We start from the raw sequence: 121420 nt of genomic DNA on the forward strand, positions 1-121420 counted from the left end.
TGTGTGTGACCTTTGATCGTGTTGGGGTTTTGTACCTAATCAGAAATTAATTCAGATGTGAAGCTAAAGATCTGTAATCACAAATAGAGACACGGTCAATGATGGAAAAAGTAAAAGCATTAGGTTGCACTCTTGTTAGAATCCCTTTTTACAATTTAGAGTAATTTATTTTCCATAATTAAAACAGTTGAAACAAATGATTTCGTTCAACTTTGTGGTACTAATGCATGTATAATGTACAACCAAAGTCAGTTTTACTGAAAGAAAAAATATTTAAAAAAATCTCCCATCTGTACTGATGCCACTGACATCCACTGAGTGTTTACTAGGATATACAGGGCTGCATTCCCTCACATTGCACACAAATGATCATGAGGTCCGCATTCACTAAAAGCAGCTCATGTGTGGCTGCTCGAGATGTGAGGGTTTCATGTGAGGACGGAGCACATGAGCGACAGGGATCAACTCAAACCATGTGCACTGACGCTTAAAAGCTAATACGGCCCGCCAGTCATTTCCTTGACATGGACCTGGCCAGTTTCAAACAGTTTCCCACTTCCTTTCGAGTCATAAGGTAATCATATGGTGGGAAAGAAAATGCATTTGGCAACAAATGAATTGGATATCCTGTAGACCTTTATCTTTATGATCTTTATGTTAGTCCCCTTTGTGAGTAAAACCTTAAGGCTAAATTGAATTAAACTTCATTTGATATAATTCAATTACAATAATTTGAATGGAGGTACAGTGAAGAGTTATCTCAGCAAAAAGGTCATTGTATTGGACATTATGGCAATGGTCATGAATTCAGCCAGAGCAGAATAGTCCCTGAAGATCTAGAACACTTTTAAATAGATTTGGATAGAGGGATTGTGGAAGTTCAAGTGCAAAACAGAGTGCATTGCACAGATTACAAGACAATACCCTCCAGCCTGTCTGTATGGTCTGTGCAATATTTGTTCCTTCAGAAGAGCCATGCTGAACAGAACTATTGGTATAGAGAGCTGGTTCCAGCCCTGTAAAGCTTAAGAGGAGGTACTAATGAGGGATTGCCTGGGAATGGAGGCCTGACATGACGTTCTCAGAGTTTGTGGCTGCACCATTTGCATCTGTTTGGGTGTGGTTTCTGAACAAAGTAGCAGCCAAGATCCCAGATATGGTGTACACGCGCAAACACATAAACAAACAAACAATAAACAAATGTATTGGGAGAAAGATAGATAGATAGATAGATAGATAGATAGATAGATAGATAGATAAGATAGATAGATAGATAGATAGATAGATAGATAGAAAGATAGATAGATAGATAGGCATTTATGGTCAATTTTTTATGTTTTACCTAGACAGTCCCACCAACGATGGTCAGGGAAAGTATTTCTGTTTCAAATCTTTTTTTAAAAGTGAAAGCATGTTTCAGTTGATTTTGTTTTGTATCACAATAGACTGTGGCAGACCCAGCAAACACGGACGAGGCTCTGAGACGACAGCACTCCCGGGGTCCCTTCTTTTCATGGTAAAGAAATATGCCGGATACTGTTAAAGTTCGGACCGCCGTGCCTCAGAAACAAAAGGAGAAGAAAACCACACATCAGCATGGATGCAGAGTGTCATTTCAAAAGGACCTGCCAAAGAACAATGCTCCCCCACACACATGATTTGTTTGCTGGACTATTTCCATACCAGTCTGCCCACATCTAGGACAGAACATGGACTAACTGCCTTTCTCTTCCCCGCCTGCTGACAAAACCAGCTTAATGGTGTATGTCCAAATATTCTTTCACAGGCAGGGACAAAAGAGACAGAGAGAAAGAGAGAGAGAGAGAAAGAGAGACAGAGAGAGAGAGAGAGAGCCCTGCTCTTTTCTCGTCCTGTCAGTCCATCTCAGCACAAGCCCCCATTCATCCATCAGCAGTACCCCCATCCTTCCCCGGCCGAGCAAATCACATCAGGCCTGAGGAGGGGAGCGCTTCCGGAACTCTCTGGGCTCTTTGTGTTGAGGGCCTCCTTCACCCGCAGATTGAGGGTGGCCTTTTTTTTGTCCGATAGCCTTTGACCCGAGGGGTCAAGGGTTTCCTGTTTAAGCCCAAAGCAGACCAAAGACTCTCCATGCGCATGTGAATTGGCCAGCATGCTGCTGGGTCTGTGTTTGTATTGCATTGTGCCTGTAACCACACTTAACACAGTGGACTCTTTACGAAAGATTAGGTCACAATGTCTACTTTGCTGTTGTTTTTATTACTTTATTACAGAATTTAAAATATTCTATTTTTTTGTCTTTGATGACACCAGCAACCGCCTGTTTCTGGTTTTCCTGCGATATGGTACATTTGAAGTGGAACTACAAAAAATATCAAACATTTACATCATCATATCAAACATCAAGCGATATGTTGTCATTCATCAACCACTCTACAATGATGGAAATTGAACAGATAGGTCCTTCTATATCAAATATCATGAGTAGAAAAATGCCTCAAGATAAAGAAATAAAGAAGAAGAACATATACAGGAACAACTCATTTGAATTCTCATACAACACACAATCTCTTGAAACGTGAGGCTCTTGAAAAGCTATAAGAAACAGATCATCCTTCATCTGTTTGTATCAGTGTGTTCCCACTGATTAAAGATACACAGTCAGATGTGATTTATAGTGAATGACTGCTCATTATTTGTCATCTGAATAGTATGAGATTCTAGGCAGTTTGTCTACCTGCCATAGCATGTGTCAAGAGATGCTTTTGTGAAGATTGCATTATCATAATCAATAAGAACAGGTTTATTTTTTTCCCTACAGAAACCAATGAGAGGCACACAGACATACACAGAGATAGACAGCCATCCTCACAAACACATACACACACACATACATGCACGCGCCAAATTATAGGCATGGAAACATTCATCATGTTATTTCTTGATCTTATTTTGACATTGTAAACAATAGGCAGACACTCTGAGGGGTTTAATTACATACAGTATTACACTCTATTATGTCTTGGATTTTTGCTGATGTACAACACCCATGTTTCAAAACCAGTGAGAAATTTCAAGTGTACTACTAGCATTCAGCAAAGCACATACGTTCCACACCTGTGGAATAGCAGGCTGACAGCCATTAAGTCAGAACAAAAGTCTTTACATGTTTCTCATATGCATTTGATACATATTTGGCCTGTTTTACATTAGAGCAATCCTCGACTATCAGCAGGCTCTTTCAATATCATGATTTACTCTTATCAAACAATCCTCTTGCACACCTAAGTACCTAATATTCAGAGTTCCCATCCTAGATTAAACCCTAAATACCTGATTACATTATTGATAATACCACCATCTGTAGGCCTACATTTTTCATGTAGTCATAATCACGTGCGAAATGAACTGTAATATCATATATCCAAAGCGGGAAATTGACAGCATGGAATTGAATAATTTTTAAATGACCCAACAACCATATATGCCTGGTGTACTGGTGTTGGGACTGCTCTATAGATGCAGGCATTGGCTAAGATCATTGTTTTCCATCACACAGACACACTCACATTCCAGGCATGTAGACACAGGCTGAGAGCAGGCAGAGACCTAGCACTGAGTGTCAGTATGTGTGTTTTACTGGCACCCTCATAAAACATCACCAGGCAACACAAGGAGCAGGGTGGGGGAGAGAGAGAGAAAATGAGAGAGAGAGAAAGAGAAAGGGAGAAATGGGAGCGTGTGTCTCAGCATAGCAGACAGTTTTATACTCAATACGGTTTACAAGGTTGTTTGTTTTTAAGGGTGAGAACAAATTTTATCTGTTAAAAATGCCACGTCATATATTTATGTACTGAATGAGAGTCGGTTTGTTAAAATGGAAGGTAACTACTCAATACACATCAACAAAGGAGTGTACATTTGAAGAATTTCAGTGTACATATGAAGTCACATATTGGACTTAATCCAAAACATACTGTATAATCACAAATATACGGCCAAGGATATTATTTACATTTGTAAGATATAACGTCAGTGGAAAAGTTTTTTTTTTTCAGAAAAAAAGAGCTTACCACAGAAAAAGGAGTTCCACTGAGCAAAATGAATAGTCCCAAACTAGACAAATGCGTTTCCTCCACATCCTTGGCTTTGGCTGAGATGTGAAACTGAATTAAACAATGGAACTGTTGGTAAATCATTCAACGCCTACAGGCTACAAATTGTCTCTGTTTATATTCTAGAACCCAGGCCTAACCACTTGAGCCAGATGGAGCGAAGACATTTCAACAGGGAGAGGGGCAAAATCGGAGAAAATTTCATCTTTTTCAAGCCATCGCTAATGGGTTCATGTCATCGTAAGTCAGCCGTTCGTGTTCTAACAGCACCGATAAGCACCTAAACCGGAGAAGAGTGGTGGCTTTTTAAACCTCGGCTGGCTTGCTGCCCACTGTTTCCAGTTGACCAGGCTAGTGAAGCCGCGGTCGGCTTGTGGCCCACCCGCACTTCAATCATGAGACAACAGGGCAACTAGAGATTGATGTGATTACCTGGGGATCCCCACCCTCTCTTTCAGGACGAGCATCTCTGTGGAGCAGATTATAGGAGCTAGATTTCAATGCATCTAGCAGTATCCACAGCACAGAAACGTATGCAGCCATACACACACACACACACACAAACACACACACATAAACACAGACACACCGACACACACACACACACACACCGACACACCGACACACCGACACACACACACACACACACACACACACACACACACCGACACACACACACACACACACACACACACACTAACTCAAATACAGACAAGAAACACACACACACACACACACACACAATCCATTAGGTAATACAGGAAAGATGTCCATGCCAGGATCTGAGGGTTCGATATTGTTTGAAACGGGTGCCCATTTCCCTGATTAATTCAAGTTCAAACAGGCCCAACGCCGCCACTGGCACTGCAGGAAATGGCTCCTAACAGAAACAGGAGGGTCTGCCAAAGCAGGATGGTGACAGTAAGCAGACGAATACCAATCTCTCACAGGCTTCACACAGACACACACACACGCCGGGCACGAATGCATGTACACACACACAGCAGCTGCACCCAGTCATACAATGCACACAACCACACACACACACAGACACATCCATCCATCCACACACACAGACACATCCATCCATCCACACACACACACACACGCACACGCACACGCACACGCACACGCACACGCACACGCACACGCACACGCACACACACACACACACACACACACACACACACACACATAGTTAATTAAAACAATGTGGTCCAAAATTTAAAATGGGTAACTTGACAAGTGATTTTTGTTATAAACCAAGTTCTTTGATCACACATTGCTGTTTATACATGTTAATTCCTGCGGGTCTAAAACTGTAACAAACATGGAATGGAATCCACCTTGAATAAATGTGCACACAGTCCATCCTCTATACAGTGATGTTTGCCCGTGAGCCTTTTTTTTTTCAAATAGGAACCCTGAGGCATAGTGGAGCCCTGTGTTTAAAACCCATGTTCTATTTCAGAGGGAAATAACATCAGGTTCTGGCTTTACTGTGGTTCATTACCGAGGAAGTGGGATTGTGGATCCAAGGGAACTTTCATGGCTTTTCCAAATAAATCTCACTAAATTGAGTGCTGTCCAAATTCCTTGCCTTGTAGCCTCACTCATGATAGTTTTGACAAAGACTAAGAAGCATAGAATGAAAGGCAAGAATATAGAAAGCGGGAAAGAGAAAGAGAGAGAGAGAGAGAGAGAGAGAGAGAGAGAGAGAAAGAGAACAAAACACTGCCATCAAGGTGCTCTTTTTCACATGTAAATACATACACACCGTAGATGGCTAAGCTGTAAGCAGCAAGCTTATTATAGAAAGGATATGTGGCTTACAGAGTGTTAAATTCAGCTGCCAAAAATGTGAAATATGAGGATGACAGAAGAAACAATGGCCAGGAAAGTGGCTAACCAGTGTGGCTGCTTAAGAGTGTTGTGACTTCTTTGGACCAGAGCTTCCTTTTTTTCACGTTTATTGGTTTTCCGCAGTAGCCTTTGCCATGGGACAACTTTCTCACTTTGGAAAACTGAGTCAGGTTTGGGAGTCATGCGAGGGTGATAAGAAATGGAGCACTCCCAGCAGAGTGACCTATCGATCCAACAACACTGCTTTTACAACAACACATGCATGAGTAAAACAGGCCAGATATTGAATACACATCAAAGGAAGAATGGTTATTATGCTCAGAGGGCCACAGGGGGAAAATACATCAGCAATTTAACAAACATATTCATCAGTCACAGCTTTACTTCACATCCAACTAGGCAAATTAGCACCGATTCAAATGGATATTAATCAAGAGGAGTCCAAGAGCTTGCTTACCACATCAAAGCGACAACCTTTCTCTTACTAAAAGCCTGACACATGACAGCATATATAAAAGCAACAGCCTGAGAAAAACCCCTGTGAGCGTTTCTCTCATTTTCAGCCAATAGCACATGGTGTTTTCATTAGCTCGCTAGCAAGCTCTCTCTCTCTCTCTCTCTCTGTCTTTCTCTCTGGCAACAGCTTGCTCCGCAAAAAGAAAGAGGGGGTAAAAAAGCCTTCTCAAAGCGATTGTTTGAATCTCCCCCAGAACGGAGTGCTGTCACACATCAGGCAAGTGGCTGTGATGTGCTCTGATATTACTGTGTGCCATCTGAAATGCATCAGCCATAGTCCTGCAATGGATTAGGCCTCATTTTCCATGGCACACAAGTATAACATGTGCAGAAAAGGCATACTGTGTGTGTGTGTGTGTGTAAACACCATTTGAGACCAGATTGGTGAGGGCATAGTCCTGGGATGATCAAGGTCAAATCTCCTTGGTGGAGGGTGGCTTTGGAAGTGCTCAGTAAAGGCCTGCTGAGGTGGATGAAAATGTGGCCTGTGTTTTAACAATGCAACTCCTTTTAGGCAACTCATTTTGGCATCATCTTTAAATTCATTTTGATAGTATATAGTCGTGTGAAGGACATAATGTATGTGTGTGCGTGTGTGTCCGTATCAGTGAGAGGATAGTACAGTACCAGGATGAGTAAGGTCAAATCTCGTTAGTGGAGGGTGGTCTTGTGGGTCATATCATGTCATGTCACTGGGGGTATGGGTAAAAAAAAATTAGGGTAATCTTTGAAGAACAGGTGACACTTACAAGTGGATGGTAAGGAATGCAAGACTATACAGTGTCATGGTTCCTTTTCCTCTCTTGCCTTCATTTTATCTGAACACTTACACATACTCAGCCTCATCTGGTTTGGGGAATATAATAAATACAGCAAAGCTCTTGAAAGCATTGAAACATTAAGGCATGTGCGCACATGCAGACACGCACACACACGCACGCACGCACGCACACATACTAGCATAGGCTTTCTCCCCTCCTGGTGTCGTGTGGCGTCAGCTGCAATGAGCTCCAGATGCAGGCTGGCTCAGCTCCATTCTCTGGCCTGGATGTGGTTCGAGGATCGGCCTGGAAACACCGCCCACCGCCCCACGCCAATGAAATCTCCCCATGCTCCAGAGTGCAGTTCCTCTCACACACACACACACACGCACACACACACACGTTCCCATAGGCCATTTCACCTGCAAACAACCTAAAGACGCAACTGTCACACACAATCTCACATACACACTCACAGGAAGTTACATCAGCTATAAGAAGAAGGAGAAGAAAGAGAAGAAATAAAAGTTTCAAAGTAATAACAATCCCCAGAAAGGGCAGTGCATGCCTGCATGTCTCCTCGGTGTGAGCTAGGACAAACACTAATAGTCGAAGCTAATACAACAGGATGGACGCATTGGGTGAGGGACCCGTAGTATGTCTCTCTCTAGTGCATGTGTATGGGAGCAGCACGCACGCACGCACACACACACAGGCACATGCAGCATAATACACAGGGATAGGGTTCAAAAAAGGGTGATGTCAGCTGCCAGGCAAAAAAAAACCCAGACACAGCACATGCAGTGCTGCTGAACCATCCTCACCTTCCAGCTGTCACACCATCATGGTGTGCCAACATTATCCTTGCTCTGGGCTCACCCTTCACAACCCAACATGGCACACTAGCTCTGTGTCTGCTGTGAGGGCAACCATAACATCAGCCTTCAGCCTTCATGTTTGTGATGAAGTGACTAGTATTTAGCAGAAGCTTTTATCCAAACACGGACTCATAATGGTGGGTTCTGGGTAAGCAAACCCAAAGTTCCGACCAATCCCCATGGCCAGTGCTCTGCTCTGTTTGTTTTCTGTAGCCAATAATAAGTGACGTTTTTGTGAAATTACAGGGGAGAAGTCTACAGCTTTGGGAGAGTCAGGGGAGCTTTGTCAACAGCAACTTTAATTTTGGCCTGAAATACGTCTCTGTGCTACCGCTCTATTACCGAAGCAGAAAAAAAGAGAGAAGTGACTTGTGTGCAAAGCAACAGGAAAATGGTTGTTGAGTAAAGAAAGACAAGGCCAAGTGAAGGCAGAGCCTGACAGAGAATGGATGGAGGTAGAAGTCTCCCTGTGGTGCACAGAATTAGCAGCTTAATAAGGACCAGAGCGCTGGTGTGCTGTAGAGAATTGTGGTCAGTTAAGCTGCTGAGCTTACAGGAAGAGGGCCTGCTGGTGCCCCACTGGGATCAGGGCACAATGTGTCCACAGCGGATGGGTTTGTGCGTGTGTGTGTGTTGTATAGTTTACAGAATGCACAGGGTTGATTCTGAATGGAGCAGGGGCACTAGACGTTGACACAAACTATAATACCAACTACTCAAGTGCAGTTTCCCTGCCCTGTACCCCCCCCCCCCCCCGCTCCTTCTCCCATAAAAAAGAACAGCACAACCTAAGCAAATGGCATTTATTTTTGCCACTGACAAAATATCCAAAAAACAAGTTCACCGATCCGACTGAAAAATATGCAATGGGTGGCAAGTGGGAAAACCACAGGGCCAATCTTTATTTCCCAGCAAGCCAATCCCAGGCACAGAGACACAAGCTCCGCTGCCTGGGATTGATCCGCCTCACATCATAACTGTGACAGGCCATGGATGATGCAGCCCTGTCTGGCAAGCAACTGACAGCATCTCATAAACCTCCCAACAACCAGCGCATAATTGATTAGTGCTTGCGTTTCGCCAGGCCCTGCATTCCTCATGGCTCTGTGGCAGCACATAGAAATGAGATATGAAATAACATTTGTTCGTCATTTACTTAGACAAATGTGCAGTGGTGCACACACCGATGTGACGTCAAAAGGCTTTCACCCACTTCAGCGCTGGTTTGCTTAGCATTAGGATGAGCAGTTTTTCCCCTCCATATTGCACCATTGGTCTGAGAGGTCTCTGCATTCGTGCCTGGTTGAAACCGAGCACATTCAGTGTGGGTGACACAATCACCCCCCCACCCCTCTCTCTTTTTCACTGGCAACAAGGATTTATTATGGCTAATCAACACTGGGAGTGAAGAACGTCTCGGGTTCACTGCTCTCGACAGCTGAGGACACACATGATGTATGTGCGTGTTGCATCTCCACGACGCCAAGGTGATGCAAACTGAGTTATTGAGCGCATGTGTTGAGGTTGCCAATTTGAAACCGCCTCCAGGAGAACTCTCCCAACTGAGGTGCATTTGCCGGTTTTCATCATGGCCCAAGCTGTGCACATTGTGCTGCAAGTACAGTCAAGACAGCAGATTCACTGCAAACAGGGCAGTGTTTCCCAGTCAAGGTTACATGTCTTCCACTTATGCATTTTGGACTTTTTATACAGCTCATGGCGTAAAGGTCTGTTTGGCCTGATTTACATCAGTCAAAGCAATGAAAATGAATAAGAACTGAATGACTGGCTATAGGTTTTAGATGTAATGTATACTGTATGTATTCCATACGTCTTCTTTGTTCTCCCTCAGACTGTCCACACTAGTGGCTGATGTTAATATATGGAAGGTAAGTGCATCAAAAGGTTATTGAAATTGAAACCATTTCATAACTTGACCTTTCAATAACCTTACATTCCAGCTACTAACCTATATAATAGATGAGACATCAGCTGTGACCCCCAACAAGAGTTCGACCACGCTTTGCAGTGGCATTCGAATCAAAGGAGGGGGAAAGGCAGTCCCTGTCAAAACTGGCCTGTGTCCACTTCCAAGACACGCCATTGGACTGCCAAATGTTTCCAGCACTTTCTGAGGCAGACAGGACCTCAGTAAAGAAGACATACAGACTCAAGGTTGGAAGTGGACAGGGAGAACAGCGACTGGTCAGGTAGGCCTACAGTCGCCAGAGCAGCTGTGCAGAGTTAGCATGAAAATAACAGCACCGGCAACTAACTCTCCCCACAGCCCATCTCGAGAGACACAGCTGTGATAGATACAATTACAGTTCCACTGGAGAGTGTTACTGGAGCTCGCTCAAAAATGTTGTAAACCAAGAATGAACAACCATCCCAGCTTGCAAACTCCTCATTACTTGCCGAGGAACCCCAGTGAGCCAGATTCACTTCTGTTGCCCACCAAATCTTAATTTCCTGAGATTAACAGCTACAAAACAACATATCCATGTAAAATGATAGCCCCCTGCTATGTTTCTGCACTGAAAAGAAATACAGAAAAGTTTCCAATGGATTTTATGTGTATGTACACAATATGTAGCAAGGCACAGTATGAGCATAAATGTTATCAGTTTTTTCCCCCCAAAAGATTCCAAAAATGTAGAAATGCAACTGTGCCCAAACTCTTCATAACTAATTTATGCCATACAGATCTTCATCACTGCACACCAGATTTACAGCTAGCACTTCAAAACAAAACATTATGGCCCTTGCACCAGATCACACATAAACTTCCGAACATGTTGTGTTGAACAGGGCCTGAGAACATCTCTTTCACAGAGTGGTGTTTTGGCGCTGCACATTACAGTGGCATGTCCTGATAGTCGAGGCTTTGCTTCAATGATTATTCAGTCTGCACACCCAGATCTCCACAGCACAGAGATTCCTGGAGATGTTCTCTTCTCAAAGAGCACATGCACCAGCTGTCCTTGCAATAGCTGAGGGAAGAGCGCCCTCTGTAGGATCATGGAGAAAACACACTGAATAAATAAGTAATGTAACGGCCAATACTTTATGCAGATGCTACAGTTTAGCTCAAATTAAACCTTGTTTGAACTAGAACTAAACATAGGCCATCCTTGCAATTTTTTTATATTACAAAGACACCCCCCGCCCCCATGAGAAAAAGAATGTCATCTCCTACAAATACAAATGTTGGTGTATTTCCCAAGCTTGTCTTGACTGAAGTGATGTGAGAACCAGAGCTCTTTTTTGTACTCCAAGTCTGTTCCTCAGTAACATTTGATGACCGTACCATTACGGGGGATGATCTGCCTTTGGCATGTCCACAGTACAGGATGTACTACTGCTCGAGTCCGAGGGAGGCCCATCATCTTCTGTGCTATGAAGGAGCTGTTGCAGAGGGCTGTTTACAGGCGCAAGATGCTGAGGCGCACGTGACTTCTTGTCCCTCTGTGTCCGCAGGGCTGGACAATGCCTCAGCAGCAGCTCACAGACCTCCACATGGCCTTGTTCAGCAGCCTACAGAGAGTGAGAGTGAGAGAGAGAGAGAGAGAGAGAGAGAGAGAGACACACACACACAACCACACACACACAGAGTGAGAGATAGACAAACACACTCTCTCACACACACACAAAAACACCAAAGTTTTAAGATAGAGATAGATAGATAGATAGATAGATAGACAGAGATAGATACTTTATTGATCCCCAAGAGGAAATTATTGATCCCCAAGGGGAAATGAATACAAGCAGCACGCATTTGTGCCGAGCGCCAGTATGCCAGGCAGCAGTGCCACCTTGCCTTGTGCAGAGGAGTGGATCCGTCGTCGTCACTCCTCTGTGGGTCTGCGTGGAACTTCAGCAGGAGCATCACCACGGCCAGGTGCCCACAGTAGGCGGCCCGGTGGAGCGGCGTGGCACCGCCGCGGGTCTGGGGGCTGGCGCACGCCCCGTGACCCAGGAGCAGCTCGCAAACAGACTCATGGCCTCCGCGGCTTGCGTAGTGCTGAGATAACAAGAAAAGCCCGAAAACATTTCAATTGTAATGTTTTACAGTAAAGCTGACCTTTCGGTGAATTTGACAAAAAAGAATGCATCACAAGGTCTGAGTAAGATATAGGAATATGGTTGGCTAAACACTTGCCAAGGAAGTGTAGCCTGCATTATCCTTTGTATTAGGATCGGTCCCCTTCTTAATGAATGACTCCACACGGCCCAAATCTCCATCTAAAGCAGCAGACCAAATTCCTGTGGGGATTTGTTTTTGGTTACACCAATTACACCGAGTGTGACATGCAGCAGCAGACTAGGAATCAGCTAAGCTTAGATGCCAAATGTCACCCACCTCTTTCAAAGTCCATCTCTTCTAAAGTTTGGTGTGTGCTGGGCACTGCCCGTTGATGGGAGCAGCATGAACACTCCCCTCCGCCTTGGGAAGCCATTCTGCAATCGAGAGTTAACAGAAAGCCGAGTGAAAAAGCAGACACGTAAACACTAATCGATCAGTTTAGATCTTAGCCTAGAGTATAAATCTAATAATCCTGGAACAAGAATGATTCAGCTGATGCCTGAGATTAGCAGTAAGCTACCACAAAACAATAACGTAAGACTATTAAGTCGACTAATGTAGGCCTAATGTAACCTCCTTGTCGTTAGGCTACTACAGTATCATTTACAATCAGACTATTTCGCTACAAGTTGTTGTTGTTGTTTGAGTAGGCTAACGTTAGCTTTGGCCAATAGCCTAATACTGACCTGACTTAGGACCCTAAACAACATCCAAGATACGACTCTGTATCTGAAGGTGAGTGTGAGTGGCTCTAAGTTTAAGGCTACAGTGTTTCACATCTATTTGGTTTCACATAGGTGAAAAAACCCGTGGTACACACAGTACACACGTGTGAATCTTACCCGACATAAACATCTCCGTGAATCAAGTGACAACAGCTTACGGATGAGGATAGATGCAACCGGATATGTTTGTCAAAATAAAAGTTCATTATAAAAATAAAAAAATAAAATAAAAGGTGTGTGTTGTGGAGAGTCTAGTGAAATCTTAACTCAGATATTCGTCTCATCATGAAATAAAACTTGATATAGACCGTAAGTAGGCCTATGTAGCCTACATAGACATGCAAATAGGCAAAACATTTAAAACAAATCGATTGACATCATTTGATAGCCTACATTACCGCCACCTTTTGCAAAAGAGTGTTATTCTTGATGGCTCTATAAAAAAATGTTTTCAAAACTGAATTAGCCTACCCAATACAATTCCTTTGAAATAGTGTGTGTGTAGTGTGGATGATCGCTTCCATGTTGTCCCTGTCAATGGTGCCATGGTCGTGCAGACATAAGCAAGATGCAATATACAGTTGAAAGTGCAATATCAGTAGGCCTGATCAGTAGACTGAGGTTTAAGATTAAAAATAAATATAGTGCAAGGCAGTTCAGTGCAATGACCATCAGTGTTTCCTCTAGGATTGTTTTAAGCAGTGGGGGCAGGCCCGTCCGAACACTCCCCCCTCCAACTGACACTTCGCTGCAACACAAACAATTATATTTATTAACCTCTATTCACACACTCTATTCAATGAGGCATTATTTTCAGTTGTGATTGAACTGTATTTTTGGAGAATCAACAGGTCTGCAAAATGAATTTTACAAGAAATTCTTCGTGGGAAAACCAAAATTCAAAGAAGCCTTGCTGTGCACATTTAATTTTTCTTTTGGAAAAATAACTCCAAGGCTCGGTTATAGGGGAATTCAGAAAGAGGTGGTCCATTGATGCTGAGTAGCATACATGCTGTTAGATCAGGGGTGGGCAAACTTTTTGGCTCAAGGGCCACATTGGGTTTTGAAAATTGACCCACGACACATACATAAAAAACTATTGTTTTTATAGCCTATAATTTAGTATGAAAAGTATTTCTTTTAAAATATTAATTGCTTAAAAATACTGCTAATTTTATGCAGTTTAACAAATGTATAAATTGTGCACTGTAAGACAGTCGCTTTAATTCACGTTTATTTCTCAATGATCTTCTGCCTGCACCGCTATGGCTAGTGCTGTGCCTATGGCTGGGCCCTCTCACAGTTTTTAAATGGTCAGTAGTGGAAACTACTGTTGCCTTCATGATTTCCTTTTAAAAGTTTCTTATAAGAAGGAGATATCAATTATCAACAATGGCAAGCCAGCTGGAACCTGCGGCTCTCTCTCCCTCTCGTGAGTGCAGACGCGTTCCCAATTAAATGGATCGCATAACGTTCACATTAGATCTGCTGCAAAGGAGATAACTAAGAGTTAACTTAGTTTAACATGATGTTATCTCTATTTAACATGATGTTTTGACATTGACATTGCAAACGTTCTCTAAGGAGAATGAAAAGCAGTTTGCAGTAAGGCTAACCAACGTCGTCTCTATCGCAGGAAAAAAATAGCGAGCAGCCTGATAACCAAATGAAATGCTCGGCGGGCCGGATCCGGCCCGCGGGCCGCAGTTTGCCGACCCCTGGCCTAGGCTAAGCATTCTGTAACCTAATTCGTTAGAAAATTTAAAAAATGGTTGCACTTCTTTTTGCTAATTTATTTTCACATTTAGCAACAAGTGTAACAAACGTTTAGATCGTGCGGCCTTTGTGCGTCGGTGTAGCCCAAATCATTAAAAAATAAACTTTTCCGTGTCATACAACACAACTATTTACTTTAACATCATTACATCTATTATTACTACATCTATAGACTATTTCCAATTTGTATTATATTAGTGACTCACTTATCGTTTTAATGTTTCCAGATGTTTGATCAGGACGTGAGCTGTCAGAACTGACAAGTTGAACGTTGTCTTATTAAAACGGACCCACCGCGGTGACGTTTTTGGTGGAGGTGTTGTTTAATAGTGACTCAGAAGAAAGCAAACGTTTGGACAATAAGCACATCAACACACTATGTGGAGTTAAACTGGACAGCCCCAAACCTCTGAATAGTTCTGCTTGTTGTAAAATTGCAATGTTAGCGGCCGCGAACGGGGGTGCATAATGTCGGCAGGATCATTTAAAAGGCAACTGCGACTATTGTGCGTCTGCCCCATTTCTGATACCGTGGGGGAAGAAAATTAAACCGTGGCGGGCCGCCACTACCAAATCAACATATAGGAAACACTGGATCATGTATTAATAATACTATTGTAACATAAGGTTGAAGTAAACATGAGGTAGATGAGCAGAACAGTGTTGATTGACTTGTTCAGTGTGAGGGTGGGGGCTGTTACTGAGTGTTCAATAGAGTGACTGCTTGGGGGAAGAAGCTCTCTTTGTGTCGGCTGGTTTTGGCAAACAGTGCCCTGTAGCCTATCGTCTGCCAGAGGGAAGGAGGTTGAACAGTTTGTGACCAGGATGTGAGGGGTCTGTAGAGATTTTAGCTGCCCTTTTCCTGACCCTGTCCCGTTTGGTGGCAGACCCAAATCAGACAGTGATGGAGGTGCAGATGACAGACTGAATGATGGCTGAGTAGAAAGTGATCAGCAGCTCCATGTGAGGCCATACATTACAGCAGGGGTCGGCAATTACGTTTGGACCCGGGCCAATTTTTTTTCAGACAATGGCATCGCGGGCCATAGCTTTTGTAATGGGGGGGGGGGGGGGGTTATAGGCCTACTATTTAAATTATGAATTATTATATTATATTAAAATAAACATCATCTAACTTTTAAAATGCATTTAATTTAATTCCATTAAAAACGTTTATTTGCTTATGTGCGCTGTTTTTATGCCGCCTGCTGCATCTCCTGTCGTCTCTCATGAAACAGGCGACTTGCCTAGCAACTTGCCGTAACTAATGTGTACAAATATTATTCTTTTGGATGACGTGTAAATGATTAGCTGAACATTGCTATATGCTAGTTATCGATGCAAAATGTCGTTGTCAAAAGCCTTGAAAAGAAAAATTGATTCAGAATGCAGGACCTACAAAGAAGAATGGAAGCAGAGGTATGTGTTGAGCCTGCCTGCATTTATTAATGCCAAGCCTATTAATTTAACGAAACATAGGCTATTTTTGACCTTGCCCACTGGAAGAGGGAGACAGGACACTTTTTTTTTTTTTTTTGCACAAGATTACGCGCACTCGCGTGCCAATACCGTTCCGACCTGTGCGTCATGGATAACTGCAAGGATGTTCCACCTGTTGTTTTGTCACTTTAGTAGGACTATCATCTATACCTCAATAAATGTTTTGAAATTGATGGGATTGCTGTAGGCCTTTTTTTCTTTTTAAAAACATGGGGTTAAAAAAAATTTCATTTTTTTATTTTTTATTATTTAAACAGCAAATTAACGTCATCTCGCGGGCCAGATAGAATAGATGGCGGGCCAAAATTGGCCCGCGGGCCACTATTTGCCGACCCCTGCTTTAGTAGGACTATCATCTATACCTCAATAAATGTTTTGAAATTGATGGGATTGCTGTAGGCCTTTTTTTCTTTTTAAAAACATGGGGTTAAAAAAAATTTCATTTTTTTATTTTTTATTATTTAAACAGCAAATTAACGTCATCTCGCGGGCCAGATAGAATAGATGGCGGGCCAAAATTGGCCCGCGGGCCACTATTTGCCGACCCCTGCATTACAGCCATGAATGAGCTCATATTTTTTTCACGATATAGGCTAAAAAGAGGAGAAACCCAAGGATTATGCATCTACTGCCACGTAAGCCAAACACACATGGAACCATTGGAACCATTTTACAAAGTAAGCTGAGAACAGCAAGTGACCATGTTAGAAGTTTCATTATGGATCTCTAAAACGAACTGTGACTTCACCACTAGAAATTGTTGTCACACAAGAGAATCATACTAGCCCTGCAGCCCATAACCTTAGTCCTGACGGGGCATGATGGTGTCCGCACTGTCAAACTCACATTGTGGCCATCTTGATGAACTTCCTCATTAGCCGAGCTCGCTTGGAGAGCTCTGCACACACAGACAGAGCTCCGTAGCCAAACCAGTACGCCACCACATAGAAGCGGGGTATGAAGCACTCCAAATTTGCAGTTGGGCTGTTGGGGAATTTTTTACTCCCCAACACATAATAGAGTAGCTCCGTCTAGTTGGATGGACATGGTAGAAAGGGAAAAACAAGAGAAAGTAGTTGGTAGATGGTGTAAAGAGCCAACATTCTAAGTAATGGTTAAAGCAGGGGTCGGCAATTACGTTTGGACCCGGGCCAATTTTTTTTCAGACAATGGCATCGCGGGCCATAGCTTTTGTAATGGGGGGGGGGGGGGGTTATAGGCCTACTATTTAAATTATGAATTATTATATTATATTAAAATAAACATCATCTAACTTTTAAAATGCATTTAATTTAATTCCATTAAAAACGTTTATTTGCTTATGTGCGCTGTTTTTATGCCGCCTGCTGCATCTCCTGTCGTCTCTCATGAAACAGGCGACTTGCCTAGCAACTTGCCGTAACTAATGTGTACAAATATTATTCTTTTGGATGACGTGTAAATGATTAGCTGAACATTGCTATATGCTAGTTATCGATGCAAAATGTCGTTGTCAAAAGCCTTGAAAAGAAAAATTGATTCAGAATGCAGGACCTACAAAGAAGAATGGAAGCAGAGGTATGTGTTGAGCCTGCCTGCATTTATTAATGCCAAGCCTATTAATTTAACGAAACATAGGCTATTTTTGACCTTGCCCACTGGAAGAGGGAGACAGGACACTTTTTTTTTTTTTTTTGCACAAGATTACGCGCACTCGCGTGCCAATACCGTTCCGACCTGTGCGTCATGGATAACTGCAAGGATGTTCCACCTGTTGTTTTGTCACTTTAGTAGGACTATCATCTATACCTCAATAAATGTTTTGAAATTGATGGGATTGCTGTAGGCCTTTTTTTCTTTTTAAAAACATGGGGTTAAAAAAAATTTCATTTTTTTTTTTTTTATTATTTAAACAGCAAATTAACGTCATCTCGCGGGCCAGATAGAATAGATGGCGGGCCAAAATTGGCCCGCGGGCCACTATTTGCCGACCCCTGGGTTAAAGGGATATTCCACCATTTGGGGAATTACACTAATTTTCCACCTCCCCTTGAGTTAAACAATTGATTTTTACCTTTCTCCAGTTCATCCAGCCGTTCTCTGAGTCTGGCGATACCAGTTTTAGCTCCAGCCTAGCATAGATCATTGAATCTGATTAGACCATTAGCTTATCGCCTGCTAGCATCATGTTTAAAAGTGACTAAGATTTCCGGGAATTTTCCTATTTAAAGGAACACGCCAGCCAAAATCAGTAGTAATATATGTTCTTACCTTAACTTTCACGAGTTGAGTCATACCTCTCCCGCGCCGGTAGGTGCACTCAAACGCTCTGTCGCGCAGCGCGAATGTGTTAGCATGTTGCTATGCTAGCGGGCTCTGCCGTGGCCGTAGAGAGAGGAACATAGCAGTAATCAAACACCTCCACGTTTTCCCTACTTAAATACAGTTGCACGAGTAGTTGATAAAAATGTGTACGTCACACAACATGAAACGTGGCGATTTTCCAAGCGAATAAACAGGAGAACTACAATGTGTGGCGCAATAGCACTTGGGAGTACTTCGACCTAGCGTGGTAATATTATTAACACCTAATTGTAGATCCTATCCACCACAGAGTTTAGAATCCATGCTGGATCGACCCTCAGCCTCTCCCTCCCCTCTGAGCGAGAGACAGGCACACACACTAGAGATGCACTGATGGGCTATTATTTCAACCATAACTGCATAGCAAAACTTATCATCCATCAGCCATCCATCAGCACCAAAGTTTGTTGACCAATTTTCAAAACCGCACCCGCCCACCATCCGTTGGTTGTTTTAATGTAGGCTATAAGGGTGATGCAGCGCTGCTGACGTGAGGCTAGAAAGCCCTTGCCTGTTCTAGAAAGACTAATCTAATGCAGCAAATATATTAAAAGGCTAAAGTCGTACATTGGCTAGGCCTATCCCCAGAATATCAGCAGCAAACTCAGTCTCTGTCGCGCAAAACAGTCTCCAAATAAAACGCACATCGGCCTGTTGCCTATTCTGCCATGCAGCTTGTGACAATATATCGTCCAAAATGCTTGATTGCATTGCATTCTCCACATTTTTAGCTAAATTTTCATGTACCACATCAGCATTTTTGTTTAGTGAATCTTTTGTAAATTGCTTTTCAATTACCGTCGGGCCTATAGGCCTATTGCCTGGCTTGCCTCAGCTTCGGTCACGTCCTTTTACAATTTTATCATTGTAATAAAAAACGCAATTTGCCACATAATTTCAGCATGCTCCTGGCCTACTAATTAATGCCTATTGTACTTTATTTTTTGCAAAAAGAAAGAAATCCTTCATTCACATTATAGGCTACTTTACACACTGTTATGTCAGGTTGACTGACAAGCCTGTTCTGAAGACTCCCATTAATTTTGACTGCACGAGCGCGTCTTTTTCAGACAGACATCGCAATTCATTTTATAGCAGGCCATCGGTCAAATATGACGCCTCGATATTAAAGAAACTCCGACTCCATTCATTCTGAAAGTCCACCGCACAACAGTGCAACGTGCATGTTCACATTTTTAGTAACAACCGCCAATCTTGCTTGCTTGCCTTACACATCTAAGTTTTCCGACTATTTTTCTTACCTTCTTTTTCCGCTGTGGATGTTATTGAGTTTGTAGAAGTTTTAGCTCTTACGTTCTGAACATCTCGCACTGCCATCGCCCGATGTCATTTCTGAGTCATATCACTCTCTGTCTCTCTTTTAAATGCCTATTCCCTGAATGGTAGGCTACAATTATGTGTTTATATAGGCCTATAGGCTAATATCTAAACAAAATAACCCAGGCATTCTCATCTAGGATATAACACAGGTTGAAGTCAACGTCAAGTTGGTTTAGGGAGGTGAATGTGTGTAAACAGTAGATGACTCAGAAATGACATCAGAAGACAAGGAGTGAATAGTGGCAAGAGGCAAGCCGAAGTCTGCTGACAAGGGCCCGACGGTAATTGTAAAGCAATTTACAAAAGATTCACTGAACAAAAATGCTGATGTGGTACATGAAAATTTAGCTAAAAATGTGGAGAATGCAATGCAATCAAGCATTTTGGACGATATATTGTCACAAGCTGGCAGAATAGGCAACAGGCCGATGTGCGTTTTATTTTATTTTTATTATATACTGTTTTGCGCGACAGAGACTGAGTTTGCGGCTGATATTCTGGGGATAGGCTACAACATAGCCAATGTACGACTTTAGCCTTTTAATATATTTGCTGCATTAGATCAGTCTTTCTAGAACAGGCAAGGGCTTTCTAGCCTCACGTCAGCAGCGCTGCATCACCCATATAGCCTAGGCCTACATTAAAACAACCAGCGGATGGTGGGCGGGTGCGGTTTTGAAAATTGGTCAAAAAACTTTGGTGCTGATGGATGGCTGATGGATGATAAGTTTTGCTATGCAGTTATGGTTGAAATAATAGCCCATCAGCGCATCTCTAGTGTGTGTGCCTCTCTCTCGCTCAGAGGGGAGGGAGAGGCTGAGGGTTGATCCAGCATGGATTCTAAACTCTGTGGTGGATAGGATCTACAATTAGGTGTTAATAATATTACCACGCTAGGTCGAAGTACTCCCAAGTGCTATTGCGCCACACATTGTAGTTCTCCTGTTTATTCGCTTGGAAAATCGCCACGTTTCATGTTGTGTGACGTACACATTTTTATCAACTACTCGTGCAACTGTATTTAAGTAGGAAAAACGTGGAGGTGTTTGATTACTGCTATGTTCCTCTCTCTACGGCCACGGCAGAGCCCGCTAGCATAGCAACATGCTAACACATTCGCGCTGCGTGACAGAGCGTTTGAGTGCACCTACCGGCGCAGGAGAGGTATGATTCAACTCGTGAAAGTTAAGGTAAGAACATATATTACTACTGATTTTGGGTGGCGTGTTCCTTTAAATCTTGTCTCCTCTCAAGTTAGAAAGTGTAATAAGACCAACGGAAAATGAAACGTGGCGATTTTCTAGGCTGATTTGACATGGAACTCTCATTCCAGCGTAATAATCTAGGAACACCATGGGCACAGCAGCACAATGATATCATGCAGCACCTGAAAATAGTACCTTTAGGCTAACTTCCAGCAACAAGGTTGAGCTGCAGCAGATGAATTGGTTAGTGACTGGATTATTACGCCTGATTGCGAAAACTATGCAGTTTTGGCAATTTCTTCACTGTTTTCTCGGTTTTTGCTTCTTTTTTGCTGGCTCTGTCATAACAAACGTCTGAGAAACTCAATCGCTACCTTGTTCTAGCCGGTGCCTGGTGTGTACACAGTGTTCCAAATTATTATGCAAATTGGATTTAAGTGTCATAAACATTTATTTTGTTGTTTTTCAATTTTTTATTTACCTTTATTTAACCAGGCAGATCATTAGAACAAGTTCTTATTTACAGTGATGGCCTGACAAGAAGCACAATTAAACTCATGGATGGTATTGTGTCTCAGGGCTCTTTGGATCATTGAAATCAATCTCAGACACCTGTGATAATTAGTTTGCCAGGTGAGCCCAATCAAAGGAAAACTACTTAATAAGGATGTTCCACATTATTAAGCATGCCACAGGTTTCAAGCAATATGGGAAAGAAAAAGGATCTCTCTGCTGCTGAAAAGCGTGAAATTGTGCACTACCTTGGACAAGGTATGAAAACATTGGATATTTCCCAAAAACGTATGCGTGATCATCATACTGTAAAGAAATTTGTCGCTTCTTCAAAGCACAGGCGGGTTTGTGCAGACAAAGTCATAATAAGGAAGGTTTCTGCCAGACAAATTATTAAGAGAGCAGCTGCTATACCATTGCAAAGCAGCAAACAAGTATTTGAAGCTGCTGGTGCCGCTTGAGTCCCGCGAACCTCAAGGTGTAGGATCCTCAAGAAGTTTGCAAGTGTGCATAAACCTATTCGGCCACCCCTAAACAATGCTCACAAGCAGAAGTGGGCTCAGGAATACATGAAGACTAATTTTCAAACAGTTTTGTTTACGGATGAGTGCCATGCAACCCTAGATGGTCCAGATGGATGGAGTAATGGATGGTTGGTGAATGGCCACCATGTCCCAACAAGGCTGAGACGTCAGCAAGGAAGTGGTGGAGACATGTTTTGTGCCGGAATCATGACGAGAGAGCTGGTAGGCCCCTTTAGGGTCCCTGATGGTGTGAAAATGACCTCGGCAAAGTATGTAGAGTTTCTGACTGACCACTTTCTTCCGTGGCACAAAAAGAAGAACTGTGCCTTCCATAGCAAAATCACCTTTATGCATGCCAATGCACCATCTCATGCTGCAAAGAATACCTCTGGGTCATTGGGTGCTATGGGCATAAAAGGAGAGAAACTCATGGTGTGGTCCCCATCTTCCCCTGACCTCAACCCTATTGAGAACCTTTGGAGCATCATCAAGCAAAAGATCTATGAGGGTGGTAGGCAGTTCACATCCAAGCAGCAGCTCTGGGAGGCTATTCTGACATTTTGGCAGCTCTGGGAGGCTATTCTGCAAAGACATTAAAGCAGAAACTCTCCAAGAACTCACAAGATCACCTCCTAATGCTGCAAATTCAACAAATGACCATTTTTAGTTCTTTACAACCTATAAAATGTCTTGAAACTCTACTTTATTTTTGAAAAGAAATACTGTTATCATTGGGAAGTTTGTTCAATAAAATGTGAATTATACTCTAACGGTTGATGACTTGGAAAATTATACTGACTGTCATTTGCATCAACTGTTTATGGGCGGCCCGCCGGCCCAAAGTTGCAAGGGTGGTTTATCCGCTCACAGGCGCTAGAGGGAAGCAAGACGGCCACCATTCAACCCGGAAAAAGTCATATAACCATTCCAATGACTCTGAAGCTGTTAAGTTAAAGGTAAATTAACCTAAAAAACCTGCATAGTTCGCCTTTAAGTTCATTAGATCAGTTTTTTTGTTTTTTTGTCATACTTTTAGTTTATTTTATTGTCCCTATGTACCATTCCATGACTAATTTAAATGGTATCAAGACAAAAGGATGAATGTACAAAACCGTATGCATAAATGTTCAGAAGTGATTTCATGAAATGCAATTTGCTAGCCTACAATTTTGGGCAAATTGTTAATGATTATTAAGGACAAAGAAAATTTGGGAAAAAAGAAAAGAAAACTTTAATTTCATTTTAACTTTAAACTTTATTTTTTTCATGAGACACACCAGCACACGGCACACAGTTTGGGATTACACACAAACAAACATCATTACCTTCAAGAAGTGGGCCACTGTAGGGTTGTCCAGCAGGAGAAGGCCATACAGTGCCACCCACTGGACAACCAGCGTCACTACTCTCTCTGACCTGCACCAGCCCAGTGTCCACTGATTGCTCAGAATGGAGAGTGAAACGATCATTAAGGAAGTGTGACCTCTGACTTAACCAAAGCTACCTTTGCTTTCCTTTCAGAAACACAGAAAACCTAAACCATATAGGGAAGTTCTATAGTTTAGTTTATGTCTAAAATCTTTTACTATAAACAATGGTCAGTCAGCGGCAGTTGTTTTGAATATTACTTCGGCAGGATGGAGCACAGCTCTTCAGATGTCATGAATACATAATATGTGAGCAAGAAACTGCACACAAATGGATCTGCAGAAAAAGACAGCAAAACAACTCTCATAATCACTATAAACACTAACTATTTTTTTATTTTTATCACAAAATCAGAGCAACTTTAGCCATCTACAATGTTACTGGTATATTTCTGAGTTTCACACCAGCTGCCTTCACACATGAAGTGACTTACCCATCTGGTCATCTGGAGTGTCCAGGTTCATTGAGAAGAGCGGGAACTGGGGGATTTTGTCAGGTGTCCCCAACTTCACCAAGAACCTGATAAAGACATCAGGTTTCATGCTAGGCACAGACAGAGAGAGGACCATAGAACACATGGCTTGTAATAAAGTGATTAGGCAATTTCAGTTAATTTAACAGCTGTCATTCATCAGTTTAGTAGTTAGTCCCCTCACACCTTTTGTTTGATTCCTATTGTTTGTATTTCCATTGACTAAGTTAGCACAGCCACAGTACTCACTTATTGGTGCAGGATGCATGTTCTGGTGCTCCTGGAGCAAACACCTGTTCGGAGCTCCTCTTCAGGATGAGTGCTGGTTCGCCCTTCTCCTTAACATGCACAATGCATTCACATCCTTCAATACACCCAGTTTGTGAGGACATGTACAAATATTTACAACTCAACCGAAACAAATGTGCATGTGTAAACATCAAACCACCATACACATGTGTATAATTCTAGCATGTAGTAATGCAGGGCCACTCCTGTTAGGACTCTTACTTTGAGGATGCTCATCAAATCTCTATTTCCTACTCGAAGGAAGTGGCAGACAAGCTCTCGTCTGACCACTTGAAGCCTTCTCTTAATGGAGACCAGCAGGTCCTGTTCCTCATCCAGGGTAGTCATCTCACTCTGTGGAGGAAGAACATACAGCATGGTGCACTCCTTACTTCAAGTATCTCACACTCTGTTGTTTTAGTCTTAAACAAACAAACAGCTATTTTTTCAATCACAGGCCTGTTGTTATATTCAAACAGATGCATATACATGTAATCAGTGGACCTCCCTGTTGGTGAGGAATTGATTTAGGCCTACCTTGCGGTTGGAGATTATATTAGGAGAGTCCTTCCAGATGACATAATTGGAGGTCCCATTGACATCCTGACTGATCACTGAAACACAATGAAACCATAGGTCATGCCCTTGTTTTACTGTGTCTACATCCAACGTATCTCTCCTGCTTTGTGGCTTGTATATAACAGTCAGTAACAATTGATTAGTGTGGCATTTGTTCACACTTATAGACTGTGCCCATCCTGACTTCAGACTGAAGGATCATAACAGCAGCCAGTTCCTTACGGAACTAAGATCAACAGGACATATGCTAACAGTTCAACAGGCCTTTAGACTACACACTCTCAATGGCGTTTCTATTTAGTTCTGTCTGTCTGACCTTTTGCCGTCCAGCTTTTGCCGTCTGATCTCCATCAGACAGGCCACTCCTCCTGCTTTCTCTCCTGTTCCAGTGCTCTTTTCTCCTCCACACCATCTATATCCACACTGTCCCCTCTATATGTCTTATCATTAGCAAGGTTTTGGGTTGCCTGGACAGGTTGCTGGACCCTGCCTTGGCTCTCCAACTCAATTTTGAGTCTGGCCAGTTCATGCAGGTGCCATGTCTCCCGTCGTAACCTTGCACTCTCTAGAAGGTCTGTATACTCATGGTCCTCTGCCTCAGTTTCTGCCCTAAGGCAGCATACAAAACACAGACCTCTCTTCAAAAATGACATTTCCCTCACACTAGAGACTGAGCACGAACTACAAGCTGAGACGGTTGATATAGGAAACCTCTGGATAATTTTTTAAAAACAAGACTGTTCCTCTTGTCTGCTCATATCAGAGAGGGTTGAAGCGGATGTTTGCTCACATGTTACTTTACTATGATGGCTGGCTGCCGTTCCAATAAGTAGCACAAAAGTTCCCAGAAACACTCACCTTTGGGTCCCCAGAGCTAAGAGCCTGACATCTTAGAATGATTCTAATGAGAATCCATTGTGTCTGTCCGCCTTCCATTTATTATACGAGATGGAAATCAATACTCTTTTCACTTGTGGTTCCTCATTAGGTTGGAATTTTCAGGAAATGTTAAAAACTCTTTTTACCTTGTATCCCTTTTTTTACCTCAAAAACATCTCTTACCTTGTATCTGAATACAGAATCATGGCTTGTAAATGTTAATGGTTATTGTTGTTATGAAGATTTGTTATAATGACCACCGCTACCATCATATAGTTTTCTTTTCTTCTGGATTTTTTTCTTTCTTTTTTTTCTTCATTCATTTTGTGTAACGATTCCCGGAAAACTGAAATACCAGGATGCACGAAATTTGGTGGGCATATAGTCCCACAAGGATGACACAGAACCATTGATTTTTGTTTTGATCTGTTGCCCACCCACTGCACCGGATCGGCGGTCACACAGTTTTCTGTGAATATCTCGAGAACCGTAGGGCCTAGGATGACCAACATTTTTGTGTGTGTTGGTCTCAAGGGGTCATCTCAACCCATCCCATAACCACTCATTTGTATAGTGCCACCTAGTTTAAAATGAAAAAGCAAAAATTAGGTGTAAAAATCAGTTATAATCGCAGGTATCTTTGGCTGACATGTTCAAAACTGCACAAAATTTGAAGTGTAAGATCATTATGACACCCTCTGAATGCATGGCAAGTTTTGTGGAATTCCATGGGGGGGGGGGGGGCATACAATATATTTATTTATGTGTACATTATGTGTACACTAATCAGCCTGTAGATGGTGGCGATAGTGATGGTGAGAAAAGGGTTGCCAGTACTTATTACATTTCTACAAGCATGCACACACACACACACACACACACACACACACAAACACACACACACACACATACATGAACGCATGCACACACACACACAGAAACACACACACATACACTCAGGCATGCACTCACTCGCACGCACGCACACAGACAAACATAAGCACACACACGCACACACTCATTTACATACATAAAAGTTGCAAGAGTAGGGGATGGAGTAGGAGATGGAGACAAATTGACAAGTGTGATTTATTTTTGCGGAGAGAATGTGCAGGACTGAGCGGAGGTTATATTTTGTACCGCTCGGCGGTACATGTAGTTAGTATTATTATTATTAGGGCTGTCAATCGATTAAAAAAAATCATCTAATTAATTACATACTCTGTGATTAATTAATCTAAATTAATCGCATATATAATTTTTGCTGTGAAAGTATTTTAAATATTTAAATTCAAATTAATCATTGAATAATCAGCATTAGTGACATTAAAGTTCAAAACCTCTTTTATTATTATTTTCACTCTTCAAATAATTGCCATAATAATCTATGATATGACCTAATATGCTGAGGAAATAAATTCAAATGTGCTTCGGGATGAAGTTTTTTTTCACATACAAGGCATTTCAGGCCACAGATATAACCTAGGGGACACAATGAAAATTAACACTCCCCTCAATGTCAACACTTATTTCTTTGCATTGATGTGCGACTATAGAGTTGATGATCTCCGGTGATATGCAAATTCCTTTCTGCAGACATTGCAGAGGACTTTATTTTCAACATTTTATTTTTTATCAACATCATCAGGCCATTTTTTTAAAAGTAAATGTTCCAATCAATGATCCAGGCAGCACGTTTTCTTCTCTATCCTTCATTTTACAGTTTAATTTTTACTGACTAGAATGGCTCGGGGTCAAAGGTCATACGGAATCGATTAATCTGCACTAATTTTTTTAATCAGTTATTTTTTCTCAAATTAATTAATCGAAATTAATCAGTTATTTTGACAGCCCTAATTATTATTAATAAATAATCTTCTTGCTATAACAGTATATGCCACATGCAGGCTAGCTGAGAGCTCATTATTTTCACATGTCCATCATGTAACCGAAACCTTTCACATTCCCAATCATTTTCTTTTTTAGCTATCTGTACTGCAGTCCACTTTTTACATAAGTTGCAAACTCCCCATTCTTCTTTTTTACACTTGCATATCCCTGTACAAAGGTTCCCTGTATGCAAATGGAATTATCATTCAACTCCTTAATCAAACCTTTCACTGATCCTGCCAATTTACAAAAAGATTTATGACAGCTCACCTTATCACTATATATATATATATATATATATATATTTGTCTGCGTGTACACTTATATATACTCTTTTGATCCCGTGAGGGAAATTTGGTCTCCGCATTTTATTTATCCCAATCCGTGAATTAGTGAAACACACTCAGCACACAGTGAACACACAGTGAGGTGAAGCACACACTAATCCCGGCGCAGTGAGCTGCCTGCTACAACAGCGGCGCTCAGGGAGCAGTGAGGGGTTAGGTGCCTTGCTCAAGGGCACTTCAGCCGTTCTGGTCGGGGCTCGATCCAGTAACCCTCCGTTTACAGGTCCGGAGTGCTAACCAGTGGGCCACGTCTGCCCACTTTGGGTTCATCTGCTATTGATGCAAATTTTATTGATGACGTATTGACCCTTAAAATATTAAATATTTTTTTTTACTTAAATGAATTGCTCTTCAGAGATTGGCATCTTGCAAAATGTTCTTGGTGTCTGTTACTCTTTGTTTGTGCAATTTAACAGTGCTACCAATTAATGCAAGTTGTGTAATTAACTGACAACTTCAAAAATACATCCGCCTCTTACTGCTTATCCTAAACCCTACTGTTAAAGTGCAATGGGCATTCGAAAAGATAAAAAAAAATATTCTTGATTTAGAATAAGATTTTAGTCAAATTTGGGACATCTTCTTAAAATGTTTGCATGTGGCGAAATGCTACTTCTCCCTGTTTAGATTGGATTCTAGGCTCCAGTTGTCCAGAGTCCATGGATCTAAGATGTCTGCTAGGTTTATATTCTCTAAACATATTAGATACCTTCATAGACAGTCAACCATGCAGAATGTTGGCTGACGGTTTTTATAAGTGATTTACATACGTACGTAATTTATTACAAGGGCCAGTCTCCCAAAGCAAAAAAATAAATGTTTAGTTTTAAGGCCAGTTATTTAATAGATCCAGGAGACTATGCATCCTGCTAAAGTTCCCTTGGCCTTTGGAGTTAAAATAGCCCCACATCATCACATACCCTTCGCCATACCGATTGGCCTGGTGTGTATTTCAGTTAGCCTATTTAGTTTTGATTGGTAGAATTTAGCCTATTAGCTGGTTGATTCAGTTAGCTAGTTTGATTGGTAGAATTTAGCCTATTAGCTGGTTTTCATTGAGCTCAATGAGCATTAAACCAGACACGCCTTTAAAAAAAACATAGGGGTATGAATACTTATGCACCCTGTATTGTAATGAAGAACATTTATTTATTTACGACACATTATTCATTCACAAAGAAAATTGGTGTTCTTAAAGATTGGATTTTTCCTAATTTTTTAATTAAGGCATTAAGATCCATGTCCAAAATTAGATTTTTTTTATTCCTCTTTTTAGTCAACTTTAGCATGGGGCTGGATACTTTTTATATAGGCACTGTAAATACAGTCAATGCATCTACATATTGCACCTGCCAGTGCCTATTGAATGACCCTGCTTTATTCTATCCACATGTATGAAAACGTCTGCAAGACCAGTGTGAAAGTTTGGCATAGGGCTCAGAGGAAGAAAAGGAACCATGCAAGAAGTGGGGTAAGTTTATTTATATTGTACTTTTCATACACATAGCAATTCAATGTGCTTTACACGAATAAAAGTGAAAAGAACTGGTAAAGACAAATAAGGATAAAAAGTAAGATAACATGTTAAGATAGAAGTATCTATCTATCTATCTATCAGATAGATAGATAGATACTTTATTGATCCCTAGGGGAAATTCAAGGTCACAGTAGCATACAGACAACATACAAGGATACAAGGATACAAGGAAGTTTATTGTCACATGCATATAGTTACTGGACGTAAGAAATGCAGTGAAATTATGTCTGGTGTCAGCCTATTTGTGCATTAATGTGTGTAGATGGGGGGGGGTAAAAAGTGCAGTTGAAAAGGGGTTTAGTAGATTAAGTGGCAAGGGCTGCATAAAAAAGGTGGGGGAGGATTGGGATTGGGTGGGGGGCACCAACAAGGAGCACCCAAGAGCAACAGGGGCAAGGAAAAACTCCCTTACCAAGGAAGAAACCTTGGGCAGATCCACGGCTCAAGGGGCTAACCCAACTGCCAGGGGTCTTGGTGTGTGTGTTGGGGGGATGACAGGGGAGATGGGATAGTGTGCTGTGTATGTGGGGAGAGGGCAGTGTGCAATATGTGTGTTGGAGAAACTTCCTCATGAGACAATGTGCTGTGTATTGGGGCGGGCGGGGGGGGGGGGGGGGGCAGTGTGCTGTAAGTATGTTGGGGATGTGTGTTGGAGAAGCTTCCTGATGAAATAATGCGCTGTATATGTAGGGGGGGGGGGGGGCAGGGACTTACTATTGCAAGCAGAGTACTGTATGTATGATGTATGTGAGTGATGACAGTGAAGATGCGTGTGTGGGCGGGAGGGGAGTGGAGCAGTGACTGTGTGTGTGTGTGTGTGTAGTGTGTGTGTGAGCAGTGTGCTGTAAGTATGTTGGGGATGTGTGTTGGAGAAGCTTCCTGATGAAATAATGTGCTGTGTATGTAGGGGGCGGCAGGGACTTACTATTGCAAGCAGAGTACTGTATGGGAGGGGAGTGGAGCAGTGACTGTGTGTGTGTGTGTGTGTAGTGTGTGTGTGGGTAGGTGGGGGCAGTGTGCTGTAAGTATGTAGACGATGTGTGTTGGAGAAGATCCTGAAGACAATGTGCTGTGTATGTAGGGGGGGGGCAGTGTGCAGCAAGTATGTAGAGGAGGCTTACTGTAGCAAGCAGTGTGCTGTATGTATGTGAAGTGATGACAGTGATGATGTAAGTGTGTGTGTTGGGGATTGGGGTGGGGTGGGGGGTGGGGCAGAAAGGCTAGGCAATCAAGGACATGGGTAGATGGAGGAGAAATCAAAAATAATAAATATTCTATGGAGATGTGCAAAAGTTGGAGAAAGTCAGATATGTGTGTATGTGTGTGTGTGTGTGTGTGTGTGTGTGTGTGTGTGTTTTGACGTGTGATGAAATAAGAAAATAAATGACATACACACACACATTCACTAACAGCAGAAAAAATAATTAAAAGTATATAATATACAAAACACAACTAAGCAATAAGGACTGTAGAAGATAAAGAATATACTAAATATACTAAAATACAAATTATACTAAATAAAACTTCTATCTAAAATCTAAATCAATTCTAAAAAACAGTATCCACATAGTGGGTGATTAATCAATCAGGTGCGCTTGCAATGACTGAAGCAGGGACTGAGCCTGTGGTCCTCTGTGCATAAGGTAAGGTAAGCTTAAATCTTAAAGGGCGTTCTTTCAACGTGTCTTGACAGGGTATCTAAGTCTCATAACCTCACCACAGGTGTGCCTCATGGATCAGTATTTGGACCCTTGCTTTTCTCTATTTACACCACTTCCTTAGGTGATACCATTCGCTCCCATGGATTTGACTATCACTGTTATGCAGACGACACTCAACTTTACCTGTCTTTCCCACCTGATGACTCTAGTGTTTCCCACCGGATTTCTGCATGCCTTAAGGATATTTCAGCCTGGATGAAAGATCAGCACCTTCAGCTTAATCTCTCAAAAACAGAGTTTTTGGTGTTTCCAGCTAAAACAGCTATTCCCCAACAGATTAACATCCATCTTGACTCAACTTCACTGACCCCAACTAGATCGGCACGAAACTTGGGCGTTGTAATTGATGACCGACTTAACTTCTCTGAGCATATAGCTTCTATTGCAAAATCATGTCGGTTTATGCTTTACAACATTAGGAAGATCAGACCTTATCTGACACAAGATTCCACACAACTTCTTGTTCAGACCATGGTCATCTCTAAGCTGGACTATTGTAATTCACTATTAGCTGGCTTACCCGCTTGTGTAACAAGATCATTACAGCTGATTCAGAATGCTGGAGCACGCCTGGTCTTCAATCAGCCAAAGAGGACACATGTAACTCCTCTCCTAGTTACTCTCCATTGGCTCCCTATAGTAGCCAGAATTAAATTTAAATCTCTCACTTTGGCCTATAGGACACTAACTAGATCTGCTCCTAGTTATTTTAATTCAATAATCAAGCCTTACATCCCCAACCGCCCACTGCGGTCTTCTGGTGAGCGCATGTTGTGTCGACCAGTCATGAAAACTGGGTCTAATTCCAGACTCTTTTCTTCAGTGGTTCCATGTTGGTGGAATGAATTGCCCGGTGCTCTCCGTTCCTGTGGTAGTTTTGGGTCGTTTAAGAGGGGTCTAAAGACATTCCTATTCAACATTTACTTAGTTGTTTAAGCACTTATGTGTTATGGTTTGTATAATGTTGTTTTATTTTAATTGGGCTGTTAATTAATTTGACATTATTGTTTATTATTGATATTTTCCTTAATGTAGTCTTAGCATGTCATTGTTTTTATATTATTGATTGAATGGACATTATTGTTTATTATTGCCTTTCCCCTTTTTTTTTTCCATTGCTTTTTTATTAGGCTATTGATTGAATTGATATTATTGTGTACTATAACTATTCTCCTTACTATATTTGACCTACATTCTAATCTGTTCCCTGTTCAATTTTAAATATTATTATGTTGTTTTGTATTTATGTGTCGCTTTGGACAAAGGCGTCTGCTAAATCCATAACCATAAGCATAAGCTGCTCTTTGTGAATGAGTGTCATGGTGATGGTGCAAATGAGTAAGTCAAACAGTGCAACAGTGCAAGAATAAAGTCTATATATATATATATAAATAACTATATTAAGAAAGGTATAAGTGTGGTCACAGTTCTGTAACTCCAGTATTTTCTTCGCCGATTTCTTTCTTTTGCTGTCACATTTTTCTCTACTGAGCTCCCCCTACAGCTTTGTGGTGCATATTTCACAACCATGTCTTTGGTATTTTCACTGTCTCTGCCATGATGAACATCTAAAATATGAAGCCATCTTATAGCTTACTGTATAGCATGGCTAACCGGTGCTTGAGGGGGGCATGTGTATGTCCAGAGAATTGTAAGCATTTTGTGTTTCTTCCTCGTTCTCGCTTCTCACGGGACTTCCTGATTCAGACACTGCCGGGACGCTAGTGCAGATAGATCTGGAAGGCTGGTTTTCTGCTATAAGGGTAGAGGGAGCAGGGAAAGATGCCATTCTCGCCACAACAGGTCATTTGACCATCACAATGATTTCTAAACTGTGTTATTAAGTTGAAAATGTTGCATAGTTCCCATTTAAGTTCAAAGACTGTAATTAAGAGCTCAAAAAGTGCCTAGTGAAGTGCTAGAAGAATTGTGTGTAAGTTTAGAAAGTTCAATAGGCATTTGAGAAGGGATCTGTTTTTAACCAACATTAAGCTACACTTGGGGCACTTTTGACAATTGTGAAATGTGTTGCATGCAACCTAATAGCCAGAGGTGGGCACAAATACATCAAAAACTATTTTGTTACAAATTACAAATACTGGCTCATGAAATGTAACAAAATAAAATACAAAATACTGATGTGAACAATGTATGTAATTAAAATACAAGTAATTAGTAATTTGGAAATACAAAAATACCAACATAATAATCATGGTATACTAACAAGGAATACTATTGAAAATGTATCCCCAAGAGACAAGAAATACTATTTTTGATTGGCTGGCAGGGGGCTATTAATTCTGTACATTGGGGCACCTATGAAGTAGATCTGGTAAAAAATATAATCACCATCCCATATTAATGTAAACAATGATTGAACTGACAAGCAGGCTTCGTAACAATGGAATCAACTGTAACAAAGCAAACTACCCACCATCATTTTCCGTAACCAATGAAAGTAGTACAACAAATTGAACAGGTTGGGCTCTTTTTAAACTGAACTACATTTCCCTTGTTGTGCTACAAATGCATGCCTACTGGCAACATGGGGGATAAACAGAATAACAACCTATAAGGTGTCCCAATATACGGTATGAATTAACTTGGGAGAGAATTCCACTCCGGGAGGTCTTTGTCTCCGTCTCCTCCATTATTTCTGCATATTATCAGGACACCTCAGCGGATGTTACTCCTTACATACATCCTCATGTCAAATCCAAGTTTTAATACTGTCCTGTAGTGAGAATGAACATCAGCTATTAGGTACTCAAGGTCATGGGGTCAAAGGCCGTGGTCCTAATATTCTCCCTCAGTATCTTATCTGTATCGTTTTCACATTTTAGTCTTGTAGCACTTAACACACTTGACAATTCAAACTCCTAGTTACTTTTTAATTTCTTTCAACTTCCTGACATGTTTTAAGGGGTTCAAAGGGGCTTTAAGTTCTCTACTACAGGGTGACAAAAATTTACATAAACAAACAAATTGGGTTTACACCCATGTTGTCCTTACAGAAGGGTGATAAAGTTGACCATTTTGGCTCCCTCAATTGACTTTTTTTCAACTTTACACATGTTCAGAGGGGATCATAATAGAAGTAAGTTGGATCTAACACTTTTAAGTTGGTCACAATGTGGCATACTACAGCAAGAAAAATGTAAAATGGGTAAACATTTCATGCTTTTCTTCCAAAAAGGTAATGAAATGTTTAGGTCAACTTTACAGTTGAATATAGGGAATTGCCCAAGGGATATCTCCAGGCACCCAGCCTATTCTTAAAACCAGATTCACCAATATTCTGGCCTTTGGCTTTATGATAAGCATTGCCTATTGTCATGGTTATAGTGGGTAGTATATTTGATTGAGTGATGGCATTTTGGCTTATTTGAGAAGTATTTAAGTAGTTGAAATACTCAAATACAATCCCTCAAAGTATTTTGTTACAAACTACATTTGAGTTTTTCCAATCCTGCAAAATACAAATTACAAAATACGCTAAAGTAATTAAATACATATTTTAATACATATAATTAAAATACTGCCCATGTCTGCTAATAGGTAAGTGCTTCTTCACCCAGTATAGTGGGCTCGACTATACTTTAAACATACATCAGACACCTTGTTGGACAGTCAACCATGCAGAATGATAAAATGTCCTATAGGAGTTCCCCACCATGCAGCTATACTGCCCAGCATCCTCTAAAGTCACATTCTTTATTTGTAGGACCTCCATTTCCTTGTCTGTGGTGTTAGGCCCAGTGGACTAGAAGAGAACAAAAAGAACAGATCCATGATAGAGATTTTAGAGAGAGGGAGAAAAGGGCTGAGCAGGACCCTACTGAAGAACATGTTGGCATACAACATTATTTTCAGATGACATGTGTTGATCACTCACTGCCATCCAAAAATATGCCCTGGGTTGAAAAATGCTTAAACGGAAGAGAAAGTAGCCTAAAACACTGTCCAGACTTTCTACACAGTTCTACGGTTTATCTAAGCTTATTAAGGTATACAGAGACAGGTGTATCTCTGTATGGATTCTGTATGGAGAACTAACTCTGTACAGTGCTACCAGTAGCCAAGACTTAAAATGTTGTCTTGCTTAAAATGGTGGTAACACAACAGGGCCTCTGCATTGTTTAGTGGGTGACAGTTAACATGTCATAGACCTACCTTTAGCACCCGAACAAATGGCAAACCATCACATCCAAAACGACTCCCATGGTTTTCAATATGCTTCAGCCACTGGATATGGGGTTGGGGGTTACTGAAGACCTTACACACAAACTCCACATCACTACCCACCACTACAGTGCGATCTGCTGGCAGTTTTGGCATTGAACTGGGGAAACAGGAAGTGTTGGGTTTTGGGGCTATCAAGGTTCACACACACAAACACACACACACACACACACACACACAAACACACACACACACACACACACACACACACACACACACACACACACACAGTCAGGTGAATCAGGTTCTTATCCTCATCTCACCATGCTGTTCAGCTCTCACACATTGTAGGCCTTTTGCTCTACATAATGGTGCATGTTTACATAAAAAAATGTTTTCCATCCTTCTTCATTCTTCTACATTAGTTCATTGCAGTTATAAATTATTGTATCCATAGCTTCCAGCAGGCTGCACATCCAGTGGCAACATTTGTGAACGGACTGTAAACAGTGGCATTGCCAATCCGCAGATTTAGTTGTCTGCACTCCTCTAATGTCATTTGTGGTGCTAACTGAATAGTATCATTCAGTCCCAAGCAGGCTTGGAATTTCACCATTCTGGGGGCAAGGCCACTTGGCCTTCAGTTGGGCATATTTGGTGGGGGGCACAAAGGCCACATGTCAGGGCCCCAAGGCCAAAGTTAACTATACAGTAGTAGGCTATAAAAATGATCAAAGTTGTATTTAGCCTATTCACTGCAGTATACCTGCATCACTGTATGAAACATTACAAAAACATGAAACATGACATATTACATAGAACTGTAAATCATCTGATAGCCTAGATGCATGCTTAGCATTTTGTGATCATTAAGGCTACTTTCACAAACTCTTAGTCAGCTGTCCTCTGATTTACCAATATCTAGGCGATATTTGTAACATTTATTTTGTATTTGGCCCGTTACGAAAGCATGTGAAACAATGTAAAAGCCCAAATTTGGAGACATCCATGTATGTCGAACTTTACTGCAAATTCAAAACTGGATTACTCTGGAACGGCTAACTGTACAGGGGACTGCTTTACACCTTTGTGTTCGGTAAGGTCTCCTGTTTATTCTGATATATGGTTTGTCATGTGTTAAAAGAAGGGTTCGTAAAGTATTACACCGAGATGAATGGGTAGGGAGATCATGGAACGCAAAACCTTCAGTAGAATGTATGATTAAATTGAATTATTATTTACTTTTCTCGCGAACCGTTCAACACAGCAATTATCGGCTACCATCGTTTAAAAGGTGAGAAAAAGCTCTTTCATGTGATAGCCTACTTGTGATGTCTGTGTGATGAATAGGCTACTTCGCGAGTAGTTCAACTGAAAAAGGGTGAATTTGGACGCACTTTCTTTCTTGCGCTGTCACTTTCTCCACTGCGTAAAAGACTAAATTAATTTGCGCTGTGAATGCTAAGATTATTTTGACAGGCCACAGGCTAAATAAAAATCGCTATTAGTAGGACGTAAAGCAGAATATTGAAAGAAGGGGGCACCAAGGCCACCGTGGCCTGTAAACCTCTGATTTTCAAAGGGGCCTCACGGCCAATGCAAGGGGCTACGACGGCCATGGCCGTCGTGGCCGCCGTGAAATTCCTACCCTGGTCCCAAGCATATGTGACGAGTCACAGAACTGACCAATGAAAGGACACAGAAGCGATTACATCAACGTTTTTTGGTATATCCAGTTTTTAATTTTTTTTCCCGAAGTGTTTACAACTTAGTGTTAACTAATAATTGTTGCAAACTGGTACTATGAACAAAATATTAGTGCATTCCTGGATCTACATCCTTATGCATGCTTCCTGCCAGGACTTTTACGGGCTTTTCCCAAATCACGGAAGTAACGTCGACGCAGCGGTATAGTAGCAGATAGTAGCATCCATCAGGCAAGTCTTATTTAAATAAACTCCTGGTGTATTTACAAACTTTTCAATGTCACATTTTATGAGTAAAGAACATACTGTAGAAGTTTTGTACCACTCAGGGCATTATTAGTGGGGTAATTTATGAGATAAAAGTTGGTACCATTAGGATTCTGACAGTGCTACTCGACCAGGGTTCGACCAAGGGAAAACAGGTTCAGGGTGTTTGGCTTGGGGTCATGGTGCAAAGGACCCTAGAGTGAAACTACTCCGAACCATCGCTTTAAGTTTACAGGCTGGTTTTAAGTTTCAACATTTTAGTAGCCTGTTTTAATAAATGCAGCCTTGTTTGCCATGTTTTTGTCATGCATTGGAAATGTAAGGTTACGGTAACAATATAAAGTTATTTGGAATATTGATAAGGTTATTGCCCCGGGACACTTTGAATGGTGACTTTGAAACTTATTCTTTAACACTCCACCGGTGTGAGTAATTATTAGCAGGGTAAATAATTACAGGTTAATACTGAGCTTTTAAGCTACTGTGATAAGGTATTTGGGGGCACACTGAAGGCCTCTTTTCTTTTGTGATTATTAGTATACATATATGTTGTTGTTTTGTTTATTACTTTCTATTTTCATTTTTCATTCAACCAGAGGGTGAAGTGCAAATAAATTCGCTACTTAACCAGTTAATATCCTAGTCTGTTTGGTTTGAGTGAAAGGGTGGGAATTTATAAGGTAGATGCACATTCACCCAATACTGACACGGCCACATAGCTATAGATATATCTAGCCTGCCCCCTGAATAGAGTAATCAGTAAATGCTAAATTGTTGCTCCTTAATGGGTACAGTTTTGCCCGTTACACATAGTTGGAAGGAATCAACCTCAGAGGATATTAAAATGAGTACAAATTGCGATAAGGAAATAATATAATATGCCAATGTTATAAAACAGAGAGATGATGCAGGGTAATAACTCTAGGCTATACAGAAATAGACATGAAAAAAGCAAAACATATGACATTTAAGGCCAAACAAAAGTAAAGCTGGCTTTTGACACTGTACAAATAGTTTCTGAAAGTTACCCCTTTTCACGCAGTAACCACAGTCTGGATTACACCTGGCAATTTACAGATGGAACATTTTCAATGCAAAAATATGTAGCTGCTGTGCCTGAAGCTGTACATTATCCGGAATACCCATTCTATCATTGCATTCCGGAATACCCATTCTATCACTGTATCACATAGTGTACATTTTCCTACCTTTATAGACAGTCAACCATGCAGAATGGTAAGAAATCCCAAAAGAGTTCCCCGCCAAGCAGGTATACTTCCCAGCATCCTCAAAAGTCACTTTCTTTATTAGCAGGACCTCCATTTCCTTGTCTGTGGTGTTAACGTCAGCAGTCTAGAGTTAGAAAAAAGGAAAAGGAAAAGTTAGTAAGGACACCAGCAATGAGCAGGTTCATGTATAAAGTGAACTGCCGATCAGGGCAGGGTAAGCTGAAGAGAGAGAGAACACAATGTTTTCACCCTGCCTAGACTACAGTACCTCTCTGGATGAGATGGGCCACAGGGAATTGTATGCAGAAGACCTAGGAACCTGACCATCTGCAGCTCAGCAGACACCCATATGTGCGATTATAACCTCACATACTGTATAACCATCCCTAACGATTACAGGTACAGAGAGGTTATAATAAGACCTTTTTCTGAAGGGAGTGCATTGCCTGACTTTGTGTCCCTTCGTAGCCCTGTCCCTTGTTTACAAAGATTTCTCTGGATTCTCTGAATATTTTAATGATATTATATTCACAATTTCACATTGAGGAGCATTGTTCTTATATTTGTCCACACCACAGTTTCTTTACTTACATGTATGAGATTTTCTAGGAGGCTCTTTTATATACCCAATTGTGGTGCCAGTTAACCTGATTAGTTGTATGATACTCCTTTTGTTGTCTTTATCATTAAACTACTTATACGCCTTTGTTGTCCACATCCCTACTTTTTAAACACATGTTGTTGGCATCAAATTTAAAATCAGCTTATATTTCCCATGAAATTGTCACATTTGTCACTTCCAACATCTAATATGTTGATGTAACTGTTTGTAAATGCAAGTTTAAGAGCTTAGTAGATTATCACATTAGGTTTTTAATTACATTTTACACAATGTCACAACTTTTTTGGAATGGACCTAAAAATGAAGTTTGTCCATTTAGTCCATTCAACATAAAAAGGACCCAAAAGCTGCCATCTGGCGTCTACTGGGGTTGTATACAGACATGCAAATAGCTCATTGTGGTTCCAATCCAGATGAGTATTCTTGGATTGTTGTAAATGCTCTGAAAAATAAAGTTGTTTCTCTTTCCTATCTTCCATTTTATTATGATACAAATAATTAAAATACAATTGTAGAACCACCAGCTTTGTTCTCCACTGGCAGCCAGCTTTCCTGTAGTAATTCTTCAAGTTAGTGATATCATACCTTTAGCACCCGAACATATGGTAATCCATCAGGTCCATAATGACTCCCGTTGATTTCAATATGCTTCAACCACTGGATGTGAGGCTGGGGGTTACTGAAGACCTTACAAACAAACTTCACATCACTACCCACCACCGCAGTGCGATTTGCTGGAAGACCTGCCTGTAGGATGGGCCTGTGAGGACAGCTTGCTGTACACGCACACACACACGCACGTGCACACACACACACACACACACACACACACACACACACACAACACACAACACACAACACACAACACACACACACACACAGTCTTTTAAAAAGACTCAAAAGCATATCAAAGGTGTATCACAGCTATAAGAACTGCAATTTGTCTGGTTTGAGTTTAGCCTAACAGGTGCAAATCAACTAAACACGTGCAAATAGATGATGAACACCTCTGAACAGGTGGCAAAAGGGTGTGACAATGACAGCTCCTGTTTAAAGAAATCTGGCTTGAAATGTAAGTATTTTAGTCTAGAAATCTAGACGCGCCCCTAGCGGCAGCAAATTACATTTGCTGCCAGGGCTAGTCTAGCAACTCTCCGTTGGCTTGTGAGCTCCAGAAATCGAAACTTAATCAGGACATTGAAATCGTGTATAGAGTCGTTTGGTGGGCTTAACATAATGATTGATGGCAGAGTTGCAACGGTTTGGCTTGAATTCCCTGCTACTTGAAAACAAATATCCTATTGCGTCCTATTGCGTGCAGAGGGAATTTGAAAGACAACTGATTATCCCGACCCTCGGACTGAGCACTGCGAACGGTGAGTACCCAGACCCTACATTTTAATGTGGGTCTGGCTCGCCAGGCTATAAGTATTTGGGTTTATCCTAACATTTTAATGGCACTTAAAAGTGATGAACACCTCTCCTTTACTGTCTGTACGTATGTAGTTCGCCACCTATTCAGAGGTGTTCATCACTTTTAAGTGCCCCCCGGTAACGGCTCCTACACACAGCTGTGTGCATCGCGTTGCTTCCCATTCACTTTACATGGGCTCACGTCATCCATTGCCGAACTGAATTGTGGGTCCGTCGCGTCGCGTTTCTCCCGTCGCTCAGCTGTTGCTGCACCGACAGACGGCACCGGCCAATCAAGCCAATCTACAGACGGCACCAACCAATCACATTACGGTTTTACTTCAAGTCATTTGCATAGCTACCGTCGGGAACACCCACCTGCATGCGTTGACGGAACGCAACTGTGTGTAGGAGCCGTAACACTTCTGTTGTGTTGTGATTTTCGTAGCACGTTTCTGAATTGCGTGTTGTGAATTGGCAGCTCGTTTGTGAAATGTAAATGTTTTCTGAATTTGCAGCGGGTTTTCTAAATGATGTGCACGTGTTGTCAAATGAAGACGAAGATGTTTTCTTAAGTTGTTTGTGTTTTGTCTATTTGCACATGTTTTGTCTATTTGCACGTGTTTTGTTGATTTGCATCTGTTGTCATAAATTGCACGTCATCTTCACCTGTCGGCCACGTATAATACACCTTCATGGCCCAACTCATAACAGATACCAAACGAATTAGGCTACTTATCCAGTCCAGTCTCTGTGAGGATAATTGCCGCCATTTTGTTGAAACGACTGCAAGTCAAAGCAGCAGCCCCTGGGTCAGTTGGAACTGTTAAATATGTTGACTGAAGTCCAGAGGCTAAAAGCTGCTTTCAAGGGGAAAAAACCCTCTCCTTCATTCTGATGCCATTGCCTGATAAATACAAGCCTTGGTAATGAAGCAGAAAACAAAATGTTCAGACTCCGATCTGCTTTTGCTTTTCTTTGATTGTGGAGATCGCGGCGCCTTCAGAGTGGGCAAATTAAGCCTGCTCTCAAAACCAATCAGTGGAGACGAGGTTCTGGAGTGATGTCGTGCCCTCAGAAATATCTTGCAAGGCTTTACGGGCCAATGGGGGGTGATTTTGAATGGGTTATTCAAATGTGACTCAGTCACAGGCTGGTGTGGGTGAATCTAGTTCTTGGCCTCATATCACCTGCCTGTTGATCGCTCACACACTGCCGACTTTGCATGGGTGTGTTAGAACAGTCTGACTATTGTTCTACTTGACGCTGCATGTTGACACAAATCATTTTAAACACATTTTCTATCCCTCTCTATTCTATTCAGTACATTGCTATAATACGTCAGCAAGTCTTATTGTTTCCTCAGGTTACCATAAAGCTAACCAACATGGTACTGACGTATGACATCCAGCTGGTAGGTATGGTTGATGCTGCCATACTGGTTCTCCACCACACAAGTGTAGTTCCCCTTGTCTGAGGGCACTACAGACTCCATGATGATGGTCCACATGTGCTCTTGCACCTAAGGAAAACAGAGCCAGATGTTGTGAATGAGATGTGGTGAAATACTGTACATATTCAACAAGATGAGAACTAAGAACAGATGAATATTATATTATGAATCATTCACTGAAGATATATAGGCTACATATACATTCACAAGAGATCAGACTCCATGATGAGGGTACAGTACTGCTGTCACACCTAGAGCAGAGAAAATAACTCAAGTCATTAGATTGTAGGTTATTTGTGGAGGGTTCTTTATTTGGAAACTGAAATCTGCATTTTTCTCTCGAGTTAAACTTGTGCATGTCTGTTCCAATGCTATGAAGGCATATTTGTGTTGTGTTGTGGCTATGTTGTAAGAATGTCAAATTAATATAACGAGGCTTTTGGCGAAAAAGAAGAAGCAGAAAGATGAACAACAATGCGCATATACTGCACCACTTGGAGTTTACGAGATGGAAACAAAAGGGAAAGGCGTTTAAGATGTCCATTTAAAGGATAATTGTGGTATTTAGCACTTTGAGTCCCTTTTCTGGATAGTTTTAGATGAACAAGAGTGGTGGACACAGAAATGCTGACGATGGGTCCTGTCTCGACTTTTTGACTCGTTTAGAAACTGCTTCAGAGTGGCTGGCTACAGGCATGCACAAACATGTCCTTAAAACACAGTTTTGAAAACTAATGTTAAGGGTTGTGTTAAGGACATGTTTGTACATGCCTGTAGCCAGCCACTCTGAAGCAGTCAAAGGTGATTCAAAATGCGAAATTTGGTTCCAAAATGTTGCGAGATGGGCATTGGAAGCAGATGCATCATTGCAAGGGGAGCAGGCAGATATTTGAGTTTGCGTTAACAGAGTAGACCTATCCACTTTCTGGAAACACTGAATTGGAAGCCTACATCAACGGCTACTGAATATCCCAGTTTCTAAAACAGTTGGTCTATAAACCTTTAGAAAAATGTCTTTAATTCAGACTGCAAATAATTTTGCGACCCCTCCAATATGTTTGCCAACCCCCCTGGGGGTACCGACCCCCAGTTTAAGAACCACTGGTTTATGGTACCACAGCCACTTCAGATTTCAAAAGTGGAAATTGGAGGCACACAACTGCACTGCTTACAGTGTTTTCTCTCATTAATTACATTACCTCATGTCAATAGAGCAATATCACATCGTTATGATTTCCTTGCTGAACACCTTAATGAGATAGAGGCAGGGGTGGAGAACGGGGTGGAACGCATTTCATACCAACAATATAGCGCAATGATATTGTTAAATAATGGTGAGTTAATTTTTCGTGTGTAGGCAACCAACAAATTGCAGCCTGCCTCTCCTTCAGGAACATGTGTTCAACAAATCAAAATATAATATCACCCGCTGGCCACGCCTTCACTAACACCCTGTTGTCCCTTCCCGACGTTAGGTTCTCGTGGGTCTCCTGTCTGGTTTGAGTGCACATGCATCTGTTCACGCATGCAGATGAAGTCGCTGTGTTTACAGTTGCTGTTCTAGCCAGGGCACGTAGATGTTGGAGGGAAGTTAAAGTCGAAGGTGAAGTAATGTTAAAATTTCACAATTTAAACACGTCAAATGCAGGGCGGTATATGGAACTTATTGCTTTAGGCTATCATCATCATAACTATACCACCTGTGTGTGCAAAACAGTTTTGGCTACAGCACAAACATTTTCATCCATAGATAAAAATAAGCAAATCTAACCTCTGAATTTCTTTTCAAAGTGCACCAGATTGATGTATTTAAATGTTAAAATATACACAATTTTCAGGGACTTGTGCCCCAGTGCAGTTCTAGGTCTAGTGACACCCCTGGTACAAATCAATATGGGGGGCTATTTTGACTGACAGGGGTGACCAAGAAACTAGCAATTCTTGTCAAAAAAAAGTATTGCTACACCACGATACTCAATATATTGTCCAACGGTGAGTCATTTTTCCCCATTGCACCGACACTGGATTTCAGGGTTCCCCCACCTGCCAAATCCCACTTTAACCACTGCATAGAGGAACATATGTGTGTTGGTCACCAGCATTGCTACTTGCAGATACAGTTTACCTTAAATCCTCCCATGCGCTGATCCATTTTAAACTCCTTGCCATTCTTAAACCACTTCATTGTTGGGGTGGGATTGCCACTGGCCTGGCAGCGAAACTTGACCGTGTTGCCCTTAGGGATGACATGAAGTTTCTTCATCCTCGGTTGAGTCCACTGTGGGGACATCGCTAAAATCATGAGCGATGGAATGATGATTACTCACTTATAAAGATTACTCACTCAACACTGAGACAGAAAATTCCTTCTTCATTTTCTCGGGCATAGTCTAGTGTGGGACCATTGCTAAAAACAGGTAACCTAGAAATCTAGACGCACCCTAGCGGCAGCAAATTACATTTGCTGCCAGGGCTAGTCTAGCAACTCTCCGTTGGCTTGTGACCTCGAAAAATTAAACTTCTATCAGGCCAATCAAATCATCTATAGAGTCGTTAGGTGGGCTTAACATAATGATTGATGACAGAGTTGCAACGGTTTGGCTTGAATTCCCTGCTACTTGAAAACAAATAAGATGGATGTTGCTGTAGCGAACAGTGTGACACGAGTTGAGCCTTTATTAAGTTGGCAAAAGTTTGAACTAGCCAACTAGCTCCGCTGGTGGGAAACGCATGGGACTCATAGAGCTGTCCTATTACGTGCAGAGGGAATTTGAAAGACAACCGATTATCCCGCCCCTCAGACTGAGCACTGCGAACGGTGAGTGCCCAGACCCTACATTTTAATGTGGGTCTGGCTCGTCAGGCTAAAAAACAGGAGGCAGTGGCTAAAGATTACTTGTGTAATGAAAGTAACGACTATGCCATCTTAAAGCAATCAAATTAAGTTTCTGTTTTTTTCTGTTTTTTTTTGTTTTGTTACTGTGATCCTACAAAATTGGAGGAGTCACCAACCAACCTTTCAGATTAAATATGAAAGCAGATGGGACAAAGGCTCTAAGAAGGCCACTCTTATCACGTGCATGACTGATTAAACCTATGCTAAAGTTGTCTAAAAAGAGGAATAACAAATCATATTTTGGACATTGATCTTAATGCCTTAATTAACAACATGAAGAAAACCTTTATGGACACCACTTTTCTTTGTTAATGAATAATGTATCATAAATAAATAAATGTTCTTCCTTTAAATAAAGGGGGCATGAGTCTCCATTCTAAAGGCATATCTGTTCAACATGCACTTAGTTCATTAAGCGCTTCTTATGCCTTATGGTTTGTATAGGATTGCTTATTTAATTGCTTATTAGGCTGTTGATTGACATAGTAGTTTATTATTGATATTCTCCTTAATGTAGTTTTGCCATGCTATTGTTATGATATTATTGATTGAATGGACATTATTGTTTATTGTTGCTATTTTCCTTCATTTTCATTGTTTATTTAATTAGAAATTTAATTATGCCACAAGCTTTTGGCCACGTTATTCAAATTTGACTATACAATACTCTAGATAGTGTATTATAGTCTGTGCTCTGTTTTTATGGAAGTTGCATCAATCCACATTGTTCTATTAAATGTAGTTTCATAATTAAATGGCCTTCCAATAGGTTGAATTGGAGCTTTGCTACCAACGTTATCAAGTGGTTTCAGTTTCTCTCACGTATTGAATGAACGCTCATACCACCATTTAATTGTATGCCTCTATGTTTGATGACACCAAATTAGCAAGTATTTCCTACTTTTTGCAGAAACGTTTGTTTTCTTTTTCTGTCGGTCTGCGGTTTCTTGATCAATTGCGCAGCAAATTATCAGATGAAGCCCCGGGAATAATTTCGCTCCGCGGCTCCGGACCAGTGTCCACGTTACGGCCGGTGCTGGTCCGCGCGGCCCATAGTTTGAGAAACGCTGGACTTTGAAAGGCGACAGGAGTTGAGGACTTTGCAAATGAGCCTAACATCAGCATGTTCAAAGCAAGTAGGCTACAGGCACTTTGCGTGTCTTAACACATAGGTTACCTCACTTTATCAGTTGGCTTGAACGCTAAAAAAATATGCGTCGTGACTTATTGACCATGCATATGCAAGGATTTTTGAAAAGGCCCAGCCTTCTGAAACACCTCTCCAATGGATCGATCCCAGATGGATGAGTGGAGCTAGCCGGAATGAAATTCATCTGGAGAGAGTCAGGTTAGGGATATGCCACTTTTATTCAGATTTTGACACACTGGCAACCCCCAGAATTTGCTCTGCAGGTTAAATGGATGTCAATGGGTTCCTTTTCAGACTGACCTACAGAGCATATTTAAATTTGCTAACAGGATCTGGGTGAGTGAGAAAGAGCTGGTTTATCAACTTTTGTGAAAACTGGTCCTATCAGTGGTTCTCAAACTTTTTCCATCATTCCCCGCTTTGGAGGTGCGGAATTTTCAAGCCCCACCTGACCCCATCACCCCAGAAAAAGGGTAACGCTAAAATATTATTTTCACATTTTGATTCCATGTTACATTTCCTGTCTCAGTCGCCTCAGTGTAGCTGTTTTGTTTTCAATGTGTGATCTTCCTTGTCAAAAAAGAAAGGCATTAATATAGGAACATTGTGGTGCCCCACCCGTCATGCCATCATTCCCCACTAGAGGGGTCCCGTCCCACACTTTGAGAACCATTGGCCGATGCTATCAGACAGCATATACTTTATCTTGGAGTGGTACCATTGTAAAGTGAATATATTGCATCAGTGCTGTTGATAAAAGTAAGGGGACACCCATGTGTGACTCTTTCAATGGAATCTTCATAATGATTTTACTCATATGAATGGAGGATGGAAAAAGCAGGGTAAAATAGGGTAAAAGAGTAAAGTGTAAAAGGCTAAAATAGACTGTCAGTAAGATGGTAAACATACCCTCTGACAGAGTCCAAAGAGCCGCCAGAGTCCAGAACAGCAACAGCAGCAGCAGTGGTGGTGGCATGCTCCCCGTCATCCTCATCCTGCCGTGGGCTTCACAGCTGGGGAACGCTCTGGATGGAGAGATCCACAATGCCCAAAATCAGTAGTGATATATGTTCTTACCGTAACTTTCACGAGTTGAGTCGTACCTCTCCCGCGTCGGTAGGTGCACTCAAACGCTCTGTCGCGCGGCGCGAATGTGTTAGCATGTTGGTATGCTAGCGGGCTCTACCGTAGCGTAGAGAGAGGCACATAGCAGTATTCAAACACCTCCACGTTTTACCTACTTAAATACAGTTGCACGAGTAGTTGATGAAAAATGTTAGGGCACACAACATGAAACGTGACGATTTTCCAAGCGAATAAACATGAGAACTACAATGTGTGGCGCAATAGCACTTGGGAGTACTTCGACCTAGCGTGGTAATATTATTAACACCTAATTGTAGATCCTATCCACCACAGAGTTTAGAATCCATGCTGGATCGACCCTCAGCCTCTCCCTCCCCTCTGAGCGAGAGAGGCACACACACTAGAGATGCGCTGATGGGCTATTATTTCAACCATAACTGCATAGCAAAACTTATCATCTATCAGCCATCCATCAGCACCAAAGTTGTTGACCAATTTTCAAAACTGCACCTGCCCACCATCCGCTGGTTGTTTTAATGTAGCCTATATGGGTGATGCAGCGCTGCTGACGTGAGGCTAGAAAGCCCTTGCCTGTTCTAGAAAGACTGATCTAATGCAGCAAATAAGGCAAAAGTCGTACATTGGCTAGGACTATCCCCAGAATATCAGCAGCAAACTCAGTCTCTGTGCAAAACAGTCTCCAAATAAAACGCACATCGGCCTGTTGCCTATTCTGCCTGTGACAAAATATATCGTCCAAAATGCTTGATTGCATTGCATTCTCCACATTTTTAGCTACATTTTCATGTACCACATCAGCATTTTTGTTCAGTGAATCTTTTGTAAATTGCTTTACAATTACCGTCGGGCCTATAGGCCTGCCTGGCATGCCTCAGCTTCGGTCACGTTGTAATAAAAAACGCAATTTGCCACATAATTTCAGCATGCTCCTGGCCTATAATTAATGCCTATTGTACTTTACTTTGAAATCCTTGATAAAATAACAAGTCATTCACATTATAGGCTACTTTACACAATGTTATGTCAGGTTGACTGACGAGCCTGTTCTGAAGACTCCCATTCATTTTGACTGCACGAGCGCGTCTTTTTCAGACAGACATCGCAATTCATTTTATAGCAGGCCATCGGACAAATATGACGCCTCGATATTAAAGAAACTCCGACTCCATTCATTCTGAAAGTTCACAACAATGCAACGTGCATGTTCACATTTTTATTAAACAACCGCCAAACTTGCTTGCTTGCCTTAGGGGAGCGCGGGGCACAAAGTAACACTTTTTGGTTATGGCTAAATAATTCTAAAATCATTTGAGTTTCACTAGTTATACTTTTTAACAAGCAACATACATATCTCTGTTACACATATGCACTGGAAGTTTGTTTGTAGGAGCTACTGTTCTTTTACAATTCCACCGAGAGTGGCGATAGGTGAAATGTTACAACCTGCCCCATATGCGGGGTTAGTTGTAACACTCATCCCAACGGCTGTTTTTAATTAAATGAATTCAATAAATGTATCTGAATGTGTATGATCGAATAGGATCTGACTATTTATGATACATAAGTCATGAACTAACAACAGACGTGTGTCGAAAATTGACTTTATTTTCTATACGGAGAAATAACATGAGAAATATGCGCCAATGGAAGCAAAGAGTCTTACCAAGGTCAATCCTGCCAAGAAAAGCCCTCAAACCTGAAAACACATGAGGCAAAATGCAAAACATCACAACAACTAACTAAACTAACACTAATACGCGCATATTTTTGTATTGCAACATCATTGTACAGTATGAGTGGCTTAGTTGTAACAGCGCGTTACAACTAACCCCGCTGGGTCACGTTTGTTATAAGATAAGCTAGCTCCTGCTATGAGTTGGCTACATGTTTCAAAACGGTGTTCATTTTTAGCCTACAAGACGGTTATTAAGATGATACACTCTAAAAAACATTGGGTTAAAAACAACCCAATTTCAACCCATCCACTGGGTAAATAGTGGTCGAGCCCAGCACTGAGTTATATTAGCCCCGAAAATTGGGTTGTTCGGTCAACCCAATGAGTTGGGTTGATAGTCTAACCCAAACATTGGGTTATCGTAACAAAACTGTTAGGTTAAACCTACATAATTGTTGGGTAGGCTATCTTATACAACCCAGGATTTATATTATTTTTACTGTCATCTCTGGGTTATGCTGACCTAATTTATGGGTTATTCTAAGTATCTTATTTTTCTCCTTAATAGACCTTTATCTCGACACAATAGAACGTCGGAAGTACCAGTGAAGCAGTGTGCCGCCCTTTCCGGTAGAGTCAAACTAACTAACAAACTAAGGGACACCAGGCAACGTTTTCGTGTTAATTACTCATCTTCGTAAGTCGGTATGGTTAAATGACTCGTTACAGGGCGAATGAAGACTCTCTCGCCCGCCCCTACTGCCTGTAGGAAGAATATCCCGCTTGCAAGTTCAGTGTATTGTACCCGCCGACCGAAGCAGGATCAGTTTACAGCACAGAGGCAGGCTAACGAAACGCTAGAGATTGTTGCAAACGTGTGTATAATGGCAGAGCCGGCGAAGAAGCAGCGAAAACCCTTGACGGAAATGCAAAGAAAAGGAAAAGAGCTTCAGACCGAGCGAGAGGGAGTTTCGTAGAGAAAAAGCATCAGGCTTGCCTGGTGTCCCTTTAATTATGGCGAGTGTTCACCTGTGGTCTACCTCACTGAAAAGTTTGCCGAAATTTGGGCAAGAAGACGTCGTGCGACTTGTGAATGAACATTCACAAGTGAAAACGTCAAAGTTGAATAAAGGCTATAAGTTGTTTTTTGAACAATACATCATCAATTATAAAGGTAAGTGAGTTTCATCAGCTGACGTTAATGTCAATGTTAATTAGCATGCTAGCTTAACTTAACGCATTACGTTAACTAAGTTGTCGATACATTCAGTATTTTAACAGTTTGTCTGTGATGTACTTTGGCTGTAGTTAAGAAGCATTAGAATAACGTTAAGTCAAGACTTATTATGTTCAATAAACTGTGATAATCTTCCCCTTCACTACAGTGTCAGATTTAGTCAATGAGGAGGTGGTAGTACAAGCGAACTGCTACCGGTCTATGAGAAAGAGCGAGGAACCGCATACACTTCAGGTTACAGTGTTTAGGAAGTTAAGGCTTGAGTCCGAAATCATACCCTGGTCACTATTAACTACATCAACAAGCTTTGCTATAACGTTACTCTCTGGGCTACATCATTTGACCAGTGGTCTTCATGGGCATTGGGCACTGATGGATTTTAGTAGATTTCTAATGTCCCAGACAACTATGCATTTTCAAAATATCACATAGGCTAAAGAGTAGCCTAGTAGTGACTAGGATGTGGTCTCGGACCTACATAAGTTCAAGTTCATTTGTTTATCTGTTGTTGCAGATGTTTTCAGTTTTTGTGTTCAGTAAATGCTGAAATCTTCTGTCAGTGGTGTAAATGTCTGGCTTCAAGAAGTAAACATGCTGTATCTGTTATAACCATTAACATATTCATAATTAGCACAACTTTTTGGCCAGGTTAATTTATGTCTAGGTTTAATGTAGACTTAGCTAAATAACACCTCATGGGTATAAGAAATACATAGAAGGACGTTTTCTTTTTTAAAGCTGGACTTTTCTACCTCTGCTTATTTTGTAAACTTCCTCTAAAGTGCTTGTCCTCCTTTTATAGGTGGCACTACATGCTGTTGGGACACCGGTGGTATTGAGAGGCTTCTCCTGTTCATGTGTTGCTGGCCAGGCTTTATGTAACCATGTGGTTGCACTGCTTTTTCAAACTGCCCATTACAGCACCATGGGGTTCAAAACTGTGCCACCACCACTTTCATGCACTAGTATGCTTCAGACCTGGCACAGACCCAGAACACAGGTATTATGACTGCAACAGGTTTTGCTGCCTTCTGAAAATGTATACTTACATTGTGACTTGCATATGTTTTTGTCATCACTTTTAAACTTACAACTGTATATTATTTGTGTAAAAATCAATGTGATCTAGGGGATTTGTCCAGAGCCTACCGATGAACTTGTGGTGCGAAAGCCAAAGCCAAGGGCACCAGGACGAAGCAGTGTGAAATCTACACTTTATCCAGCTTACCCAGGTATGCGTTAGTACAGTGATCCTCACTATTTTTTTCACGAGCCACATATGACAGCCAATACATTTTCATTTAAGACCAGATTTACTTTAATACTGGGATGAGCGGAAGCTGGCATGCATGTCCTTGACTTTCTTCATGCTGTATTTTTAGTATTAGTAGTAGCAGGTTTGACAATACCCCCTTTAGGAAGCACCATTAAGGCTTAATAACTTCCTTTCACCTTCATTACTGTATTTGGGTGAAGGGGGAAGTATAATTCAGATGTTTGCGTTTTTGTAGTGCAGTATCGTATGTATATTAAGCACATTTGAAAAAAATAATTGACTGTTACCACATACAGTGGGTCCCATTTAGAAGTGGCCACTTCATTCGCGCTTTACGTGATCTATGCAGCTGCGTGAAATGTATTACAACTTATCACCACAAGGTGGCAGTTTAAGTCCGCTGTAGCATTTGTAAACGGGGCAGTGGATTGCATTCAAAGGCATTGCAGTGGCAGTGAGATACTGTAAGCAGAACGAAACTAAAGATCACCTCGTTGAAGTCATACAGTAGACTAGGCTAAATCCGAGCCTAGTTTTGTTTTCTCAAGTTGGGGCCAGAGATGATGGCCTTTGGCAAACAGTTTATGCCTACTCAAAATGAGTAAAACCAAATTTGGCGAAATCTCGCCAAAGCTACCATGCGAGCCACCAATTATAGCCTGACGAGCCGCGCAATGAGTAACACTGCATTAGTGGAATTGTTAGTGATTATCACCATAGCTGTGGTTCAGTTTCACTACCAATTATTCAAGTTGAAAGACATCAAATTGTTACAGATAATAGCAAAGTACCATATGTCCTACACAGTGACTAGTCAGTAATGACGTTTCTCTGATATGTGTGCTTTTAGGACCCCTTCCTGATCCAGCAGTCCTGTCAATTGGAGAACAGTTACGAGAGATCCAACCACAGCCGGGAATTTGTAAGATCTTATGTGGCCTCTCCTGCATGACATTTGTGGACTCTAAATTTGGGCCAGTCCCTAAAGGTTCAGTTCTATCTTATCAGTGCCCACCAGTACAAACAAATGAAGTGATTAAGCATCCCGATGCTCCTTTATTTCCACAACTTCCATTGATTAGCTCTAAATTAGAACGCCATCTGCAATTTGTTCCCACTTATGAACAGTTTTATCATCTAGAGAGTTTAGAGGTCACTCGTGAATTGGCATGTGTCATTGAGGAGAAAACAAGGGGGCAGTCACAAAGTCCTCTGTGGAAGGAAGTTCGGCAGCCCCGCTTAACGGCAAGCAGATTTGGGGAAGCATGCAGTGTGAAAGGGGAGGCATCCAGTCAGGCTTTAGCAATCAGGATTCTGAGGGGGGTACGGCAAACACTGCACATGAAGAGGGGCATTGACCTTGAGCCAGAGGTGTTGTTACAGTACAGTGACCAATGCAATGTTAATGTGTATTCCTCTGGTTTTGTTTTACACACTGATGCGCCATATCTTGGTGCCAGCCCTGATGCCAAGGTGTATGACCCAGCAGCAAATCCCCCTTTTGGGCTAGCTGAAGTCAAATGCCCAAATGTTGACAGTGTCACAGATGTTGCACATCTTAGATTCATTGGTGGTCAGGCTAAACTGAGAAGAAATCACAAATACTTCTGGCAAGTCCAGGGTCAGCTAGCCATAACTGGCTTGTCATGGTGCGATTTCATTACATCCACAAAAACTGACCTCACAGTGGAGCGAATTTGGCTTGATGAGACACTGATCATGGAGATGAAGAATAAACTTGACCTGTTGTTTTTCAACACATACATGGAAACCTATCTGAAAATGAAAGCCACATAGAGTTCCCCCCCCCTCCCTCCCCACCCACTCACCCCCTCCCTAGACATAGGCACATCAAGACACTCCGCTGTTTAAAGTATTTATTATATCTGTTTTATTTTTTATTATAAGGGACATGTTCACCATGAACATGCTGGTGGTTTCCCAACTCCCACCCCCAAACAGGGGAACATGTTATTATATCTAAAAATACACAATATTATATCATTTCAATTTTACAATAATATAGTATAATAATATAGTATAGAATTATTATATAGTATAATAATAATTTACAATAGTATGATATTCACAATGTTAAAATGTACAATATTCTATAATAATAATACTATTTACAATATTGTATTCTAATATAAGTGTCATATAGTATACATATTCATATGGTAATATGCATTATTAATAATTAATATAGAGAATTATACTAGTATAATAAGATTTAATCTATTCTATGTCTATAATTGTATGTAATAACACATATAACATTTAATTGTATTTATATTTAATTGTATGTATAAATTGTATTATATTCTGTGTTTTTATAAAATGTAATGCATAAACTATAAAATAAACACATGTGTAAAATATATTCTCTGGGCATTCATCATTCTTAACTATAAGGCTAAGGCTTTTCACACTGGTACATCACCTTTCACATCCAGAGGGCCTCGGAAGTTGGACAGTAAGCAGCAGATTGTCCACAGCTGATTGACAGAACCTGAAAGGGTCAGAGGGATGGCGGTGTCCCAGATGTGATATTCCTTTACTCGCCTGATAGCCCTCTCAACCAGGATTCTGAGCCGAGCAATGCTTTGTGTTTTCTCAGTGTCGTCTTTGCTGAAGCAGGTACCTCTTTTGAATGGTGGAATAATAAGACTCGCTCCGACATCAGACAGCATCTGATCAATGACAAAGCCTTTATCAGCCATGCATGCGTCTCCAGGTTCCAGCTGCTTGAGGATTCCAGATTGTCTGGTTATTTCTCGGTCAGATATTGATCCTGTATAAAGCTTTGAAATGAATGTGATAACACCACACGGGGCAACACCAATGAGACCTTTGAAAGTGGTGTGGTTCTTGTAGGAGGAAAATGTCTCAGACTGCAGTGTAAGTGATGATGGTGATTCACATCTGATCTCTGTACAGTCCAGAATGACTCTGACATTTGCACAGTACTGTCTGAACTTTGCTGGCATTGTAGCTTGTACTTGTTCTCTTGACATCCAGGTTGGTAAAGACCCCAAGACAAGGTATAAGTAGTTGGTCCAAGTGATGAGAACCCTGCTGACTGTTGTAGTGCTGATGCCAAACATGTCAGCTAACACCTTCTCTTTCAGACCGACTGCAACACGACAGCAGAACAAAAACAGCTCATCCATCAGAGCCAGTTTTCGGTTTGGACTTGGTTTTTCTAATGTGGTGACATCACTAGCCCTTTGTGCTCTACTCCAGTACACCAATCTGGATGCTGAAGGGGCAACTGACTCCCAAAACAGCAAAAACACTCTCTCTGATGAAAAGCGAGTATAGAAGCGAAACTCGTAGTCAGTCGCACAGTACCTGTTGATGTGTAGTGTGTGCAGTGTAGGCCTACAGGATAGGTCACTCAGCTGACTCTCCAACTGTTGTACCTTAGCCTCCAGCTCCCTTATAGTGTTAGCCGCAGCAGCAGCATCCAGTTGAACAGCGTTGTCAGAAGTGTGACCCATGGGGAGTTCCTCCATAAGGGTAGTGCTAGGTCGGCGGACTTCTTCCTCAGCAGAACTTTCGCTAACGTTAGACGCACCCTCGGCCTCAAGACGTGCACTGAGCCGGTCGAAAACGGACTGCCGAGACACCCGATCTAACCCCCAGTTATTCCAAGCAAATCTCTGTGGTGTGGCACCAGGTTTCAGGCGTTTTCTGCCGCACTTGGATACAGGGATAAGCTCACTATCAAAATGTAAGCTGCAGACGTAAGTGCTTCCACGAAGTATGTTAAACGATGGGCCCTCGTCCCTTCTTATTAACCTCACCCATGTTTTCCGGAGGGTTTCGTCTTTTGGGAAATCATGAAAACTGAGGTAAGGTTGTCGTTGTTTTGAGGTAGAGCAGCCAGGTACACTACAATAACACCGGCGACAGGAGGCGGCCATGTTGCGTCTGATCACCTGATGTAAACAGGAAGCGACGGTACACTGCTACATTGATTCGAACGTTCGAAACCCGGAACTGTGACATAGGCGTATCCAATCACTATTAATTGATAATAATTCAAATAAATGTTTGCAAATCATTAATGTTACAATATAATGTTTTAAAATCCATCCAATGGGCAACAATAGCCATGCAATGAAATAAAACAGTTCAACATTTATTTATTTGGCAGTTTATTTTTTGAACAGATAGCTAGAAAAAGCTTGTGATACTTCCATGAAGGCAGGCAGATTCCACCGTCCGTTTTGGGGATCACCCCTGTGAATCAAAGAAAAAAAAAGAGTGTATTAATCACTGTTATTTACAGAACTTTATCTCAAGATTTTCATGAACCATTATCATTAAATGATGTTGACAAAAATTAAAAATCCACCAGGAGACAAAATATTAGCGCAACACACTCGGAAACCATGACCACCTATGCAGTTATAATAACTTGTAGCTTCTAGTTCTAGATGCTAACGTTACCGGGTAACGTTATCTAAATGACTGTCTGATAGTGCTACTACAACCAGAGCCCGTCTTCTCTGCTACAACCAAAAACACCCAGTAACGTTAAGTTACATGGCTATAATATGAAGCTACCCTGAATGAATTAATAAGATGTTGTTTGCCATTATTATTACCGTATGTGTGGCTTGTGAAGAGACTAACATTACTTCAACTGTGTTGGCTAATATTAGCTGACAAACGTTAGCTGCAACCATAGTCTAGGCTACAACCACCACAAAGCATATTTAATTAGCATTGATGCTAGCTATATGGTCTGCTAATGTCAACCAGCTTGGTATGCTCATTTTAGTTCGTTGTAAAAGTTCGTTTTGTTTCTGTCAGCAGTTCATACCCAGTGAACAAAGAACTATGTTTTCATGAGTCTGTCTTTGTGTATATTTAACATGAACAGTAATTGTAAGTTAATGTTAGCTAACGTTAGTTAGCATTAATGACACAATTGTTAACCTGTTTTGAGGCTGAACGAAATTGGCAGGCAGAATATCCATTCATATCATGAAGGGTAGCTTCTACATCTCTGGGTGGACTTTTAAAATCAGTCTGGATAAAACATTTTAAAAAAAGTTAAAGATACATACCTTACGAAATCGCCTGATTTCCATTGCATGCTGACAGCTGGTGGACTGGACGGTTGAAAGAATAACGATGTTTTTTCGAACTCTCAAATAACTATGCAGCTGTGTTAAAGTCACCCAGGTGCTGGGTATTGTACTCCACGTCAGGTGGGAGAGAGGAGGGGCGCTGTCCTAAACTATCAACCCAACAAGCTGGGTTACAGAAAATAACCCAACATGAGTAAAAACAACCCCACAAAATGCCCTGACAGCCTCAACCCAACGTTTGGGTTGAGAAAATAACCCAGTATTTTTTAGAGTGTAGAAGATTGGAGTCAGTGAGCTGCACCCACAACTCAGTAATGGAAAGACAAGTACCACCTAGACATTAAAGTTGATGTCTTCAAAAGGCGTTTTGCTGCAGATCTACGTGGAAACACGTCCATACTGACTGAAAATTTGTGGAACACCGTCTCATAGTAATGTGATTAACTGACCAATAGCATGCCTCGATCAACCCCCTTCAAATAGGGAAAAAGTCCGTGTTACATTTAACCCCGCGTTACTTTGTGCCCCGCGCTCCCCTACACATCTAAGTTTTCCGACTATTTTTCTTACCTTCTTTTTCCGCTGTGGATGTTAGTGAGTTTGTAGAAGTTTTAGCTCTTACGTTCTGAACATCTCGCACTGCCATCGCCCGATGTCATTTCTGAGTCATATCACTCTCTGTCTCTCTTTTAAATGCCTATTCCCTGAATGGTAGGCTACAATTATGTGTTTTATATATAGGCTAATATCTAAACAAAATAACCCAGGCAGTCTCATCTAGGATATAACACAGGTTGATGTTGGTTCTATTTAGGGAGGTGAACATCTGTAGATGACTCAGAAATGACATCGGAAGACAAGGAGTGAATATGGCAAGAGGCAAGCCGAAGTGACAAGGGCCCGACGGTAATTGTAAAGCAATTTACAAAAGATTCACTGAACAAAAATGCTGATGTGGTAGGCCTACATGAAAATTTTGCTAAAAATGTGGAGAATGCAATGGGGCAATTCCATGCAGAGGTCATCCTTACCATGGAAAAAAAAAGTTGTGCATACGCAAATAGAACTGTTGTTAAAATCTTCATTTAGGTCTATATTTTATTGTTTGTAACTGATCTGATTGAATTTGATGGAGAATGACACTCTTTTTACATCATTAATATGGTGTGCAACCATACAGAAACAACTTTTTTTTTAATATTATACATATTTCAAAAGTGGATAAATGGACCCAATGTTCAAACAAATTGTGTCATTTGACAAATTCCAGATTGATAAGGGAATGGTAGAGCAATTATGCTCAGCTTGCCTTTAAGAGCACAACTCCTTACATTTGTAAGGCTTTTGTTTTTAAGCAGCAAGTTCCATCCATGTCACATCCATAACGTTTTATAGGAAAAGTTTATGCTACACATACAGTGTTGATGCGACAATGTCCATAGTGTCTGTGCAAAGCTGATTTATATCAATGTAAAGTGTGATGACCAAATTGTGCCCCTTTCTTACTTTTAAAACCATTAATGGTGCGTTATGGATGTGACGTTATGGATGTTAATGTGAATTTACAAGACTGGGGACTTTATTATACCTCAAAGCCGATAAAACGTCTGTTCTGGTGGCATGTCAGTTTCAACCGCATTTCAACTTAGTGTTTACAACTGACATTTCAAAGATTATTAGGTTGATCAAAACCACAGGGAGGCCTTGCCTAACCATTAGCAAAACAAACATAATATTAAAATACCTCCAGTGATTAGCCTAGCCATAGCCTATTTTCAAGTGGCCTAATAACGAAAATCTGAGCGATTATCTTCCTGTAACTGTCATATTAATGTTGTACAGTAACTGGATTATCGTGTTAGCTGGTGAAGATGGCTGACTTTGCAGCTGGAGTTAACATAGCAACCTCCTTCTGTTGCAGATCTGTTCAGCCTGCCGTTCACGTCTGCTTAACACAGTTTAATTTTAAATGTGACACGATATGACAGCATTTGAAGTGTCAGGTCCTCTGTAGTTAATACCCACGGAGTAAGGGCAGCAATAAACTAGATGTACCGCATAGCGGTACAAAATATGACCGCCTCTCAGTCCTGCATATTCTCTTCGCAAAAATAAATCACGTTTGTCAATTTGTCTCCATCTCCTACTCCTGCAACTCATGTGCATGTAAATGAGTGTGTGCATATGTGAGTTTGCTTTTGTTTATAAGAGTGTGTGTGTGTGTGTCTGTGTGTGTGCGTATGCGTGCCTGTGTTTGTGTGTTTATGTGTGTGTGTGTGTGCGTATGTGTTTGCATGCCCACATGCGTATGCGTGCCTGTGTGTGTGTGTTTATGTGTCTGCATTCATGTGGGTGGGTGTTTGCATGTGTGTGTGTGTGTGTGTGTGTGTGTGCTGGCCTGTCTGTATGTTTTTATGTGTGTGTGTGTGTGTCACGCGGGTCTATCGGCTTGGTTTACCCGTGACCAGGCAAACAATTTAATCAACAGCAGGGAATGTGGTGGGCAGGCGAAGGATACCAAGACAAGGATTTAATATTATTTTGTTCAATTTATTAATCAGTTATGTTCTAGGCAGAAGATATTAAAACATCACAAGTGGATTATAATCCCATTCATGTCAGGATGGCAGTCACAAATTCCTAAAACAGTCTTCAAGTAAAACAATCAAGAGTCAAAACCGCGTCTAGCCACTAGGAGCGCTGTACTCCTTCCGGCCACCGCACCAGCACAGTGAAGCGTAGAGCAAACGATCCCGTTTCCCAAACAGCTGACGGTCAGGTTGACCCATAGATATATACACTAGATGTCGCCTTCTGCTTCTCAGCATGCGTCAACACCGCCGCCATCTTTGTACAGGGATCTGAATCGCTAAACTAGTTCTCCTGTATTGTCAGCGTTACCTATTTAGCGACGTTTGGCCATCCCCAGCGATAGAAAACCTTTTTAGCGATTAGCGACAAATTTGGGAACTTCTCACAATGATGGCAGATCGGCTTCTTTGTTGTTGAAACGTAAGAAAATCACCTTTCTCATGCCTTTGTCATTTATGAATTCAGCTACATCTCGTTTGCCCATGGCACTGACCCATGATTATAAAAGTAACGACTGGCGTAGCCTATGTAGTAGCAGAGGTAAATGTTCTACAGATCTACAGCAACTTCTGGTGAGATTACAACTTACATGAGTAAACGAGACGAGGGGTATGTGGCCTCAACCAGAGCCTGTCTACGAAGAGCCTGTTTACTTTCATTGTATCGATCCTGGTTGCAGTTTACTCATTGTTCCTCTAGGGGCCGCCGCTAGCTAGTGCAGAATGAATGGGAGTCTATGGGGCTAGACGGGTAAAATGTATCTTTATTATCGTCTTAAGCTTAGTTTTCTGTAGACTCAACCATAAATACATGCCTGTCAGTTGGAACAACCCAAAAAATTAGATAATTGCTTGAGATTTTGACGATTTATGGTGATAATATTTTCGCTAGATCTTTGCCCAGATTGACGCTAATGCATTATAGAGGAGTGGATCACTGAAGCAAGATGGCGTCTCGATTGACGCATTCGTTCCAATGAACAGCAGTAGTCAAGGCGACATCTAGTGTATATATCTATGAGGTTGACCCATAGACAGTAAAAGAAATGGACGAACAGACTCCGTCGTTTTCAATGGGAGGGCACTGAGTCAAATAGAACGATTTTTCAGTTGGTCCCCCCAGTACTGCGCAGACTCACACTTAACTTCGTGACGTTAGCCATCGAACTGAATCTTGTAACTCATATGATAGATACACAGAAATTCTTCTTACACTTCCTTCGCCTTCAAAGTCATCAAAGTTAAACATTTATTTATGTATTATTATTAATATCATCCTCACCAAGTCGAGTTAATGTTGAAGCTACCCTACATGATCATCTTCAAAAACAGTCATGCTAAAACAAAACAAAGTTTTAGCCTTGAAGCTAATCTTTTTTCCACTTTTCCGACCTACGGTCAATCCATCGAAAACCTCTGAAATGATTAGTGCCCTTTTTTTAAAAATTAGGTTTACTTTTTTATTATTATTAGGTTCCCTCTGTGTAATGCTTTACCTTAACATACGGTCGTGTATGCTAGGTTTTGCTTATGAGTTACCGTCATAGGCAAGGTGGACTGAGCTTCTTATCCAAACAATACGGTTATCTCCCTACGGCGCGAAAGAGAGATTACGTCAAAGCTAGCTTCCCTCCAACCGAACAAGCTAACCGTTCTTCTTACGGGTAACCAACGTTACGGACGAGCTAGTGGAGTCTGTTTAGCCTTTGTAGTGTTTATGTGGATTACACAGAAGCTACAATATCGGCACATGATATATGTTATATGAAGTTATGGTATTTCAAAAAAATCTTACAATGAATGGACTTCTATGGGAGTTAGCAGAGAGGTGGTCCCTCCAGCCTACGTCGATTCTTCTACTTCCGGGAATTCGCCTGCCCCCTTGGGTTGACCACGGCAGAGAATGTCTAATAAGGGACCACGGCTAGCAGTTACAAGCTAGCGGCCAAAGTTCAAACACCCACAACTAGCATAGCGTGGCAGCACCAGACACAGCGGCAGGAGTAGTAGAAAGAGCAGAGCAACAGCAAGCAGGAGTTCCGTCCCCCAACGGAGTAGGCAAGCAGGCGGCCAGTAGAGCAAGCAGGAGTTCCGTCCCCCAACGGAGTAGCAGGGTTCCTACACATTCTGCATTTCAAAATTCCATACTTTTTCCATACTCAAATTTCCAAACTTCTCGGTAGATTTTTCTGACCATATTCGACATTGCGGCCACTTCTGGTTTGGGATAACTCGGTGAAAACAAAGGTATGGACAACTGAAGTGAATTAAAAAATGACACTTAATTCATCCATTTAGCTGGGTCATTTTTAGTTGTATCATAGTTGTATCTTGACGATGGGGACTGACAGTTAAGCTATACAACAGTTGGAATGGTTCATTATGACCTGAGTGAAGTGATTAGTACTGCAAATGCAATAGTCTGGAAACACAAATATTTCTCCATACCCTTGTTTCTTTTTTCCATACTTATCCAGACCTGGAAATTACTAAAATCAAATTCCATACTTTTCCAGGTTTTCCATAATGCGTAGGAACCCTGGAGTAGGCAAGCAAGCGGCCAGCAGAGCAGGCGGCAAGCGGAACAGCAGGGTAGCCTACCGTCCTTCCGTATGGTTCGTCCTCCGTCGGTAGAGGTCCCAGCCGCCTAAACCGGGCACAGACATAGTCTGAGGCCCGGAGATGTGACGAACGCTCGACTCTCTAGTACAGCAGCCGGATATTCCGATCGCGGCCTCTCATCCAGGATCAACGTGAAGGGAACGATGCTATCACCCTGGAGTTTCTCTGCCGCTGTTGGTGCTGGGTGACTCTCCAACTATGGTACTTTTCGGACCACAGCTGGAGAATCACCCTGCTACACCCATCAACTCGATGCTGTCGCGTTCTTTTTTTCGGAGCATCCCTGGTCAGGGGATAAAGTAGGAAAGCACCCTCCCCCAACACACCTGTCCCAAATCTCATTTAACCAGCCACCCGCCAGGATTGGTGGAAAGTTATGGGTCCATTATCCCTCATTATCAGTCAACATTGAGCACCAGGGAAGGGTAATACACAGCACACAAGAACACACATGTGAATTGACACAGCACACAAATAAAAGCACAGCAAAATAATTCCTAAACAACCAAAATATTCACACACGTGACATGTGCTTGCCTGTCTGTATGGGTGCGACTGTGCGTGCGTGTGTGTGTGTGTGTGTGCGCATGTGCGTGTGTGTGCACGTGCGCGTGCATGTACTTTATGTGTGCAAATCACAAATGAGTGGGTATGGGTTAGGTTCATGCGGGCTCTTGAGACTAACATACCATAAATATTTTGTCATCTTGGGTGCAACGGTTCAGGTAGGGCTAGTTATTTAGGGGAGTGGCCACCAAGTTTCATGTTTCCTGGTGTTTCAGTAACCTGGGAATCACTGACCAAAATTGATGACGGTAAAAGAAAAAAATAAATTTCTTTTTTATATTTTAAATGACTTGTTGTCCTGATTCTTCTTGTGGATCTTAGTGGGCACTGAGGAAGCAATAATTTCATCGCTAGTTTTTTATGATTACCATTTCAATTGTTTCATATCAAAATTCACTACTTAATTATGTGTTTTATGTAGTTTGTCGAGGACTTGTTCAGACACGTCACATCCATAACGTGAAACCGTCACATCCATAACGCCAGTTTTTCCTACATAATGCATTACGAAAATGAGGCATAGTTTCAAAAACAAACTTTTTGTGTTCATTCAAGTCTCCTTCATGGTACATATATCATAGTTTCGACAGTTTCCTTTAAAATTCACAGAGTTTGTAGAAAACCTGTAATCTCTCACAAAAGTGTGTCCATTTCATGTCACATCCATAACGCTGATAAAATGCCTTGTATTCTTAGGATGAAATTGATTATATGAAATTTGAGGATTTCTCAGTATTCAGAGGACAGTGGTTGCATTAAAAGTTATGCAAATTAATTCACTGATACTAATTTTGCCCCCACTCTAAGGCATTTTGTTTACCAATATGAGTCCAATTGTCACATCCATAACGCTGGAACTGCCCAATGCAATCAAGCATTTTGGACGATATATTGTCACAAGCTGGCAGAATAGGCAACAGGCCGATGTGTGTTTTATTTGGAGACTGTTTTGCGCGACAGAGACTGAGTTTGCTGCTGATATTCTGGGGATAGGCCTAGCCAATGTACAACTTTTGCCTTTTAATATATTTGCTGCATTAGATCAGTCTTTCTAGAACAGGCAAGGGCTTTCTAGCCTCACGTCAGCAGCGCTGCATCACCCATATAGCCTACATTAAAAACAACCAGCGGATGGTGGGCAGGTGTAGTTTTGAAAATTGGTCAACAAACTTTGGTGCTGATGGATGGCTGATGGATGATAAGTTTTGCTATGCAGTTATGGTTGAAATAATAGCCTATCAGCGCATCTCTAGTGTGTGTGCCTCTCTCGCTCAGAGGGGAGGGAGAGGCTGAGGGTCGATCCAGCAAGGATTCTAAACTCTGTGGTGGATAGGATCTACAATTAGGTGTTAATAATATTACCACGCTAGGTCGAAGTACTCCCAAGTGCTATTGCGCCACACATTGTAGTTCTCATGTTTATTCGCTTGGAAAATCGTCACGTTTCATGTTGTGTGCCCTAACATTTTTCATCAACTACTCGTGCAACTGTATTTAAGTAGGTAAAACGTGGAGGTGTTTGAATACTGCTATGTGCCTCTCTCTACGGCCACGGCAGAGCCCGCTAGCATAGCAACATGCTAACACATTCGCGCCGCGCGACAGAGCGTTTGAGTGCACCTACCGACGCGGGAGAGGTACGACTCAACTCGTGAAAGTTACGGTAAGAACATATATCACTACTGATTTTGGGTGGCGTGTTCCTTTAAAACTTTTGTATTCAAAGCATAGTGGTTACAACATCTGATCAAACATGTGACTAAGACACATATGTGCTTTTATTAAGTAGGTCACAATAACTACTACTGGCAAACATAAAGGTAGTTCCCTGAGATAACTACTACTGGCAAACATAAAGGTAGTTCCCTGAGATAACTACTACTGGCAAACATAAACTGGCAAACATAAAGGTAGTTCCCTGAGATAACTACTACTGGCAAACATAAAGGTATTACCCTGAGATAGAAGTTCAGCAGTTCTCCTCAAGTCCTTTTTTCAATCTGTCCAATTTTGTAACCAATCTGTGAGTTCATAAATCCACTTAAAACATAGGTTCCAGGTGTTAATGATGATATTGTCATAGATCGATGTTAAGGCGTAACTCCCACTGGTCACCTGTTGTGGAGTGAGATGGAGCGTGGACCCTCTGTCTCCCAAAAAATGTTAAAGAAGCAAATTAGATTCTGTAGCCCTCAATGCCAGCCCTCAGACTACTTACATGACTGAATTTAAAACACTGTCTCCCCCTGTCTCTCAAAACACCTCAGTGCAAGCAAGAGTGAAAGAAAGAATGATTGAACAAGTATGCAGTAAGAAAGTGTGGGGTGTTAGAAATCTGAAACAAAAGGGTTGTGTAGCATGCATTTCAACACAAGCATATGTTTAGCATTATGTAATATAAAAAAGAGAGTTATGTAAAATCAAAAAGTACCATTGCCATTAAAGGTTGTTTTAAATGAATGAAACTGGTTGGTAACTAAATAAATAATAATAAGAAGAAATGTAAGAAGGAAACAGGCTTTGATGCCGTTATACATGGCTTATTGTTTACAGCATTAGGCTACACGCAAAGATATCAATCTACTCTTAGACTAGGCCTATACTGTATACAGTCTATGTATCTACCTATCACATCTGCCAGTGCCTATCGATTTATCTAACACACAACCCAGTATCACGTCTGTTGAATCAAGTTATGTATGCTATGCTAATTGGTCTACCTGCCTATTTTACATACCCAGCTGACATTTGCTAGGTCATTACATTTTAACTGTACTTTTGTAAAACAGTTCAATAATAATACTGTCGTTATGTAATGTTGAGACGACTTTTCATTTTTGTTTCATCAAGCTCAATCACAAACTGGAGCTGCCATAGGCCTATTGCAAAGGCACTTACAGTATATGCTAATGGCGCTTTCTTTTAGATTTGTGTTTATTTTTTTCAGAATAAAGATGAACACAAGCAGTATTTTATGTCTATTTTAAATGTAAGTATTCTATTTGTCCCAGAACAACAAAAATGTTGTTCTTTTTAGAGACCATCACACTTTGGTTATAGTGTGCATAGTTGTTTTGAATCCTTGTGTAATAGGAAAGCCTGAATAATTAGGTATAGGCTAAAGTTTGCATAAATGTTGACTTATGGAAAGGGCACAGAAAGGGTGCGAGTGAGCCGTCATGCACTTCACAATTTCACTATGGGACCAACCAAAGCAGTTATAAAGTTAGCAGGAACACGCATCAAAGGCTGAGGGGGACACGGAGATTCAGCCACTGTGTGTGTTAGCAGAACATTTAACTGGGGATCATGGGTCCTGAGAACATCGCACCCTGGTAATAGGGCCCTGGGAAAATAGGACCCTGGAAACGGTAACCCAAAAACAAGGAGCTACATTACGATTCTGGAGGAAAAAGATCAGGCCGAGAGACCTACCCCAATAGACGGCATTGGACCATTTAACCACACAATGATCCAAAATGTACAGCCAAACAAGGCAAGGAATGGTTAACATAGAACAGTGTCAACTTTTTTTCATTCCATGTTTCTACCACATTGTCTTACAACCTTTAGCCATGTGGCGGTGTCATTTTCAGTCAGAACAAACATATTGGTCAAGAGAAAATTTACAACATTAAATGAATATTTGCCAGGGGTATGAATCATTTTGTTCTTAACTGTATGTATATAGTCATCTTACATGCAAGTATAGTGCCACCCTGTGTTTATTTACCCCTTTTATCCTTGTACTACTGCAACTGTGGCATAATAATTTTGCTGTATTGCAAAGTATATGCAACAATAAGACTTGAAACTAGAACTAGAGGTATGCTCCTCTCCCTCATGCCATCCCTGTTACAAGGGGAATTTACAAACAGTCAGCAAACATTAAACAGAAAACCTGTCTGAAATAGAGGCTTCCTCCTCTTTGTGATAGCTGTCTTTGTAAATGAAGATGCTATTTAACAGAGTCATGTGTCTTTGCTGAACAGCAAGTCATATAAGACATATTTTGACTGATCCACAATAGTATGCATTGCAACACAGGTGAAGGTTCAAGTATCCAACCTGTGTTCAGGGTAAATGACCAGAACAGTGTGCTTGTGTACAAAAGCCCAGAAAGTAAAGTTCATTGATAAGCACCAATATTTACTGTGTTGGAAAACATCATCCATGGCAAATTTTTGAAACCTTGTCAACTACTATTGTTTTGGTTTCCTTAAGAACAAGTATTATTATAAAATAAGAGGAACATCAAGCTTACATGTTAAATATGGAATATATGTTTTTTTTTTTGTTGTTTTTTTTTAAAGAGTAGGCTATATTAGAAATGTTTGCAGAGAATGGTGAAAAAGTGCTAAGCTGCTGTTTCCCAGGCTTTCTGGTTGGAGCTCCTCCGATAACTTAGCTCCTCCTTCCCATGTCAATATTGATGGATGGTTCTATTGATGTAACATTCTCTGTTGAAATACTTGGCACAGCCTGACTATTGCACCTACAACCCCAGTTTACAACCATGGTAAGCCTATTAAAGTCAAATGATTCCAATGAAATGGTTAAATATGATTCGTTTTTATTAATACCACTACTGTTTGTGCATGAAATAGCTTGGATTTTGCCCAGATTCTTGATATGTGATAATCCTGAGAAATTGTGCTGAAGTTGTGGACGTGATGAAATGATGACAAGGATATTTATATAGCTTTCTCACACATACAGTGAGAGAGCGATTTCTTTATTATTATTATTATTTTATATTCAAGAGCAGTGCTGCTAAAACACTGTTTGTGAGAAGTGTCATAACAAAAAGTGAGACATCTTTCTCTTTGTGTCTGTACAGAGGTCTGTAGCTACCCTACTGATCATTTGCTGCCTGGTTCCCCTGGCCCATACAGCCTGCTATCTGGAAATGGCGAAGGTTGATTTAGAACAACGTATGTCCATGTCTGAATTATATTTCTTAATCTATAGCCTAAGTGTGTTAAGAAACATAACAAAAGTGTTTCACTATGCAATCAATGAACAGTCCAAAGAGCCAAGGAGCTCTAGATTACATAGTTCTTGTGCGAGAGCTCAAACACTGTTGTAAAATGCATGTACAGTAACATTGGCTTATTCAAATGGTTTTGAGGTTATGTGTTTTATTGACAACACTTGAGGTCTCTGTTTCTGCAGCGGGGCTGAGGTTCTGTGAAGATTCCTGGGATCACACCCAGCACCGTGTTGGGTCAAACTGGGTGAACTCTGGATGCCAGAGCTGCAGCTGCAGTGCCGACGGCATGCAGTGTTGTGACAGGTTTGTGCAGCATGACCACTATAAGCAACTTTATGGAATGCAACAGAAAGTTCCACTGACTTGAAAGGGTCTCCCCACAGCACGTTGGGGTCCTGTCCACCCTTTTGGGACTTAAGTAAAGAATAATATCCTTATTTTTCATGTTTACAAGGGGGGGGGGGGGGTGCCATGAATAAATATTACCACTAACATAAATAACAACAACAAGATTGTATTGCATTGATCATGTCATGACAATGTCATTGTGATATTCATGGCAGCTGTAATCTTATTATTGACCAAGTTGTGACAGAGTTGATGTTAGTCAATACTGGAGTAATTCTGATGCTTCTCTGCTTTTCTATGAAGTGGTTTCTTCCCTAATCATCAAAACATTTTGCCTTTTTTTCCTCACCATAACAAATATATTACCGGTACTTTTATCCAGTCCACATTTCAGGTTGCAACGAGATGAAAGAGATTAGTTGCAGTATTAATTGATCAATTGCTACTTTCCTGTACATGGATTAAACCTATAGTCTAGCATATTTTTATGTTTATAGAAATCTCCTCCCTTTCAGTCTGGGATTAGGCTTAATCTGAATGGAGGAAACTAGCCCATGATGACCACCATGCATAAATGCTGCCTGTTTTTCAGAATGGCACGACCAAGTGGATATCCTGCAGACTGCGAAGTGCTGTATGACTGGAAGGAATGCACCTATGAAGTAGTGAAGAAGAACAATCCCGATATTACATGTCCCCATAATGCAGTTGGGAAATAATAAGCTTCTAAGTGCAAGAATGCATTATGTAACATGGCAGACAGAGTGCAGTGTATCTTTTAGTGTGTTTTATCTAAGGCAATCTATACCTGTGATCAGCATTAATCAAATAATGAAGAAAAAAAACATGAACAATTGTATAGATTTTTTGTACAGGGTGCTTGCCCTATTCTTAAATAAAATACCAGTATTTTTTCCAAACTGTTTTTTCATTTGGAAATCTGTACTTGTATTGTCTTGTAAGACAAGTGAGTATTTTTGTTGAAATTGTGACCTTTGACCTTTTTAATGTATGCATCAAGCCCTATTCCGAGCAACATTTTCAAAGCTTTCATCCATGTTTATGAATGATGATGTGTATGGGGACCATGCATATTATTTTAGTTTCAAAAATCAAAATTATCTAAAAATAGGAACAGAATATGAAAAAGTAACTGTCTTGCCATAATGGAAAATATATATGTACCAGGCACTGTGTTGCTCAGGTATCCACTCAAATTAGAATGCTTTGGCCTGAACTTCCTCATAATACCACTTTGTATCTGAAGAGGCACAGTTGTGCTCTTATCCAGCAGGTTATGACTGAGTTGGTGTTAAGTCATACTTGAAATCTAAACTCAGCAAAACCACATCAAATCCAACCAAGAGAGATTTTGAAGAAATCAACGTCTGACCATAACATTATATGCCCCCACAATACAGTTGCGAAATAAAGCTATTGCAGAGTGAATGAGTGCCTTAGATTGTATCTCTGCCTTTACCATATGAGGCCATAGGCATGTTATTGGAATTAAACAAATAATAAAAGGCAAGTGTACCTGCAAAAAGTGTTTCCAGTTTAGCCTCTATTCCTGTGTTTTCCCCATGTCACTACAATGACCACAATGCTTTGTTTAAATGTCTATGTTGTGATATGGAATTCTGTACATAGACCAATCAAATGTATTTGTTTGATAAGTTGCTTGATAAGTTGTTTAATCATCCAATGATTATTTGCTATTTTGTTATGCCCGCGAACTTGCGGGGAATGTGAACATTCCATCTCCTCACTGAGGAGAAAGCGAGTAGTCTGTGTCTACACTGGGAAGAGAGACCATTGCTCCTGTTCAGTGCTGGTTTGTGGAGACCAACCTGTACCTTTAAGTAGCACATACAGTAGGACCATGAACAGCAACACGTGCAGTCGGTCATTGTGAGCGCTGTGGTGTTCAGGATCCTGTCGCACCACTGTTTTATAATCTATGTTACTGTAACTTGTGCCTGATGCTGTGCACTGTTTTTCTAATCTATGTTACTGTAACTTGTGCCTGATGCTGTGCACTGTTTTATAATATATGTTACTGTAACTTGTGCCTGATACTGTGCACACCCGTTAAGAAGGGATTACACGAGAAAAGGCCATGCAGATTAGCTTTAGTGTAAATGGACATAGTTGAGGTAAATAAGTACGCCTGAATCGGTGGAGATGGATTACACCCTGCTCTTGCGATGAACAAAATTATGTTATGTCTATGTATTTAGCGGACACTTTTATCAAAAGCGACTTACATATGCCAACAGGGGGCCAGTCTCCCTGGACTAACTCGGGCTGAGTGCCTTGCTCAAGGGTACAGCGGTGGCAGTTAGGAATTTAACCCACGACTTGCTTGGCTACTGCATGCTAGCCGAGCTCCTTAAACACTACACTGCCACCACCCATAAATCAACAGTCTTCTGCTACCATATAATTTCCTAATGAAAAACATTTATGGCAATGGAGAGGATCAAGAACCACATCACAAAGGCGGTGAACTCACAAATGGACACACTCCAGTTTGCTTATCGGGCTGAGGGACTAAGGAAGCAAAGGTATTCATCGCTCAAACCATCCACACGCACTTGGAATCCCCCAACTCTATAGCAAGACTTCTGTCTGCTGACTTCTCTTCTGCATTCAACACTTTACAGCCCCAACATTCTGGCCTGGAAGCTCACCAATTCATTTATTTTCTATCTTACATTTCTTTGCATTTTTATGTTATTTATCTGTGTTCTACTCTATGTGGCTGTGCACATTGCCCCTTGGGGATAAATAAAGTGTTTAGAATTGAATAGTCAATGCACCTCAGAGAACACACCAGAGGATGTTTGTGGAAAAACCGGTACATGTGCACAGAAAAGTTCATTAAGGCATGAAATGGCATATACAACATGATTGACAGCTTTTCGTGTCATACATTGATTCCACATGTAAAACATTTAGCACTCTGGGATGTCAGATGTTTTACCAGGCTCGCTGGTAAAAAAAAAAAAAAATCTCTTGAATGCCACATTGCTAGTATCCCAGTTAGGGACAAGGAGGACAGCTCCACCCCTATTCTAGCAGGTTGCTGGTTTAAAGTGCCACTGCACAGTTACCTATCATGAGAAATACAGGCTCAGTTTGCAAACATGGTATGTCTGATATATTTTTCTATTTAAAATGTTAAATTACTCTTGATACATATTACATATAACATACATAATATAACATATTAGCTCTCCTCTCTAATAGCCTTTGTTTTCCAGGATTATACTTAATTTGTTGTTTTATTAAACATGCTCTTTCATTTGTTTATCTGATTTAGTGGTGTTCAGTGAAGCTTCAAATCAGTTAATGTGCATAATATCCCAACACCAAATATACTAATGCTGTCCTGCTTCACACCACTGAAAGAGCAAACTTCAGGTCTGCTAATCTAAATATTTCCGCTTATTGCTGTCAAAATAGTTTATTTAGTCAGGCTTGCGCGTGACCTTTTATTTTCTGTTCTGCTTTTATTCATAGCTGACTTGACAAGTTGAACCTTTCATGTCTGTAAGTTAAAATTGACGCATGTCTGTTATAACCCTTTTTGAAAACCTTGTCTGTGTCTCTGAACACCTGAAGAGGTATGCAGCTGTGATACTGATTTTGTGCACTCTGGCAGCATTGACTAATGCTGCCTGCTGGTTCGCAGAAAAGGAAAAACCACGAGGTACAAATATAACTCCATAAATCACACAATATATGATGTAAACCAGCATTACTATCTCTACAAAACATATTAGTCATGCATCTCTAACACAAAACAATAACCTGTGAATTGTGAAGTAATTGTGGACAGCGATGGAAACACACGGATTGAAGACACAGGTACAAGCATAAAACAAACATATAATCTCATACCATAAACCTATGGCTATATGCTATGAAAATCTAAAAATGGCTGTGCTTCTGTTCAGCCCAGAACCCTTGCCTGGATGAGTTTGATAATCAGACCTATCCTGTTGTGTCCACATGGAGAAGCAGGAAATGCCAGCGTTGCACTTGCACAGAGAGAGGAATGGAGTGTTGCGACATGTAAGTGGACCACATGACCTTACAGGTCAAAGGTCAATATCCTCAATGCATGTTTTTTTTTTTTTTTTTTTGGGGGGGGGGGGGGGGGGGGGGGGTAGTGTATAAATCAAGATACACTAGTGTATAAATCAAGAAAAAAAGAGAACATTCAAGTTACTTTTTCCATAAATATCCTCATCAGAAACATAACAAATATTTGAGACATTTGTCCATTGACATTTGATCCTTGTTATTCATTATGTAATCACCACACGCAGTTAATGTAATGCATTTTTTTACAGGATGGGAAGTCCACGTGGATATGACAGTGACTGTGAGGTGCATTATGACTGGGAGAACTGCTCATTCAAAGTAGTTAAAAAGTGTGACAAAGGCATTTCTTGTCCCCACGCTGCTGTTGGGAAATAACAAGGTTCTACAAGTGCATTATATAACATGGATGGCAGAGTGCAGTGTATCTCTGTTGTGTACACCATCTGAGACCATCGATACATGGGGATCAACATCACTAGTGAAATAATAAAAGATATCATGAAAGAAATGTAATGTTTTCCTTTGACACAAATGTGGAAAATAGCCCATTTCCATGTTTTCATATGGTGCACCTTCTGTCTCGCCACACTAAATATTATTTCAACTCTGGAGCAAGGAATCAATCAAAAGATTGAAAAAAGGCTTTGTGTTACATTCCTGGACAGTAAGCACAACATGCTTTTTTTATTTTGTGATGCATCATCTTTAGCAAACAGTCTCCCTCATTAGAAATGTTTCCCTTGGACAAAGAACAAGAAAAAAATTGAACAAAAATCAAAGAACCCACTTCTAAATACACACTTTATTTTAGTGGTCTTCACAACAAGTGGATATCCTGTAGTCAGAATAGATTAACAATGTTTTTGAGAGAAAAGAATTGTCAATCGGTCACATTTGACCGCGAACACAACAAGAGTTTTTTGTACCTTAACCTTGACTTGCATCTGATGTCGCAATACATTGTACTTTCATAAAATCATGCAACATATTCTACCTTGTCTGTGGACATTGTTATTTGCAAAGCCGGTGCTGGATAAACAAATAGTTTGTGCGACAGCGGAAGGTGTTGCTTTAAGTAAATTGAAAGCAATAATTGGTTCAAGTCAACAGAATGCATTTTAATAGGTTGTATTGCAAAGTTGAGACAACACATACTTTTCAGTGAAGTTAACTTAGAGAGTGTTATTCAGAGCTTAACTAAACTTAAAGCAATGAGTTGAAATAAATAGTGAATCCAATTTGAGTTTACTTAATATATTTGTGTTACATGCTTCAAATGTAAAGCACTTTGAGCTGCATTCTGCTATACAAATAAAGCTTTTTATAATAGTATAACTTACAAATAAAAACCCCACCCCCATCTTGCCTGTTCATAATTCTGAGAAATTCTTGAATTGTGTGCATGTGTGCGTGTATGTACGTGTGTGTGTGTGTGTGTGTGTGTGTGTGCATGTGCATGCATGCGTACATATGTGTACTGTGTGTGTATGTGTCATACTGTACGTATGATTACTGTGAATGTATGTGTGAGTGTGTATCTGTTTATGCACATTTGTGCATATGGAATGGGTCAACATGGCCCATGGAGGCAAACATACGCAAAACATTGGTCATCCTAGACCAGGGGTGGGCAAACTGCGGGCCGCGAGCCGGTTGGATTCGGCCCGCCAAGCACTTTCATCCGGCCCGCCAAGCATTTAATTTGTTTATCAGGCTACTCGCTATTTTTTGCCTGCGATAGACGAAGTTGGTAGCTTTACTGCAAACTGCTTTTCACTCTCCTTAGAGAACGTTTACAATGTCAATGTCAAAACATCATGTTCAATAGAGATGATAGGCCTATTGATCTCCTTTGCAGCAGATCTAACTTGAACGTTCGCTACTCCATTAAATTGGGAACGCGTCTGCGCTCACAAGAGGGAAAGAGAGCGGCAGGTTCCAGCTGGCTTGCCATTGTTGATAATTAATTGATCTCCTTCTTATAAGAAACTTTTAAAAGGAAATCATGAAGGCAACAGTAGTTCCAACTACTGACCATTTATTAACTGTGAGGGCACAGCCATAGGTATAGCCATAGCAGAGCGGAATAAATGTGAATTGTTTTGTGCACAGTGCACAATTTATACATTTGTTAAACAGCATCAAATTAGCAGTATTTTTTAACCAATTAATATTTTAAAACAAATACTTTTGATAGGCTATAAAAAATGTATTGTGTGAATGTGCGAATGTGTGTGTGTGTGTGTGTGTGTGCGTTGGGGGACGGGGGCGGGGGTGTTGTGCGGCCCGCCGGCCAATTTTCAAAACCCAATGTGGACCTTGAGCCAAAATGTTGGCCCACCCCTGTCCTAGGCCTTCTCAAGATAGGAACAAAGTAGGAAATGAACACAATTTGACATACGTGACTTATTTTTGTGGAAAAAATGTGCTGGACTGGGCGGCGGTCATATTTTATACCGCTCTGCGGTACATCTAGTTTATTTATGATACATTATTCATTCATTCAAACAAAATTGGTGTCCTGGTGTATTGGAGTTTTCCTCATTTGTTTAATTAAGGCATTAAAATCAAACTCCAAAAGACAATTTTTTTATTCCTCTTTTAGTCAACTTTAGCATGGGCGTGAATACTTTTGCAAGGCACTATATGCATGGATGCTAATGTAGCATGTAAACAATTTACTGAGTACTTACAATTGCAGCTACATATTTGAGAGACTACTGTCTAACAACAACCTATCACTGTAAACCTGAATAGGTTCAATGTACTCAAAACCTTTGTGGTAACCGAGTACATATTAAGAAAATGTATGTACATTGTACATTTAGTATTTCTTAATTAAACTTAAATACTAAAAGTATTTAAAGGTCTCTTGGCTTGTATGTTATTCATACTTTTATCTTTTAATTTCTACATACTAAATTAATTCAATAACATTTAGTGACACTAAGTGAAACTTTATAAATGCAATGGTACATGGTACACTGAAATCTACAAAACATAAATAGATACCTTCTACACATAGGCCTAATTAATGGATTAAATAATAATAATATCTATAGACAGCCTCCATTGATACAACTCAAGTTGTTTATTCAGAGGATACTGTATAAAACACAATTGAATATGTCAATGTCACCACTAATGATCAGGCTGAAAACATGTATAAATAAAAGTGATCATAGCTTATGCCTCAACAGCAGATTTGATAGAAATCAACACAAATAATATGTTTATGGCATATGGAGAGATTAAAGGCTCAGGAAAGCATTGCCAATATTTAGGCTTAATTAACTGAATAGTTCTATTTCGCCTTATGTTTGCGTCAGTTTCCTGATTTAGTTTTGTGCTGCATTAATCTGACAAGTCTGCACAAAATATTATCACTGTTGTGATGATGGCAATGTTAAACGTAAACATACCTTGAGATTGTAAGTCGTTTTAGAATAACTGAGAAGTGATTATCATTAGTTTAGCTGTCTGTGGGCAACCAAAGCCTTATGACTCTATGGTAACTTCAGTGCACATGACCTGGCACCGCTCACACTGAAACTCCTCATCGCTGGCGTTGTCCTGGTGGTTCCACTGCACACATATGCAGTGGAACCACTCCATGCACAAGGAGCAGCACACCCACATCACAATGGCTTCGCCTCCTGCCGGAAATATCGTTTTGCACTTCCCACAGACACCTAACAGAAAAGTAGGCAAAGACAAGTCAAATTAAAACACTACCATACATGTTTTTTCCCCCTTATATTCTTATAATATATAATATATTTTACCATTGTCTACCATTGTCTTCTGTGTTTTTTTGCCCCCTCCAGTTGACTTCCTTTTTCTCTTCTGACCTGATTTTAAAATTTGGATTGTTAGATAGGTCATTGGCATATAAGGTAAGCATTTTTTTTTAAGTTGGAAGACTGTTTAAACAAGTCTTAGTGGCTATGCAACATTTAGTGGGGTTTTAATACATTTCTAGACTGTATTTGTACCACCCAAAAGATGATAGGTGGCATGACCAAAAAACAAAACACATTTCTTTCTTTTTTTCTAAGGTTTTTTTTTATTTTTTATTGCAGGGACAGGTATTTGGTTTTGCAACATCCAACTTTACATTCAAAATGTGGATAAATACTTTAGACATTTAAAAAAGTATGTTGTTCAATAGAATATGAATGTGTTGAAATACAAATATGAATGTGTTGAAAAAAACACATGTGACTTTTTGGGACTTTAGCTCATTCACCATATCCCCAGAGTTCGATAAGTTCATACATACCCGGCCTTCTCATCATAAGTGTCTCGAAGTGGCTGGCTTCATTGGCCTACACCTCCCAATACTGACAAAACAAAATAACAATGTACAAATAACAGTGTCAAATGAGACACAGCCGTTTTGTAAGCTTATACATACTTGGTACTATGTTCACATTCCAGCGAAGCACAGCTACTTGGGCAAAGTGATTTGCAGGCAGCACCTGAAAAGCTCCGGTGTTACTTGTTCAAACCTCAAGGAGCCTTGATTTCCCTGAATGTAAACATAGTCCCAAGTATGGATATTCCTACAAAATGGAAGTGTCTCCTTTTACATTGTTATCTTTCTTTACACGTTGTAACTATACAAATCACAGCATGTAAATAGGAAAATGTTGGAATTTTTGTCACTATTGAGGTGTAGGTTAATGAAGGCAGCCACTTCGAGGCACTTTTGCTAAGCTAGGTTAGTCGGTGCGTCTGTAACACCCACCAACATAATAAATGCCCACGAACGTAATAAACCACCAACGTAATAAAAATCTGCACCAAATAGCACATTTTAAACATAATAATCCTGCTTATGGCAGTCCACTCTGCTTATTGTTTTTCGAGAATGTTGCATTCCTGTTCGTCATTGTGCACGAAACTTCACGCCAATAAATCATCAGAAATATTGCTGGCTTGTGCGTCTTCAAGCGCCCTCTTTACGTTCGCCCTAATGACTGTTAGTTGTCCGTGGATTGGCCTATATTTGGCGTTGACATAGTCTTTAGACATAGAAAAACGATTTTACAATCGATTCAATGAACACTTATGTCTCAAAAATCGAACGGGATTTTTTCACAAAAGTGACAGCTCTAGTTTGAACCTGCCGCTAATCTGAATGTAATTACTGTCTACACGTCCTTATTTATCGTAACATGCTAATTCACTTGGTGCCACACCCAACCGGATCCGTGTAGACACTAATTTCATTCAGAATAGCGGCACTTCTTGCCACTGCTTGGACCCCGACAATCACCGCTTGCGGTTATATTTTGTTATTATTTCACTTAGATAAATGCCATAATTGCAGTTTGTAGCAGCCCTAGAACCGTATAGTAAACAGATTTTAAATATAGTATAGGGACAGGCACTGTTTATAGGGACAGGTCCCAGACTCTTTATGCAAAGTTGATTAGGCATCCATTGTGTTTTAGCCTTACATAGTTCAACACCTTTGGTGTGGGCCAAGCAGGTTATTGCACAGGATATCATTGTCTTTCTACCTTTAGTTATTTTCATCACCTTTTTTCTGGGGGCCAAGCAGCTGTGAATCACTCAATGTGTTACTGCCTTCTCGTACTGGGGCCAAGCAGAAAATCTGCAGTGTTTCTACTGTTCTGTTTTGTTAATAAATCAAGGTGTCCCAATTTAAAGAAGTAATGGACAAGGCAGAGGCAGAGGCTCCATGGCGCCCAGCGGAGTGGAGGTTTCTCCACCGAGTCCATTCACTCTGTATATTTTGGACACCTTGAAGGCCGCTATTTCACTTATTCTCCACTTGGCACTGTGTACACTGTGGGTAGCTTGTTTAGGGTTAATTCTATTGTTATGAAGCCTGCTTCCAGGTTAAACCTTTGTTTACTCTGGTTGTTATATAGTTACCATTCAAAACAGCATTGATATGGAATAGTGATTCACTTTTTACCACTTCATAGTCACCCTACCAGCCAATCAGAAAAGATTATTTCTTCTGGGTGATAAATCATAATACTATAATGACATTTGCTATCGATATAATCACTTTCTTACATACTTTACTTCTGGGTGTAAATAGGAAAATGGGAAAAGCTGGGATTAGACCGTCGTGAGACAGGTTAGTTTTACCCTACTGATGATGTGTTGTTGCAATGGTAATCCTGCTCAGTACGAGAAGAACCGCAGGTTCAGACATTGCCATAAGATGAAATGTGAAATTCCAATGTGTCAATTAGGGCCGTGGCACCCGAAATTCAAATTGACGCCACAGGCAAACCGTTATGAGATATTGACCTGAAACTTCAGATTCCTTTGTTTGGTAACATAAGGCACACCGCTTTTCAGCAAAATCTGAGAGGTGTCATGGACATGGGTGGCTGAGTTGGCGTGGAATGACCCTTCAGACAAGTAATAACAATAACAAAAAAACACGTCCATGTAACTTTGCTTGGCTCCTTGTAAAGGTGATGAATAATAAGTAGAGGTATAAGTAAGTGGTAAATGTGAGGGGGTCCATGTTTTATGGCCATGAGATGGTTTACATGGTGACAATTGTTGACAACTACACTTACAACTGATAAAACAGATATAATATCACTAAATCAGTGATTTATTACATTAATGGGAAGTTAATGTTATAACTTTTTTAACTCCCCACCAACGTAATAACTTTCTGCAAACGTTGGTGGGAAATTTGGTTATTACGTTGGCTGTAGGCAAAAGTTATTACGTTGGTGGGAATTTATTACGTTGGCAGGATTATTATGTTTAAAATGTGCAGATTTTATGCAGATTTTTATTACGTTGGTGTGTTATTACGTTGGTGGGAAGTTATTACATTGGTGGGTGTTACATGCGTCAGACCAAGTAACTACACGTACAGAGATGAGAAGGGTATGTATCGACTTATCGAACTCTGGGGAATGCGGTGAATGAGCTAAAGTCCCAAAAAGTCAACGTGTTCCTTTAAGAGTGTTTAATCTACTCTGTCTTTGTCGAAATTAGTATTTTACCTGGTTGCATCACCTGATGATGTGCAATGTCACGTCACTGACCCAGATATTAATAGTGAATGAAACTCTATACTGTACCTTCTGCCGGTGCTGGGGCCTTCCTTTTCTTGGATGAGGAAGTGGCTCTGGAGTGGTTAGAGGAAGATGGGGAGGAGGCACGGGCACGGGCACTGGGGGTTTTCCTGGAGGTCGCAACGGGGTTGGTGGTCTCTAGGGCGATGTTGTTGGCTTGCTCCTTCCGTTGTCGGGGCCTCTGCTTCTTTGCCCCTGCGGACTGTTGTTTCTTCTTCACTAGGAGTCTCTCGTAGTCCTCATCAGTGATGGGGGGGATCCACCCTGCTTCCACCAACATGTGCTTTAGAGAAGGGGTCAGGGGAAGTGAGGAGCCTGGTGTTTGGGAGGAGCCTATGGGTGGAGGGGGTGCAGAGGTCAGTCCAGTGGTGGTGGTGGCAGTGGTCGGCTTTCTCCTTCTGAGGTGGCTGGATTTGATGGCTGCCCTTCTTAGAGGGAAGATGCCACACTTCTTGAACCCTCTCACCACAACCCCTTTAGCCTTTGCCCGCTGGTATGGGTGGTGGACAATTTTGGCAAATTCCGTCCGACTCACAATATTATTGTTTGATTTTTTTAAACGGCTGAGATTGCCAGTCACCGTGGCAAAATCTGCCTCTAAATGGCCAAAGAAACCCACTTCCAGGGGTTGAAGGACATGGGAGGTGTGTCGGGGGAGATGTAGCAGTATGACACCCTCCCTCTTAGCCGCCTCGACGACTGAGGGCGAGGGGTGGGCCTTGTGTCCATCAAAAATAAGGAGCAGAGGGCGCTCCTGCCTCGCGTGAAGGATGAAGTGCTGGAGCCATCGTAGAAAGAGTTTACTATCCATGTTCCCATCTGGAGATTTCCCATAGAGGGCATTGGGGGGCCCCCCGGTTGTGTACTGGCCCCCAGGAAAGTACTTGGGATATATTATCAGAGGTGGTATGTCCTCCCCAGCTGCATTGAAGCAGGCCAGGATCGACACATGGTCTCTTGTGCTGGGCGCCTGCAGAGAGGGGTGTTTTGTCTCCCGCTGTGACATCAACTCGGTTTTGTCGCAGTGATACACCTGTACTGGTTTATTCCTCAGCCCGTGCTCATTCACGGTCTTCTCCAATAAGTCAAAGAAGTGAATCACCGGCTCCAGTGTTACACAGATGGACCTCAACCGGTCAATGTTCACGGAGTTCATGCTTATAGCCGCGTGCCTCTTCTTAAAACAGTGGTACCACCTTACACCTAATGGTCGCAATTCTGGCTTTCTGGTCCTCTTCCTCAACACCGCGGTGGCATATGCCTGGAGCCGGGCCCTTGTAATTGGGAACCCATGGTCTGCACAGCACTGGTAATACTCCACTAAAGCTTGCTCTTCCTCCACTGAGAGTTTTTGGCTTGGGCCTGTACGGCAGCCATGGGTAACCACCCCCATCACTCGGTCCCTCAAGGTGTTGCGAGGGACGTTGAAGACCTGACATGCCTGGCGCACTGGCATGCCTTCAGCTACCTTCTCCATTGCCTGCACCATGTCCTCATCTTTCCATTGCTTTTTTAGCCTCATTTTCTATAGGTATGATTAGAAAAGGAAAAGAAAGGTTACGGTTATGGTATTTAGACACTTTTGTTCAAAGGCACATACAAATAACAACAATACAAAATAAAACTTAACAGTAAACAATTTAACTACATTATGGAGAATAGCAATAATAAAGAACAATGTAAATTCAATCAATAGTCTAATGCTTGCAATACACTAAATTTCTAGTATTTTAGACATTATTATTATTATTATAATTATTATTATTATTATTATTATAAATGTTGTTCTTATTGTTGTTGCTGCGTGAACAGCGCATGAAACAGAATTAAGAGCTCAGTAGTAGGCCTAACTGTAGCCTACATATTTAAAAACAATCGTGAAAATGATTACTGTTGGCATTTTAGTCTGTTATATTGCAATAGCTACCAAACTGATTGGTATAAGTGTCAAAACAATAGTAACATTAGCCTAGAGGGACGTTGAAGACCTGACATGCCTGGCGCACTGGCATGCCTTCAGCCACCTTCTCCATTGTCTGCTCCATGTCCTCATCTTTCCATTGCTTTTTTAGTACCATTTTCTATAGTTATGATTAGAAAAAGAAAGGTTACGGTTATGGTATTTAGCAGGCACTTTTGTCCAAAGCCACATACAAATAACAACAATACAAAGTAAAACTTAACAGTAAACAATTTAAAAACTACTACTACACAGGGCTGGGTGATATATCGATATAAAAGATATATCGATATATTTTAAAATGCGATATGGAATTAGACCATATCGTATATATTGATATACAGGGTTCTAAATTAACACCTGCCAACCCGCCAAATGCGGGTAAAAAATAATTTTGGCGGGTGTTAATAAAAACTTACTAGCCAATTTGGCCGGTGATGCATGAGGCATTACATGCATGATACATAAGGCTCTGTTCTCGGTCGCACCAAATATATTGTGAAACCAGCGCGAGAGACCATGGAAACGAACAGAGCGTCTACCAGAAAACACAAGGAATTAGAAGAACGAACGGAGCCAAAGCACGGAGCATAGACTGAAAAAGGAAGGAGTTAGCCAGTAAAGTAAAGTAAAAAGTACATGACACAAATACATAGCACGTTACGAAACATTAACATAAAACGTATTGTGTTTACCTATTTCCTTTGTGGGGGGCTGATGATGTCACGTCAGAGGCGCAAAACCTAAAGCAACAAGATCGTTTTAAAAACTGAACATTTTCGCCTACATATTGTCTATGGAGTTAGCTGAAGATGGAACGTGAGATGCTTGTAGGCGAAAATGTTCAGTTTTAAAACGCCCTGTGCAAAGGGCACCGAGAGACAGAGGAGGGACCAACATTTAGCCAATAAATAGTAGCTGTAGGCTACTGCAAACTGTTTTTCACTAGATGTTAGAGAAAGTATACAATGTCAACATGCACCAACAGCATGTTACATAAAGATGATACTTTTTGGGTCATCTCTCTATAAAGATCCAACTTGAACGTAGGCCCTATGCTACTCCATTTAATCGAGAACGCGTCTGAGCACGCACAAGAGGGAGAGAAAATGAGTGCCAGGTTCCAGCTGGCTTGTTATTGTTGATGATAATTGATATCTCCTTTTTATTAAGTTAAGATTAAACTAAATGCGGCGGTGGTTGGGACAGACTTATGGGGGCGAGAAGAGGAATGAAGGGATGAGGATATCGACAGAGAAATAGATAGATACTGTAGACATCCCAAACATGAAATGAAGTATTTGCACTTTCTGTGTATATTTTGTGGTATGTATTCATATAATAAAATGATCAAATGCATTTAGTGACACTCATCTCACAAACTCATAATTCTCTTATTTTCACCGGAAAAAAATTGGCTACTAGAAATTCTGATTGGCTATAACTTTTGAAATTTACCAGCCACATTAGCTGGTGATCAAAAAAGTTAATTTAGAACCCTGTCGATATAGTTCAAATTTGTGCCTTGATCCATGCTCCATGCAAGCAGCTGACCGGAGCTCTCTGCACTGCTCCCCTCTCTGCACTGCTGTGAAACTGCACGCTACTTTTCTCATATAAATATATTTATTTCAGAAAAAGATTGGCCTATTTTATAGGCTATTTTTATTTAAGATATTTTTTTTATTTAAATGTGCACCTTACGGAGCTTTGATTTAAAAAAAAGCACTCCAGTTTTATGTTTACATTTTATTGTTATTTGAGTAGTGAGTTTTCAATAACATAATTATTTGACTGAACATTTCATTTTACAGCTCTAACTTTGCGGAAAAAATATCGGGATATATCGTATATATCGATATTCAACCTAAATATATCGGGATATGACTTTTGGTCCATATCGCCAAGCCCTACTACTACATTATGGAGAATAGCAATAATAAGGAACAATTCAGTTAAATTAATAGTCTAATGCTTGCAATACACTTCAAATTCTAGTATTTTAGACATTATTATTATTATTATAATTATTATTATTATTATAAATGTTGTTCTTATTGTTGTTGCTGCGTGAACAGCGCATGAAACAGAATTGAGAGCCCAGTACTAGACCTAACTGTAACCTACATATTTAGCCAAATTCAGATCATATTCCATGATTTATAGCCTATTATGACCTGGAGAGAAGAAATACTCTTTTGCTGATTGGCGGGTTCGTTATCGTCGGGGAGTTCTTTGCCCCTCGCCCTCGTCCATTAATTCCGTATAACGTTACAGGACACCTCGAAGAACGATATCGTTGGGGATCACTTTCAGAGCGATTTTTAGAATGATAAAAAGCAATCAGAACCCATCACATTTTAACCATCACATTCATTAACACAAGGAGAGATTTTGTGTAGGCTATCGTATCGTAACACTCAGCGGTATGTATTTTCTCTGCCCGTCTTTCGAATGCAACGTTGACATTCCTAGACAAAAAAATTATATCCCAAGAAAAGTGTTTTTTTAGGGGTACACCTCCATTCATTCTGTACTTAATTCGTGAGCGCCCTCAAGTGGAACCAGAACGGGAACTGCAACCAGTTCAGAAACCGGAAGTTTCCCGAGAGTGGCGGCAGAGAATGTCTAATAAGGGTGGCGGTCCCCTTTCTCTAAGCTACAGCAGACTGTATTTTGAATTTTTAGTCCAAGATGAAATACGCTTTTGGGGCGCGATCTTACGTTGTTTCGGAATCCGTCGTCCTGGTTGCAGCGAATGTCTAAACGGGCTCTGTTGGTAGATAAAACGAGTTAAACGGGTTCTGGTCATAGGTTCTGGTAGGAAAATTACGTAGAGGGCGAAAATGGGACGCGGGCGGAAATAAGTCACCTGACCATAGCTATTAACAGTATACAAAATGAAAACCAGTTACTTACCAGATTAGAAGGCTAACTACAAACATGGTCTTCTTTGGCTGATTCGCTGGAAACGCCTGAAAGTATAATAAAATACGTTCATCGTTTTACACGAACGTCTCAAGTTCGCCTAACAGCCATCTTGATTTGTCCGAAGCCTGCAAGACCACAAATATAGGGAGGGAAAGTTATCTCATCGCCCCCTACTGGTTGCGTTAGAGTTTAGCGGAGTGGATGGGATCTTTTTTTTTTTTTTCGTATCTCGGTCCACATCGGGAACTTGAATGCCTTATGATGTTCATTGGGTCACCTCTATTGATTCAACTGGTCGTAGACCTACTTTATCTTTAGGACCACATGAATTGCTTTGATTTTTGTTTTGTAACACGGTGATAACGAACTGCAACATTAGATCTGAAAGGTAACCAACTGACTGGAGAAGCTTTGCATCCCGTACCTTGACAACAACACACATCCAGGTTAAATTGTGAAGTTGTATCCCTTTATCAGAATGTTGGACATATTTACTGTCAACATACATTTTATAGTAGTCATATATCTGGTGCATCCCTCCTTTTTAGCAGCACCCATTTATCCAGTACCCATACAAAGTATGATGGAAGCTTCAGCCTGGAAGCAATGGATCTTAAAATGTACAGTCCTTGGACTGGCAGGGAGAAAAAAAAAGAATGCCTCTGTTATGGTGATGCACTCCAATATGCACAGTAGCCTAATAAAATCCTTGGATGGAGAAAAACAATGGAATAGAATTTTGCAAAAAATGAAATACAACACTACAGCTAACCCACAGGAATCTCAAGCTTCCAACAAGCCTGGGCCAGAGGATTCCTATCAGTACTGAACCTGCACACTGGGACCACATTTATCAACACAGACCTCGATCGTGAACTCAGTCTTCACTCAGAACCCAGTGGCCTCATGCAAATGGGCAATTCAACCCCCTCAGTGGCTATATCAGAGCTTTATTACACATGACAAGAGGCCCCAGCTTTGGGAAAAGCATGGTGCACTCAGCCAAGGGCTGAGCTGCCAAAGTCAGCTTTGAATAGAGCTCTACACCACTAGATGGCAGTAGCTGAGTATCCACTCTGAGAAGCAGGGAAAGGCTGCAGTTGTTATGGACTGTTTTGCAGCCATGATGCCATGGGATCATTTATTCATTGACACAATGACCAAAGTAGAGCTACAACAATGGAGTGGTAGAAAAAGAATAACAGACAACATGATACTCCATACAAATTCAGCTTAGGACTTGTGTGGAAAAAAGTGGACAAATTCCAACACCAGCTGATAAATTTACAGGCACCCACCTACTGTATAATTGTTCTCTAAATGACAACTGAGGAGTACTCTCCATCACATATTCCAAAAGTGCGATAGCAATGAAACTATTGAGGAGCTGATTCAAGGAGGGTAGTAACAATTTTTGTTTGATCCAACCATATTATTTCCGTTAAAAGTAAAAAGATCAAGTTTATATGTGCAAATAAGATCATTAATTAAACATGACGTTTAAACAAAGTTTAAGTAGAGGTTATGTGATCTGGTGAGGAATTCTGAAGTTATTGTTGTACAGGTAGGACATTTGAGTGGTTTACCCTTTATGCACCCAATCCTTCTATTTCTGTCAAGACAGGAACAGATAATGAATGTAACACATAACATATGTTAGTCCTGTGGATATATGTCTGCGTGTAATGGAGTGAATGTGTCTACTCTATGTTTCCTATGTGTTTTATACTATTCCTATCAGTGAGACCAAAGAAAGATAATTTTCATGCAAGCATGACAATAAAGTATATTCTATTCTATTCTACAGTACATACTGGCTCCCGGCTTGTTCTAAAATCTACAGTCAGTACCATTTCTATTGCAGAGATTCACAACATATTATACTGCATTTAAAGTCATGATTTGTTTCTTGCTGCTGCTAGTCTTCAGAAATCCTTCTGAATGGGGTGGGAGGGGCAGAGGTGCTCTGCACTTTTGGATGCTGTAAAAGTTGTGAAAACAGCTGAAGGTTTCGGATTAGTAAAAGACACTGTATGGTGATTAACTGGGGGAGCTGTTTTTGGGCTAGAAAAAAGCTGCCATTCGGTAGCAGCCTCTGCATATTTGCGAAGGAACTTCAGATGATTTGGTGGGGATGGTGATGAGAAGTCAGGGGAGTTGGGCTGGGACATTGGGGATATTTGTGAATGCCAAAACTGCTGTGAATCATAGTTCTGGCCCTGGGGAGTTTGACGAAGATGGTTTGCATTGAGTAAGGAGAGTTTGGGTGGGATATTGTGTCAGCCTTTGGATGGTTGTCTATGATAGAGGGAGAACAGCTTCACAGAAGAGAACTTCTGACGGCAAATTTGAGGAAAAGTTGGTAAACCACCCTTCTTACCTATTTGAGGGTGCTGATTCTGAATATGTTGTTTACCAAGCTCAATTCTGAGTTCTAAGCTGAATAATCAGCATTTTAACATAACATAGCGATTATTTTTGATTATTTTTCCCTAAATTGGGTTGATTTCAAAAGTAATCACTAAAACCAAATAAAAGTGTTCTCTAAATACATGTTTGAGCATTAAAGAAGCCATACTATAGTTTAACGTATTTAATGGGAACATGATTACAGTTAACATGTAATAAACTCGGAAATTCTAATCAAAACACAACCATATTTTTATTGCTAACATAGAGTCACTCGTGGTGTTTAATGCATTTCATCACAATAACAAATTGCACAGATAACCTTCAACTCAGAATATATCCTACAGTATGAACTTAGATAGCGGGAATAAGCCTAATGCAGAACTGCATCTACCGTCAGCAACAACCGACAAGTAGAAAACATTTTACTATGTGTGCTTGTCTCCATACTAGAGCTTGATAATGTGCTCTTCTAATATGCCATTGAGCAGCATCACTTGTTAGTGGTAGAGCCTCCGATCCTCGACATCTAGAAAACAGAGTGGCTCTGGCATAGTGCTGTCACGATACCAAAATTATGACTTTGATACAATACCTGCCATAAATATCTTGATACTCGATACTGAAACGATATCCAAATCCTAAAATATCTGGAAAAGAAAGGACGCAGGCCTCCTCCAAGTGTATTGAGTCATTTGTGTTGAATTTGGTGCACTTTTGGTATAGTATAGAGCCTTTATTGTCCTATAAGGATATTCTTTTTCACACACATCATTATTATATTCCATGCAGGATATCCACAGCCTAATCTTTAGGCCATCTGATGTAGGCTACCCTAGGCCTTCCTGTGTTTATGGGATTTCTTTGACAGTTGCAAAGGGAAAAAGTGAAGATAGTCTTCTTTGCTCCCAGTGTAATTTAATAAGTACGTTTCAACCACTCTTTGGGTCTTAATCAGATAGGCCTACCCCATTATTACATTACATTACATTACATGTACATTACATTTGGCTGACACATTTTTAACCAAAGCGACTAACATCATGGTAACAGTTAAGTTTTAAAGCAATTCTCTCAACAATTTTAGGACAATTTAAAAACGGTAGAGTACAGTAAGAATAAGTGCATCAGTGAGTGCTCTTTTTAAAAAGTTGATGTCAGTTCAAGACGTGGTAAGTGTTGTTGTACTTGTTGTAAGTGGTGCTATGAGAGGAGATGTTCTCTAAAGAGCTGGGTCTTCAGGAGTGGAACTGGCAGTGTGTTCCACCAACGAGGAACAACCGATGAGAAAAGTTTGGATTGGCCTGAGCGTATCTGTTGCAATATCTGTGTGCATTCTTACATTAGGTCTATTTCTTTGATAGTCAACATCATTTGCTACCACATAACAAATACCAAATAACAATACAAACATTTCTTACAAACTTTCCTGCATACTTCTTAAATGTGCTGCAGTCAGATGGGTGTCCTAAAGACATAATTAGATCTTGAGCATCTATTACCAGTGTTGAATGAGCAGTTTTTGCAGTGATCACTACTGGACATTCAACATTGCTAGACAGCACTTGAGTGAGTGAGGATAGACTTATTTCCACTTCACAAATAACCATCGCTATCTGCAATAGCTACAGTACAGGGACATTAATCAGTTCATAGCTGAGGATTTGTCCTAGGTCTACTTACCTTTCAGCATCATATGCAGTAATGATGCACTGGAGAATGTTTCTTTTTGTTGCACTATAAAGGATATCTTGTCTACATTTTTTGCTAATAATGCAATCTCCATATACAGTAGCATTCTTCAGCAACCCTCAAACAGGCACACTCTTCCATTGTTTTGCATGGCTGGAATTTGAATGATAGGAAAGAGCACCAGTGAGATGTTTTAACTAGCACAGTCACCTTTACAGTAAAAAATAAATACAGTGTAAATCCTCTGTAAAGACTGACAACTGTTCATAATAGTTAGTGACAAAGTACTTTCTACAGAAAAATGAGCAGTCACCTACTATTCTATCAATTTATTATCAAGGAATGTATTTTGCTTCTAAACGTCATACTGAATTTTAGCTATTATTTCTATTTATATTTTAATTTTAGCTTATTTTAATTTGCTACTTGAGGGTCATTGGGGTAATTCCTGTCCTGTCCTACAACATATCTGATACATAAAGAGTATATTAATGCCTTATTTTTTGCAATTCCTATGATGTGATGGCAAAACCAAAACGTATGTGAATTATGCTAATTAGCAAGCTTAAAACTCAAAATTGAGCTTGGTAAACAAAATATTTGAATTCAGCACCCTCAAATTGTGTGAAATAGCCCCTTTACCGACTTTTCCTCAAATTTGCCAACAGGACGTTCTGAACGTTTGTTAGTATCTGCTCTCCCTTTATGAGTGACACTGATGTTTCAACATGACCCTTCACTTCCAACAGTGTCCCGGCAGCCTTGGCATAGGTGACATAGATTCCTGCTATGCAAAATCTCCATTTGACTACTGAGAGAGAGAGAGAGAGTATAAGTATATATACTCTTTTTATCCCGTGAGGGAAATTTGGTCTCTGCATTTATCCCAATCCGTGAATTAGTGAAACACACTCAGCACACAGTGAACACACAGTGAGGTGAAGCACACACTAATCCCGGCGCAGTGAGCTGCCTGCAACAACAGTGGCGCTCGGGGAGCAGTGAGGGGTTAGATGCCTTGCTCAAGGGCACTTCAGCCGTGCCTACTGGTCGGGGTTCGAACCGGCAACCCTCCTGAATTTCCCCCTTGGGGATCAATAAATTATCTATCTATCTATCTAGTTGTGACCTGAGAGAACAGTGGCGCAAAGGGCTTTGCCAGACCTCAGGAATCCAAACATAGTGTGCTGGATTACTGAGGTCGGCCCTGGAAACAACAGCCTGTCCGTGGGCAGCCTTTCTGAGACTGAGCTGAGGGTGCAGTCGGATGGAAAACATAAAGCCCTTTCTGTTGAGAGTTATCATCAGCAATTGTGTCAATGACATATTATCAGCAGAGATCAATGTGTCTTTTACAACAGTTGACTGTATCCTGACTACAGGTTATTTTATGTTTTTTTTTGTGTAGGTTAAATATCAACGTTGGCCGTTTTGTAACCTTGACCAACTTTGTTCAGGTACAGTGCATTGGAATGAATCATTCTCCATAGATTCCACACCATACTACATATAAAAAAAGACAAAAGTCACCACAAAATGCTGTTGTACAAGCCAGTTTAATGACAAAAGCTGGCAATATTTCTTGGAGGTTTGGGATAAGTAATTTAAAGAGAAAAGGGGTACACATTCAAATCAGCTTGAAGTCATGGGTAGTTGGTGCTCTAAAAGCATAGTGGGCACAGAAGAAATGCAGGCTACATTCAAAGAGCCCTGTGTATGTAACAGAGGTTGTAATTCGTCCGCCGCTCACGGCCTCACACCTCCACACTCGGCATGGAAGTTGAACGCTCTAACCACTGAGCTAAAAGCCCAGGCTTCCACCTCAGCGGTTAGAAGCGTTCTTAAGGTTAGGGGTGTGAGGATTTACACGGGCAACTAGCACGCTACTTCAGTTCCCCTCCGTTACATGTACACCCTATAATGACAAAATATAAATGTAACTTGTTTGTACAGGCTGTGTACAAAATAAATAGGCCTAATCCCGAATATGCTTCTGTAAGACTCTCTGACAGACCCAGCCCACCCACTGCAGCTGTGTTTGTTAGCAGCCGGGTCTCAAATGTTTTGGCCCACTTGCTTTGCTCAGTTTGCTTTTGTTAATGACCCAACACAGATAAAGCACCCAGAAAAACAGAAAAAGTGCAATGCATTCCATCACATGGAGCAAAGAATGAAAAAAGCACATAAATGTTACACTCATATGCACATGGAACCGTGTTGAGTTTGCATGTCCTCCAGACAGATCTGTTTGCAAGACCATGTTTGGCACTAGATGTGAATTAGCTTCCAGTATCAGGCTATTTACCTCTAGCTCTGCGCTCCATTCCTGGACTGTAAACATACCTTTTCACTGGTTTCACAAAATTGTGTGTTGCAACATCATTAGCAAACAGTCTATCAACAGGTCCAAACTGATGATGCTCAAAGCATTCAGTTTCATACATGTCTCACAAATGAAGAAGCGGATCCTAATACACAGTGGTCAGACCTGCAGACTGTAAAGGTCTGTGTTTCTGGAAGCGAGACATCCACAAAGTGGTTAAAAAGGACAACACTATTACGTACAACCCACAGCATAATTGGGAAATAACAAGCTTCTGCAAAGTGCAGGAGTGCATTATGTAACATGGTCGACAGAGTGCAGGTGACAGTGTCACAGGCCATCTTCACATTAGTGAAATAAAAATAACATTAAAGGGATAGATGTTTTCTTTTGATGCAAATAGTTGCTGAAAGCAATACAATGGAAGAATAGATATTTATGTTATGACTACCAAGTTAGTCAAACACTGTCTAAAAAGGTCATGATCCTACCCCATCAAACACATTACATAGTGCAACATCAAAGCATTCCAGGTGCGCATTGGCAAAGTCTCCATATTATAAGTGTTTTAGAATGAGTTTGAAGCCATTCAAACGCAAAGTAACTGCACTGCACTTTTAGCTTACTGAGGAACCTGGAGTCGAGAATTCTATCCGGTTGTTAATGTTTGTTGCTCAAGAACATGAACTTGAACGTTCCCCTTTGAGAGGGTTTGTGAGTGAACATCCGGAACAAAGAGATCTTTTGTGTCATTGTGTCACTCTCATGGTTACCATATCTCCCCGCACAAGTCCTTTCAGCTTCCTACCTCTTCCTGAGACCAAAGGCCCCAGTGTAATGATTCTATCAGCACCCTGAAAGATGCCACATGAGCAAACCAGGGCCTGCAGAGCAAAGCATCCAGCCATAGAAATCTGCTGACTGAAGCGTCTGCGATTGAGCACATCTCAATTCACATTTATTCATTTAGCAGACCAAAGTGACTTCCATATGTCAACTATATTACAAGGGATTACATTGTCCCCGGAGCAACTTGGAGTTAAGTGCCTTGCTCAAGGGCACAATGGTGGAAGTCGCTCAATCTCAAACACATATGAGAAATGGTGTACTGATATTCATAAACACATCTCGTACAATCATCCTCTTTGTTCCTGACAGCAAATAGCCAACTTCATATTGTTAACCTCAGTCATCTGAATCTGAAAGAATGAAGATCTCAAAGAAAATCAGGAAAACTCCCAGGCCCATCTGATATTTTTTGGACGCCTTCCAAGTTGTCTTGAACCCTTTGCAACACAATATGTGAGGTTAAACTTGTCACACAGTTATTAATGGTAAGGCCGACAAGTTCATGGATGGGTGGTCCACAGCAAGTGGCACCAAGCAATTTCCCCCTGATTGCTATATCCACAAAAGGCAATGCACAACTTCTCTGTGTGGTGACAGACGTCTGCAGGTTCCCAAAGACTGGGTCGCGACCCACGGGTGGGTCGCAGGAGATTTTATTTGGGTCGCCAGCACAATTTATGTAATAGGCCTAACTTATACAATTTAGCCAGGAAAGCTAACAGTTTTCTATTAGGATCTAGTTTAGTCACGGCCCTATGTGCAATTTTGCATTTAGAATAGCTCTGAAACTGGGGGGCGAACATGTCACAGAGGGGACAGCGTGGACATCTCACTCACAAAATGAAACATTTCTGTGGGGCGCCTGCCATGGACCTCGCAGTTGCAAAATGAATCAGCCTTTTTGCACAAACATTAACAGACACCATCTCTTCAGCTTGACCGATTAAAATCTAGTCAACTAAAGCAGACATCCGTATACAGGACATGGCTATTCAATTTGCGTCATAGGCTGTAGATATTTTCAATTGTAGATGCACTCTTTAAAGTTAATAGCAACCTCCTCACATTCCTTAATATTTCGGATTTAAACATTTAACATTTTAAACGCTATTATTTCCTCTCGTTTTCCACCTTGTGAACTCTAATAGGCTAGCCTACAATAAAGGCACATTATCTTTTGGCTATTGCGCAAAAGCCTCTTGTTCCATTCTTACAACATAGCCTGTCACAACATACCGTTACAGGCGTATCTTTTCAGTAGTCATTTCCAACTTTCACACTAATGATGCTCAAAATGCAACACAACTGTGCTCAAAGCAGGATGAGAAAAAGCTGAGATTGTGTGTTTGTACAAAACTTTTTACAGCTTTGAAAGTATTTAACATTGTTTCGTGTGTAATTGAGATTGCAGAATTGTGGGAAACTGAAGAGTCAGTGCATCACCAATCCCTGTAATAGTAGTGGTAGTAGGCCAGACCTAGTAGGCGCTATTACGTATCCAGATATGGCACTGTAGAATGGTTTGGGGGGGGGGGGGGGGGGGCACAAAAAAGTTTGAGAACCTGTGGCCTAAAACAATAAAACAATATTGGTGGATGATTGTTTGCTCTGAAGTGAATGGGTCGCGATGGTCTGTCATTTTTAATAAGTGGGTGCCCAGAAAATTTTTTTGGGAAACACTGTTCTAGGCTACACTACAACCAATGTGGAAAGCCAATTTTTTAAAACCTACCGGTATTCACAATCTGAAATTGGTCTTTTTTAAGATTGTTTGTCATATGCTTTTATAAAACCATCTAATTGTACATCTTGTGAATGTACTGTGATGCACAGGATTGATCATATAGTCTTTAGGGATCTGGGCTACCTATTGGAACATCAAAAGTGTGCCCCTGCGCAAGGAAAGTATTCTCAAATACATTTTTATTTCTAGCACCTACCACTTGACTAGAATTGACACTTGACTGTAAGTAGCACTTGCTGCTGCACTAACGTGTCCTTATTACACTGTACCTTGATTGTTTCCCTGGTTGGAAGTCGATTTGGTTAAAAAGCATCAGCCAAATGTAATGTAATGTATTTACTATTTTGGAGAAAAAATTGACGCATGCCTGCATATGTGAAAGGTTGGCTTATATGTTTCAATTATAAATGGTTTCTGCACATTTCATATATTATTATGCACTGCATTTGTTGAAATAGAGTTATTAGAAAATGGTTTATATTCCATAATGGTTTACATTATTCTTTTGTTGTTCAGCACTCCATCTGATGGTTAACATACAATTCTCCTGAATGACTTAAGTTCCATTAAGGGGAGGGTTAAGATCCGCCTCCTTCATTTAAGTATATACAGTATATTTCAGGACACTGTTGGAAAACTCAACTACACAGACTACACAGTTACCATCAGATGAGAAATACAAAGCTTAGTTCACCAAATATGGTATGTCCATTATATTTCTTTTATCTATTTGAAATGTTAGTCAGGAAAATATAACAGCTTGTATTTTGTTTTTTAAGTGATTTCATTCAATTAACTTAGTGCACATACAGTGATTTCCAGAGTATTGGCCATATTGTGTTTTATGTACATAAATGGACCACACCTGTATATAACCACAGTTTATATTTAACATTACTTTATAATGATTCAGAATCGGATCAGGATTTAACAAGACAGAAAATGAAGGCAACAAATGTATTGCCCGCTCCAGTAGCTTATAAGATATTTTGCAAAATCAATATATAATACTTGATTAATTGCAGTATTTTAAACAATATCTTCAGTATCAAGTATGCTGAAGCTCTGCTTTTGTGTGTATGCTCCCCTTACTCACACAACTGAAAGAGCAGACTCAAAGTCCAGGCTTTTAGGGTCAAAATAGCCCATTTCAGTCCTCCACGTGGCAAGAAAGATCTGCTCTTTTCTGTTATATCATTCAGAGCTGACCTGAGAAGTTGATTCTGTCATACAGTATCTGCAAGTTAGCAGCATTGCATTTCTGTTTAAAGTTTCTGACACTCGCTCTTTGTCTCTGTGAAGAGGAAGACCACTCTGATACTGATCCTGGGTGCTCTGGTGCCATTGGCTTATACTTACTGCTATCAGACTCTAAGGGAATTGAAAGGTGCAGATTTAACTGTTCTTAAATATTTTATGACAGTATATGCCCATCATAATATAAACCAGTATTACCCCTTTAAAAACACACAAGCAAATGAGTGATGACTGTCTCTGAACTAATGATAATCTGTGAAATCTGAAGTTATTAGGGGCAGCAATGGAGAATTCCGCACCGATGACGGAGGTACCTGTACAATCTCAAATTGAATACATAAAATCATATCAACATACAGACAGGATCTGTGGGGCTGTGCTGAACGTACCACCTGTGTTAAATATGCCTGTGTGCTTCTTCTCAGCACAGGAGCCTTGCCAGGATACAGTTGATAAAGACTGGCACCCTGTTGGGGCAACATGGACAAACAGTCGATGTGAGGACTGCAGTTGCTCAACAAGTGGAATGTGGTGTTGTGACAGGTAAATATCACTGTGTATGTTGGCTATTATGTAGGATAATACTGTATAGTCAATGTTATGCAACAGACAGGGGTGTTATGCAAAATATGGGGTGGGCATAATTTGAGTATGTGTGTGTGCCTGGGAGGGGACATTTGTCCTAAGACTTGGGGGAAGAGAGGCACTTTAATGCTTAACTAAAGTCTGGATACCCACCTAGCTTTAATGGGCACAACACTTGTAACAGATGTTCAAGTGAAACACAGAGGAAATCTCATACCTCTTCCTCAAGAAAGACTCTTTGGAAATCATTACACATAACTTTTTCCACAAACAAATGACTTAACCTGGAAACTGGCTAATCAAATAGTTCATTATGTAATAATATAATTTATATACTGTTACTGTACATGGCCGTTATGTACTGGTACATGTACTCACATGTTTTACAGGATGGGAAGGCCAGTTGGATATGGCCCTGACTGCATGGTGCTGTTTGACTGGGAAGCCTGCTCATTTGATGTGGTGAAAAAGAATGACCGCACAATACATTGCGAGCATGGTAAAGTCGGGAAATGATTTCCTGAAAAGTAATACATCAAGTATCAAACATCAAAATCTATTTGTGTAGCTCCAAAAGGCTAATCCCAGAGATAACATCATACAGTGGTCATGTCCCCCAGTTAAGACATGCTGCATTTTCTGGACAGATTATGATGGAACCCATTAAAAGAATAATTAAAAAGTGTTTTCAGTGTGAACTTTGTGAAGTGTTTACACAGTGTGAGGTGTTTACAGTGTCCCCCCTTTTTCCCATGACAGTTTCAGCAGAAGTGTTGTAGGCTATAAGGCACGGACACACTGTGTGTACAAAACTGAGGTTCGTTTCTCTGGTGACGGATGGAATATTTACATTTTCATTTGTTTCAGTGTTTCAAACCAATTAAGAAAGAAATATTTTTCTGTACTCGCCATCAGAAATTGGTCTTTTGTGGATTGTCTGTTATTTGCTTTTATAAAACCATCTACATGTAGTTATGAAATATATCTCCCTGATGCACTGTGATGTATCCTCAGTGATGCAACTGCAAGTATCAGGTCATCAGGTAACCTATCTCAGGTCTGACATCACACTCCCTGGTGGTGACCCAGTAATCCATGAGGTCATGCATTCCACATGCTTCAATACTTGACCAGCCATCTGGTGTCTTTCTCTGTGTCTTGGTTGACACCACTGATGGCCTTCCTCTCTTCACCCACCCTGTAAAATGTATATTGCACGACAATACAATCTGAGGAGTGTATTTGAGAAACAAAACAAGCCTTTAAGGTGCAGTCAGGGATAACGTTTTTTGTGACATTCAGGAAACATGTCCTCACAACCGCGAGCTGGCCATTCTGTGATTACATTGTAAAAAAAAAATGTGACAGCAGCCCAGGCCCCAAAAACTGGAAACAAACAAAGTAGGGGCAGCCTGTCCTGTCCCCCAAATAAAAACGAAACCCATTGTGGAATTTCTCTGAGGATACTGAAGGTAGGGGTTTAAACAGAAACAGAAACAAAAACAGAAACAAAAGTGACTTCCTGCTAAATCCCTAGCTGTACCTTTAAAATCATTTTATATTAATACATTTAATTTGTCACTTCTATTTATAATAAAATGTGTTGTTGTGCATTACTGTTGTATGCATTCCTATATGGAAAAAGTCTGTGCAATTTTCGAATCCATCATTGGAAGAATCACTGATGACCCCAATGATGAGTCAGAATTATACATATTTATATGTATTTGTGCATCACATAATACACATTTTAAACGCAGATAAATCACACTGGTAATTTATTCAGATTCAGATTATTTTATTACCATGTAGTAACTTGATAGCCTAGAAATAGACGCACCCTAGCTGCAGCCCGGGCTAGTCTAGCAACTCTCCGTTGGCTTGCGAGCTGGAAAATTTAAACTTCGATAGGGCCAATCACATCGTGTATACACGATGTGATTGGCCCTATCAAAGTTAAATTTTTCTATAGAGTTGTTAGGCGGGCTTAACATAATGATTGATGGTAGAGTTGAAACGGTTCGGCGTGAATTCCCTGCTACTTGAAAACAAAGAAGGTGGATGTTGCTGTTGGCGAAGAGCGTGACATGAGTTAAGCTTTTTTTAAGTTGGCAAAAATTTGAACTAGCCAACTAGCTCCGCTGGTGGGAAAACGCATGGGACTCATGAGTTGTAGTGCTATCCTATTGCGTGCAGAGGGAATTTGAAAGACAACCAATTATCCCGCCCCTCGGACTGAGCACTTCAAATGGTGAGTCCCCAGACCCTACATTTTAATGTGGGTCTGGCTCGTCAGGCTAGTAACTTGACAAATCAAGACTCATTTATACATATTCGCTGTATCACACATTCCTGTAATGACCCTTTAGAGGGCGCTGTTGCTCCCACTCCATCTCAGACCCCACCCACTCCAACGTTGTCCTTCCTGCCATGAAGGAGTGCTACCCCCAACCACTGCAGGCAAAGAGCATGGGCATATGCTTCACTACACTACACTACAACACACACACCTTTGTTATTTCTGACATTTATTCCACAATAACAACCATTCTAGCCACGCAAGATTAATAATCGTTTCATTATTGAAGATCTTGGTTCACTACGAGTGCCCTCTACGTACCTTTGCAGCTAGTTTTAGAGCATTGAGATTAAGAATGTTCTTGAGTAACCTGGATGATAAGCCATGCAATACTCTTCAGACCAAAGATGCAAACTTTTTTACAGTGCCTTTGCTTGTTACTTGTTTCTTCTGGATTTCATACTGAAAGCCACCTTATCTTGTCCCCATCTCTTTTATAGCTGTAAATTGGTTCTTTTATCAAGTCAAGTCAAGTCAGATTTATTTGTATAGCACATTTAACATGCACAGAGTGCAACCCAAAGCGCTCCACAAATAAGACATTGTCATTGACACAGACTAACAAAGACAATAGATGCCGGACGGAGCGGCGTAGTCGCCAGCGTACCCATGACACCAAGACATCCATTTAAGAAATAACAAAAGATGCCAGACGGAGTGGCGTAGTCGCCAGCGTACCCGTGACACCTAAACATACAAGAAACAAATTAATAAATAAAATAAATACAAATTAAAAATAAAATTAGTCCAATTTCCAAACGGCTGAAAATGTCCAAGGGCAAAGATGACCCGTGTGAAAACTGCGCACAGCTGTGTCTTCACGATGCAACACCAAAAGTTCTTAATAACTGACCAACCCGGAGAATCCACTGGCAGTCTGGAGAGCACTGGAAGGACAAGATATTCCGAATTTGTGATGGGCGACCCTGCTGATTATCAGCTCGGTGGTCCTAGACAGTGACCGTTTGTTTCATGGTTGACGCTGTCGTCGGTTTCTTAGCACTCAATCCAGACTCCAGGCACCGGTAGATGCTAGCATAGCAGCTCGCATGTCAGTCGCAGCTCGGTGGTCGTGGCAGCTGCAGATCTCTTGCAGATTGAGGCACCCTTGCTGAGCAATCCCTCCGTCCAGACATTGGATGTGCAGCGTCACAGATGGATGAGGGACTTCAGAGACATAAGTCAGGCTAGCCAAGACGCTCATCAGCCCAATGGAAGCTGGTTAACGTTAACTTGACGTTGATGGTGTCAGCCGAAATTAACAGAACATTACATAAAATTACGAACATTACATAAATACAAACAAAAACATGATGCCAGACGGAGCGGCGTGTCTCGCCAGCGTCCCCGTAACCTAGCAACATTTATATTCACACGGCGGCCATCTTTCTATGACGTCATGCTCAGGGTGGGAATCAAAGATTCTAGAGCGGAGCGTACTCTAGAATCTTTGGTGGGAATCCTCTGGGGATCAAAAACTGTCAGCTGTCCGGTGTTTGTGATTAGCCCAATTACGTATGGCAAGATGGTCCAAAAACGTAACCTATCTACCAGCCTTGACATGCCAAGAAATCGAAACATGGACAGATGAACAGGTCAGCACCTCTAAATGAATTAAGAAAAAAGGATACAGCAACTGGATTGAACGTTAACGTTATATCCACGATGTTAAAGGTAAGACGATATGGCTACCTGCTAACTTAATACCACTTTATTAATTAACTGGGTTGCACCGATACACCTGTATAAAGGCACGGCCTTTCTACTCAGAACAACTCAGGCTTGCATTTAAACCAGCCTGATTTTAGTAACCATGAGACCGTTTCACGTGGATATACTATTGAATTTTGAGCTCTAGGTAACGTTGCTTCTAAGTGTTATCGTTAGCCTTAAACTGCCGACAGATTCAAGATGTAAACTTCTTGTATCACAGTAGAATACTCTGTTAGCCGGTCAGGCTGTCTTCCTAACCAAACTAGGCTATAGTTTATGTTTTTTTTGTGCAACCCACGTACCGCCGTCATGCTATCCGGCAAAAGATTCTTTGGACGCCGCCATTGGCCGAATACCGGGACCATTGACTTACATTGAACACATGTAAACAAAACGTCAATTATGTGCTCAAACTAACGCCGCTGACTTATGACAAAAAACCATTCCACTTTGATACGAAACTACATTTTTGTACATTTATCCAGCAAAAATTACAGAATTTGGATTAAGTAATGTGGAGAAATATCGATATTAAGAAAATTGCCGCTGCGTGACGCCGAGTTAATGGCATTTCCCCTTGTCCATGAGTCACGTATAACAGGTCATGTCGGTGGCCGTTATCCCTCACATGTCAGAGTAATGACATTCAAAAACGTACCTTTATATTACATTACAATTCATAAAGGAACGAAATGTCAAAAGAATTAAGCAATATGTTTGCTGGATGACACGAATATTAGTAAGGAAAAACAAGATTTTTACCGTAATGTCCAGTGAAATTACATATGTTGTGGCGCTATTGCGCGGCACGGCCAGCAGATGACATCATTGCACTATAGCAACCAGGAACCAACAATAAACCTAGACACTCGAGATTTTAGGGCCGTTGTCAGCCACAACGCACCATCTGAAAATCTGAATTGTGAAGAAGACCTACTCCATAGTCACATGTGCCTGTTCATTCATTCCATGTCAATAGAACAAACCAAATTAGAATAGGCTAGTAATGCAATAGCCTACTACATACAATACATATGTATGCATGGATATACTGTATGTGTGTGTGTATGTATGTATATATATATATGTATATATAACACGCACACACACACACACATATATATATATATATATATATATATATATATATATATATATATATATATATATATATATATACACATATAGAGAGAGAGAGAGAGAGAGAGAGAAATACAGAACAGGTTGTCGGTCTGAACTGAAGTTAGTGCTGCATGTAAACACACACTTGTCACGCTACATTTATATGTGTATGTATGTAATGTGTGTGTGTGTGTGCATATATATATATATATATATATATATATATATATATATATATATATATATATATATACACACACACACACACATACAATTTAGGGGTGTCACGATTCTCCAAATCCTCGATTCGATGTAATTTTCTATTTTAAAGTCACGATTCGATTCGATTTTCGATCTTTTTTTTTTATATAACTATTAATGCATTCCTTATATGTTATTTACTCTTTTTGGCCTTTTCCTTTTCTGTTCCGGGGGGCTTTTATTTTGAAACCGCGTTTTATTTTGAAACCGTTCCAACCGCGAGGTTGTAATGTAAACAGAACTAACATTAGGCTAAAACAGAGACGTGAACATAGTGAAATGAAACAACACAGAATTATAATTTGATTGTTTCAGCACACTCCAAAGAGACCCAAGGTTAGTGTTCATGGAATATGTACTTATCAATGTGCATTTTAAGCCTTAAAGTAACTTTGGACTGTAACTAGATCACCTTTTAAGTTGCTAAGTTGAGTAGGCTAAGTTAGTTTTAATTGACGTGAATGAATGAATACTTCCACACCGGTGATTTCAAAGTAGCAAGAGGGGCTTTGATTTCGGTAGATTGATGTGTAGGCTATATTTTAACTGGCTGCAGCCTAAAATTAGAGGAGTGTGACTGCAGTTCAGCACGTGCGTGTGTGTTTGTGCATCTTGGCATCATAGACAGTAAAAGGCATACATGCTGGACGTGACATTGGGGGTGTGGCTGCATCGTCGATTCTACTTTTAAATTCGAAGTTCGAGATTGAGATGTAATTTCGAAATCGTGACACCCTTATATACCATGTAACCTACTACAGTGAATTTGTTTCATTAATGGAGATTACATGTTATACCCTACTGCTACACATAGCCTATGTCTTATGCAGCAGCTGTGTGATATTTTGCAAGATGGACATAGGAAATACTTTATAAGTGTCTTACCCAGTGTCAACTCCAGCCAGGTCTAAGCTTACACTGGCATCTTCTGTCTCTCCAGCGGGTTCATTGCTGTGTATGTAATAATAAAACATTAGTTATTGCACAACTGAATAAATCAACTCTTTGTGACAGACCTAGGTTAAACATGACATTAGGAGACGTGTGAAACAATTTTCACTAACTGACCTCTCTCCCTCTAATTCGCATTGGTCTTTTATGAATCGTTTTTGTCCAAGCGAACAGGACACTTCCTGGCAGGAGGCACGTTTTTCCAGCCTCATCATGGTGCACAAAACACTGCTCAGTGAAATGTTTGGCACAAACGTTTGTGTTGGACGTAACGTTAATCTCAAGCGGCAACATTCTAATTTGAACAATGAAGCCTACCCGGAAATGCGAAAAATTGCAATACATCGAAAATCCGCTAGGGGCAGGTCCCAAAAGGGAGCAAATGTCCATAGACCCCCATGTTAAAATGTCCGTTTTCACAGCATAAATTCATGCTTTTACAGGTTGGTCCCATGGACTTTTATTGTATTTGTTGGTAGTTCCCGAGTGCCTGACAACTGTGAGGGGGGTGAATTTTTTTCTAACTCGTTAGTTTAGATCGCATTTAGATATTAAATGTATGAATAATTAAGGGCGTGGTCAACTTGATTGACGGCTGGTGTCGAGGCAGCAGACGACGTCACTAGCTGAGTGGAGGAAACTCCGAAATTATGTCTTGGCTGTGATCCTACACACCACATCCTTTCTGAAAATGTTTATTCAAATATCAGACATAAAATGGGTTGCTATTAACTGAAGCCTACTAACCGACACTTTAAGAAGACTTCGCTCCAGTTTTTCAGGTAAGTGACATTCCACTACTATTTCACGTAGATGTTAGCATTATAGCATCCATGTTAGTGGGCAGCTATAGGCTACGTTAGCGTCAAATCATTTCAAATAAGTTTATGTCGAAAATGATGACCGAATGGCTGAAGCACACACATAAATTTAGTTAACTTGAATAAAGTTAACGTTAGTGAAAACCGATTGTGCTCCCGTTGTGAGTTAGCTTAACGTTTGCCATACTAGCCAGGTGTTTGAGTCAGACAGCTGTAACGTTAAGCACGTTAACGTTAGTTCACAAACATACTGGGGTAACAAAGCATGTGTTCTCGTCAAAAAACCTTTTGTAAATACTCTCTGTGTGAATGATTAGTCCGTTGTCAATTTATATAGTCTTTGGGTTGTCACATTTTAAATAGAAAAGCGTTCGTTCACATGATAACTTCAGCCGAAGCATTAGCTAGTGGAGGTAAAATTGTGAACCACTGACTATACGTTGAACATGGAGCTGATAACGAGCGATAACGTTAGCTAGTCACCATAACTGTTAGTTATAACTGACGTCTGAAACTCTTATTGATGCCGTTTATTTGTTAAACACAAATTTGAAACAACACTTCTTGTCTATGCAAAGTTTCCCTGTAGGCGATCCAGACAAGCTGGGTGCTGGAGAGGGCTCTGGACTCCTAACTTCACTTCTCGTCTGTGCTGTCGACTCAGAAGCATCACTTCAGTACTGATTCCGTGGTACTTTGACATTTTCCATACATTTAAATGGAGCAACCTACTGGATTCAATAGGCCTAGCTGTCTATTCCAGACATGGTTAGCATACTGAACAAACATGAATGCATTTCAGACATTTAGAGTGGCCTTTTATTGTGAGCAGTCTGGGGCACATATCTGTGCAATAATTATCATGACCTCTTTTGATAAGTCACACATGGAAAGTAGCCTTTAAATCAGCAGGGTTTTGTTAGATACAGATTGGATAATTAAAGAATATGGCATCAGTGACTGGCTATTGTTTGACTGGACCTTGGCCTAACTGTTAATAACTACCTCAATGGGGTATAGATATGAGCTTACACTGTTCCACTGAAAACATTAAAATACAAGAAATGGTTGTTCTACAGAACTTTGAATACACCAAATTTGGTTTTGCTTATTGCCTGCATAAACAGGACATGTGCAAATAGTTGAATACGCCTGTCCTGTCCCCATTCAGCTAAGTGTTCTGTGAGTTTGTTCATTATACATACTGGGAGTATTTTTTTAGCTTCATTTGTGAGCACTTGTTCATAGTTTGCAGTAAGTTCAAGGATGTGACATATACCAATATTTCTGTTTTCAGATCTGGAACATTTTGAAATCCTACCAGATGGGGCACAAGTCATTGAGCAGTGGCAACTTCTGACTTCAAAGACTTTGTTCACCAGCAGACCCCTTGATTACCTTTATTTACAGCATTTGCATCTGTCAGTCTTTAAAGTGATCTAATATGTATTGACTATGTACTAGCTTAGTACATATTAGTTTTTGTTATTTTAGTTTCACAAATTCAGTGGTTACCTGTAATGCTCAAGATATACAAGTAAAAAAATCACCTTTACTTCTGCATCTGGGTCTTCAATTCAACCTACTGACTGAAGCTGACAGATTTGTATAAATGTTTTTGAGAGCACAGGCAAATTGGTTTGATAGATACTTTATTGATCTCCAAGGGGAAATTCAAGGTCTCAGTAGCATACAGACATCACACACAACATGCACTTACAGCAGAAATGGTAAATATAAGTATAAACATATAACAAACCTCCACTGTACAATAGACAGTTGAAGATAAGAAAAACTAACAAAACTAAATACTGGCATGAGTTTTAATGTAATTCACAGTTCAGAAAAGTTCCATAAACATTTCCAAGTTCAGTGCCATCAACAGTAAGTTTGCTTTCTGATATTTAAAGAACAGAAATGGGTTTGGCATAAGTAAAGGGTAGGTGTAACATTCATCAATAGACATAAAGTGAAATGTACTGTATAGTCTCAATGGGTTCAATATCACCACACCCCAGCCAAACCACTTCACCTGGACCTCTAGTCCCAGGTTAAGAGCCCATGGACCTCCTTGCCGCCATCTCCCCATGGTGAACTGCCAAAACAGAAAGGTAAACATTTTATTAGTCATACCTACTTATAAGATAATACAATAATGCAAACCAACACCACTTGTTGTAATCAACAAAAGTACAGTTGTTGTACAATGCTGTAGTACTACCGGTATTGTGCGATTTGAAATGGGTCTTCAGTGACAAAGTACACTAATATTGGCATTGTTATGCCAAACACCGGACACTAACTGGATTTAACGTTTTGATAATAGCCTGACAAGGGGAAATAAGGCAAGCTAACCGAACATGAACGCTGGATAAATGGCCACCGATGAGACATTTCAATGTCATCTTAGACCAAACTACCACTGACAACTTTAGAGCAATATAGCGATTTCAAAACGTGATATTAAGAGTTAATCAAAAATAATTAATGATGTACAAGTTAACTAATACCCTACGATTTTGTTATCAATTCACACTATACGTTGACAGAATACAGCGAGCTGGCTGATGTTATCGTAAATTAATTAACGTTACAATGATGGCTGCCACTGAGGATATGAGATGGATAACGTTAATTACAAAACAATAAAGGCAAAGATACATTTTTGTCAGTATGAGTTGCTGAACCTGTAAACTGCTAAGTTACTCTACGTGAGTTGGTGAACCTGTAACGCTAAATTACTCTACGTTATTTGACCGTAACTTCAGCAAGGGAGGGATAGCTAACGTTAGTTTATTTTACCTAGAAGCTAGAATCTGCAAACTCAACTCTTCATTCTCAACTTTTCAAACGTTCACCCGAATATAACCTTTCAGCATACAACATTAAAAAGTCTGAACATGGCATTAAGAAATATGATAAGATACATGAACTTCACGTTAGCAGATCAAACTTACCAGCAATGTTACAGCAACGTCTGTGCCAGTCCATCTTGTAGGCCTAACGTTAGCTGAGGCTGCTCGGCTGACGACGAGGCGGGTTCACCGGCTTGCTCAGTCTCATACAAAGCCCCGCCCCTTTACCCATATATGGATTGGCCAGAGTGTGGGCGGGGTTAGGATTTCCCAAGATTTCCCAAGATGGCGCCGCCCATACCCCCCATAAACGGCTTCATAACCGTTCTTCAGAAATCTATGGGTGACGTCACAGACGCTTTGTCCATATTTTTTACAGTCTATGGTTAATCTCCACGAACAACAAACAGCCTGCCCGTTAGCTGCAGTTAGCCTACATACAGTGACCAGGGCTTTCCCCGAAGTCAGCAAAAGACAAGCTTACTGCTTGAGACGTGGCATTTCTATCAAGGCATCATCGTAACGTTACCATACATAAATAAAACGACATCATGTTTGCGTTTGATCTAACAAGTAGCATGATAACGTTACACAGTGTCCATCTTTATAACTAACATTAGCCTGGGGTTAAGCTAACCGGTTGGCTAGCTAGATAATTATGCACTTACCTGGAAAAATGTACCGATGTCTCTTCTAATTTTTGGAATCCACTCTCTCTTCAATCTGGTGTCTGTCAGGAACCGGTGGAACGAACGTGTTTTGTCTTTTTCCCGTCTTTTGTAGTAGGAATTACACCCAGGCACACAGCAGACATGTTCGTAACTGATACAATCCACAACACACAACCGTACAGAACTCGAACTTCCCACCCTGAGCATGACGTCAAAACAAGATGGCCGCCGTGTGAATATGGTGAATTGATTCTGATGATACAAACCATCTTGAATGCTTTTTCTCAGAATTTCACTGTCTAGAAATGACATACGTGCTATTTGGGTGGACACAATCACCATTTCAACTATAGGGCCACGCACCCGTCATAGGGTGTTAGCGGGTATACCAGAGAGCTGACACAGCTGACTTTGTAAAAAAAAATATATTTTATTGAATTCTACTCAAGCATGTAACAATGTGCCTATTTGATAACAACAAAAATTGGTTCATTGCATCAAAACTCAAACACACAAGCCCAATATATGAGATATATGAGATAAAGACACATCTATGTTGAAGGTATGAAAACCTAACCATTATGGATTCCACCTTCTACTGGAATCTGAACACATAACTTCATCTACATTGCGAACAATATCCTTTCAGGCTAGACTAGGGGAAATATCAGCTTGTGTGCTGTATCCACCCTTGAACTGACCCCACCTCAGTGTCTTCCTATGTCTCTTCCAGTGATTGCAGAAGACTCATGAGAGCAAGCGGTTGAGACTGTCATGCAGAAACAAATTCTTCGATTTCTTCGGTTTTAGAAATGGGGAGTGAAGGGCTATGTACAAAGCTGAAATTGTACAGGTAAACACTTGAACAGTACACAATGGCTTACCTGACATCTATTTGTAGCGCAACTCAGGCTCACACTGATGGGTGTTCAGTTTTCTGTGTCAGTGTTTTCAGGTATGTCAGTGGATACATCAGATAGCCTATGTTTTGCATTTGAGTAAAAGTGTTTCCCAATGATTTCATTGATGTGTCTAATGAAAGTAACAGAAACAGTGTGGTGTGTTTTTAAAAAAAAAAACATAACCATTTGCAATAAGTGTTTTGCAGAACTGCAAACAAAATGCAAAGCTAAAAATGTGTTTAAGGGTTATGGGTACAATGTGTTTAAGGTATGGTTATAAGAACTTAAGGTTTTGAAGCTTTGGCCTAAGCATTTGTTTTTAGTGTGAAATCAATCGAAAACATCAACATTCATGACCCAGATCTGACTCATCAGATCAGTTTTTCTTTTGTACTACCTTACCACTGGTAACCATATCTTTTGGTAAGATTAACCTTTGACTTCAGCAATATCACCAGATCTTTGGCATTCATGCGAGATTTTGGCTTGTATTTCACCAGTGGTTTCACAATGTTATTAAGGGCAGGCTGTAGTTTAGCCAGAGCATGTGGTGTCTTCTGTTTGTGAAGAAGCTTACGTAGCTCTTGCACATTACTGACTGACCAAGGCTCAGAGTTTGTGAACATCTCAAGAAGAGTGATCCCAATAGACCACATGGCTGACATGGGGCTGAAGCTGGCACACTGTACCAGGCACTCTGGGGCCATGTAGGATGGTTTTCCTCTGAATGGATCATAGTGAGCCCCAGGTTCACTGGTTCCTTTTGTCAGCACATTTTCCTTCAGGATCGCCATACCCCAGTCAGTAAGGTAGGCCTTTTTGTTATTGCCGGCAATCTTAGAAAAACAATAAACAATCATTAGATTCAAGTAGACTCAAAATTAAAGCATATTATTTCTCTCTTTAGCCATCCTGTGAATAACAGCTTATTATGACCACCATTAAAAGAAAACACACGTGGTAAAATGCAACCACTGATCTACTTATGTGTAAAAGTCGTAATGGTATAGATTTTTTTCAGTTGTTTTTATCTCCCATGGTCTCTCAATTTCAGTCCTGTTCCCATTCGACCACGAAACACCTTATATGAAGCAGTCTATTCCTCTTGTGTTAATATACCATTATATTCGCTGGTTTCAGATCTTGGTGGATGATCTCTTTTCCATGTATGTACTCCACAGCCATGGCGATATCTAAAGCCACAAACAGCTTGTCTTCGTACTGTAACTGAAAGTATTACAATTGTTTGTAACAATTTATTATGTTGCCATATGAGATTAACTGAATCTTTGATTATGATATGCAGAGAAGATATGTTCAGATGTACCACCTTAATGGGAGTGTCTTTGTAAAGAACCTGCTGTAGGGTGGCCCCATGGATGTACTCATTAGCAATGAGGATCTGTGTCTCACTTTTAGCTACAGCCATCATCCGCACAATGTTGGGGTGAGATAAATGCCTAGATAGAGAATTGATGTCAGATAAGTGGTAGCATTAATTTTCTTACAACTTTAAACATAAAAACAAGACTATTTCATATGTGCTCATTAACTTTATGCATACAGTGCTCATTAACTTTATGCATAAGACTTTATGCACCTGCTAACATAGGCCATTTCCATGCCTATATGTTAGCAGGTGAGCACACACACTGCCTGCTAGGGGGTGTAACGGTACACAAAAATCACGGTTCGGTGAGTACCTTGGTTTTGAAGTCACAAAAATAATTTGGGGTACGGTAAGTCTGTAGGTACTGCTAGCCAAAAATTCACTGACAATATTGCTGATGCACAATAGGAATAGTATTTTGAAAAGGGGTCAAATGTTTTTATGGTTTTTTTTGACGTTAATTGACTAAACTGACATATTGTTAAAACTGACATAATGTTAAAACATGGCCTGCAGCAGGGTTGTAGTGGCAAAATAAAAGGTGGGTAAACTATAAATTCTGTGATCACGGTAAGGTGGACTGCGCCATGCAGTATCGGATTTTTTAAAAAGCCATTCAGAACATGTTTGATGATGGTGGAGGTTATTGTCCAATGTTTATAACAATACCAGTGGTATTAAATGGTTCCTAGAGTGTTGATGAGTGTACATAGTGTGAATGTGGATAATACAGTGTGATTTTTGAATGTTAAAAGTTGCAATTGGTGAATAAATTCTTTTGAGAGGTGGATAAACTCTAAAAAGAGGTGGATAAACTCTATATCTGAAATTGGGATCTGGATAAACCATGTTTACTTGCGTTTAGCTCCACTACATCTCTGGTACGCACGTAAAAAAAGCCTACTGTTGATTTAAAAACATTTGGTACAGTTCCTATGAGGTTCTCAGTAAAAATAGACAATGACATCTTTTAACAGTAATATTCATATTGATGACATATTATATTCAGTCATATCGACAACATTGTGTTGTGTATTTCTGGCCATTCCTAAAGGCAAACTGAATGTTAAGATAAGTAGCAGCGATGCAGCAGTAATGCTGATTAAGTGAACATACAAATGAGCTACAGAAGTTCAACGCCTTTTAGGAATGCCTTCACATTTTTTTGATATAGAGCAAAATTTCAACCTCAATCTATCCCCATCCACACACACACACAAACATACACAGACACTTACAGAGGTATAAGAATTTCATCTGCAGTCACTATACCATCCTGAAGTGGAATTATCTTCACAGCAGCAGGGGTTCACTGATACGATCCCCTGTAAACCTTTCCGTAGGAGCCTTGTCCAATGCTTTCAGGATTCACAGTAATAGTATTTCCATCCACAAAAGGAGATTTTATTTCTAAGCCTAAACAAAGTGATTGAAATCAAACTTAGATTATCCCAATTGCATGCCAATATATATATATATATATACATTTTGTCATTACATGTTTTGTTTTTAGCTTTGATTCTGCATGTTTTAAGTTTTCCAAAACAATAATAGCAGTACTATCTGGAAGCACTGTACAACTTCATACTTACAATCTTTGTTGGTGGCAGGTGTTTCCTTGTGTTTTGGTTTGTGTAGGTCTTGTGGTGCAGCCTGGCCACCTCCATTGGGTCTGGCCTGCGGGATCTTTTTGACCACCTCGCTGGACTCAGTTCTCTCCCTGGACTCATCTGTTCCATAGCCAGAGTTCTGAGTAGAGGCAGCTGTAGTTACTGACTGAGAGGGCTTTCTGAGTTTAGACAGCTGAGGCTTGGTTTCAGCAGAGTGGTATCCTGAACTTCCCACAGAGCCATCAGCAGGTTTATTTTCTTTCACTGTACATACACATTTATTGATTAAGTAGATGTCTTTATCCATAAGCCATTTACCTATAGCTAGACATACCGGTAGTAGTAATATACGTTTCCTTGGAACAGAAATAACTAAAAGCTCATCTTTCATTTGTTAAATACATAATACATACAATGTTAAATACATTATATTCTATTATATGCATTTACAAGTCAAAAAGTTGTATACTAACAATTAGGAGGAAAAGGCATACTACGCTGGAAATGGAAACCCCTGTTTCCTGCCACCATCTCTCGTTTATCACGTTCAGGAGTTTGCTCTACAGTGCTGTTCTTCCACCATCCTGGTGCCTCCACTACAGTGATGTGTCTCCCTGCTGTTTGTCCTTCTCTCTTCACACACTCAGCTGTTCTTCCTGAGGTGCTGAACTCCTCTCTGCCCAGGATGGTGTTTCCTGATGAACTCCTCCCAGCTACTCTGTTACCCAGCAGCACAATACCCATGTCTGAGATGTGTGGAACTCCACCTGCAAATAGAAGGATTGTAATTCTGTGAAGCCCACTGCAAATCCTTTTACTATTATAGAATCATCATATGTTTTGGTTGTGCATTTGTGTGTCTCTAAGATGTGATGGCTGTGTTTGTGTGTTACAGGTGTGTGTGTGTGTGTGTGTGTGTGTGTGTGTGTGTGTGAGAAAGTGTGTCTGTGTGTCTCTGTGTGTGTGTGTGTGTGTGTCCGTGTGTGTGTGTGTGTTTGCTTTTGAATGTGTAAGTGATGCTCTTTGTGTTTTTGTGCCAATCATGAAGATCCCTTAGCGCCTTCTTTATGAGTAGAACAGAATATTGGTGTGTGTGTGTGTGTGAGAGAGAGAGAGAAAGTGTGTCTGTGTGTGTGTGTGAGTGAGAGAGAGAGTGTGTGTGTGTGCGTGTGACTGTGTGTTTTTGTGTGTGTCTGTGTGTGTGTATGTGTGTGTGCGTGAGAGTATGCGTGTGAGAGTGTGTGTGTGAGTGAGAGAGAGTGTGTGTGTGTGTGTGTGTGTGTGTGTGTGTGTGCGCGTGTGTATGAGTGTGTTTGTGTGTGTATGTGTGTCTGTGTGTGTGCGTGAGAGTATGTGTGTGAGAATGTGTGTGAGTGTGTGTGTATGTGAGTGTGTGTGTGTGTGTGTGTGTGTGTGTGTGTGTGTCTGTGTGTGAGTGAGAGAGTGTGTCTGTGTCTCTGTATGTGTGTGTCTGTGTGTGTGTGTCTGTGTGTGTGTCTCTGCGTGCTGGGTACTGGGTGTGTGTGTGTGTGTGTGTGTGTGTGAGTGTGTGTGTGTGTGTGTGTGTGTGTGAGAGTGTGTGAGTGTGTGTGTGTGCTATTGAATGTGTAAGTGATGTAAGTGATGTGTTTTTGTGCCAATCACAGAGATCCGGTAGCGCCTTCTTTATGAGTAGAACAGAATATTGTGTGTGTGTGTGTGTGTGTGTGTGTGTGTGTTTCATGTGTAGGCTTGACGGCTGAAAGTTTCTCTCACCTGCTGCTGATCTGAGAAACTCTCTCTGCTTCTTCACCTTCATCTTCCTCTCCTCTGCCCTCCCCTCTTCTTTCCACTTCTCCATCTTCAATACAGTCAAAACCTGATACCTGAACAAACATGCAGACATTTCTGAATCACAATAAGTCTCTACTAGAGAATTCATTTCATCAAAACACTGATAAACAACTTTTGTTTTGTGGACAGAATGTTTTCTTCATCTTGGTAAATCATTTTGTACACAAAGTGGACCGACCTTTCTTCTATTTTAGTGCTTATCATCACATTTGTTTTCTCTAACCCAAAAGAATATGGGGCCCTATCATGACATTCTAAAGTGCATCGTCACTCGTCAAAAGTCTATTCAAATTTAGTAGGATGTCCAGTTCACATTGGGAGGGGTTTCGTTCTCAAAAGTGGAGCGCATGGCGTAACAAGGTGTTCTTAGGTCTTTTAATCAGTCATATGGGTGTGTTTGGGGCGTAACATCATTTTAAACCAATGAGAATGACATCTGTCATTCCCTTTAACGGCGCAACGCGCGATATGTCAAATAAATGCATCGGTATTTTGGCATTCAACGGCGCATTTGAAGGAGGCTGCTTGCGAGACCGTATGGAATAGTCATTCTTAAACCATGCTTTACTAAAACCTAGCATAGCCTTCACGCATTTGCACTCGTGTATTATTTGAACTCATTGGCAAAGTGAAACTAACTTCACCAAGGAGTCAGTCTACGACAAGACAGTTATATGCAGTTACTTTCACTATTGACTGACAATGGGTTACCATCGAAAACATAGGCTGGAAAAAGCAACACTTACCCTAATGTTGCTCAAATGACTGAATAAAACAACATTTATCCTGCAGAGGAGTTGCTTATATCTCGTGACAGTGCGTCTTCAGCTGTGCTCCATACGTGTCTCTCGCCTCTCCCCTAATCACTTTTAACCGTCATTACCAATTTGCAAATGATGGTGAATAACTACTCATCATGAGATGTACAGTATTTCGTAATATCTTTATTCTAATTATGTTTCCCATTGTAATCGTGCAATTTAATGCTTTGCATGGACATGCGCTGGTGTGCGTTCATGAATGATAGAAGGATGGTGCGTGCACCTGCCAATATGACTGTTGACATGCGATCTTAAAATAGCATATGAACAACTCGCCATTGACTTCTGACCAGGTTTAGGTGGTGTATGATAGCGATTTTTAGACAATGCGCGAGTCCCCTCCCTAGGTTGTTAATTGCCACACCCCTGGGCGCAATGCTTAAAAAATAAACGTGCAAAATACCGAATTCAACTTTCCGCGGGTGAATAACGAGTATTACGCCATGCGCTGGTGACCCAAAATACAGCCCATGGTCTCTTAAACATGTTCTGTGTTAACCTGTTTATGTATTTGAGGACAAATTGTATTACAGTGTTTTATGATTTAGCCATGAAAGAATCCATCATAGTACATATAGTCAACAATTCAGCATCCCAACTTTTATTTTATTGCATCATACTTGCTCCATCATGAACTCTACTTTCTCTTAACCCACTCCAACCCGCATTGATCAAACCATCTCTGTTCCTCAAAACTACAAAAACAACTTTCATTTTATGAAAAAAATCTCTAAGCCTAAGATCTCTTCATGGGCAATAAACAGGTTTGGATTTACATTTGCACACCTCATTACTATAGTGTTATGTTCCTGGGTGTTTTGCACGTTGTTTTGGTTTGTTCAGAGCCCATATTCACAAAGCATTTATCTTAACGCTAAGACTAGAGTACTCCTAAATCACACATTCTAAACTAAGAGCTTGCTTGCAGTGACCATAGTGACGGGCTGATGAGTGACAGGTCTGTGATGGTGAGTAGGCAGTAGGGTTTGCCACTCTGCCATGATGCTACACCCTGCTGCACCACTCAGCACAAGCCCACGATCTGCAGCTCACGCCATCACTACCGCTCTCGCCTCTCTCAGAGGGAGAGTCGGATGCGAAGGCCTGCTGCTCAGAACCGGCCTTTATTTGTGGACTTTCTTTTCCCCTACTATTCTATTCCTGTATAGGCTATTAACTATTTTAATCTTACCCTATATGGTCTTTTTGTATTTTTTCCATATCAAACCTGTTGTGTACATTCCTGACCCCTTGACAGACACCTGACAACAGACAGAGCTTATTAGCCCCACCTCTCACAACACAGTCTCACTCCCAACTCATCACATTTGGACTCTTTGGGTATCCCACAAGTTAACAGGATTTGTTTGTGAAATAAAAAATCCAGGCTGTCAAATACCTTTCTGAAAGGTTATTGGATCCCTGCAGTTCCCAGGTGGAAATACTGCTGAAATTGCTCCTGATACGCTGTGTGTCATAGAAGATGCACCTCTTTTGATAGGCTAACTGGGAGGATACACTGGGTCTGCAACTGAAGCACTACATTTGTGTAGCGTGAACATTGTTTTAGAGGACTGGTCTAATTTTTTGTTACGTATGTGCCACTATCATGTCTGGTGTAGCCAGTTCCATTGATTGTAGTGGAGATGGAGAGTTTTGGGCCTTGATGTTTTCTTTGTTGCTTGGTGAAGGAATCTCTAACTCTGATAAAAAACTTTCTAAATCTCTGATCAAGCAGTATGGCCAGCCTGACTATCTCAGAGGCAGAGAGCAGAGTAGATGGACGAGTCCATGATATGGCCAGTTGACACAGCAGGACGTTTGAACTGAGTCAAGTTCCAAGTGGGGATGCTGGACCAGTAGGAGGATTAATGACTTACTCAGCTGCAGTGTGGATCTCATGTGGCAAGGCTGACTAGACAGCTGCTGATAAGTCCATGCCATAATCTTCAGTCACAGGAGGTCAGTTCTGTCATGGTGGTCTGCAGGAAGACCAATATTAACATCAGTCTGTGATCAGAAAACAGACCAAAGCCCCAACATGTCTGTGCTTCTGGCAGCCTCTGTCTGTGATTACTGTGTTCTGCATCTGCACCCCACATGAATCATTCAATATTAATATCAATATGCATATTCACAGATATGTTTCACCTTCATCTCCATATTCCACATTCACCAAATGCACCCATTTGTGTCTCTTACAAGTTGTAGACATTTTAATTAGCATAGTCCTGATGTATATAAAACAAAAAGGATGACACTCTCAATCAAAAATAATCTTTAGCTGTACTATGTAATGGATTCTATCAAGATTGGTGGAAACTGTAGCCAAGAGCAAAACAGAGCCAAGAGGAAAATAGGAAGAACTGAGAGATCATTGATTCAATTTCATTTCATCATAAAGAAACAAAAGGGCAATCAGACAGTGTACAAAGGCAACAGTTGATATATTTGACAAAGGCATTAGTTGATCCCTTTAAATCTTTGACTGCAACATGTATGTCTAGAGTCTGGACATACTTTCAATAGAATTATTAGAAAATATTTTGCTATCTGTATCAACCCTAAGTGTTGTTATGTGTGCACCCATATACTTCCAAACTGCAAACAATTCACAAATCTGACTAAATAACACGCTAGAATTTTTGAGTAGCCTAGCCTACTGACTGGCACATACAGTATTCTGCAGTGCTATTTATTAAAAGATGTCATTGTAGCATATTAAACCACGGTGTCCGAGTAGACTACTCCAAATGGACTACTTTCTGTAGAATGTCAGTGTATGAATGATGTGGAGTGATACGCTATTTCTAATAATGTCAATGTTTCATCATTATTGGATTTACTGTCATCTACAGTAACCTTTCGCTGAGGCCAAAAAAACGGTGGAAAGTGAAAGTTCATTTGTTGAGGCAGTCCTTCGTGCTAAACTATTGTATGGGTTCTTCCTTGGCCCATCCTACACCTCTCGATCAAATTTCAGGAAAATAGTATCAGCAGTGTGTAAACTTGCACACAGAGACAGACACACAGATAAACTGCACTGAAAAACAGACCCTGTTGACTTTATTTTTTTATGAGCAATCTTGAGCATCTAGCCTACCTCCTTTAAGGAGAGTGTGTAGGCCTAATTAATTGAACAGAATCGAGCACAAGCAACAAATGTGTTCTATTACCATGATGTATAGGCTAGGCCTATAATAAGAATTACCAGAAAATAAAACAATCGTTCAAGGCTATCTCTCAGAAAGTTTCAGAAAATTTTACTATAGGCTAGGCCTCTCGTAAGCTAAGAGGTAGGCATACGCTTTAAACGCAGTAAGAATTCCTATCTGGAAGAAAGCAGTGGCTAGCCTATAATCAACATAACCTGCGTTCCCGATAAAAAAAAAACATCACACGACTTAAATAGCCTACTTATATAGTAAACTTGTGAAAGTCAACGAAAAACAAGGTAATTCAACTACTTACGTACGATGGTTGGAGTAGGCTAACTCCTTCCGCAAAAGTAAGTGAAAGTAAAACTTAAAACTTATCCAGTGAATGACCTGTAGGTTTATGGCAAGACGTCGTAACGTAGCGTGTAAAGCGGGAGGCCGTTGTAACATAGGCCAACCTATAAAGTCAACATTATACAGTAGTTACATCCATAAATAATGGTAATATATTGAACTTCTCTGTTTCCCAAGACTGGAGACTGAAATACTGAGCTCACCCCCCCCAACACACACACACACACACACACACAAGCTTACCTGCTTCTGTCATTTCATAGACTCAAACGCTTCTCAGAGCTCTTTCAGCAATCAACAGCGCCCTCTGGTGGGCTTTTAGAGTCATCACTCTTCTTCATTTGGGCCTGGGAACACCGAATACAGCATCATCAGAACCACCACTGATCCATCCACATTACACACATGCACACAGAAATAAGAGGTGTGAATGGTCAGTCAACAAGTTATTAGAGAATATAATTGAACTGAACTGGGGAAACCAGTGAGGGGAGATGTACATTCAGTTGTCTGAATGGAGTTAATACATAAACGAATGCGTAGCCAGACGACAATAATGATTACATTCAGAAGTTGATATGAGTTGATCCATGAATAACTAGATGTACTGCATAGCGGTACAAAATATGACCACCGCTCAGTCCTGTACATCCGTTCGCGAAAATAAATCACACTAATCAATTTGTCTCCATCTTTTACTCCATCCCCCACTCTTGAAACTTGTGTATGCTTGTTTGGCATGCCTGTGTGTGTGTGTGTGTGTGTGTGCGGCTGCACAGAAAGTAGCCTACTGGCGCTGAAAAGGTGAATAGATTGTAGAATAGCCAAAAGAAGTTGTAGCATTGTTATAAAACCTTTAAAATCTCTAAACAATCACAAGTAGGGCAGTTCATCACAGTTCATCCATTGCAACTGGATTGATGAAAGGTCACTTACACCTGTAGCTACATTGTATTTGGGAAAAGCAAAAGATATCAGCATAATGTTATATTTTTATTTATTTATTTATTAATAAACAAAAACATCTCTGTCAGTTACATGCCGTTTTCAACAGCTATCAAAAACAAAGGTCATTTTTGGATGGATGGATTTTTTGTGAATGTTTCTTCTTCTACATAAGATTTTAGTCATCTTTAGTTCATGTGATACTTTATTGTCAATGCACAAATTAAGTAACAGTAGTCTGAAACGAAATGCTGTTTTACATCTAACCAGTGGTGTAAATAACTGACATGTCCAAATGGGCCTTGATGAAATGTGTTGCTAGACTGTTCATACACATTTTAACGGGCCAAAGTTAGCCACGCTCTGGCTATTCTAAATGCAAAAATGCATCAGGGAGTTATGACAAAACTGTAACTAACAAACTAGATCCTAATAGAAAGCTGAAGAATAGAAAATGCTTTTTGTAGCATGTGCAACAAATGACAGTCGAAAGATACAATTACAGTGCTGCTATCAATTTGCTTGGTATAACCGCATTTATAGTTTTCTACAAATGCAATCAAATTGGCCTCCATCACTCAACCAAAGCTAATGGTAACATTATTGTACCTAGGTCCTATTGATATTATAAGATTAACGTACCTGCAGTAAAAACCAAGCATGTCCGATAAACATTCTCAGATTTATTTCGGCTTCAAGAAGAAATGGGAATTACATTTCATGTGAACATCATCCGATCCTTATTAGACGTTCTCTGCGGTAAACTACAGTCCTTGTAGGAAGCGTCCATTGTTTTTCCAACCCACTTTTAACTAACTTCCAACAAAATTACGGCTCACAGCAATGATGCGCCATCTAGTGGACAAACGACTACTTATCGCCAATACTGGAAATGCAGCCATGATGATGATGATGATGATGAATATTTGGCTTTCTTTTAATCCTACTGAATTTGTAATTATGTATCGGCCGTTCTAATAGCGATAGTATGTGCGTGCCTGTGTGTGTGTGTGCATGTGTATATGTGTGCACCGCCATCTACAGGCCAATGAGTGTACAGTCACTAAATGTACACATAACCTAAATTCTACGAAACTTGGCATACCCCCAGAGAATGCCAGGTCAATCATACACATAAAATTAGGTGCAGTTCTGAACATCTTAACTGAAGATAGGGGCAATTAAAGCAGAATGATATTGCATTTTCATTTTTTACCCGGGGGGGGGGGGGGGGGGGGGGGGTGCAAATCACAAATGAGTGATTATGGGCCAGGTTGATGTGGGCCCTTGAGACCAACATACCATAAAAGATTCTTCATCCTCAGTGCCACAGTTTGTTTGCCTCGGGATGTTTATTTTAATTTAAGTAGCACGAAGAACGAAAGTCTGATGGCAAGAGATATTTCCACACCCATAAAACACAATAGATAATCGATTCATAGTCTTGTGCCACACCCCACTGCTGTCACACAGCGGGCATGACATGTGTTCCTATGTGCCTGCCCTTTGTAGGCTAGTGACAAATGGTCAGAAAGGGCTTTAGTTTTTGAGATACCCCTACCGGAGGTAGAACTAAACCCAACAATGTTTTTCCTCATCTCTAAGGTCTCCCATATATGAAGTCAAGTCAAGTCAAGTGAAGTTTATTTATATAGCGCATTTCATACACAGAGGTCATTCAATGTGCTTTACATAAACAAAACCAAACAATAAAAACAAATAAAAGCATAGAAGGGCAATATAGTCAAAGAATAGTTAAAAGGTAAAGATCATAATAAAAAGAAAACATAAAACAAGGTAAAATCATTTAAAAATAAAGAATAATTAGTAAGCAAAACAAAGGCAAAAGTAGTAAAAAAAAGTAATAAAAGACAAAGTAGAATAATTATCAAGGCAGATTCAGAATTTGTAACTCGGCACAGTTAGCAGAAAGCATCTGAGAACAGTTTGGTCTTAAGTCTAGATTTAAAACTGGCTACAGTTGGGGCCTTTTTGATGTCATCCGAAAGTTGGTTCCACAGCTGAGCCGCATAGCAGCTAAAAGCTGCTTCACCATGTTTAATGAAATGGATTCTTGGCTAAAAATATTTTACTGCTAAGATTGTTAAATTAACAGATATTGTTATACACACCAAAACCAAAAAAGGACTAAAATATAGCCTGTCCGTATTGGAGTTAAGGCATATAAATTAGTGCAGATCAATCACACAAGCTCTGAGACCTTTGAAACTTGGCATGTTTATAGTCAGTAAGTTGCTTTACCTACTAGAAAAGACTGGATGTGAATATCTTGATGTATGGAATGAGTAGACACATGTAAACATACACCTAAAATAAGCGGACATGCAAAAAATTAATATCTATGCAGAATGTTTTTATTTACTTTGTGGCTGCTTTGCCAGGGATTATCATAGAAACACATATGATGGCTTGTTGGAAAGGTGGGGTTGTACTGAATCCAACAATACCAAATATGAATACTAAATATAGTATGAAAAATTAGGGTGTTCTGTCACTCAATGTATGAGGTGTCCAAAATGAAAGAAAACAGAACACTGGCAAAATACAGTCTCAAGTCCAAATCACATTATCAGTGGTGAGAGGAATGTTGACAAATTCATTGTTACTGCAAGGTAAGTGCTGATCTATATCTACATTTAATAATGATACATTTCATATGAAACACAGATCCAATTGAATCAGGTTAACATTGGAATGAAACACCTTTATTAAAATATTTACATTCACTTGAATTTTGTTTTGGTCAAGTCATTACTAAATAATGGAAAATAATATTGTTAGCTTTTGTCTGTCCAGACCAGCAGTGGACAGTAGAGCCTACACTGCTTACTTCACCCCTAAGTAGCTAAACAGTTAGTTGTAGAAACTACTTTCCCTAGCTAAGAAAGTAGTTAGCCCTCTGACTAATGTTGCATGTGTAATTCAACTTGATTTGCATTTCAATGAAATATCTGAAAAGTTTCATGTATCATGTAGAGCGAACTACTGCAGTAAGACAAAAATCAGTGAGCAGCAGCAAGTTGCAAATGTTGAAAGTAAGAGCACATCTGCACCAAGAAGGCTGAGTAGGGTTGATACAACATCATTTCAAATACGGAGAGATTGTTTCATTTGTGGGAAGGCCAGCTCTAAACCAGAACCTCTGACAGCAATTTTAACTGGAACAGGCGCAAGTACCAGAGACAAGGTCCTTCGGGCAGCTTCTGAAAGGCTTGATGAAGATAAAAAGGGAGATCCAAGGTCTTAACAGGAGCCAAGGAGCAGGACCGGAGCACTCAATGCTTAAAGTGATTTTTATTAGTGCAAACTGACTAACGTTTCGACGCCCATGCGTCTTCTTCAGAGTCAAAACCAAAGATGTAGCCTGGCGGGCCATCCTATATCATTGAAATGTATAGTCTGGAATCGAACTATTCATCTCGCTTAATCCAAGGGGCGGGCAGAGAATTGTCTTTCAAACTGCCTAGGCATGCAATAGGCCAGCACTACGACCATATTCGTATCCGGTCGGCAAAGCGGCAAATACATCCTTCTTCGAAAAAGTAATGACTTAACTGCATTGTGTTGCTCAACTTTCAAAGAAAAGCACAAGTCCAACTCTGATTCAAACAACCGCTCTTCGTTCGCCATAGCCACCTTCCTTGTTGTTCACCGTCGCAGGACTGTCGTTATCCTGTTAAGCCCGCCTTAAGACGCTCTAACAAAATAGAGCGCTGTGATTGGATGACGTCCACGGCGTCAGCCAATAGAAATCCCTGTGGTTTGATACTAGACGTACAGGCTGAGCAAATTAATTTGCCGCCGCTAGGGTGCGTCTAGATTTCTAGGCTACCAAAGATGATGAAGATGTACAACTTTGAATTCTTTCATGCCCAAATCTCTTTGCATACGATACCAAATACCATAAAATGCCTTGCACACTACATATCTAAATGAAATATAGCAGAAGCCATAGAAGATAATAAAAAAAGCAGACCAATGTCTATAACAAAGCCTTTATTAAGCTCACTGAAGACATTGATAAAACAGTATTGTCCAAAGGTATGAAAGTGAGGACTCTCAACTCGTTCACTGATAGCTATGAGAACATACTAAAGACCATTGCTGAGCAAGAAGGTGTGTCAACACAAGAAATATAGATCAAGGACAGTGGTGTCTACATCCCAACTGTTCTCACTTGAGACGCTGAACATGGAATTGTTGATGCAGCCATCAACAACTTTTACCAAAATGAAGACACCCTGGATGGGAAGCATACAGCTCATGTTATGGCATCGTTGTGTTCCGAAGAGGCCAAGTCTCCCCAGCAGATAAATGCCTATAGCACAGGTTCCACAGAGGTCCCTCACCACCTTAAACATGTTTGATATGAATGGAGATAAACTTTACAGGTACATTTTGTCCATTATTTTGTCCATTCTTTACATTCAGGGTGTCTTCATTTTGGTCAAAGTTGCTGATGGCTGCATCAAAAATTCCATGTTCAGCAACTCCAGTGAGGCCAGTTGGGATGTAGACACCACTCTCTGTCCTTGATATCTGGTCTGCTGCAACAGATGTGACAAGTGCCTGACTTCTGTATAGGAAACACAGTACCCCATTGCACTGAGCTCATTGATGACTGTCTTACTACCAAACTCATGATGTATCAAAATGGGAAGTCCCAGTGTGATTGGTGTATAGATGTGACAGCTCTGTTCAATGAGATCATGACAAATTGCGATGACACACAGATTCTCCTTTGAAGCTGGGTCATCATTAACCTGACTCTCGCTAGATGAATTTCGTTCCGCCTAGCTCCACTCATCCATCTGGGATCGATCCATTGGAGTGGTGCTTCAGAAGGCTGGGCCTTATTAAAATATCCTTGCATAAGATTGGATAAGCCACTTGTCCGTCATCTATTGACGTGCTACTTCAACCACTCGCATCGAAGCCAACCCGTGACGCTGAGAACAGTCTCACAGTCGCTTCTATGC

The 121420-nt window shown here is 40.6% G+C and overlaps 5 protein-coding genes and 4 long non-coding RNA genes across 19 annotated transcripts; 4 read left to right on the plus strand and 5 right to left on the minus strand.

Moving 5' to 3' along the window:
* Nucleotides 1–8937: 8937 nt before the first annotated feature.
* ankrd39 (ankyrin repeat domain 39) lies at nt 8938–13084 on the minus strand. 3 transcript variants are annotated; one of them, XM_076269535.1, is made up of 6 exons: nt 13042–13084; nt 12476–12573; nt 12275–12378; nt 11933–12136; nt 11423–11649; nt 8938–11123 (listed from the first exon to the last, which is right to left on the minus strand). In XM_076269535.1, the coding sequence occupies exons 2-5, from the start codon at nt 12570–12572 to the stop codon at nt 11425–11427; spliced, it is 630 nt and encodes a 209-aa protein (XP_076125650.1). In that variant the 5' UTR covers nt 12573; nt 13042–13084; the 3' UTR covers nt 8938–11123; nt 11423–11424. The 3 variants fall into 3 exon arrangements, with proteins under 3 accessions (XP_076125650.1, XP_076125647.1, XP_076125649.1); XM_076269532.1 differs by having other exon boundaries at nt 8939–11649; XM_076269534.1 differs by lacking the exon at nt 13042–13084 and adding an exon at nt 12886–13035 and having other exon boundaries at nt 8939–11649.
* Nucleotides 13085–34838: 21754 nt separating this feature from the next.
* Nucleotides 34839–62053, minus strand: LOC143105541 (fibroblast growth factor receptor 1-A-like). 2 transcript variants are annotated; one of them, XM_076269530.1, is made up of 8 exons: nt 61778–62053; nt 47095–47210; nt 44265–44431; nt 42085–42208; nt 39859–40049; nt 38631–38775; nt 35441–35640; nt 34839–35030 (listed from the first exon to the last, which is right to left on the minus strand). In XM_076269530.1, exons 1-8 carry the CDS (start codon nt 61840–61842, stop codon nt 34878–34880), a joined length of 1161 nt encoding a protein of 386 aa, XP_076125645.1. In that variant the 5' UTR covers nt 61843–62053; the 3' UTR covers nt 34839–34877. The 2 variants fall into 2 exon arrangements, with proteins under 2 accessions (XP_076125645.1, XP_076125646.1); XM_076269531.1 differs by lacking the exon at nt 61778–62053 and having other exon boundaries at nt 44265–44417; nt 47095–47180.
* LOC143106067 (uncharacterized) lies at nt 49568–52832 on the plus strand. Its single transcript, XR_012983615.1, has 3 exons — nt 49568–51204; nt 51334–51436; nt 52331–52832. It is a non-coding gene; the product is annotated as an uncharacterized LOC143106067 (long non-coding RNA).
* A 9203-nt stretch (nt 62054–71256) lies between the features above and the next one.
* Nucleotides 71257–72827, plus strand: LOC143106031 (uncharacterized). The gene is made up of 4 exons (XR_012983611.1): nt 71257–71421; nt 71538–71579; nt 71669–71786; nt 72068–72827. It is a non-coding gene; the product is annotated as an uncharacterized LOC143106031 (long non-coding RNA).
* Nucleotides 72828–74673: 1846 nt separating this feature from the next.
* LOC143106030 (uncharacterized) lies at nt 74674–83909 on the minus strand. 6 transcript variants are annotated; one of them, XR_012983609.1, is made up of 6 exons: nt 83784–83909; nt 80893–80985; nt 78911–80429; nt 76102–76162; nt 75605–75670; nt 75492–75511 (listed from the first exon to the last, which is right to left on the minus strand). XR_012983609.1 is itself a non-coding variant. In XM_076270198.1 (5 exons), the coding sequence occupies exons 2-5, from the start codon at nt 80980–80982 to the stop codon at nt 75318–75320; spliced, it is 1860 nt and encodes a 619-aa protein (XP_076126313.1). In that variant the 5' UTR covers nt 80983–80985; nt 83784–83909; the 3' UTR covers nt 74674–75317. The 6 variants fall into 6 exon arrangements, 4 of the variants coding, with proteins under 4 accessions (XP_076126313.1, XP_076126312.1, XP_076126314.1 ...); XR_012983610.1 differs by having other exon boundaries at nt 75495–75511; nt 75615–75670; XM_076270198.1 differs by lacking the exon at nt 76102–76162 and having other exon boundaries at nt 74674–75511; nt 80902–80985.
* Nucleotides 83910–93457: 9548 nt separating this feature from the next.
* On the plus strand, nt 93458–95381 carry msmbl (microseminoprotein, beta-like). Its single transcript, XM_076270779.1, has 5 exons — nt 93458–93514; nt 94115–94199; nt 94338–94379; nt 94495–94612; nt 95044–95381. Exons 1-5 carry the CDS (start codon nt 93482–93484, stop codon nt 95168–95170), a joined length of 405 nt encoding a protein of 134 aa, XP_076126894.1. The 5' UTR covers nt 93458–93481; the 3' UTR covers nt 95171–95381.
* A 6256-nt stretch (nt 95382–101637) lies between these two features.
* On the plus strand, nt 101638–103436 carry LOC143105770 (uncharacterized). Its single transcript, XR_012983535.1, has 3 exons — nt 101638–101842; nt 102460–102572; nt 103179–103436. It is a non-coding gene; the product is annotated as an uncharacterized LOC143105770 (long non-coding RNA).
* Nucleotides 103437–103516: 80 nt separating this feature from the next.
* On the minus strand, nt 103517–105104 carry LOC143105771 (uncharacterized). Its single transcript, XR_012983536.1, has 2 exons — nt 104839–105104; nt 103517–103976 (listed from the first exon to the last, which is right to left on the minus strand). It is a non-coding gene; the product is annotated as an uncharacterized LOC143105771 (long non-coding RNA).
* Nucleotides 105105–105817: 713 nt separating this feature from the next.
* On the minus strand, nt 105818–115687 carry LOC143106181 (uncharacterized). Of its 3 annotated transcripts, none has more exons than XR_012983640.1 (9): nt 115435–115687; nt 113844–113945; nt 111065–111174; nt 109783–110076; nt 109292–109448; nt 108938–109115; nt 107640–107769; nt 107429–107536; nt 105818–107145 (listed from the first exon to the last, which is right to left on the minus strand). XR_012983640.1 is itself a non-coding variant. In XM_076270397.1 (9 exons), the coding sequence occupies exons 3-6, from the start codon at nt 111147–111149 to the stop codon at nt 109009–109011; spliced, it is 768 nt and encodes a 255-aa protein (XP_076126512.1). In that variant the 5' UTR covers nt 111150–111174; nt 113844–113945; nt 115439–115687; the 3' UTR covers nt 105818–107145; nt 107429–107536; nt 107640–107769; nt 108938–109008. The 3 variants fall into 3 exon arrangements, 2 of the variants coding, with proteins under 2 accessions (XP_076126512.1, XP_076126511.1); XM_076270397.1 differs by having other exon boundaries at nt 109292–109573; nt 115439–115687; XM_076270396.1 differs by having other exon boundaries at nt 109292–109573.
* Between the last annotated feature and the right edge of the window lie 5733 nt (nt 115688–121420).

This window comes from Alosa pseudoharengus, unplaced genomic scaffold (assembly GCF_046254945.1).
Source record: "Alosa pseudoharengus isolate Yale_2024_CS ecotype anadromous, Long Island Sound unplaced genomic scaffold, YU_APseudo_1.1 YU_APseudo_1.1_scf_6, whole genome shotgun sequence".
In the NCBI taxonomy this organism is placed as follows: Eukaryota; Metazoa; Chordata; class Actinopteri; order Clupeiformes; family Clupeidae; genus Alosa; species Alosa pseudoharengus.

Coding starts and splice junctions, on each gene's coding strand:
- ankrd39 (XM_076269535.1), bottom strand. CDS start 12,572: ATGGCTTCCCAAGGCGGAGGGGAGTGTTCATGCTGCTCCCATCAACGG. Junction 12,379..12,475: donor AGAGATGGACTTTGAAAGAG/GTGGGTGACATT, acceptor AAATCCCCACAG/GAATTTGGTCTGCTGCTTTA. Junction 11,650..11,932: donor GATCCACTCCTCTGCACAAG/GCAAGGTGGCAC, acceptor CACTCTCTGTAG/GCTGCTGAACAAGGCCATGT.
- msmbl (XM_076270779.1), top strand. CDS start 93,482: ATGAGAAATACAAAGCTTAGTTCACCAAATATG. Junction 94,200..94,337: donor GACTCTAAGGGAATTGAAAG/GTGCAGATTTAA, acceptor TGAAATCTGAAG/TTATTAGGGGCAGCAATGGA. Junction 94,380..94,494: donor ATTCCGCACCGATGACGGAG/GTACCTGTACAA, acceptor GCTTCTTCTCAG/CACAGGAGCCTTGCCAGGAT.
- LOC143106030 (XM_076270197.1), bottom strand. CDS start 80,982: ATGGTACTAAAAAAGCAATGGAAAGATGAGGACATGGAGCAGACAATG. Junction 80,430..80,892: donor CAGTGCGCCAGGCATGTCAG/GTCTTCAACGTC, acceptor TCATACCTATAG/AAAATGAGGCTAAAAAAGCA. Junction 75,671..78,910: donor GGCCCCAGCACCGGCAGAAG/GTACAGTATAGA, acceptor TTTTAAAATCAG/GTCAGAAGAGAAAAAGGAAG.
- LOC143106181 (XM_076270397.1), bottom strand. CDS start 111,149: ATGGAGAAGTGGAAAGAAGAGGGGAGGGCAGAGGAGAGGAAGATGAAG. Junction 109,574..109,782: donor TATGCCTTTTCCTCCTAATT/GTTAGTATACAA, acceptor GTGTATGTACAG/TGAAAGAAAATAAACCTGCT. Junction 109,116..109,291: donor ACCTGCCACCAACAAAGATT/GTAAGTATGAAG, acceptor CACTTTGTTTAG/GCTTAGAAATAAAATCTCCT.
- LOC143105541 (XM_076269530.1), bottom strand. CDS start 61,842: ATGTCTGTGCCCGGTTTAGGCGGCTGGGACCTCTACCGACGGAGGACG. Junction 47,211..61,777: donor ACGAACCATACGGAAGGACG/GTAGGCTACCCT, acceptor CTCTCCATCCAG/AGCGTTCCCCAGCTGTGAAG. Junction 35,641..38,630: donor ATGGTTGACTGTCTATAAAG/GTAGGAAAATGT, acceptor GAACCTTGATAG/CCCCAAAACCCAACACTTCC.